Source organism: Silurus aristotelis (genome assembly GCF_946808225.1).
Source record: "Silurus aristotelis genome assembly, chromosome: 9".
NCBI classification, from domain to species: domain Eukaryota; kingdom Metazoa; phylum Chordata; class Actinopteri; order Siluriformes; family Siluridae; genus Silurus; species Silurus aristotelis.
In genome coordinates this window covers 6,545,373-6,689,551 of record NC_139582.1, presented here as the reverse complement: position 1 = coordinate 6,689,551, position 144,179 = coordinate 6,545,373, and the positions used below count along the sequence as shown (strand labels likewise).

Genomic DNA, 144,179 nt, shown 5'->3' with positions numbered 1-144,179 from the left:
CAACTGAAGTAAGAGTTAAAAGTCTCCCCACAGATTAAGTCGAATGGGCAAACTCCATCATAATATGCCTCTCCGGCTTCCAATATCAACCCTGTGTTTACGGTGCGGTCGGACATGGCTTAATTTCTCTCTCCACAACCACAACTACGCACATGCCAGCAAGGCGGGTAGACGACAGACTCCAATAATTCTGGCTGCGTTTACGTCCATCGCTGTAGTGAAAACAGTTTAGTAATGAGCCACCGTGTGTGTGTATAGTCCCTCTGCCCACACAGACAGAACAGAGCAGCACCTGTGGCTAAGCTGAATCTACAGGAGCTTGGGTTCTTACCCAGGGCCCACCCAAGTAAGAGTGTACATCACTGGTGCGTGTGTGTTCTTGTCTGTGGCCTACAGCGACGCTATGCACCAGGGCCTATGAAACAGGAGCCTTTAATGAGAGAGCAGTGAGTCAATGGAGCATCACACAGACCACGTCAGGCACAGTGTGTGTGTATGTGTGTGTGTGTGTGTGTGTGTGTGTGTGTGTGTGTGTGTGTGTGTGTGTGTGTGTGTGTGTGTGCGTGCAGGAAAAACCACAGCTTTGCAGCAGGCTGTAATTCACTCACCACGAAACCACCATAACTGTTGCTACTGCCTGTGCTGGCTGTGCCTGAAGAGACACACATACACACCACACCACCAGCCCTCCATGTTTGTTTATGCAGTGTCAAGAACTAGCCATTAAAAAGGGGAACCGCTTAAAAAAAAAAGAAAGAACAAGGAGGGGGAAAAAGGCAGAGCAAGAGTAGACGTTTGTCATGTTGGAGGGCTGTAATTGCACATCTAAAGTGATGTTTTATTTTTCCCACTGACCTCTTAAGATAAACTAGAAAATCCACTTAACACTGGGTTGCCTTTGCCAAACAGTTCGAGAGAGATTGAGAGGCAGAGGAAGAAGTACTTAGACTGCAGATCTAGTGTTGAGCGTTTACTGTGTGTACAGGAGCATAATTGTGACATTCAGGTCCCTGTTTTTAAACTTGCCCAAGCTGCCTTTTCATTTAGTGTTCGTCACCGCTATTGAAAGTGAACTGTTAATTTGAAGCGATCCAGAGGGCATATGAGTACACATATGAGGAGGCAGTAAACTGCAGGCTGCCCTCTTCGCTCATCACCCTCGGCGCGTGATCCTTCAGAGGCTGCAATCTTCACATCCAGCCGTGTGTCTGCCTTCTGCCTGACTCCAATTAGGATTAGACACAGAGGGAGCACTTCCATATGTGCTCTCTCTCACTTTCTCTTACTTGCTTGCTCTTTTTTTCCCTGTCTTTGAATATGTCTTCATTTCCACTGTTTATATATTTATATATATATATATATATATATATATATATATATATATATATATATATATATATATATATATATATATACACACACACACACACACACACACACACAGAGCCTGTCCGAAGTTTGGAAACACCTATTCTTTTAACTTTTTCGAAAGATACATGGGTGCTTCTTCTGTTTATTTGCATCAGACTAGTTTATTTAATGGTATAAAGATTTACATTGACCAATAAATGATATAAAGATACGTATGGTAATCTTTTTTTATTTTTTTTTTTTTATTCCTAAATAGGTTTTACACACTCTTGGCATCCAAACACTTTGTTTCTCCAAACATTCAGCTAAAATACAAAAAAAAAAAATAAGGTGTTCTTCTCTATGTTCAGATTTCATTCTGATCTTGTGATCCAGTTCATCCCAGAGCTGTTCAATAGGATTTAGATGTAGTGACTGGGCAGGCCATTTCATGATAAATAACACTTCAGCCGAGTGTTTGTCCACTAAATAACTCTTACAGAGCTTGGACATGTGCTTCTGGTCATTGTCTTGTTGTATGGTGAAGTCGTTCCAATTAGCTGCAGTCCAGATGGAATTGCATGGTGTTGAAAAATGGAATTGTAGCCATTTTGGTTCAGTGTTTCTTTCATCTGGAATAAGTCTCCAATCTTCCCTGCTCCAAAACAACCCTAAACCATTAGGCTTCTACTTCCATATATAACTGTGAGTGTAAAGCAGTCTGCTAAAATTTTCTCTTTACACAAGTGCTTTTGTTAGAAAATAACAGCAACTTTCTTCTGTCCAATTCTTGTGTTTCTACCATTTACGTAGTGTGTTTGCATTTGAAACTGAAGGGACATGCATGTGTTAAAAAAAAAAAAAAAAATACAAGTCTCGGTGCTTCCAGACAATCTTGTTTAATCTTAATATAGCTGGACCTGTAATCATTTATACTGCAAAGATTTAATTCATACCTTTTTTTTTTATGTTTTCATCCAACTCATAACTACAAAATGTAAATTTTTACTGTAACTACTGAATAATTCAGTTATTAATTAATATTATGATTTGTTCATTTATAAACGTTCAGCATTTGGACCTCGTCAGACTCATTGCAGATACGGGGCAGGACAGATAGCAAAGTTAAAATAGTGATATATGACTGCTAGAAGTTTTGCCAGGTGTGTGGCTCACCAAAATCATGTAATAACATACACTAGAAATTTGCAATAGCATGGAATAATACAACTATTGAAACATGTATTAATACAATTACTGAAACATGTAATAACACACTAGAATTCAAAATAAACTTTACAACATGGAGAAACAAAAACACTGCAACTTAATATCAGAAATGGTCAAACAAAAAATATATATGCAATTATACAGATGCTGCATGATGTAATAACAAAGGGTTCCTCAGACAGGAAATAACACAAACACAATATGTAATCACACTCACTGTGCCATTTAATAACACAATGCAGGAAATAATTGTATAGCACAAATAATGCAATGACAATGTAATAGCAAAACATCTGTACAATGTAATAACACTGAATTATGTAATAACATACTGAAACATGTAATATATCAAACACTGCATCTTGTAATGCAAATATGAAAACATTTAATTACACAACTACTGAAAAACAGAAACAGACACTAAAACATGTAATACATCAAACACTGCATTGTGTAATAACAACCACTGAAATGTAATAACTACTGAAAAATGTAACACAAAAACTGAACCATGTAATAACTACTATACTGAAACATGTAATACCTACTGAAATGTAATAAATATTAAAACATGTAATACACAACTACTTAAAAAACGTGATCACAGACACTGAATCATGTAATAACTATTAAAAGAAATACTAAAACATGTACAAAAGCAACTATGAAAATGTAATAAATAGTAAAACCTAATAACACAACTACTGCAAAATGAAATAACTACTGAAACATGTAACACAAATACTTAAACATGTAATAACACAACATTGAAACATGTAATAACAAACACTGCATCATGTAATTACAATAACTAAAACATACTAATAAAACAACTAAAAAGTATTGAAACATAACTACTGAAACCTGTAATAACACAAATACTAAAACATGTAATAACACAGACTGAGAAACATGTAATACATGAAACACTGCACCATGTAATAACTACTGAAACATGCAATAACAAATACCGTAACCTAACACAACTACTGAATCATAAACTAATGAAATGTAATTACACCACTACTGAAACATGTAAGAACAGATACTGCATCATGTATTAACACAACTACTGAAACACATTTGTCTCTAGCCTCCATATCTAAGCTTTAACATACCTCCATATCTCTGTACCTTCATATCTACCTGCCTGTCATGAATGTGCTTGAAGTACAAGAAAAAAGCATCCGGCTTCCTGCATTTTTGACATATAAAGTCAAAAAAGCAGGTACGTTTCCTGCTTATCCCAACAATAAAGAGAAATGTGAGCAAGAACTAGGGTTCCCTTTCACCTTTCACACCCCAGAGTGGAGCTGTCGTGTAAGGGAAAACATCTGGGTAATCATTTCAGTGCTTTGTTTAGGTCTGTCTCACAGGGATTGTGCTGAAGAACTCAACCACTCATCAACTTAAAACCCCAAACAATCCCTCAGAATCCACATTCAGACTCTGGCAGAACCTCAAAGGACCTCTGCTATGTTATCCAGTCATGCTCTCCTGTGTGTCTCGCTACACTCCCATACACAGCCGACAGAGACACAGAAAGATGGAGATCGCCCTTGTGGAGACGCTACTTTGGGAGAAATTACAGCCTGAAATGGTCCAGGTTGTTGGATAATGATACACTTGGTGGGAGTGGTGGTAAAAGAAGCCAGCTCAGTGTGCTGTGTGCAGGAGTGTGTTGTGTGTTTTTGTGGGGTTTGTGTCGGGTGCTGAGAAACATGAATGTAAACAAAGTTGAAACCAGAAAAGACACAACAGAGAAGCCACACCCTCAATTAAAAATGAAATTAGCTTGTGGCCACCCGAGTGGCGTTGTATCATTGTGTGTGTGTGTGTGTGTGTGTGTGTGTGTGTGTGTGTATGTGTGTGTGTGTGTGTGTGTGTTATAGAGAGAGAGAGAGAGAGAGAGAGAGAGAGAGAGAGAGAGAGAGAGAGAGAGAGAGAGAGCGAGAGAGAGCGAGAAAGAGAGATCGGTGCCATCAATGCAACAGTGAGACAGACGGAGGAGGACAGACAGGGTGTGTATAGAAGGTCACATGAATGTAATCTGGCCAACATATAATGAACTTGCTATTATAAGGTTGTGTACCACAACTTTTAAATTATCGCATCTTATTGGACATTTTTATAAGTTTTCCATTATTAGTTTTGTCTGTAATTCAAATAAAAAAAATGAACATTTGTTCTAATATATAGTTGTTTGTATAGAAAGATTTCTTAACAGGGACTTATACATGAAAAGATTGACATAATCTGGATAAAAAAAGAAAAGTTGCTACTTGAGAAAGAAAAGCATCTAATGTTTGGGATGGAAGAACTTTCGGTTACAGCTGTTTACTAGCTTTAAAGGAAAGAATCTGTTATGGCAAAGCTTTGATAGAAATATAACACATTCCAAAGAACTTATCCTAAATAAATATACACACAAACATACATACATACACATATACGTGTGTGTGTGTGTGTGTGTGTGTGTGTGGTGTGTGTGTGTGTTTGTGTGTGTGTGTGCGTGTGTGTGCGTGTGTATATATATATATATATATATATATATATATATATATATATATATATATATATATATATATATATATATATATATATATATAAAAATAAAAAAAGAGAGAGAGAGAGAAAAAGAGAGAGAGAGAGAGAGAGAGAGAGAGAGAGAGAGAGAGAGAGAGAGAGAGAGAGAAAGGGGCAAGCAGGCATTTTACTTAAAATTTAAAAACGACAAGCAATTTTATGTTTCGCAGTTTCTTCCACTAACCGTACTGAACCTGAATCGAAACCGAGGAATGTAAAGAAAGGTGAATTTTGTGTACCGTTAAACCCCTTATACTATATTTATATACACCTGATCTAAATCCAATTGAGATAGTTTGAAAGTGAAGGACAAGCAGCCAACAAGTACATTTACAGCGTTTGACACCCTTATACAAAAACAACTTAAATTTTTTTTATCATCTTTATACAAGTGATAAGATGCTTTAGAATGTGTTATCAGAAATTAATACACTTTTTGGTGGCAACAGTAAGTCCACATCATGTCAAACTGCATCATGTGGATGTGGATCCACCCCACTGTGGATTTATTGTTTTCCTATAGCAGTGCACCCGGTCATTTCTAACTTTTTGCATAGTTCCCATTTATTTTAACCCGAAAGCAACCTTATGTACACGGCATGTTTACAAACTCCACAACCTTAAATTCTTAGTCATTACACAGTGATAAAAGAGAGACTCATAATGACTAGACATTTCCAAGCTAATTACGGCTCCAACACAGTGATGTCAATGTAATTCTCTGAGCTTTTGTGCGGTGCAGACTTGAAGTGCTTTAAACAGCTCAAAATGGTTCAGCAAAGTTCACATGACTTATAGTAATAGCATAGTTTTAGCTGCAATCAGTGCAGTCAGGTGGAATTTTGTACAATAGGCTCAGGACAGAACAAGGAGTGGTTTTGTCTGGTGCACCAAAGTCCTGTATAACTGCGATGTAACACTTTTCATTTTATCACAGTTAAAATGTACAAATCTCCATCCATTTAGTGATCCAAATATCCTTATTTAAGCCTACACCAAACCAGCGGGCGTGGCCGAAACCCGAAGAGTTTCTTTCTGACCTTCTTTCTTTCAAATTAAATATAAATCTTTCCAGAATGCCAATACATGAACGCACTGGACAAATTCAGATGTACAAATGGTGAGCATTGTAGGAGTCACCTTCAGCATTGTAAGTTCTCAACTTGAGATGTTTGCAGGATTGTTGTCTTTTTCCCTCACACAATTATTATTTCTATCTGAGATGTATCTATTTGCAATATGTACTTGTAATATATAGTCTCCTGTATTTAATTGGTTGAATTCCTCAGAGAAAAAAAACACCCAGCCATCGAAATGTAACCACTGTGACCCCTTGATCAGGCAGATACTATTTTTCATCCCTGACATTCAAATTTGGTTGTGAGGACCAGATATTGACATTTTCCATAGGATCCAAGTCCCACTGCACACCTCTAGTCTACAACAACATGCCTATAATGTGACTTTTTCTGTTAGAACACTGTCTCTCCATTCCAAATCATGTTTTTCTATTTGTTTACCTCCCTAAGAAAAGGAATTCAGGAGTTTACCAAGAAGCCACATTTTTACCAACTACTGTTACATATTAGACCACAAGACCCTTAAGGTTAACTAGCGTTGCCAGGCGATCGCCATGACAACAACTTACACAGCGATTTCAGCGAATTTATTTTTATTAAAAGCTTTCAATGATTTTTGTTCAATGAATTTGCCAGATGAAATGGCACCATGAAACGGTGATTTAAGAACGAAACAATAAAAGGAGCTAACCTGCAAACGCTGTGAAAATGATCTTTGAGGATTGAAGAGTACACAGCTCAAAACAATAAAATAATGTTACTGGCAATAACAATTTAATGTTGTTGCTTTCTTTTTTTTTTTTTAAGTTCAGCATGTACCTAGTGCACAACAGGCAAGTATGCAGTAATTACAGGTAATTATTATAATTATTATAGAGTCGTGCCAAACTGCTTCTGTAAATATGTGCCCATGAAAGAAGTAAGCAGGGACGGATGAAAGATATACAGCCATATTTAATTAACATGACAGAAATTTAAAAGGTTATTTTATTCACGTCCAAACCCCAATTGTATTGGATATAAATAAATATTACATTGTTTACACCAATACGCATGTTTTACTTGTTTAAGAAAATCAATTTATAGGAAATATTTGCTGTACAAATCCATGTGCTGCTTGTTTATATTCAAATAAAGACATTAAAATAAATCAATTAATATTGACAACATCAACTACCTCGTCATATTTTCATAGTTCTTTATAAATTGGTTCAAGTGCCTTCTTACTCCTATTGCATAGTGCAGGTGAAACCCATCACATGCTGATGATGTCACTGTAGCTATTATCAGTGCGTAAGATTTATGATCCCATGGGATTTCATTCCCCTTCAATACCCTTCCTCATTCTCTCTCTCTCTTTCTCTCTCTCTCCCACTTGATATCTTCCCCCAGGGCCCTTAATGAGATAAGAAGAGTGTGTGGGCAGCAATACAACAGGCCCCTCTGACCTCCACACACACAAATATGAACTCTATCACCTTGAGCAGCCTGATCCATCCATCTCCATGAGTACAGATCGAGTAAAAAGCCATAATAATTCTAAACAGCTACTTAAACGTGTGGTGCAGGAAATGAGGGTGTAAACACATTCTCTTTCCTCTTACAGGCTTTCAAGCACGTATACAGGCCACAAGCTCAGGTATTACAATGATATAAAAAGGGGGCACAAAATTGTAAATTGTATGTGTGTCTGTGCAATTTGGAAAATGTTTTCTTTTGTGTATGTGTACCAAAATCTTGCTTATTCTACTGTTAATTCACATACAGCAGAAATCTAAGGGCAGTTGTTGAATTTTTTGACTTTGAACACTTGTACTTGCTATAAAGGTTTGTGGTGTGTACAAGAAGCAGGAATTGTAATTTGTTCCCCCCCAGGAATTGTACATACAAATGTTTCAATAACAGACAGACAGACAGACAGACAGACAGACAGACAGACAGACAGACAGACAGACAGACAGACAGACAGACAGACAGACAGACAGATAGATAGATAGATAGATAGATAGATAGATAGATAGATAGATAGATAGATAGATAGATAGATAGATAGATAGATAGATATGGTGGATAAATGCTGTCGTGTTCCTTTAAATATAAATAACCACCAACACAAACTCAGAAACATTGCTGCCTGAGGCCATGCGGTGCCCTGAACACTGTACACTGTAAGGGCCTTTCATTTCCCACAATCCCTCTCTTACAACTGGGAGAAAGATCTCAGCAGCAGCCTGTCTGTTTTTCCATCACATTATTCACTGACCACACAGCGCAGAATAAAAGCAGCAGGACTCCGACACAGCCGACTACAGCTAATGGATGGAAAGATGAATAGATGTCAGAAAGAGAAAGGCAGGGAGAGAGAGAGAGAGAGAGAGAGAGAGAGAGAGAGAGAGAGAGAGAGAGAGAGAGAGAGAGAGAGAGAGAGAGAGAGAGAAAGAGAGAGGGAGAAAGAGAGAGGGAGAAAGTGAGAGAAAGTAAGAAGGATGAGGAGTTGAAGGGGAGATGGGGGTTCTGTGATTCACACTGTGCCCTTTTAAATCACCAGATTATTGCCTTTAAGAACACGCCCTGCCTGAAAATAATTGCTAATGTTCAGAGTGGAACCAATGAAAGTCGAGGTAATAGAGCAATTTATAAATTCTGATTGCAATACATGGAAAACTTACAGCCCATCCCCTCTGTTATTTTACAGCCCATAATAATAATGATAAAAAAAATCTTTAGATGCTCCAGTGATCTCTCAGCTATTAAAATCAATAGTGGAGCTACTGAGGCTAGGAGGATAGAGGAGGGGGGAGGAGGTGGAAAGTTGTGTTTCAGCTCTGAATTATAGCGGATAAGTACAGGATACATCAGAGACTACACTTTATTGTAAAGACATGAAAGAGGGTGGAGAAGGTGAGAAAAGAAAAAGAAGCACAGAAACAGAACAAAATCAGAAAGAAAAAGGGAACATCAGAAAGAAGGAGGGAGAAAGGAAGGATACTTTGCATCTCTCTTAGTATTCTGTACAGTAATTAGGAAATTATATGACAAGGCGGAAGGCCAAACTGGGGTTAAACAAATTATCGATGGCAAGAGGCACAAGTGACTGTGGCCATGTGTGTGTGTGTGTGTGTGTGTGTGTGTGTGTGTGTGTGTGTGTGTGTGTGTGTGTGTGTGTGTGTGTGTGTATGTGCAGACATAGTTAAGTGATGACATTAAAACTAAACAATGTATTTACACTGTATATACAAATCCTGAAATAGTTATAATCTAATGAAAACAGACTAAAAGCAAACATAGACTTTACTCAGCCTAAATACATTACTACATATTCAAAGGTAGTAAAGCATGTGTGTAATTAAATACAGTAAATAGACATAAAGAGTATGGGGTTCATATCAAGCTTGTCAGTAGTTAAGGCTCTGGGGTACAGAACCCGGGGAGTCAAGACCCTGCACTGCCAAGCTGCCGCATTTTGGAAACCCCCAAGCAACGCCCTTAACCCTTTCTGCTCCCGGGGTGCTGTACCATGGCTGAACCTGTGCTCTGAACTGCATCTAACAAGCAGACATTTGTGAAGAAAATAATTTCACTGTACATTCACTGTGTATTCTACATATATTTGTGTTTTCTGTAAGTTTACACATCCGTTTTGCCAATCTGAAAATTAAATACTAAACCACAACAATGATTGAACTCTTTTGTCTATTAGTCAATCATCACTCATTCACTCACCTTCTCAGTCAGTCAGTCAACCACCCACCCACTCAGTCAGTCAATCAATTATCCACCTAGTCAGAAAGTCAGTCACTTACCCACCCAGTCAGTCATTTAGTCACTTACCCACCCAGTCACTCAGTCACCCACTCTGTCAGTCAGTCAATCACTTACCCACCCAGTCAGTCATTTAGTCACTTACCCACCCAGTCACTCAGTCACCCACCCTGTCATTCAGTCACTTACCCACCCAGTCAGTCATTTAGTCACTTACCCACCCAGTCAGTCAGTCACCTAGCCACCCAGTCAGTCACCTACCCTGTCAGTCAGTCAGTCAGTCAGTCACTTACCCACCCAGTCAGTCAGTCACTTACCCACCCAGTCAGTCAGTCAGTCAGTCAGTCACTTACCCACCTGGTCAGTCAGTCAGTCACTTACCCACCCGGTCAGTCAGTCACCCACATCATCAAACAGTCATCCACCCTGTCAGTCAGTCAGTCACTTACCCACCCAGTCAGTCATCACCCACTTACCCACTCAGTCAGTCAGTCACCCACCCCGTCAGTCAGTTAGTCACCCACTCTGTCCGTCAGTCATTCAGTTAGTTACCCACCCAGTCAGTAACTTACCCACAACATCACTCAGTCAGTCACCCCATCAGTCAGTCAGTCACCCACCCTGTCAGTCAGTCAGTAATTACGTTAGTTACCCACCTTGTGAGTCACTTACCCACCCCGTCATTCAGTCACTCACCCTATGAGTCAGTCAGTCAGTCAGTCAATCAGCTAGTTACCCACCCAGTCAGTTGTTTACCTACCCCATCACTTGGTCAGTCACCCACCCCGTCAGTCAGTCAGTCAGTCAGTCAGTCAGTCACTAACTCACTCACTCACTCACTCACTCACTCACTCACTCACACACTCACTTTCTTAGTTGCCGACTATCACTCAATCTCTCACTTTTTGAAACTGCTTCATCCTGGTCAAGGTTGTGATGGAACTAGAATTTTTTTGTGAACACTAGCCTTGAGGCATCCACGCACATTTACACACTCATTCACAGGTGCAATCTAGAGTCAACAGTCCACCTGCTGGCATGCTTTTGGGAGGTCTAAAGGAAACCTGAGAACTTGGAGGAAACCCTCTCTCACACACACACACACACACACACACACACACACACACACACACACACACACACACACACACACACACACTAGAATAACATAGATATAAAAGATTCCACACAGAGAAACTGTAATTGTTTCCAAAGAGTGCAAACACTCTACATCACACAATACATTGACACCATTGGGCTGATCCCCATCGTGAAGTGCAAAACAATGCTAAAATTCGAATGTTATTTTTTCTGTCAGCCGGAAGGCAGCTCTTCGCAACCACAAAGGAAGAAGAAAGAGGGTCACAGGAACAAAAGCAGCACACAGGTACAAAAGAGCAACCTAAGCATGGGCGTAATTAGGAACATTCCAGACCTATAATGAGACAAATTCTGCGTAATGGCTTTCATATATGTTTTTGTGAATGACACAAATAAAGGGGTTTTCCTCACCAATGAGTATCTGCAGATCTATGCATCCATACGCAGATAAGAGTGTGCAAACAAATTGCCTACTGTGACTAGGACCTTTATAGGTTGATGACACCTTCGTACTACAGTGCAAGCGTATGCATCACGTTCATCCCCTGAACATATTTTCCATTTCCTCTGTATCTCACACCAGAGGAGTTGCTCACGTGCTAATGTGTGGCTGTGACCTATCTTTGTTCTCTGTCATCTCATGGGGCTAGTGCGTGCTATCTTTCCTTTTTCTAAGACAATGCACAGACAAGCGCCTTCAACCCTCCTCCACTCGCCCACACTACAAAGGTTGTACAAAGGAAAACCAGAGAGAGAGAAAAACCAGTGTTAGCATTTTCATATCTGATGGACCCAACATGTGGTTATCATGCAACAAATCAGAGGCAGCAGTACAGTGGTGCAGGTTACGGTGTGAGCATGTGTCCTTGTTTCACTCTGAGTGAGCGACACATAAACACTTCATGCATGAGAAGAGAGGTGGCGGGGTGTAAGGTGCGAAATCCAATTTGACACCTAGAAACGCACGAGGAGGCAAAAAGCTGCGCTTCTGATGCCGTGATAAGAGAGTGTCGTGTTTCTTATGAATTCACTGCGGGGAAGTCAAGTGACAGAGAGAGAGAACGATAGAAAGCGATTCAAGATTTACAGTTGAAACTTTAAAATCGAAAAACGTGAGACATTTCATGGTTCACAACATCAAAACGAGATTCGCTTCTGCTCTTCTCTGGCTTTGTTTACAATAAGTCTATGACGGTTTAGAATAAGAAAAAAAGGAAGAACAAAAAAAAATCAGACACTAGAGTGATAAAATAATGATTACATGATGCATTGGAAGCTGAAATGAAGACGAAGGAGTAGTGGAAGAAAAAGAAGAAGAGGAGCAGTTATTTGGTGCGAACGTCCTCTCAGTTGCTATGACAACGCAGGCCAGCAGATCATCCGCACTGAAATTTACTGAAGAACGCGTCATTGGGGGGGGGGGGGAGTATGGGGAGAAAAAAACAGAGTGATGATAAACAGAGAACTGAAAGTGGACCACAACAACGAAGCAACCGGTATGTGAGGAAACATTCTCGCAACTCAAAAAACTGACCTTTAAACATGTCAGCGATTATGCAAACAGACAAAGGGGGGTTGGTGTTTAAAAGAAGAAAAAAAAAAAAGACAAGGAAAAAAGACATATTCCAGATTAGACTGAATAAGATTCTTACAGTTAGCTCCATTACCTGAAGTCAAGTACAAGCACGATGGAGTAAGAATGTGAGGACTGTTGTATTTTCTACAGACATAAAAGTTAGAGAGGAGAGAGAGAGAGAGAGAGAGAGAGAGAGAGAGAGAGAGAGAGAGAGGTGTGGTGAGGGAGAGGCTGTGCTTCTGAAGAAATAGCATGTGGTTTTTGGTCACTGAGGTTTCACAACAGCAAACGTTTCTCTTACTCACTCAGCACATATAATGCACTGCAGCAAGCCACAGCTGAACCTTTGAGATAACACTCTCTCGCACACACACACACACACACACACACACACACACACACACACACACACACACACACACACACACAGATACACTTGTGCTCTCACACATGCATCTGCACGTGCATACATAAACACCCTACCGCATTCACGCACAACGGGGGGAAAACAAGCCTAAAAATAGGCATACAGCTAAACTGTCACATGTGAGAAAGACAAAAGATGAAGATGACTGTCGAACGAGAAGACTAGTGCGCGTGCGTGCGCGTGTGTGTGTAATGAGGGTGAGACTATTCTGAATAAAAAGGAAATGGTTTTGTTAGCCTCATTATTTCTGCTGGCTACATGACTTTCACACCACTTCTCCTTTCAAAAAGGACGTCTATTAGTGTATCTGACTATCTGGCGGTCTAGACATAGCAAGAGTCAGGCGCTATAAAGAAGCAGGCTAAGGGAAGGAGAACAATGTGTCTGGCTGTGGCCATGCTAACACACGAGGCATGTTGAAAAAAAAAAAAAAATCGCAGTTCTCACCTATAGATCTGTATTTTACCAAATACTGGATTTCTACAAAATGCATTTCAATCTTTCGAATCATGAATTGGCATTTAAGATTTTTTTGGGAGGGATTATTGAGTGTATTTCTTCCTACATTTTCCAAATTTGCCAGTTAAATGCTTGCTAATAACGGGGCCAGGAAGATTTAGCCCTCAGCATTCATTCAGACTTAGCCAGCTCACTCACCATCTCTGTACACTTTGTTCTTACGACTTTTATGCTAATATTACCATCAACACACATCATGTCACAAATCTCTAACTAGCCGAGCTGAATCACTTTTGAAAAAGTACAGCATTTGCCGTTAAATGTCATTGTAAATGCACTGTCAGTGCTGTCATGAAACATCAGCATGCCAGACAACCGCTAACCCGTTACTAAAATACTGAAAATACAAACAGATTAGCATCAGATTTGCCAAATTTATGACAAACCCTTGTGTTTGTGGGTGGAACTTTTATTTTAAGGTTTACATGGAGCCTCATCTGAAAGGGAAACTCTTGATTGTTGGGTTCTACATAGAATTCCTAAGAAAGACATACCAGTGAAGCAATATAGTTTTGATTTGCTAATCAAGATGATGAAAAAATCGCTAAATCACATCCTCATTTTATAACTTTTTTTTCTTTGCACAAATTTTAGACATCCAAATACACTTTGAACCGAGTTCTGGCCTGTAAAAGCACGTCACAGTCAGTCTGAAAGCCACGCTGTGACAGAAAGAGGCCTCAGTCAACAAAGCAACTCCAGCATAACATTGACGAAACACACGTCTCATGTTTTGCCCACACAAACACACCTCATTGCCAGCTAATGGAAGGTTAAAAGCTGTGTTTACAAGCCGCCGTAATTTTCGCCCTGGAAAACCGTCTTCTTTTTTTTTTTTTTTTTTTTTTTTTTTTTTTTTTTTAAATGGTTAAAATAAAAGTTCTTCAGCATCTGTTAGTATGTCTCCATGCTCCAGGAGATGCTGGCCTCCATCAACAAAGTCAAAAGACTGTAACGTTGACAAAACAGTCGAATAGTGTTTTGCCCACACAGGTGCATCTTCCTGATAGCTTCCTGAGAGCTTCTGAAAGAGGTCAGAGGTCGTGTTTACACGCACACACTTGCATGCAGGAAAACTCCCAAGTTACACAGAATATGGCTGCATTCTTAAAAAAGCACAAGCGATGAAAATGTCTGTCCAGCTGCTAGACTAAAGAACCCAAAATAATCAAATAGATCTGGTAGCTTTTCAGTGTATACAGAACAAGTTTAGATTTGGTTTTTTTTTTACAGAAGTGTAAATTGTATAACGAGGGCATTTCCTGAACTGAGCATATTAATGGAATTATGCACATGCAATAATAAATCTTTGTTAACAATTCAAGCTTTAAGCTCAAAATAAAAGCCTCTGTGTTTGGAAAAATGGTTCAAACCAAGTCTATTATAGAGATGAGTATGAAACAGGACTAGGACAAAAGACAAATACAGGACATTTAAGAAGTTTAATCACCATAGCAACCAGAGCAGGATAATTGATCGTGATTTAAAAAAAAATAAATATTACTTTTACTTTGTCTATTTTTCACAGTAGGATTTATTTTCCAATTGGTCAGTACCTCTAAAGGAGGCAGGAATAATTAGAGCTGGAAAAGACCAAATTTGAAACAAGTCGATAACTCACTGCATAGAGATTCTTTGCAATGTTTGTTGATGGATTTGTTGTCTATATTTCAGGCAACAGTAATATTCATTAATGAATGTAAAGCAAATAAAAGATTAAACTTTTCTTCCAAATGAGACAAAAGAAACTAATGCGTATTGCCCCATGCGTATTGATGCACAAGCAGGACAAAGCTGGAGCTCCAGGGAAGAAACAGGGATAACAGTGGGACATAACATTCAGAATGCTGGACCAGTCTAAAGTTGGAGTTCATACCTGTGTAAGTCTCGACTGTTGGCTAGAGCTGGACATTTTAACCCAATCTCTCTAATCCAAAATCATCCGAGCAGCCATGCACTCACTCCATCACCCTGTAATCCCTGTTAATCCCACTGAGTCCACACTCACTCTGTTCGCTGTCAAACACACCACAAACCCCATCAACCAGCACACACCATGTGCATCTGATCACACACTTACATGCACCATACACTAAACAAATGTATATGTATCTATGGCTATATTACAACAGCGTTTTAATGCCACCTTAAAAAAATTTTTTTTTGATTATTCGATTTAAGTCGTAACATTACAAGAACAACGTTGAAATCATGGAGAATAAAGTCAACACTCGAAGCTTTTTTCTCGTAGTGCTACATATTTATTAAAGGTGGTACTAAAACGCCTTTGCACAATATAGATGTTTGTCAAATGTGGGATTTTTAATGAAACAGCGAGCAAAAACTGTTATGATTTTGCATAATAGATCAAATGATAGAGAGAGCAAACACAAGAGAGTAAACAGAGGGATCAAAAGAGCAAGCGAGAGAGAGAGAAAAAAATGTTGATTACTTTACATAAGATCTTGAGAGATGTAACTTTGTGTAGAGCTGTGTTTTCCTTGAGCCAAAGAAAAGGTGATAACCTTGTGTATCTCTGTGGTATTTCGCAGCAGTCATGACCTTTGACACCTCAGCAATGTTTTCCGGCTGATGTCACTCTGTGTTTATATTTTTTTATAAGTAATGTGAGTGCCGTGTCACTTTACTTCCTCTAACTTCTCCCGCTACATCTTCCTTACACTTTTATTTCTTCCGTTCCGCAGTGTGTGTTTAATACTGAGAAAGAAAATGAGAAAAGACGAGAGGACCGGAGGTGCAGTCTAACACCCGCCTTTTTTCTTCTTTCTTTCACTCTCTCCTTCTCTCTCTCTTTTTCTCTCTCCCGAGTAGCAGCAACAGCTCATCAAGCCTTCTCTTTCTAGGGAGGTGGCCAAGTGGAGTGTGACAAATCTCCATTTCCTGCAAGCGTACCGACTCATAGGGCCCCCTGTAAAATTAGAACTCCACGACCACGCTAATTTCATTTCTTGCAAATTAATAAGTGTTTTTTTTCTCCTCCTTCATTCACCTTACTCACTGCATTCCTTCGTTTCCTCGACAAAAAAGCATTATTGAGGGAAATTATTGAGGGAGGAAAAAATAAAAAATCAGCTCATGCACTTGTAATGAGCCATTGTTAGGCTAATCCCATGCTGGTTGTCTTATTGTTTATGGAATAAATGCTTGATTATCAGCGTGGGAACAAAAAACCCTCTGTTTCGCTACAGGCCTAATGCAGACTCGCTCCCCCTCCTCTTCCAGTTGTTGTTATGTTTTTTTCTTTCTTTTAAACAGTGCCATTATATCCTCTCTGCTCCAATGTTTATTGTCATCATCATTATTGCGTCCTGCTTGACGAGAAAACCACTCTCAGTAATTAGGTGATTAATTACTAAAGTAACACAGTGTGGGCTAAAGTACCTCAGGTGCACTAGGTAGCAAATGCTGCATATTCATGAACAGCTAGAATACAGATCAGTGGTAATGGAACAGCACTGAGAGTAGGCAGAGTCAACAAACATTCAGTACGAATCACTGTGAAATGAGACATGGGTCAAGCGCATGAACATCATGCACAATGTCTCCACCACTTCCAGGTCAATTAAAAGCATAATGCTGCATTTGAAGAACTTGGGAAATAGGAAGCTGTCGCTTGGAAAAATATTATTTTATACCTTTACAAACCAAGAAATTAATATGATCACTCCCATGTTCCATGATGCTCAGCAGCAAAGTAGTCAGCTAACAGTAATGACTGATATATAGTTTTCTGCGCAAATAATTATCTAGTTGTTTAGATTTAACAAACCAATATTAATTTATCTAAAGCAAATACTTTTACATACAGTACATCATAAGGTTTAAAGTGCTACATGTTTACTGACGATGCTGCGCACGGCCATGATGATTTTTTGACATCGCTTTTCCAGGTCCGAGTTTCTAAATGACACAATTATGAAATACAACCTTCAATTGAAATCAGCATATACAGTAATTTAGCTGAAAAAGTGTAGCAAAACCGTTGAAAGCATGAAAAAAGCTTTGACTGAAGTTCACTTATTAAAGTTTTTGAAACCAGCCTACCGTCTGTACTTGGTATATGTCAGTCAATTGGGAACTCTTGTTCTCAACAACTACCATGGCCTCAAAATATAGCTGACACAGAATACAACTCCCCACCTCACCCACACAACCCTGCATCCTGTTTCTCCTAGCTATTGATTGAGAAAAGTTGTGCACAATTACAAGCAGACAGACAGACAGACAGACAGACAGACAGACAGACAGACAGATAGACAGACAGACAGACAGACAGACAGACAGACCAACTATTGCAGACATATTCACAGACAGAATCATTGAGAAGTAACGCTCTATATCATGGTCCATAGATTTACTAAGCCGTTTGTGGTCAGTATCTTTAAAAAAGATCCATGGAAGGAACAGTAGTGAACTGGCAACAGGGTCATGAATGGGTGGTGCAATAAACTTGAATTTGACTAAATTACTCTTCATGGTTATTAAAGACTGTCTCAGAATGCACTTGTGTCTACTTCATTAGGCTTCTATCATATTACCTGACTAGCAAATCATTTGGTATCTGAGTAATGCAGTGAAAAAAATGGTTTGCTCTATAAAGAAAATACCAAAACAGACAATTGTAAGCATTTACTATTTTACCTAAGAGATCTCATCACACCTCACACTGCACCACGCTGTCTGAGATCCTCCAGCACTGCTCGACTGGTACCACATTCTCTCAGAATGAGAAGTTAGTATACTTCCAGGCTCTTTTCTCTTCTGGCACCGAGGTGGTGGAGTGACCTTTCCATATATGTCTGAACAGTAGAGTCCCTGGCTATCTTTAAGCGACAGTTGAAGACCTACCTCTTCCTGAAACACTTAAATAAGTAATTACTATGTTTGTTTTGTAAAAAATAAAGAGTTGTTGTCTGATTTATCTCAAGTTTGTACTCTAGTGTACCAGTGTACCAGAGACTCAAAGTACTTTTGCACTTCGCTCTGGACAACGGCGTCTGCTAAATGCTGCAAATGTAAATGTCTTCAAACTTCATCTATTCTGTTTTTTTGGTATTAATTCAAAGTGACAAGAATTGCTGCTACAAAACACATAGACAGATTGTCTTATAAATAGAGATAAACCAGTTTACATTCATTTTGCCTTATCCATAATTTTATTTATAATGTACAACTAAGCAATTGAAGAAGAAGGCCTTGCTCAAGGGTCAAGAAGTGGTATTTGAACTCACAACCTTATGATTGAGGGGCCACCATCTGGTTGGACATCAGCAAAAATGCAAATGGTTAAAAATTAAATCTGTTTTCACCATGTCAGTTATTTATCTATACCTCCATAACCAAGGACTTTGAAACTGGAGCTTCACACATTTAAGTACCAATAATCATGCATTGATCTCATTGTAGGTCTACCAAATGCCAACTGTCTCTGTTTCATTTTAAATGAATGAGTAAGAAACATATGATACTATACTACTACATGACACTTTATAATTAGAGAATTATTGACGTCAAGAAAACACAATATTTGAACAAATTCGAACCCCCGGCAAGACACTAGGTACAAAATTACATGCCCCCTACAGTAAAACCTTTGCCGGAGAGAATCACAGACACGAGCCTCTTCCTGTAATGTCTAACAAGATTAGAAAACACTATTACAGGATCTTGGCCCACTTCATCCTGCAGAACATTTCAAGCTACTTGGCATTCTTAGAGCTCCAGCCAAATCGTTTCTCCAAGTGGTTGAGTGGAAAATCAATGTGCAACATTCAAATTCATATAATAAGAAATCTCAGTAAAACTAATAACATTCATAATTACTTTTGTTAGAATGTATTTTTCTATAGGAAAACTGCAGTAAATACTGTATTTTAAATGGATATCAAAGCTTTAAATTGCACAACATGCAATCCTAATAATTAGCAGCAATCAAATGGTTTATTGGTTATTAAGATGATTCAAATGAATAGATTTAGTTTAAAAATACATTGAATTTATCTTCATTAAGTGCTTTACGCTGATCAGTGGATCCGGAGTCTATATTCGGAATGCTTGACATGAGGTGAGAATAAGCACTGGACGAGTCTCTTGTCCATCATATATAAAATGACACACTCACTCACACTGAGGGGCAATTTAGAATAGAAACCCTCCCAGGGTTTTGAGAGATGGAAGGAAACCTGACATCCTGAAAAACACCCAGGCAGATGTGCGGAAAATATGTTGCTTTTAAAAAGGAGTTGAGTGTAAACATGTTTGTTAGAAGACATTTTGCAATCCACTCATTGCGTGTGCGGCATTTATATGTTTGTTCCACACTCCACCGAATATATTTGGAAAGAAAAATGCATTTGAAATAACGGTCTGAGATGTTCTGTACAATCCTTCGGCCCAAATTGGACTGTTAAGGCGATGGCTTGTTCTTTTTGCTTTGTAGCTGTATGTAATGGGCTTGTCTTTTTCAACTCTCTAGACAGCTAACCAGAAGGGCCTCTTGTCCTGCTCTCAGACCCTGTGAGATTCTAATGATGGTCATCTCTGTGATCATTGATGGCACTAAGGGGGAAAAAAAAAAGGTGTGATGGCCTTTGCTTCTCAGATGCGCACGAGATAAGACAAGCTTTCACAGCAACCAAGGCAACACGGATCAATAGACCAGGACCGAGAGGGGGACGAGACAATAACAACATCTCTCTCAAGATTCCCTCTACAGCTAGCTACATCATTAGTACCTGACATCATTAAGCATGCATTACCAGGCTGCCAGAGAAGCAAAGTGTGAGGAGCTTTGTGTTTAATGAATATGGATGCTCGCTCTTTTTCTCTCTTCCTCTCTCTCCTTTCACTCGACACTCATTCATTTCGGTCCTTTCTACCTCACTGACTCCAGAAAAGATTAGACTGAATGAAATGAACTGAGATCTCAATCCATTGGAAATTGTGAGCATACTTAAGTGAAAAATTCGCTGTGATTGAGTAGTGTGCTCCAGAATTATGGACACTGAGGCACATTTCTCAAATTGCTTGCCCATGAATTAGTAATATACTATTGCAAATATTATACAAATACCAGTACTATACTGAACGGTTGTCCTACAGTGGCTTTTATGGCATATTATAAATACGTTATCTGCTTTTAAGCTTGCTAATGTGATGCATTAGGTGCAGTTTAATCCTACTTACCTTGTATAATAACTGCATCAGCAACATCCATTTCAGGACATTAATATTAAATCAGCACTAAAAGGAATAGTGCAGGATTTGAGAAACAAATCTCTCTATATGGGCTTGCCCACTTCAGGTTGGTGGAGAGTTCCTGCCACAAGTGGAGGAGTTTAAGTATCTTGGGGTTTTGTTCACGAGTGAGGGAAGGGTGGAACGGGAGATTGACAGACGGATCGGTGCAGCTTCTGCAGTAATGCGGTCGATGTACCGGTCTGTCGTGGTGAAAAAAGAGCTGAGCCGCAAGGCGAAACTCTCGATTTACCGGTCAATTTACTTTCCTACTCTCACCTATGGTCATGAGCTCTGGGTCATGACCGAAAGGACAAGATCCCGGATACAGGCGGCCGAAATGAGCTTTCTCCGCAGGGTGGCTGGGCGATCCCTTAGAGATAGGGTGAGAAGCTCGGTCACTCGGGAGGAGCTCAGAGTAGAGCCGCTGCTCCTCCACATCGAGAGGGGTCAGCTGAGGTGGCTCGGGCATCTGTTCCGGATGCCTCCTGGACGCCTTCCTGGGAAGGTGTTCCAGGCGCATCCCACTGGGAGGAGACCCCGGGGAAGACCTAGGACATGCTGGAGAGACTATGTCTCCCGGTTGGCCTGGGATCGGTGTCCCCCCGGAAGAGCTGGAAGAAGTGTCTAGGGAGAGGGAAGTCTGGGCATCTCTGCTTAGACTGCTGCCCCCGCGACCCTGCCTCGGATCAACGGGAGAAGATGATGATGATGATGATGATCTCTCTATATAAATGTTGGCAATGCATGTGCAGCTACAACAAAAAAAAATCATCTCAACCTGTTTGCCTGTCCTAAGAAAAGAATGGAAAATCTGTTTACTGAAAACTAATAATGGAAAACTGAAGGCAGACGTTCAAACAATAACCCCCCTGTAACCCTCCATACATTTCTATTTACAGAATTATATTCTTTACTTATACAATTAAAAAACACTAAAATATTCTTCTTTTTTTTCCTAATTGTCTGACCATTTTAGTGATTTACAATAACCATGCAATGTAACACACTTAGAAAACGGTGCTATCTGACCTCTTCCACATACATGACCTCACAGACACTCACAAGTGGCTAGTGATCCTGTCCAGAAAGTAATATCATCCCTCCCACAGAGAGAGATCATGGACAATTTGGTGCCTTTGGCTCCTGGCCATGGATGGTTGTGACACCTTTGGGATCTGGACAAAAGGGAGAATTTAGAATTTCATTCAGAATCATTCCACCACTCAGGAGCTACTTTGAGCAGCATGATGTGAAGTAGCACTGAAGTGTTAATACTTATAATTGGATAATTGGGTGGTTTTTAAATGGAATACCTCTATAATACTGCAAGAATTAATACTAAATTACATACAAAGTTATTACTTTGAATTTGGATTTAAGGATGAGAAGCTCAGCTCAGATTACCATTTACATTTAACCATAAGACAAATATTGTTAAAAAACATTTGGACATAAATTTATCAGGGTGCTATTTAAATTTATCGCACTACCTTTTAGCAACAACTGCTAGTTTATCTAGATCGGGTGTCCGGCCTAATGTGAAATGATGAATTAGGGATTAGTTTGGTGATCGTGGTGCCGAGTATCCCGTGTAATTTTTGTGTTTTAAAATTATCTTCGAACATGGAGTGCAGTTGTAGTCAATATCAAAATACCACGATATCAAAAACAATAAAAAAGAATGAGAGAATTTAGATGTTGAAACTTCCTGTTGAAGCCCCGGTATCGCCAAGCTGCCACTCTTGGGCCCTTGAGCAAGGCCCTTAACCCTCTATGCTCCGGGGGTCCCTTACGAGGGAAATATCAAGGTCCGTGACGTCGGAGTGACGTGGGGCCGCCTTCCCGTGGGCTCACCACCTGCAGGAGGGACCGTAAGGGACGGTGCTGTGAGGATTGGGCAGCAGTCGAAGGCGGGGGCCTGCTTAGACTGCTGCCCCCGCGACCCGAATAAGGATAAGCGGGAGAAAATGAATGAATGAATGAATGAACTTCCTGTTGACTTGTGAATTGTCCATATGTTCCACAAGGGTGAATGTGTTTAAGTGACAGGTTTAATGTACATTTTTATAACCTGTAATGGGACCTATATAAAGTTTCATGCAGGATATGCTTCACGTATTTCAATAATAATATATTTTTAGAAGAAATTAATAAAATCTTTGGGTATAGTGATAGTAGACTGGGGCAGGTAAAAATGCTGTTTTCTCAGCACTGTAGATTGTATAGGTTTTATAAATGTTTAATTTGAAACAAGTACACAGATTGTTCTGAAGGCCATTTTGCACACATATATGGGACACAAATAGATCCTTACATAAAAGCTTACTCTATATAAAGCCGTATAAGAGCCTGAATTCTCAGCTAACTGGAAACTGCCGTAGTGAAGTCAGATGTCAGCGATGAAGCTTTAATTATTCAACAGGAATTTTATGCACAAATATCACAGCTTGCCAAGCCATTTACCATGGATTCCCCAGGGGCTCGCCTGTCATCAAAGATGGAAATTATATATTTATAACGCAGGATATTGCAGCAAGTTTGTTTATAGCTTTATCCATTTTCTAGGGGTATTTTATCAGAAGACATCCAAGCTGTCTACCTTTCATGCCCATGGCAGAAAACGCACACACACACCGAATAGGTAACCTGAAAGAGCAGGTTTTCCATTATTTTCTAAGGTTTCAGACACAACCAGCCTATTTCCCTGTTTGTGTGTGATTGGACTACAGAATGAGAAATGGTTGTTTTCCAAAGAATACCTTCATCCAACATAATTCTTTTGTTATACCATTTCCTTATAAATCTGATTTCCTTATAAATCTGATTATTATGATCTGATGATGTTACAGAATTCTATGCTCTTATTCTATTAGGCCCCAACTAGGTTTAATCTTTAGCAGGTCAACTAGCCCTTCGATTATAGCCATGCTTTTACTTCACATGCATTGTCTTCTCTCTTCTATCTCTTCATCCTGAACATCTCACTATAAAAGGCAATGAAACACTGGCCGAATTACTATAACCAATGAGGCAAAGCCTATCAGGCAGTAAGTGAAATGACAGCGACAGAGAAATTTCAGCCTTCAATAGAGACATTAACCTTCAAATATCACACCTAATGATGTCTTAAACTGAGTATTGACACCGAAAATAAATCCACTACATTTATTGAAGCAAAAAAAAAAATCTAACGTTCTAGCTGAAGTTCCCTGCTTCCTGATCTTAAACTGGATTTCCACATAAAGAAACAGAACTATCATTCTACCCAGCTATCCGGAGACACATTCCGAGATTTAGGACACAGAAAGGTTACACTGTAATACTTTATGGAAAAATGGCTGCTCTCCAAAAAGATTTCTCACCATTTCCACAAACAGAGCAATATCTCACCTGTGAAGGGACGACAGGAAAAATCAGCAATCTTTGACAGCTGAATAAGTCCAGTTCAGTCGAAGAGGCCAGATGCTAAAAATAAGGTTAACGGGTTTCTGAGTGTAAAGGAAGCTTTTTAGATTGGGGGTGTGGACGCACTGCACTGCACAATATTAGAATTTTCTCTCACTTACAATAGCCTGGTTTTAGCATCTCAAAGTTATGAAGATGAAATGACTTCATCTACATTTGACCCCAAATATCCATATGATATGCAGATATGTGGAGGAAATATAAAAACCCCCAAAACTATTTAGTTTAAAATATCGTATCAATAAAATGTCATCCTCAACACCCTCAATGTGGCTCATTTCAGGTTTAGAGATCCTTAGATTGAAATCTGCCTTAAGACAGTTCTGTCTCAAACTAACTTGACATTAGTCCTATTCTGGGCTCAATATAATTATACTGATTAGCACTCTTTTATTGTGTAAAAGACTCTGCCAAATAGCTAACAACAAAACTAAGGCAAACATGTAGTTCCTGTATAGCTAACTAATTAGTTTGATTTATGTCTTGCCTACAGTAATACTCCCTGTTTGTATTCAAACCTGTTAAATGAACTTCAGCTAACTTTCAGGTCATCTGCCACTTTTAGCAATTAGCACTATTAGCACAATAGCTAACAAAGCTAGGTAACATTAGTGTAGGTTGGTTGAAACGTGCAGAGTGCTAGCTGTCTAACTTTAGATCCTTGTTTTGTTTTGTTTTGTTTTGTTTTACCCCTACAATGATAGCTAATCTCCTTTTTCACAAAGGTAGCCTAGATATTTTCCAATATAGCTACCAAAAAAGTTTTTTAGCTGAGTGGTCTTATATTTGTGGTTTATATTTGTATTATGTAGCCAATGTTTTGACTGTTAAAACTCTCTTTTACCTTGTTGGTGGGTGACTTAGTCATGTCTTATTTGAGACCATTTTGAGCATCATTTTGACTTCTTCGTCAACTGAATGATGCAGAATGGGTGTAGAAAAGCTTGTAATATAGAAAACTATAATACTTATTTATCCAAAACTAGAATGTGTCCTTGACTTTCCATAACATATAATAAAGCTCTAGGCTCTTTTCTGTCTGTGCCTGTAGTATTTCTTTGCTTTGGCCTATCCTACTCTGATTGACACAGTACTTACAAGGTCAGGGGCATGGGCAGAGTGCTGAATCGAAGTAATGGATGCTTGGCGACATCTTGGCCATCCTGAAACTAATCTGCGCTAGAGATGTAATTGTCCTCGGTCACCACTCAGCCTGGGTTGAGTGCCTAGCACACACTATTATCTGCTATATATTGTTTGTGGTTCAATGAGCCTCCTAGAGACATGATGACACTTTGCTGACCTGTTTTTCTTTTCCTTTTTTTCTCATAGGAACGTGTTAAAATTAATTGCATGTATGCAGACGCACGCACACACCTGACAATAAGCTTCCATAGTTTTTCTGTGCACTTCACATTCAGGATAATAGGATTCAGAAAGAAGCCTATTAATTCGCTGATCAATATATGTATGTATTACATGCAAGGAAAGTGAGGCATGTTTCAAAACTTGTGACCTTTAAGACACCATTCTCAGTATGGTGCATATCTCAGATCAGCAAATGATCACTCAAATTAGCTCAGTGGTTACAGTGATTTAATCCTGGGTACAGCACGTTCCCATCCTACCCTGCAGCCAGAAGCAGTTTAGTCAGATTGATCTGTAATTACTGCAGAAAGCCAAAGACCACTCATCCTCCCAGTAATTAAGATTGAAAATGTTACCAATCAGTTCGGCTTAAGGCCATCAGGCTGTTCCAGGGCCAAGAGCTTTCAGCTCGGTGCTGTTATCTCTGTCTCGAATACTTCACTAATCAGTACAGATAGGCTTCTCATCTATGGCGCTTTCAGTCTACATGTTGCTAACCAGGATGGACAAAAAAACCGACACCTTTCGTTACATTATACCAATGTGGCTGCCAAGCAAACATGAGACGAGATGCTTGGTTTTACGACTCGCAGTAATGTTTATTGAATTTAGCATTGCCACGTTTTTGTGTAATGTTAGAGCAATTCATTAAAAAAAGGACGTCAAGTCGCTTCAGAAAGCAATGGCTCCTGCCTAAAAGGTCATCCTTCTGGGTTTCTGTCGAGCTTCACGGATCAGTTTGTTTTATGAGACTCCTCGGAGTGTGCCAGGGTATTACTGACTTGTACACGTAGCACATTTGAACAGAGCCAGTTTGATTAAGAAGGTGATTTTGCTGCTCCCTAATGAAGGCTAATGAGAATTACAACACTCTAGCTCAAGGGGCATTGAGCTCATTAAGCAATCAAAGAAAATCTTTCTCAGTCACTCACTCACACACACACACACACACACACACACACAACACACACCACCATTAAAGGAATTAAATATGGCCAGAATGGGGGAAGGACTAGATTGCCTATTTATTACCTAATACCCTGTATCTAGATTTGTACTGATGCATCCATTTGTGAGAGTGGACACATTTCTCATGGCATTTAAGTCATCATGTGAATAAATTATGTCATGCACTATATATAAAAGACTGGTTATTGGGACTGATTATTATATATAATAATCAACATTGGCATAAATTTCCCAAGCATCACACCCTGTCAATGCCACCCCCCCCCCTCCATCTCTAGTATAGTAACTGTAACATAAGACATAATGCATTATAACACAAACCCCTTTGTACTTCATAAAATCATTCAGCACTAAACCAGGCTGTATAGCATTTTATTACAAGTTTTTTATAAGAAAATCTATAACAGAAATTCTAAAATTAAAAAGAACGAATATAGAGTGCATTTGGCTTTACAGGAACTGTTCCTGAAAATGCTCCAAACTCACACAAACCTTTCAGTCATTTTGTGTTCTAATCTGCTTAAGTATAAGTAAGAATCCGAGGTCCACGGCAGTTGGAGCGGGTGAAATGATGCAAGAGGACAGAAGCTCTGCGCCTACACACTTCCACAAAGGCTCTTTACAAACTGGCTGGCAAGTCTTCTGGGTTAAATTTAGAGACGCAACACTTTGCTTGCATCGCATTACACACTCGCTGCAGTAGAACAGCATTCGAATGCACACGCTGTCTCCTAAAGACCGGCCTGGGAGATATGACAGGCGTAAGCTGTTGGTTGAATAAATAGATGAATAAAGTAGCAGCTAGCTGTGCAAACAAAGATGGATACACACTCCTCCTGGCTGCGCTGGTGCTGTTGTACACATTAAACCTTCATGGACGCGTGGAATGTGTGAAAGTCGGCGTACATATGCTCAGGCAGCATAGATAAATTTAATTCGACATTTCCATTGTAGATGGAGTGGAGCTTCTTATGTAAAATACGTGCCGCTTCCAAGGCTAGCATTTTTTTATGACATATGGAAGCAGTAGCTCGGTCTGCTCGTATTGAGTTATATAAACTGTAAATATTTCACACAAGCATGCTTTTAGAACCGGTGGTAAGTTATATTACATGTTTGTAAAAAGAAAAAAATTCTTGATGATCCTTCAAGGCAGATTTTAACATTTTATAGACCTGCTGACTTCGAATCAGCTTCAAAATGAATTAGGACATGAATCCAAACACTCGTTAACAGCAGTTAGTGTCAGCAGCACATTAGAGAGAGGCTGCATCAGCAAGATAACACCAAATTAGACACACACAGAGATGGTGGGCTGTGTGTATGAGTGTGTGTGTGTGTTGGGGTCTCATATTCTTCCCTCAAGATTAGCATATTGGCAGAAATTACGATTTCACACCTTTGTGTTACATCACACAATAACACAGGAATCCCAACTGCACTTGGCAGTCCACTATACCTATTATATTACCCCCCCCCCCCAACCTTTAAAGTTGTAAATTTCCACCTTCCAGATGTGTAATCAGGGGGATTGCTGCATTATTGAAATTAAGAAATCCTGCGCTAGATGTTTCCACATCAACAAAAGAGGCAGTCTCTGATAAGTACAGATATTTCCAAGCCAAGACAAAATGCGGACTATAACCTCAGCCCTAACTCCTCTTAGAAATCGTGACCTGTGAATTGTTATGAACACTGCAATTCATGGAAATTCCCATTCCCTATAACTACACATGCTGAAAAGCCCACTGTGTATAAGAACTTCTTAAATAGGGTCATAACTACAAAATATCTTAAGAACACAATCTTCCCAACACACACATACATGCACTGATTTGTGCCTGAGAGTCCCTAAAGTGCTTTGTTGGCTTCTACCCTGTTCAATATTGCATGAGGACGCACAAAGTAAATTCATTCTTATTGTTACAGTAGCTACGTAAACACAACGCATCCACCGAATCACAGGCACATTTAGCTAAACAAATGTACTGGTTTCAGTGTGCTGTCTCATCAGTCCAAAGCCTGAACTACGATGATTGAATCAGTTTGAGGCAACAGCGGAAAAATAAACAGTTGAAAGTGAGCGACAATCAAAGAAAATAAGTTTCCTATCTTACTGCCTTAATCAGTAGAGAGAATCAGCATCCCCCACACCCCCACCAGCAGCAGCAGCACCATTGAGAATGCAAAGAATTGTACGAGACAAAAATTGAGATAAAACCCACAAACAGACTTGTATTCCTACGAGCTACTGCAAGTGTCAACACTTCAGCTTCATTAGCTCTTAGAGATTGAATTGAACTTCATATTCCTTGATATTTGATGGTTGCTTGAGAGCAGATGCAACAAGTACATAATTATCTTCGTAATTAAGCTGCCAAAACAAGCGCACCACCAGAGCACCTTTGAAACACTGAGTATTCCATTCATTAGCATCTCTGTAAGCTTATTAATCATCTAACAGGCAATTAGCCAGCTGTTACCGTTCGCGCCTGGTATGTAAATATATTCCTGGGTTAATTTCTCCCTCTGATAATAAAGAAAACATTATGAAAATTAGCTCTGTGTCTATGGAAATGATCCGTGCTGTTAAATGTGCAGCAACGTTCGGCTGGAGAAATTCCTACAGAGACTCTTCGCGCGGTCAGAGCAGTAGACCACCACCAAGCAGATGGATGACCTCGATGTGGGTCACGTCTACAAGGTTGCTACCATAAGCAAGAAGCCAACCTGTAATTCCTTCGAAGAAATCAGACTCTCTCACACTCATAACGAACCTTAATACAAAGCAAACAATGCAAACTATCCATTAGCAAATTAGCTGAATGCCAGGCTGCACTCTGACACTCGCATAATCTTGTGCCTGAGCAGGGTATTGAGCGTAAATGGGATTTTCTGCTTTCTGACCCATGCCAAAAACCAGCAAAGACCACAAATGACACATGCATAATAGTTCTTAGGCTCCTACAGCCAAATCATTTCTCCCACTGGACAAGCTGTTAATGCGGCCACTGAGAGGGTCGAAGCCTAATGTTTAGACAAGCCTACATTATTCCGACTGCTCTTCCAGTGGGAATATTAGGGACTCAAATACTTAAAAAAAAAAAAAAAAGTAGAATTTGCTAATCTCATTAAACAAATTTGAAAAGCAACATACCCAGAGCATAGGGGATGTGAAAATTAGGTACTAATATACTTTGCTATCAGTGCTGGAAAGTAGCGAATTACATATACTTGCATTACCTTAAATTAGTAGGTTTTTGTATTCTCTATTTTTTAAAGTATATTTTAAAATCTGTATTTTTTACTTTTATTTAAAAATGTTTTGTTCAAATATGGTACTTAGCTACATTTTTAAATCATATCCATTAATGAGTAAAAATATAAAAAAAAGTAAAATAATGCAAGGGGGAAAAAATCTCACCACAGAAACTACTGCAATGATTGATTGATGGGTGGAGAACAAACGCGTTAAACTCACGCAAGAAAGATGGAGACGGTCAAGACAGATGTCGGTGATGCAGACTCAGTTCAAAGTAAAATGCGGTTGAATCGAAAGTTGTTTAGTGCGTGCCACACTGTCTGAATTCTGAATCTGCATTTGCTATTTCTTTTATTAGCATAAATTACATTACAATTACATACAACAGGAGATTTTAATTTTTTGCAGCGAAAGTGCAAAACTCACATTAGACTTAAGTCATGGACTGTGTTTTTTTGTGGGGGGTTTTTTCAATTAAAAACAACTAGTTTGAGATTTATATCCCCTTGTCTTTTCTGAACTCCACTAGACTCCCACACCGACTGGTAAAAAAAAAACTTTACTCTGAGTAAATTTTTTAGAAAGACTATCGGCATTTTGTCTATAAGCTCTCTTTTGGCTTTTGGGCAAATCACAATAGTGATGCAAACACTGACAAATTAAAGTGTTGTATATTTCACTCCTCCCACCAGCTCTCACTGTCAGTATAAAGTATTATGACTGAGTGACTTGCTTTTTATAAGAAATAGGGTGGAGCTTATTTCTGGCCCAGAAATTTTTATAAAACAAAAACTATTACAATATACACAAATCACAACATCTTTAAGGTATCATTGACACTAAATGACTATTAAAGGTCCGATTGTCCAAAAATAATTGTTTTATTCTTCCTATGGCAAAATCCTGCAAAGTAGCCTCAAAATCTGGAGTATACACACCCAGTCAGATTCACACACACAAACACAAACAGGCCCAGGTGCTTGTTCAGTCTCTTGCCATTTTGAGACTGGACGACTGCTACTCTCTGCTGGCAGGTCTTCCTCTGAACGCTATTCGTCCACTGCAAATGATCCAAAACGCAGCTGCATGACTTGTGTTCAACCTGCCCAACTTCTCCCAAACCATCCCACTGCTGCTCCCTCCACTGGCTTCCAATACCGTAGCTGCACGTATCGGATTCAAAACACTGATGCTTGCCTACAAGGCCAAAAATGGACCAGCACCCTCTTACCTCAGAGACCTCATCACACCTCGCAGATCCTCCAGCACTGCTCGACTACCTTCTCTCAGGGTAAGATGTAAGTATACTTCAAAGCTCTTTTCTGTTTTGGCACCGAGGTAGTGGAATGAACTTCCCCTAAATGTCCGAACAGCGGAATCCCTAGATATCTTCAGGCAAAGTGTAAAGACCCAAATCTTCCTGAAACACAAACTAACACTTTCCAAGTTTGCTTTGTTTAAATAAAAACCTCTCAACAGAGTTGTAGGCTGATTTATTTAAGTTGTATTCTAGAATACCAGTGTAGATTTATTCATTGCTAGAGACTCAAAGCACTTTTGAACTTCACTCTGTACAATGGCGTCTGCTAAATGCCACAAAGGTAAATGTAAACGTAAACTAAGCTGGATGAATACAAGTGCAAAGGATTAGCTCATCTAATACAAATCTCTACAACATAACAAATCTCTACATCTTACTGGCCTCTTCTCCAAATATCTGGCATATGAATGGCTACCATGCATCTCCTAATCAAAAGCAATACAAGAAGCTTGAATATCCAAACATGCGTGACTACAGAGTCCTTTATGAGCCCCAGATGTGCACTCTCCCTCTGTGATAGGTGATTTATTGATGTCTGGCAGGACTACGATTCAGAAGAGATGATGTAAAAAGCAGTCCAGAAGTCACTGTGCTCTTCTTGCTTAATTAAATACATCTTGAAGAATTTCTTTTGTGGACCCACGAGTGCTTTGAATACACAGTACTCACATAGTCTGCACATGCTGCACAAACCAGATTAGTCTAAATTCTGTTATTTCTATCGTATTTGGCACCTTTTAATTGCTGTGGATAAAGTAGTGTTTTAATACCCAAACCCAATCTCAACCTTTTTTCTTCAGACTGAAGCTTTTTCAATTAAAGCTAGTTTCTCTCTTCTCTAATTACTGCCACTTGTGTTGATTTCCTCTCAGAAGGACCATAATTTCTCCTCTCCTCTGCCTTCCAGTGTCACCCAATCAATTAACAAGAACAATATGCAGCCTATTAGAGCTCAGGCCACTGCCCTGGGAAGACGCTTTGTCATCAGCAGGACGAATGATTGCTTAATATAGCAGGCAGGCTCTGAGGACGGCGTTCCACCGAAATCAATAGGAACCGTCAGCCTATATCGTTTCAAACGAGGAGAGTGCAGGCTACAATAAACACGCTCGATAGCGGTGTCTAGCTCACCAAGACGCTGAGTGGGCATTAATTGTACCGGGCTACAGGAAAGCATTACTCTCAGATGGGCTGATTCTCAGCATTCTGTCCAATAGCACTCTGTCTTTGCTATTGGACACATCCAGCCCTGATCCTTTAACAGCATGGACCTGCAGCTCTTAATGAGCTTCCAGGGAGTTTCTACTGCATGTGCTGTTGATGGGAATTTCCGCAGATGCCGAGTCGCTGACTTGTTAACAGCTTCCAGTGCTCTTTGGTTTTGGATCATCTCCCAGACTTTGGTCTACTTTAGTGATATGAGCTGTTTTGTTGTCTTGTTGATGTGTCCTGGTTTTCATCACCAGTAAAAATCTTGTGAGGCACTTTTAAACAAACAGTTTGGACAATTTCTCCCTTACTGAGTAAAATGTTTTCCAATATGTCTGTCTGCATTTCACAGACCACCCAATGTGTCTTTTTGAATCCATCTAGAAGTCAGGAAAAATGGCATTCTTATGTATACATTATTTTGACAGACACTACAAGTCAGCTACCTAAATAAAGCAAATCCTCTTGGGTTAGCTTTTTGCAGAAAATGCTAAACCTAGATAGCTTATTAACAAAAAGCTAACCCAAGAAGATTTCTTTGAGGAACTTTAACTAATCCTAAATGTTAAAAAACCTCACAGTTAGCCAGCATGCTAACCTGAGAGAATCTAAGATGAAATATCTGCATTTAGTTATATACAAATTTAGCTATATTTAGTTAGCTATACAAATGTTTCAGAAATTTCCCCACTGTGGGACGAATAAAGGTATATCTTATTATTGTCAAAGCTATCCCAATGGCTAGCATAAGCTAGTACATGATTACTGAGGGGACTAAAGCCATGAAGGCTATCTAATTTATATTATTTAATGGCCATCATAACTGTAGTGTAATAATTCTTTCTAGGAGGCTATTATAAGTATACATGCATGCAGTAATGTAATCATAGACTATGCCTAATTAGAACTGATTACTTGTTTCAGCTAGCTACTTAGCATTGTACATGGCCAATGGCTTGCTTATTAGGGATAATCTTACAATTATAAGGTACAAACTTGGCAATAAACTTATAGCAGTTAAATAAAAGTGTGTATATGTGTAAAGCTGCTTTGAGATAATGCCCTTTGTTAATATGCTATGCAAATAAAATGATTACAATTAAATTAAATTACTAACTAGAATAAAAAATTACTAGAGAATTACATTTCTGACAGCTGACAGGACATATAATTGTGTTCACCTTGTTAACATGAGGTACAATGGATTATTCTTCTGTTCAGGAGTTCTCTCTAAATTCCCATTGTGCTTGAGAATGCTCCATGTAACATCTGCTCCATGCTTATGTGCTTATTGTGACAAGATAATATTTTCTTTAACAATTTTTTAGCAGCTTCGGGAACACCAGAAGAAAACACAGTGATGAATGTCAGCAAGTGTCGTTCAAGGTTAGCGACATATTCATCACTGTTGTTTTAAATAAATTGTGCAGAATAGATCCTTTTACAAGTTTTGAAGCCGAATAGAGCTGATCACATGTCTCTGATCTCTGCTTTCATCTATCTTCACATCCATTTTTTGATGCGTGACTTAAAAGAGAATGTATTACATGGTAACAGCATCAGGCACCTGTATGAAGTGGTGTTTTTCTTATTCTACCTACAGTATAGATTCAGACAGAATTCCGCAGCGACAATGCAAGCGAATAGGAATATTTTAGATTTTTAGCGAATTCTGAGACCTGTATTTAAAAAAGAATGTAAAGATGACTGATCAACTACAAAATGGTTGCAAAAATGAGTTGTGTGCATAATTTACAAATACTTCTACCCAAAGATTTCACAATTCCTTTGTGTTTTTCAATAAAAAGATTTTCTGTCCTTTTATCAGGAAATGACTTTGAAAATGATTGCCCCCTGTAATCACGCATGCACTCAATTATTTTCCATCTATAAAGATTTAAAGCACTCAAACTATTCACAGAGGAATTCGCAGAATCCAGACCAGTACTATTTAAAATGGAATACTGATGTAGTTACAGTTTTTTTTGTTTTGTACTAATGATCAGTTGCGCTTCATGAATCATGAACAAATCGCACGGCCTAAAACTCGGCTAAATGAGCATTAGACTCATGATTAAAAAAGAGGATAAATGCAGAGACTCAATTTAATCATTGCTCTTATCTTCCCTTGCTAATTTTTCTCAGAGCTCCTCTCGTGTTCGCACAGAGGCCGCATTAAGATTCAGAGAGCATCCCTGGATCCCAGAGCTCCTTGTAGGGTCAGAGAAATCAAAGCGGCACACATCAGAGGAATATCAGAGTAGGACTCATAGATTAGCGCCCACAGGGTCCTAGCACTAATTAAAGAAAAAGGAGAAAGAAATGGTTCTGGGCTGCTCCCAGTGGAAGCGGTGTGGAATGATTAGCTGCAAGTGATCGATACAAGCCATCAGACTATTGCACATCTCCCTGGGGGACAGAGGGGAGTGTTAGTGAACAAGACGTCTCAGAATTTTAAATAAAAACAAATACTCTCGATGCGGAGGAAGGATGAATTATTGAATGTTGGGGGAAAGGATGGAGGGGGTGAAAGCGGATTTGCAGATTTGAGGAAAAAGGACAAGTGAGTGGTTCTGATGTGAAGCACTACAATGGAACGTGAGGAACAGAAGCAAGTGAACAGGCCTAATTGAGTCTGACAGCTCGCAAACCTCAGCAGATGCGTTGCAGTACACCTGAGGAGAAGGATAGTTTAGATCCAAGCTGCTTCCTGGGAAATGTTGATGTCTCTGACACTTTTGATGGGGTAAGCGTTATCCAACCCCCCTCTGACTCCACCGCTTTCTTTCCCAAGACAAGTATACACTGTCTGAATCAATACGGTTAGACGCGTCTTTAAAGAGACAACATAAAACAGAGCTTGTAAAGTGTTTAACATCTGCAACATGCCAGATTTTACAACAAATGAGATATTGGAGGAGGGATTTCTAAGAAGTGTAAACAGTACATACATTGATTCAGTACTTACATTGTTAGGTTACTCAGCATACAGAAGGTCTTTTGCACAACATTTTGTTTACATTTTTGTTAATTACAATGTTCACTTTAGCTCTTTAACACAACGCAGTGTGCAATATACAACAGGTTTACTGGTGGTGCTATTTTGTATTTTGCGTATTTGTCTTACACTGTCTTGTGTTGTCTTACACTGTCCTCTATTGTCTTGCACTGTCTTGTGTTGTCTTGCACTGTCCTCTATTGTCTTGCACTGTCTTGTGTTGTCTTTGTACTGTCTTTGCACTGTTTGCACACAATGCACTTTATGTGTGAAACGTTTAATTTCACTGTGTACTGGTCAGCTATATATGGTTGAGATGACAATAAAAGCTTTTTGACTTGACTCTTGACTTGACTACAGCCTATCATTTAGATAGTATGTCCGATTAATTATTCAGTTAATGCAATTAAAATAGGGAAATTTTGTCGTTATAAGACTGAGATGGCTCCACGGATGCTTATTTTTCTGCAAGTCAATATTTCAATATATTCTGTATTTTCTTCTGTATTTTCTGTATTTTTCAGAGATTACTATTTTTATATAAATCAATCACTTAACAGACAAATGATACAGTATTAGGAGAGTGGATGTTCAATTCTGACACAAGAATTATTATCCTGCTGCTGGGAATATCACAAAAAAGGCTTGAGCCAGTGTCCACGTGACTGATAACTGTACTTAGTCATAAAATCCCCAGATCCCAAAGTCTGCAAGTCTCTAATGCTTTATTTATAGTTATGGGTTCCTTATTGTTCAGGTTGCCAGATGTGTTGGGTTACAAGAGGGTCTGGAATTGTTTAATTGTAATTTTAATTGTAATTCTAATGTAGTTTGTTTTAAATATAAATGATTAATGCATACTCATATCTGTGGGCTGACCTATGGATGTTCTTCATTTTTTATTAAAAAAACACATTTTATGGCTTTAATTCTGCCTCTTGAATAGAAAAATGGTTCATGTTTTTGGACATGAAATGAGATAATTAACCATAAAAACATTTCTGCTAGCTTTGAAAGGACACTTAGTTGTTTTGTTTTTTTTTGTCACGAGACCTTTAAAAATCAGTCATCTCATCTTTTTTATTATTATTCCCAGAGAATACCCACATGTCCTCGTCCATGTACACATTAGCTATCACTTTGCCTCATAGCCTACATACAGTACTAAAATAATCGACATAGGTGGGCAATATGGTGCAGCACCCCCCACCCCCATTTGTTCCAGAAAGCGATACAAAGTGCTCAGTGTGGGCATGTGCTGGAACTGAACTCATGGTGAGAATTCAGAGCAGAGAGCATGGTGAATGTGCTCTTTAGCGTGGAACAGGCGTGGAGTTTGCAGCGCTAATATGTCGGGGAATGCACGCAGCCCCATTCTGTTAACAGCACGTCTGTTCATAGAGCAGACAACAACAACAAGCAGCCAGGTAATTTCTCCAAGTCCCCTGGTGCGCCAATCATCTCAGTGCACAGCCGGCTGCACCACTCAATACACCAGTGTTCTTACACACACACACATACACACACCTACACATACACACATCCACACCCACACAGACATCATCTATACATCTTTATACATGGCTGCTCTCTACACAAAAGGCTCATTAGTACTTAAACATCTCCCACGTTGCACTGAAAGGTATAAATTTAGTCACTGAATAACAAATTTACATGCTAATATCAAGTGAACGTGAATACTGTTATTCTTGTTTTGCATATTAGCTTTATATTTGATTGAGCGGTTTCTGTATTATGCCTCTTACACCCACACAGCAGCATAATGAATTGAATAATATGATATATATAACTTTAAAAAAATAAATAAATTATAAACATTTATAGAAAAACAATAAAACACTAATCATTCTGAAAGAAATTCACTTCAGAGATTCAGAAATAATTATAAACATTATAAATGCTTTAAGTCAAATTGCTATAAATATTCCTAATTTTTGTCAGTTGTAAAACATTGTTTATTTGTTAACTGTATTATACGTATTATTATACTTGTTATACGTATTATAGAAGAAAATACGTGAAGATTTGCTGTGGAATCTGTACTTAAAATCCTGTAAGTTTCCATGGATTGGACTTTTTGTCCAGAAAGTCCTACAGATGCTCATTAGGATTGAGATCTGGAGAATTTGGAATTGAGTTATTTTACTTGAACTCAAATGCCACTTAAATCATAACGGAATATTTTTTTACAGTACAGCAGGGTGCATTATTCCCAGTATGGAGTACTGGTGCCATAAAGGGTGTACATAGTCTGCAACAATATTTAGTTATGTGTCTTAATAAGAACCACTTGTTTTCCAGGACCAGGTTTTCCAGCAGAACACTGCCCAGATCACCACACTGCCTCCTCGAACTTGCCTTTTACTGGTGCCATTCTTCCACAGGTGAACACCTCAGACACATGGAGAGACATACATACATACATACATGGATTCCAACCTGTTTTGTGACATTCTGAAGCAGAACATGATGCCCTCCCTCCAGATACGGCGGTTTTCCAACATAATAATGACCTCAAACACACTGCCAGATGTCATTATGTGGGAGTGGATAAGGATCCTAGCAACAACCTGTGCAGCTCTGGTGAATTCCATGCCCAGGAGGATTAAGGCAGTGCTAGATATCAATGGCGTTCACACAAAATACTCAATCTATGGACACAGTTTTGACATGTTCATTTAGGGATCAATCACTTATGTTGCCAGTTATTTAGATTATAATGGCTGTATGCTGAGTTATTTTCAGAGGAGAGTAAATCTGTACTGCTATACAAGCTGCACATTGACTCACTTTTGGGAGATACTGTGTATATATATATATATATATATATATATATATATATATATATATATATATATATATATATATATATATATACATATATATATATATATATATATATATATATATATATACACATCAAGATCTTCCACTCCAACAAATGTAATCCATATCTTCGTGCACAGGGGCATTGTCATGCTGAAACAGGTTTGGGTCTTCTAGTTCAAGAGAAATGAGGGAAATTGAAAATGTATTTCTTTCGCAAAGGCATCATATAAAACACTTTTTTTCTTGTTTCACAACCCAACACACTGCAGTCCATTTTAACCCAGATCACTGTGCTTCCAGCAAATAACATTAGCTCTCCTGCTAACAGCCCTTTTAGACACAGGGACAGGGGGTATCCTGTACGTCTAACAGCGCCGGATGAAAGCACAAACAGCAGTCTATGGCAGGCAGCACTAACAGTGTTTCTGCTGTGGAGATGTCAGCTTTAATTTGCCTGTAAATAATTGACTTCCCGTTGTCCAGATCCCAGAGGAGACATCCAGTTTGTTCAGGAGACGGCAGAGCTGTATGCGCTGCAAATTACTCTTTCAGATGTGTGTAACCTCATACATACTCACGCACACACCCAGTGTGTGTGTTTTTTTTTTTTTTTGCCCCTGCCTCTACAGTAATAACCTTCAACTAACCTTTAAACCACACTGAATAATTTAGATCCCATTTTCATATCAATAGAGGAGTCAAGCCAGGCAATTATCTTTTATCTGTATACTTCACTGTCAGACCACAGCATAATAAAGTTTTCCCAAGAGGCCTAAATGGAAAAAAGAGAGAGGGAGGGGCAAAGTGAGGGGTGGGGGGGCAATAGAGAGACAGTGCCGGGTGTGCCATCGTGATGTTATCTGAAGACATTAATGCAATCATGAATAATGCAATAATGACTGTCAGAACTGCAAGAAAAAAAAGCACAGCCCACATCTGCATTTCATTCCTAATATCCAGATGGAACAGAGTGTGTGTCAGCGTTATGACGAGCCCAAAGACAAATATGACAAATTGTCATATCGTTCTGTTCAGTTAGGTGTGAGAGTGTGGAACGGAGAGAGAGAGAGAGAGAGAGAGAGAGAGAGAGAGAGAGAGAGAGAGAGAGAGAGAGAGAGAGAGATACGAGATAGTGCTGACAAGACAGACACAAGAACGTCTTATGAGCCAAACCCCATGAAGGAAACCACCTGACAGTATTGTAGAAAAGTGCAGCGTGCCGATACCCACAATGAAAAAGAGGAGCAAGAAAGTGCTTCTCCCAAAGAGACTCATTAAAATATGCTCCTATATCCAACCAGACTCTTTCTGTCTCCCCACATGCAGTGCTCAGGGTCACACCACCCATGATTATGAAAATGAAAATGAATAAAATCTTCAGAAATTTTAATGGTATTGACAAGAAGATCTGCAGCCTTTACTGAGAAGCACGCACATTCCCACTCACGTGCAAAATGTTCACATCATTTTGTACATGATTTATGCAGCTCATTTCTTGATTCTATTTTCACTATTCATTTATTAATTAATTAATAATTCATGCAAAATTAATTAGAATATTAATTTATTTTCAAAAGTAGCGATAAATTATGTGCATCACATATGCGACTTTAGCAAAACAGGTAGCCCCTTTAGTTAACTTTTATATGGACACTCAAAAATGTAGAATCTTTTTCATAAGGCATGTGAAAAAAATGACAAGAAAGGAAAGGCATTCAAATGCAAGCCTTTATTTTAGTCTGCTTTATAATGCTGAAACAGCTTATGTAAGTAAACTTAAGATCACTGATTAGTGTCATTCAATTTGCATTTAGGAATTCATACAGTAGAGCCAAACTATTTGAGGCACCTGTAGCATTGATTTAATGACTACATTTATTTAATGATAGTTATAGACAATAATAAAAATACATTTTGGACACCTAAATGTAAGGTTTGTATGTGCTTTTTGAGCATCCCATTCCACATTTACTCTCTATTCACTGTTATAATGATATCAAATTCTATTAGATTTTCAGTTTGGTTGTGGAGATTTGTGCTCATTCAGCCACTAAGGACTCAAGGGAAATATTGATATAGGGTGAGGAGGCCTGGGGTGGTCGGTGTTCCTATTCCTCCTAAAGGAGTTCAATAGGGTTGAGGTCAGAGCTCTATGGCAGGACACTCAAGATCTTCCTCACCAAATCAGGTGTCTGAAGGTGTCCCAGGTGTTGTGTCTAATTGCTGCTACTGGACTGTACAAATCATAGCATGTGGCGTTTTTATTATCTATTTGCACTAGTAGAGAAAAATAAGCAGAAAACTCAACCATACTGTGTTTAAAAAGTCTTTAGATTTTCTTGTTTAAACAGCAATATCTCTCAAACAAGAGTACATTTGTATTGAATATCAGCTGAGATACAGATGACAGTCAAGTCCTGGAATAACGTTAATAAATGTATAAACAAATGAAATCAAATCAAACAAAGGTATCAGTTCTCCTACATAATTTCCTCACTGCCATGACTGGTGTATTCTTATTTCAATCACCGTGAAAATGACGAGCTTTAAAAGCCATTATGATTATCATGCCATTTCGAAATCAAGTTGCCACGCTGATATCTCAAAAACATGGTATGCAGTCCAATTATTGCAGTTCTGACTGAATTCCAGTATTAAACCAACATACAGTGTTGACTTGGTGTCACAGTACACAAACAAGTGACGATGAGTCAGCAGAGAGCACGCTGCTTTCTGCCCAGTGGACTAACTCTGGGGTCCTATTCGCCTCATTAGCAGGTATTGGCTTGCACTAGTCTCTAGTATGGTTGTTATCTGCTCTCTAAACGAGGAGAAGAATAATAGCAGCTTCTGCTGAAACTCTCCCTAATGTGTTCTGTGCAGTTAGAGAGATGAAGCCTTATTAAACACAAACACACTTAGGGAATAAAACTAATGATGCACCTCCAGCATATTAAAAAAAAAAAAAAAAAAAAAAAAAAGTTCTGTAATAATCCAAATAACAGGCTCTCAGTTTTACTATTTCCCTTTGCAAACAGGCCCACTTCACAAGCGTACACATTCCTTTCTTCGGAAAAAAAAGCCCAAATAATAATATCAAAGAAAAGTAAATATCATTAAGATGTATCGTGGGTAATTAATTATGATGAATGTGGGCTGCTGAGTGAAGGAGGAGGCAGAGAGGCTCATCTGAGTGGGTGCAGTTGTGGCTCCCTGCTACGAGAGTTATAATAACCTCACTCAGGCGTTTTCTTTTAATAATAACACCATTTCTCTCTCTAATTATGCAAATTGGGCCACGCATTAGCATAACTAGCGTACGGTGTCACCACAAAGGGTGGAATGGTGGAATGCAGTACAGGATTTAAAAGGGGAAAAAAAAAAAAGAAGTCTGTCTGCTAGTGTGGGTGTTTGTCTATGAAGAAATAATAAAGATGTTTAAGAAGCTCTAAATATATTAGCAAAGATAGCACAGGGATCACACAGAGACACACCCAATAAAAACATGACAATGGTTGAGTGGACCTTTATGGAGTGTGCACCTTTTTAACAGTTATAATGTGATATGTACTGCTTAAATGTCGACAAATCCATATTCCATGCTTTCTTTTAACTCGTGTTTTACTATATTGTTGTATGCAAAAACAAGTAGCCCCCGAGTAACGGTAGTTCGACGTGATTTTTCGATGTAATGATGACAATAGCGATATGACAAAATTGTGAAAATATTTTCACGCAGCAGGCAAAAGTAGCAGCATATATGCGGTACTATACCAGGATGTGCGCATCTCCCTCCTTGTGAGGTCTCTTACTCTCGAAAGGGGTCGACAGAATTCAGTTGTCTCTATTTTTGTGTGTTTTTTGTTGTTTCAAAGCCCAATTTTAGCTTTTGTCTCTCTCCTTTTTATCGGCATCACTAGACACTGAAACAGAGCGCACTGATTAGTCTCAGGAACTACAGGTGTACTTCTCACCGCTCTTTTAGTCCGGCTCCACCACTTTTCCGTGCGCCTGCTGCTAAAAATATATGTATACTGTTAACTATAAGTTTAAACAATACAGTACTGCTAAATTATGTAAGATTCCTAGGTAGGTTAGGCCATGTCTCGACTTATGATATTTTTAATTAAAAACAATGGGGTCATAGGAACGAATCTACATCGTAAGTCTACACATATAAAGTATATGGTTTTGCTGGGATTTGAACTCATGACGTTCTAAACAGATGTCCAACAGCTTAACCATAGTACAGTATTACATTTTATGGTTAAGATGATGGTTCATGTATTGGCACATTTACATGGATCATTACTGCTTTCAAATATGCATCTAAAGTGCTTAATAATGTAAATCTGTCGCTCTGTCACAGGATTGAAGCGGAACTGGTGCAAAAATCTAATAGCGGTGCAAATATACAACACAAAGACAAAAAAAGAACAAAGAAACAAAACATAAAACTCCATGAAACAAACATAAATAAGACAATTATGTTTTGGCAACCGAGCGTGAAAACATGGACAAAAAACAACACTGATCGACGACAAAACAAAGACAAGGAGTGCTGTGAAAAGAAAAAGGAAATAATATAATTGGAAGGTAAGCTGCAAAGAATAATGCTACAATCTTCCCTGAATTTCCAATGTTTGTGGAATTGAAGATCGTGTTTGTTATGTTCAGGGAAACCTTTCTGTTTTATTAGAAGAAAAAAAATTTTTGCACATGCAGCATATATCTAAACTGTATATTTATTCAATCAGCCAGTCCCACTGCAGCAGAGGGCAATGCAAAGAACTCTGAAACAGGTTTATCTAACAGTTAATGTTCTTGTAAAAATATAAAACTAGGGGAAAATGTGATGTCTATGATTATGTTCAAGGACTCATTATTGTGGCCAGAGTTTGAGAATTTCAGACATTGCTGAGCTCCCGAGATGTGTACACTCGAGTTAAACAGAACAAAAAAAAGGGGGAAAAAAATTAGTGATTGGCAGTTCTCTGAAAAACAAGGCATTGTTCCTGAGAAAAGAAAATGGACAGACTAATTTGAGTTCACAAGAAGGCTAAGGAAACTCAAATAAACACTCTTTAAAATCACATTGTGCAGAAAAGCATCCCAGAATGCATAACATGCTGAAACTCGAGGATAAGACCCTGTAAAACCAAATAACACCATGAAAAGAAAGATAACGAGAAGATTTACAAAAAATAAATAAATAAATAAAAAACACACAGACGCCTGGAAGGCTAGAAACAAATTCTTATTGCATCCTGAACAAATAACAGTCCACTGAGATGCTTCCTACTCGTTTTCTCCCCCTACCACCATCTGTCTGTCTGTCTTTCCCTATTATTCTGCTCCACTCCGGACGCAACTGGCATGGAGAGCACGACTCCCTGATTGATATTCAGTCCTCTATGAAGCTGCTCAGGAAGGCTTGCTCTCCATGTTCAAACACTATTCCAAGCCCTCCTCAGTCCCTGCATCTCTCTTTCTCTGTCCTCCCTCCCTCCCTCACTCCCCCACTCCATCCTTCTGAAAACACTTCCAGATTCATTACAGTGAGCCTCTAAATGAGCACCCAAAAAGAAAACTTTACACACACACACACACACACATATATATATATATATATATATATATATATATATATATATATATATATATATATATATATATATATATATATACACACGTGTACATTCAGCTGGACTGATGAAAATAGAGGAAGGGCCCAGCCCCACTCTGTAGTGTCTAATAATACACATTAAACCCCTGAACCATCTCTATTCCTCCATTCCTCCACCCTATCCCCCTTTCATTAAAGGTGAAGTAGTGCGCTTTGAGAAATCCCCCCCCCCCCTTCTCTCCCTCTCTGTGTAGCTGCAGGCAGTCAGAGAGGGTTAGCATTTCACGAATCTGTTCATAATTTAAATGGCGATGCTGTCTGTTGGCAGAGCGTGCTATGAATTATTCAGCGAAACGCCTCAGTCTTCACACAGACAAATAGAGCAAGTTCATGCCTCAGCAAAGCAAACAGCAACGAGTGCAATCAGAATGGCACAATTAATTAGGTAATTAAAGAGCTTAAATGAACATTAGCTTATTAGGAAATCGGGAAACGGCACTGCCAGGCCTTTATTGAATGGCTGTAATTTGAAAACAATAGACGGTGTTAATTTACTAGCCAATTAATTTACAGCTCCTACATGCCAAAATGGTAATACTTACATTTTACATCAAAACGACTTCAGAGCTTCAGAGAAGATCCTACATATACATAGGGATAGACATCAGATCTGAACATGAAACACACCTACATCAGTAGGTACAGCTTTCCACATGCACATCACATTGCTTTTATACACACACACACACACACACACACACACACACACACATAGCAAGTAAAACAGAGAGCATTTGTTATGAAGAAGCTCTGATTTAGATTCTAAAGCACTGGTCTTGGTGTCAGACAGGGAATAAAAAAAAAATAATCATTATTAATAAATGAACACGAGATAAAAAAGAAACGCTCGAATCTTGCTGTTTTATGTGAGTCTTTAATGCAAATGGAATCTAGAATGAGCTGGAGCTATCTTCAGAGACCGTCAGTGTTTTTCACCAAACTGTTATTAAAATTTATACCGCCAATGATTTATACACCTTATTAATAGCCACACACAGAGGGAGAGAAGGGAATCAAGATAAGTTGGCTCTCTCTTTCGCTCGCTCTCTCTCTCTCTCTCTCTCTCTCTCTCAGTCTCTTTCTACACCAACTAATATCTTTTGCTTCCTCTCCATAGGTTTTTAGCCTCACATCCTCTCACAACACTGACTTTACAAGTGTTGCTCCTTTACCGTTCTTTCTCTCGCTCTTTTTTCTCTTTCTCTGTCTCTCGCTCTTTTCCTCTCTGTCTAGGCCTGATTTCATAATTGGACTCATTGTTATTCAAAGCCCTGTAGAACCAATTAGTGCCAGCCCTCCTGACCTGGGCTTCCTCTCCAGCCATGCTAACTAAAGACTTTAAGTGAAGGAGCTGGAACAGAGGTCTGATCTTTTCTTGCGTCTGATTAATAATCCTGTCAGACCCATCTCACACTTTTAAAAGGAAAAGCCTGGTTAAGGCCCTTTTTTTTTTTATTCCGCTGTCCCTTTTTTATGCCTTTCTATTAATCTTTAATGGTGACTGGGTCACCCGCTCACTTTTGTCTTGTCAGATAAATGTAGTGTTAACAGGATAATGAGCTTCCTGGGGATGGAACGAGCGAGACAGAGTAGACACGGAGGGTGACCGTACCCCTCCACACCCCGCCACACACACACACCCCTCCATCCCTCACACACCCCACCCCTGATATTTTGAGCAAGGCGAAGCTGAGAGTTGAGATAAAAGGGCAGTGAAAATGGCCACGTTGCATACATTCTACCTCATAGTAATCAACACTCAACTTTACTGTTGCTGTCAGGAGATGGAAAGGAACGGCAGTTTCATAATCTGAGTGAGGAGCCTATGGGAGAAATCCAGGTGGATTGTTATGTTTGTACTGACACTCAATTTTGTATTCAAATAGATAATGATCACACTCCAAGAGATTTCAGTGTCAGTAACGCACAAATGTCATGAGCATCATAAACCCCAGAAATTGTGATAAGATTGCAAAAGAGTCATGCAGAATTGAGTCCAAAAAATAAGCCTCATTCCAACGTTTTGAAATACTGAAGGCTGTAACAGGGTGACGATTGCAACAAGGACACATAGTACAACTTAATACACACTGGAGTTGTATGAAATCTTTTTCAGAACAATACAGATGCTTCAAAAGAAAGTATCAAACATGTCTGTTATCAATTCTCAAAATATTACGACATGCAGCCTTAGATGCTGTACGATCTTTTATTTTTTTTTGCTCTTATAGTCGATTATAGTTGGTTATAAATTTAATGACCTTCAGTATCCACTTTACACTGGTGAGGATTACAGTGGATCTAAAGCCAAGCCCTAAATTGATCCACATGCAAACATGTTTCAGGTAATAGGAGGATATGTGTACACGGGAAGAACATGACAAACTCAGGGACTGAACCATCAACATAGTTTTAAACACCATTACTGACTGAACCACTGTATTCCCTGCAAAAACATTTAAAAAAATCATATATTTTGAATTTAGTCCCCCTTTTCTAATGGATAATCATGTAGACCCTCAAAAAAACTGTTGCAATGTAAATCTGGTCATATCTATAAGATACACCCTAGATTAATTACCAGTCCATCCCAGGGCATCTCTCACACACACACACACACACACACACACACAAAATATTCTTGTAAATGTTTTAAAGTAATTGTGGTATTTTACATTACGTAAATCATCAGTACACCAGACGGAACCTTTACTATGTTTCCACATGGACTCCCTCTGTTTCATCCATGTTAACCCCAGACTTCTTGTTGCTAGTCTACGCCTGTGGTGTGTGAGAGCCAGGATTCACCAGAAAACGGTGTTCAATAAAAAGGAAAAAAAATTACATTTCACCAATTAGATAAAAACTAAAGTAACAAGCCTGTTTTGAAAATGTAAGAAGTAGAAAGTACAGATATTTGTGTAAAAATTTAATGAGTAAAAGTAGAAAGTTGTCCGAAAAATAAATGGTGAAGTAAAGTACTGATACCAGAAAAATCTACATGAGTGCAGTAATAAAGTAGTTGTACTTCATTACTTCCCACCTCTGTTGGGTGGAAACTAAATAATCCAGGAAAACCAAGACCCCTTCTAAGACATGGGTAACTCCACACTGACAGTAATGTAAGCTATAAAAAAATTAAGCATCTTCCCTGTGGTATTAAAATGTTTCGAGACTCATTTTGTTTACAAAAAGTACTTTATTTATCTACATGTACACACTAATCACCTTTCAAATAGTCCCATGGCACAGCAATACAGCGCTCCTACTGTTCCTGCCACTTCTGGAATGTGTCCTGGAAGTTTTTTTTTTTAGAGAGCCCCAAACACCTTCTGCAATTCGCGCTGGATTTCTGCAACAGTGATCTTTGAGCTGAATCTTCATCATTGGGAAGGAAGAGGGCGAAGTCTGCAGGACCCAAATCTGCCGAATAGGTTGGGTGCAGAAGTGAGATTCTCCGATGATCATCAAGCACAAGTTGCCGAATGGTTTCAACATTTTTGGTAGTTAAGCTTGTTAAAGGCATTCCTGATCTCTCGTTGTCTTCCGCTCTTGAAGCACGTGTGGCACTCAAAACACCTCAAATGACTCATTGCAGCATTAAACGTATGTCATGTCAAACGTCTCTGTGGCAGATTTGCCCAGTTTTACACAATATTTCACATTCACAAAATTCACGATTCGTACCTCGGTTTTTAAGTCAGGATTCGGTTCAATTTCGGTATGGTTGAGTGGAAGAAATAAAATAGCTTTTTTTATTAACGCAGTTTATTATTGTTAACATTTGTGATCAACGGTTTACATTTTTTAAACATTTTGAAATAAAATGCCTACTTGGTTAAATAATATATTAAATACTATTTTACATTATTTTATACAAATAAATAAATTGATTAAATAAAATAAAATTTATTAAAAAATGTCAGTAAATAGTGTACATTTGTTAGAAACCATCTGGGTAATAGAGATGTGTATGCATGTGTGTGCGTGTGTGTGTTTTACATTTAATATTTAATTTTCTAAAGATATGATCTAGTTAACTCTTCTACTTATTTCAGCATACTGTAACAAATGTCTTTTTCCATCCTTCATTCATTCACTCACTCCCTCGATATGTGGAATTGTCAGGATTTTCCTTTTTGAAGCTAGACACAAAATGCTAAAGAATCCATAGTGCTAGCTTTAGGCCCTATCCACTTCCTGGTTAGTGGCTAACGCTAGCGCTATGGATTCTTCAGTGTTTTCAAGCAGGCACAAAACAAATCTTATTTCGGGTACAGAGTGAGAAGCCACAGTGACAATGCACTCACTCTAGTTTATTTCTATACTCCTGGCATTGTTGTTTATGCTTTGAAGTTTTATAATAATAGTAATAATAAATGCATTTAAAGTGCGTTGCAGAGACTAAATAAACGAATACGTTCTTAAGGGAACTCAGATTTTAACTATGTTTCACACAGAAAAAGAATTGCAGAACTGAAAGCCCTGTACTGAAAATTTTCTATCCCTAAGGTACATTAAATACAAAATGTAGACATGTATTTGAAAAGTATGAAGTATTGTAATAATTGGTAGAAAGCTGTAGACTAGAAAAACACATGCTGGAGCTCTTCATGACCGTAATAATGTGGAATAATTTGGAATGAGAAAATAATTTTGATATACAATTTGTAAGCAAATGTTTGTCCAAATCAGCATGTGTAATACAAGCCAGTGATTATTCCACTTTAAAAGGGTGGATGGTCTATTTATATTGAACCTGCTTTCAGAGTACTGAGTGACAAATTGTGTCCTAATACAAAGTATTTTTTCCCCACTGCTCACCACAGAAAGCCATTTTTCTCTGATACTGTCCAATATTCACATTTATTACAGAGACAAATCAGTTTCATTAAATGTGGTCTGAGACAGATAGGATCTCAGTGCAACCTCAAGTCTTGGCCTAAGACCAGGGGAAATTGTTTCTTGATAATTCCTCTGTGTCGACATCAAAAGCATCGCCACTGGTCCTGTTTTTATTGCTCCCTCGTCTCTCATCTCACGGAGACATGCACATCAAAGCAGTCCTTTCCATATTGTAATATTGCGACGGGATTCACCCCACAGCTACATGTTTGTGTGGTTCGTACAGTCTAACGCAAAAGTCCCGTTTCATCTCTATTCAAAGCCATGGGAAAAAATAAGCAATCTGTTGAAGGAATGGGAAATGAAGAACCTGAGCCTTCCTGTTTTTTCTTCTCTTTTTTTTTCTTCCTGCTATGGATCTTATGATGGGAGGGATGTGGACTGTGGAGGGGAGGTGGGGGCAATGTATAAAGAGTATCTCCCACATAAACCAAAAGCCTCTGTGGCTTGCTTACAGACAACTTTGTCTCTTCCGCTCTCTGTCTCTCTCTATCTCTCTCTCTCACACTCACACACACACACACACACACACACACACACACACACACACACACACACACACAGTTTCTCCCTTCAAACACACATTTCCTGTCAGCGTTAGCAGCCCCACAGGGAGCCAGACTGAGATGGGGGTCAGTCTAATCGCCCACACAAGCCACTGCATTAAATCAAGCGGCTTGGGCCACAGGAGCCATCTTTAATTGTCTCTGCCATTTCACCACACACATATACACACACACACACACACACACACACACACACACACACACGGCTAGTAAAGAGAACGGTTACTTACAAACCACACCATAAACAAGGCCTATTTGCCTGACGTTGCTCACCTCATAATCACACAGGTCCACTGATGGTTGATTACATTCTAGCGCATCAATTCCAAGAAACATTAACAGCACAAAAGCAGAACTCGTGTGGTTAGCACCTAGCTTCGGCTTAACATCTATGATCAGTGTAACAGATAGCAAGGCGTGTGGTTTTTTTTGTAAAGCAGAAATAAAGTTGCAACAATTATGATGGTTACTCTGACCTTCACTCTCAGGGCTACTGAACGAATAAGGAAGTTATTACCTAGAGACTAAAAGAAATTAGAGACAGTCCTTTAAATGGCATGACATCCTCCACTACAAAAGATGTGAACTCATAAAACTGTAACAGGCAGAACGAAAAAGAAGCAGCGCTGCGGTCACAGTTTTGCCTTGGGTACAGTCTGGTTGTGAAATTCTTGATGATAAGGTGGTTTAATATGATGTGTTCTGCAACAGAAACTGACTCACTAGTCAAAACCTCACAGAGAAAAAAAAGAAAAACACAAAACAAAAAATATTGTGTCAAGACTGGAAGTATGGGATATTACCCATGAATGTCCCTCTGTTCAAAGTTTTTTTAAACCTTTAATTTTGATGCCAAAGCAGAAGAACAATTTACTGCCAACAATTCAAAATAAATCAACAGCATGATGCTTTAAAAATCCCCTCCACTCCATCAAAAAAAAAAAAAAAAAAAAACCTTAACCACAAGACACTCTCCTGGCAAACTGCCCTCTTTACCTTCTTTATATCTCTGAAAAATCTGCAAAGTTTGTTTTTCTTAAATTCTCAACTCGAGATTTTAACTTCTCAATAATCAACCTTCCTTTCCCACTGCTTCGTCATCCCTCAGTCAACCAGAAAAAGGGGCTCTAAAGGTGCTCTCTCAGGTCCCTTAAGTGACGGCAGACCACTTTTCTGGCTGTAAATCTTTAACGACGAAAAACAAAGTTTTAGTATTTATGAATGGCAGCTAAACTCGAGAGTGTTGTTCAGCACCTGTAGTGCTTTTAAAAGATTCAACCTAGCACTGTTCTCCCTCTGGCCGTCCTCCAAAAGTAATATGGACAGCCCACCTTGGGCCGAGAGACCCACTTGCAAACTGTCTGTCTTGTAAACGAGCGCACTAAGAAAAAGGTACAGGAAGGAGGGAAACAGGATCTCGGTGTTCATGTCTGTCTGTGCTTACTGAATCAGGAGCAGATGGCATGTCGAAAACACGAGGAAACGTTCTAGATTACAATCTTTACAGAGAAGTGCAGAGGGTAGCTAAAAGAAAACATATTTACAGTGTTTGTTGTTGAATGACAAAAAAAAAAAAAAGCTGAAGCAAATGGAAAAAAAAGTTCACAGAACATTCCAAGCAGCAGAATTATGATCTACTGTGTCTGATGAGCTCAGTCTGCTTGTAATGAATTTAACATGCCTCAAATTAGTTTGACAGCATTCGGCCTGTGTTCATTAAAGTGTCTTATGCAACAATCTAAAATGCCAATTGATTAGAATTCCTAACAAATGTAAGGTTTTTTTTGCCTGGCATTGTTGTCTGTTGCTTGCTGTTATTCAGCAAAAAAGCACAAGATAACAACTGAAAAACTTCATGATATTCCTGCAATCATAGAACAAAAAGCGTGATTTCGTTTGTCCTTCTGGAAGAAACCTAACAGTTTTTATGCGGAAATCTGAACAACAGAGGGTTTCAGAAAACGTATATGTACGCAATTACATTTACATGTATTCATTAGGCAGGCACTTTCATCCAAGATCTTCCTGTTCGGCTGTAATGGTTGCACCAAGGAAAAGAGAGTAGGTAGACTAAACTAACATCTATACAGTGGAGGACTTGCCTGCAGAGCCCTCAACAACAGAAGTTTAAAAAAAAAAAAAAAGGTACATGTACTCATTTACATTTACATGTATTCATTTCCAAGACACTTTCTCTCCAAATTGACTTCCAGTAGAGGTGAGCATTAAAGGTGTGGTTAAGGGCTTAACATTGTAGTAACAGGAATTGAATTCGACAACCGTCGAATCAGTACTGTGGAGCCCTAACTGCAAAAGCACCACTTCCTCTTTAGAAAACTCTAAGTCGAAACCATTCGAGGAACTCCTTTTAGCTAACAGTGTGTATGGAAATCAACTCCAAGACTTACAAATCTGCTTTAAAAGGATTCCCTTACTCATAAAGAAACTAGAGCACAACACAGACAAAAGGAATGCAGCCAAACCCCATCAAAGATCTCCAAGCCACTCATGTTTTCACCCAACCTATTGTGAGCCATCAAAACCACTGCCTTGTGCACCCAATTCCGGTACTGTTACTATAAAATCCGGACAGTAGAAGTCTTTCAGGACTCTCCAGAATGCTAATTACTCATATTCAACCTTTTTTTTTTTTTTTTTTACGTAATTCCCCACCACACAAACCGCTTACTGAGTCATGTGCAAAGGCCCTTAGGAAAGGAACGAGACTCCCAAAAGAGGGAAGGGAGAACCGTAAGCAGTGTGAGAGAATAGAGTTCTCAATCCTTCTCTCGGGGGCTGTACTGGATCTTGTATACTCGGGCTGTGAGAAAACTCTGGCTTTGTGGTTTGTAAGAACAAATCATCCTTCGGATCGCTGTAATAAATCCTGATCTGAAGGTCAGAATAGCAAAACTTCATATTTTATCACCCACAAAACAATGACGAGGCTTGAAACCACCAGCTTTTCACATAAAGCAAAGTTAAATCATTTTTAAAGAAAGAAAGTAAAAAAGTGAGCACCGAGAACAGTGTTTTGGAAGCCGAGAAGGGCAGCTCATGTGGACACTGTTGGGCAACTGACAGGGCTATTTGTCAGTTATTGAAGTCATGAAAGGAAACCACACGCTGACTGAGCTGTCCTTTAGCTTTTACTCATCACGTCAAAGGCCGTGTATATAGAGAAGTACTTGTATCTCACGTCCAATGTCCTCAAAAAGGACTATTTTAAGTAGCACACACTTAATCATCAGTGTAATCACATTGTATATGAAGGGAACAGCTCGCGATTCCCAGCAACGCTCGCTGCTTAATAATTCCATCATTTTAAAAGTGCAAATAAGCAAAGCCGTTGGCTAGAGAAGATAATTAGTCCCTCCTTGAAACGCACCGATACACACCGCCATCAAAAAGGGAAACAAATGAGCTCTGAAACCCTTAACATTTGACACTCGAGCATAAAGAAAGTCAGGTGGGTTGGGATCGAACAACCACATGGGATCTATTTCAGGCTCCATTACGTTTGGGGTTTCTACTCCTTTCCCAGCTCTTTGAGTTGCACGAACTGTGTGAGAGAGTGCTGAGATCACATAGCTGCCAAGGTTGTTAACCTGCAGGCATTTGTAAAGCTGAGCCGGAGTTGCTTTATTAGCGGAGTGAAATAATCTCTACCAAAGTGGCTGAGATGACGACAGGCGCTGATTTACAATCGCTGTAAATCTGCCAGGATCTGAGCTGCTCCAGCATGCATCATGAAAACTAATAAGTTGTGGGACACACTGCCAATGGCTCTCAATTGATGCAGATTTCGATCTCGTAACATCTGCCAGAGTCAAATATTTTATGTCTTGAGCGCCACAAAGGGGCCTAGATGCCTTTTGATACTCGCTCTCATTCTGCTCGGGGAAGAAAGGCAAGGCCTCCAGTGTACTTTCGTCATGGGAGCTCTACCTGTCAGAGTGCAGTCCAAAGCCACAGAAATGGGGGATTCAGATGGAGTCTGATCAGAGCCAAATGGAGGCCTCTGGCTCGGTCTTCATCTTTTTAAATGACTACTTTCTGCTGGCCCACATCTAACTACACTCTTAAGTGTTGTGATCAGATACAGTAAGAGCTCACTCTGGACATGTGGAGAATGACTACAGCATGAGGACTGGAAATAAATAAATCCCTTTATAAGAGAAAACGTGAAATTCTGCACCAAACTGAATGCCACAGAGACGTTTAACATGACAGACGTGTGACATACGGCAATTCTGCAAAAAGTCGTTTGAGGTGTATTGAGCGGCACACGTGCTTTAAAAGCAGAAGAACGTCTCTGGAAGATGATGAGAGATCAGGAAAACCTTCAATGAGCTCAAACCCTGAAAATGACAAAACCATTCAGCAACTTGTGCATGATGATCGCCGGGGAATAATCCACATGATCTCACAGATAAATAAAGTACTTTCTTGTAAACAGAGCTAGTTTCGAAACTTTTTGATACCGCCTTGTATGTTCAGGGATGATGTATTCCTGGTTAATTTTTTAGCTCACTTTGGTACAGTGTGGAGTTACCCATGTTCTCGCTGGGTCTTGGTGGGGTTTTCCTGGGTTTTTCAGTTTCTACAAGACTCTCAAATACATGTAATTGGTAATTCTAAATTATAGGGATGAATACACATAAAATATTTGTGTGTTTAAATGATGCCCTGAGATAGACTGGCATTTTTATTTTGACTGTATTGAAGGTAGTCGTGTGTAAACGTGGATAAAGTACTTTTTTGTAAACAGAGATATTCTCGAAACTTTTTGATTCCACCTCGTATTTGTAGCAACAATTTTGCTACTAATACCACATCCCTCACAATCATCATTTGGTTGTCATACATAGCTAAGCAGAGTCTGGCATTTCTAAGCAACCTGTATTGTACAGCAGCTTTAAATTTCTGGATCCCTATTTATATGTTGATATGTGGAAATTAAATAATGGCACTAAAAATGCATCAAGTAAGCAAAACAAGGGTTCTTGCCTTTTTTTCCCTAAACATTAGCACTTATGTTTGAAATGGTCGAAATGCTCTTAAACATCTCACAAAAATACAATTGATTACCAAAATCTAATCTTCCAGCAGAAACATACATAATGTATATACCTTTAATACACGTACACTTTTAGACACATTAAAACCTGTGAATAAAAACCCTTAGCATTCTCCTCAGTTCCATTGCTCTCAATTGGAGCAGTTTGCTCAGGTAGAGTAATTGAACAATGATTAGTTCTGACATCAAAGGGCAACTCCACCCAGCAGCCACAGTCATACCTCAGTGTGTTTACTCTTATAATCAGGACTGGCGGTCTGCCTCCGATGGGAACGTCAGCCCAGGATCTGCCACAACTATTCCAGCAGACGTCACAGCTGCGAAGGCTGGGTAAATATCGCAAAAGTGTGATTTTTGAGTTGTGCTGCCTGTGAAGCATTGTGCCAATCACCTGGCAGTGGTGATGCCAACAAAAGTGCACTAAATCACACAAATATTTGACGACAGTCCATTTCACCTGAGTAAATAGAGACACAGGGCCAAAATATTCAATGTTGAAAGAGAGAGAGAGAGAGAGAGAGAGAGAGAGAGAGAGAGAGAGAGAGAGAGAGAGAGAGAGAGAGAGAGAGAGAGAGCTGAAGTCAAAGTGTTCTGGTGAGATCACAGAGATGTCTCCCAGAATGTTTTCAAGGTTTCCTTCAGATAAGAGCCAAGTCTTTATTCACTCATCATCAGAGAGGGATGAGTAAGATTTCGTCAACAGTGCATAATCAGATGCACATGCTTGTGAGGTCAAAAAGGAAGTAGCTCACACCATGCAATACACTTAATCCCTTGCATCTACTGTGGTTACAGAGATTCCACAATGCAAGCCCGCCCTCTGCAGGGTGAGGCTGAAACATCACAAAACTCATTCCGAAGCACACTAATGACACCGGCAAGTTTGCGCCCCTAAATAGCTTCTATAAAAGCCAGGGTCATGCTTCTCCAATCCGATCTATTCCGAAGTGCAGACATGCCCCAGGCAGTGCTTCAGCTTGGCTAGCTATGCAGATTACAGCCCATTTCACTGGCAACTCTTTTGCTATTAGCGTGTAGAACCTAATGAGGCAGTAGATGGTGAATATCTAATGGAGTGTGTTAGCATGGTAATTAGAGGGGGCCAGTGGCTGAGCACAGGGAGGGGGTGTAAAATTAGAAATCTTGCAACGCCATCCATTCACCTGACATCCGAGGTGCAACATTTCCCAAGACATCCAAAAGGTTCTTGATTTCACCTCCTAACTGTAGAGTACAAAAGTTTTAACAACCCCCCTTTCCTCTCTAGTCCCTGGGGAGAAACATGAAGGAAAATGTATGTGTATCTTATTTAAAATGTATCCACACTATATAGATCAAAAGGCAATTAGGGTTAGAGCTGTAGTAAATCATTTCTTATTACAATTTTTTTTTATTATATTACTATTATTGCCTATTAATTATGATCATTAGTGCAAGATTAGGTAAGTTTTACAATTTTCGAAATAATAATTCGTTTAATTATTTCTATTTTAAAATGTCCTATTTGTAATATGTACTATTAGAACTTGTGATTATGAAGGAACATTTGTGAAACCTATAACACTAAAATTAGGAGGTCGTAGCTTAGTGGGTAAGGCATCGGACTTTGGATCCGAGGGTTGTGAGCTCATATCCCAGCCACACCAAGCTGCCCCTCTTGGGCCCCTGAGCAAGGCCCTTATCCCCATAGCTGTTTAGTTGTATGAATTACATGAAACATGTAAGTTGCTCTGTGCAATGGCATCAACCAAATACCAGAAATACAAATGTAAAATGCCTAGATGGTAGTTATTTTAGCATTTAGCCTAATGGGTGTGCAAACTTTTGCTCACAAAGGTATATTGAATTATCAATCAAGAAGCATTAAAATATTGAGGTTTATCAATATCACTTTTATCAATAACCATACTATAGTTTGTGGTGTACAATCGTATGTTTAGACCCTGCTTATAAATATCGGCCCTTTATTTTATGCATCATAGGTGCCCTTGCAGATTGGATTGGATTGGATTTATACAGCACATCCAGCCGCAGTGGATGTTAGAGCAGTGATAGCTCTGTCGATGGAAGCTTTGGCTCCTGCTTAGTACTCACCTGAATATTTGTTGTGCAGATCACTCATAAATATTTCCCTTTGCCTATCTATTGAAGCCAGATTTTGAAAGGTTTTGACGTAGTCTCTCTGAAGTTCAGACATGAAAGTGTGGACTCTGTGCCGGTGAGTCCTGCAGACCTTCAGCTCAGCTGTAAAAGCAAATCAGATCTGTCAAGCTGAACCTGCCAGGCCCTGCTCCCCGCAGGACCCCAGCACCTCGCACAGGGAACCATCCAGAAACATCTCATCAAGGCATTTGCATTAAGATTCAAAGACAAATTTCAGGCTTAAAGGAACAATCAAAAGGCAGACAGCAATCACGCGGCAATCACGAGCCATGCTAACCGGGGAGTGATCCGAATAAAAGAGGTGAGATTAGAGAGATTTAAAGCAACATTAGAAGGAGAAAACCCTATGCCTCGCTTAATGATCGAAAGGGAAAAAGGAGAAGGTAATTGAATTAAAATTCAGCACAGGATGCCTAGACATTTACACAACCGCTACAATTTCAAAAATCAGTCCTCTATTAAAGGTGTTAATATTTTCAAATATTTCCCCTTTTGTTTCTCAGAAACCAGTACAAATGCATGCAAATCTGAATTTGAATAATTTATGCCAGCAGTTAATAAGATAAACCAAATTATACAGACCAGTCTTAAATTTGGTGTGAACTCCAAAGCACATGGTTTGTATCTCGCTCTGTTTTCATCTTCCAAACTGCTCTTGATTATTTTAAGGACTCCAAGCTAAGGGTTACCAAATGTGCCGGGATTTTAAAAGGGATAAATAGACGGATGTAGGTTGCCCTACTTTACAACCTGTTTACATCTTGTGAATTCCTTCCAAAGAACAGGGGGGAAAAGGCTTTCATGTCAATAATTGGACTGCTGGACAGCAGCCCCATGTTACAAATGCACTTCTACTTCCATGCTAATGACCAGCAGTCACACCACTCCAAGTTTACCCTAAGCACTCTGGTAAAGAACAAGGGGAATTAGGAGTAAACCAATACCTTCTGCTCAGCTCTGCTGAGAGGGAAACGTTCAGGAACATTAAACATCTTCAACACCTTCAGCAGCGCGCCTCGGCCCGGCAGCCGACTTCCTGCTGGAAGTGTTATTAGGAAGGAAACACGCGAGGACGTATGTGTGGGAACGCTTAATCAAAAAGCTGTGTAGTGGTTGTGAACGTGTGTGTAAATAAAGCGATAAATACAAATTTTAACTCAATTTTGAAAAGATGTCAAAACAGCAACAATGAAAGAGAAGGAGCTATTAGGGGTTCTTTAGGTTGTTGGAAATTTTGACAGAAAAGCCACTGTTTAGTTTTAAAAACAAGTGTTAATAGTGAGTTGGATTGACTTTAATTGCTGTGAACCACATGTTGACTTTGGAATAAAGCAATGTTTGTCTCTTTCAGTAAAAACAGGCAATAAGTTTATATTTAATAATAATAATAAAAGAAAAATGTAATAACAACTTGGAACCATTATGGCCATCCAAGGATTTTAACTTGGAGGCACATTACCTTGTTTATGTCAGTATCAGGAGTTATATATGGAATATTGGAATAGTTTGCTGGCTCACAGCCCCAGGGTTTGATCCTGAGCTCAGGTTACAGTCCACACACTTATAGTCCAGACATTCGTTGTCCATAAATTTCCTTGGGGTTCTACAATTTTCTTTCACCACAAAAAAAATAATAAAAAAAGTGAGTAGGCAGATTGGTGACTAAATCGCTCCTTAGTGTGAATGTGAGTGTGTATGGTGGCCTGCTATGAACTGGAACCCCATCTACAGTGTACAGTGCTCCGGATCTACGTTGACTAATCGGGATAAAAGTTCCTATTAAAGATTATGGGATTTTGCCACTTCACTCACATTTACACCTCTAAATAAAGTTTACTGATAATTCATATTGTAGAGTTTTTTTAACGCAAGTATTGTGAACACTTGAGGAAGTATGTTCTGCTCTGTAGACACATGCAACAACATGAGAGAACACTGATCACACATGAAAAACGAATTACTAAAAATAAATTAAGAATGTGATCCTGTGGTGAGGTACATTTTAGTACCAAAGAATGTGAGGTCTGGTGTGGGTGTGTTTTAATTAGAGACTTTGTTATAGAAATTGTTGTGATATTGTATTCAAAAAAATCTGATTAAGTGGCCACACTGTAAATGCATTTCTCACATGTTGATAAATGTGGTCTTCGAAAAAAAGTTTTGTATTTGTTGAACACATTTTCTGTTTATTCTGAATCGCCTTAATGTGAAAAGTCTACTACATTGGGGAAAGTGTGAAACGTGTAAATTTTACATTCATTTCATTTGGCATCCGTGTAAAGTAATGAAATCAAATCTAATTACAGTAGAGTCAGATTTCATTTCAGAAGACATGGTGGGAAAAAAAAAGAAAACTTTGAATGCAAGCGGTGATGAAACGGAATGACAGAACAGTCATGTGGAGCAGATGCTTCTGGATCACAAAGCACTTAGTAAATATCAAAATATTGCCTCAGAGTGAGAAAGAGAGAAAGAACAGAGCAGAAGTCACAGCTCTCCTTCACTTCCAACCTTTGTGCCTGCGGTTTCCCTCTTAACAAGCCTGTAAAGAACCACAGACCTTTTCCGCAGAGCTGAAAACCAGGCCACCACAGGAAAAGCCCGCCTCTTTAAGACGATAAAAAGCCAACACTGGGTTCTGCAGTGATTCCAAACACCCGGTCAGTGATTCTGCAAGCTTATTTTGCTAAACCGCGGACACGGCCTCATGCTTTCAGCCCAGAGTAGACATGGGAAATGCGGCCCATTTTCCGTTCTGGCTTTGGGATTAATAAGAAGTTGGGCTTGGAGGGAAAAGAGCCGCATATGGTTTTGCTAAGTCCTTGAGTGAGAAGAAGAACAAGGAGGGGGAGCGAGCAGATACACAGGGCATTAGTGGTTAACCAAGAGCTAATGAGGGAAGAAGAAAAACAGTGGGCTCAGATGAAACCATTTAGCGTGCAGCGTATAATGTCCTTATTGCGTTTCAGGAAAAAGATGGCGTGTCATGTTAACCTCCTCTAGTGTAATTACCGTGCGGTTACAACGGTCTGTTTCGAATCAGCGTTGACAGCTTCGGATTCTTAAACCTGTGTGTTCTAATCAGGACGCTGGACCGAGCGACGGTTACGTTTATATAAGCGCGTGTTCCAGCTGCCTATTGGCGCAATTGGAAGTGTAAGTTATAAGGGCAGATCTGGGACGGTTTAAAACAACAAACGGTTTCGCAGGGTGCAGGGCTGCTGTGGCGAACACTGCTCTGCGGTTTGGGCTGGCACATAAAAGCAGATCTTCCGATACCAGCAGTGCTGAGGGTTTGGCTGCCGTAATGGACCTCTCCCATGGCCAACCAATAAATCCTAACAAATGAAAGGGCCTCTCTGTCTGTCTCTTTCCAGTCCTTTTTCCCCTCCAAATCCCTCCCTCCTCTATTCCTCCCAGGTGTTGGAGTGGCAGGGTCAGGCCAGGATCAGGGAGGATCAGAGCGGGAGACATGTTGAATCCATCCACCCCAAATCAGGTCCATGTGTCCTTCAGAGTGCCATTATGCTATAAATGAACTTTATAGGGGCAACTAAGTGTTGGGAAGTCTGCAAAAACATTGGAGTGGTGGGGGGTGGAGCAGAGGGATGAGGGATCAGCTCAGAGGGGACTAATGAGAGAGAGAGAGAGAGAGAGAGAGAGAGAGAGAGAGAGAGAGAGAGAGAGATGCTCTGGACTATACACTGCTCACTGGCTGGCAAATAGTCCATTAAGGACCCAGACTAAGACAGCACAAACCCAAAGAGGAAGCAGAGATGATGGCAAAACCTTTTAACCGACCTTAGAGCGTTAATGGAGAGAGCACAAGAGGAAGAGAGAGCAAGAGAGAGTGAGAGAGAGAAAGAAAGACACCAAAATCCGTACACTAATATAAATCTTATCAAAATATGGTGTAAGAAATGTACCATGATTAAAGCAGTAGCACATCTACAAACACCAACTCCTTATACCTCATTATAAATGCAAGGGTAAAACCCAAACTGGTCTTAGGATGGTTTCAGGAAAATTCTGTACACATTTAGAAAGATTTTGAGCAATTTCGCTTTAGACATTGCAGAAATAAGATTGCTGCAACATTTCAGAAAACCGTTTGTTGTACAAATCGGTCGATGTTATTAACCAGGAAAAATATTAATAGATATTTCAAATATAAAAAAATTATTCACTGTGCATTAAGCTTTATACAGTAAAGGGACAAAATTATCGGGACACCTGCCCTTTCCTGCCTTATGTGGTACTTCTTTAATCGGTTATCACAAAACTCCAGCATGACACCACCCCCATGCACAAAGCGAGCACCATGAAATTAGGGTTTACAAGGATTGGAGAGGAAGATCTTGAGTGGCCTTCTTTAGAGCTCTGATCTCATCCCTACTGAACACCTTTGGAATGAATTAGAACACTGACTGCACCCCAGGCATTCTCACCTCACCTACATCAGTACCTGGCTTTACTAACACCCTAGTGACTGATGAACACAAATGTCCACTCCAAAATCTAGTGGAACACCTTCCCATTAAAGTGGAGGGAATTATAAGAGCAAATTAGGACTAAATAAAATTAAAAAGCCAAAATATACACTGAATCATAAGGGAGAAAAAAAGAGCAAGAGATAACAGGACAGGAGCAGAAAGTCAGAACAAAAAGCAGCTCCGATTTGTATGACGTGGATGGATCTGCAGACACAGTGAGGCTAATAAGCTGCAGCCCTGCTATGAATCACAGCACAGACACACTACAGAGTAACTGAAGCAACTAAGCGCATCAAAGGCGCATGAACAGAACGATGCCCCCCTCCCTCACCATGACCGCCAGGGGAGCCGTTAACCAGCAGGCCTACGCTGTGATCCTTACAGCAATGATTAATGAGCAAGGAGAATGACAGTGTGTGTGTGTGTGTGTGTGTGTGTGTAAGAGAGAGAGAAAGTGGGAGAAAGTGAGTGAGAGTGTGTGTGGGAGGGAATGAGCGAGAGAGGATGTGCAAGATAGAAGGAAAGATGTGAGAAGGAGAAATAGATGTGTGTGTGTGTGTGAGAGAGAGAGAGAGAGAGAGAGAGAGAGAGAGAGAGAGAGTATTTGTATGTTTCTGGTTCTACTTATGGTCTGGAAATGAGATTAAAGCGAAATCTCCAAACAGATTGAATTGTACTTGCAATAATTACTGTGAACAGCTTATACCACATAGGCCACAAATAACAGTCATAAAAAATATATATATAATCAAAAATCTATGGTGAGGAGAAAAAACAGAGGGAGGAGAAATAGGCTGCGATCTTAAACCACTCTCTCACTTCCTTAAGCAACCAAATACAAGAGAAACATTGGATTCATTAGAAAGTAGAAAGCATGAGGTTAAAGCTCAAATACACTCAAAGGATTCAAGTTCAAAGCGTTGGAATGTCCTCCGTCTCAAGCAGAGCCACATGTTACAGCTGATAACGTTCTCGCAGCATATGGACTGTTTCAGAGCGCGACCACTAAACAAGCTGAAGACGAAGATGACAAAACATTGAATTAAAATAGAATCTCCATATCGCACATCTGAGCCGATGACGAGCCAGAGGACAGTGAAGCAAAACAGATACAATGAAAACGGACATGATATCACTTACCAGCCATCCACATCTATGACTACAACCAAAAAACAACAATCCAAATATTTCTTTTTACAGGAAGCTCAATATTGTCTCTCCGGTAAGACTCCAGATCGGGCTTTATAGGTATTTGTGGGATAGCAAACCTTCCAGCCAAACACCAAAGTATAAATCAGTGCAAGCCACAAGATAAAAGAGAAGCCTTCATGCCAAAGAGCCCCTTGTCATTCCTGCCATGATTGTGTTTAAAGTAAAACCACATGCACTGACAAACATGAAGTAAAATGAAATGAGAGAGCGGCGCATGGACAAAGCATGATTTGATTAGTGGCTTTCGAGCTGGAGGCTGAGGACATCCAGCGGGGAAACTGAACCCTGGATTATTACTCTTATTCCTCTTCTTATTAAAATCATCATATTGGCATTCCTTTAATTTAGTTTCTACTTCTGAAATATTCGACATAGTTTGATAAAGCCTGTTTATTTCTGGTCAGGGTTGCAGTGAATTCCTCTCCAAAGAACAACGGATGCCCATCACACAGCGCCGCACACGTCTATTGGTAATTTGCAGCATCAACCTATGGCGTATTTTGGGAGGTGGAACGAAACCCTGAGAACTCTGAGGAAACCTGAATGGATAGCCAAGTCAAAGATTAAAGAATTCCCATTGTATCTGTAGAGAAGGCAGGGGGCATCACCCTCAAACTCATTACATCTTTAATTCCAACTAAACAGTGTGTACGTTTCCTGTGTGTTCTGTGACTTAACAATAGGTAGATCACAGAAATACCACAGCAACCCAAAGCAAAAGATCTACATTCAAATCCAGGCTGAAAAACCTAATACAGAACTACTGTACCACACTGCCAGTTTATTAGGTACAACCCCAAAAAACATCCAAAATGTGGATTAAATCAAGGCGAGCATGTCTAGCAACAGTTCAGATGAGCGCTTAAAAGCAACACTGGCCTTCGTAAATTTGATTACAGATTAAAGTTGGCATGAAGTCAACATTTGTCAGTTCTGGCATCTATTAAACATGAACACAGTGCTTGGGACTCACCATATCCTTAAAAAGATGCAGGTCTGAACCGTGTGCAAAGCAGACCATACACCAGTGGTGGACAAAAGCTAAAGTAGAAAATTAGACTCCAGTAAAAGAGCAATGTTTAAACTTTCACTTGAGTAAATGTACCAAAGTATTTGCCTTCAAATGTACTTAAGTGTCCAAAGTACTATGATTTGTTATGGCTATAATGTTACTATTATCAATTCGGTCACAAGACTCTTCGCTTAATCAACTCAGTTTATGTAAAAAGACTTCACATAATTATTTATTTATTCTTCACATAATTCATTTTTTTCATCAATTCATTTTTACTGAAAAATTGGACGGTTCCAACAGACGTGAATGCACTTTAACCTCTGTTTTGTTATGTTCAGGGGATAGAATATTCGCACACTCATCCTCAATTACTACTCATCAGCTTCTCAGGTTATATTTAGAAAATAAATTGAGCTAATAAAGTTTATGTAAAGGCAGGGGGTCTGATGGATCAGAACACAAAAAAAACATGTCCTTGCGCTGCTTTTCTAGGCTTCTCCTGTTGTGCAACACACTGAATTACCAGGCTGAGACATTTTAGTCTAATGCAGGCAATTTTATTGATGTAGAATTTTACTAGGTGTTTAAAACAAAACAAAAAGAAAAAAAAAAAAAGAAAGGAAAAAGATATATAATTGTTTTGGATTAAAATGAAAGCAAACTGAAAAATAAAATAGCAGAATTTAAATGATTAGGCTCATATTGTAAGATTTGCCATTGTCTACACAGAACTAAACACATCAGTTCATATATAGGTTAGTAAAAATCAGTAGCCCTTTTATGCAATAAATTAACAGCACAGACAATTAACACATTAAAGCGCAGTTAGCGTGTGGCGTTGTTATATTTTGTTTATGTCAGTGCTAAAGTCTGGTCGGCTAGTGGCTTCTAAGGTCAGCTATTGGCTTCTAAGGTCAGCTATTGGCTTCTAAGGTCAGCTAGTGGCTTCTAAATCCACTGTATTATTTCAGAAGAAGAGGAAAAAAGTGACATAATATGAAAAAAATACCTTGAATAGGTATAGTGTTATTCTAGTCCAGTCCTGCTGAATAGTATTACCATAAACATGGTGACTATTAATCAAAAGTATTACAAAGCTCTGATAAAAAAAATATCAGATTTCGGAAGCATCAAGAAAAATAATCATCACCACAAATGCATCACATCTGCAGCTATACAGTGAAACGAATCACAAAGAGCTAGTCATGTAGAAAACTTGGCCTGCCAAGTCACACCACAAGAGGGCAGCATCTTCCAAGCAACAGGGGCAGTTATCTAGGCTTGTTTCACCCAGAGCCTTGAACATTCACTGACTCGAATCCGTAAAAGCACATCTGGCTACCACATCATTAGTGATTTACCCGTGATCAGTGCTAATTGAAATTGAGCCTGCTTTTGAGCATGTGTCAGATTATTTGGATCTTAAATTTTGTCCCTGACAAAAAAAAAAAAAAAAGATAGGAGACCTGCTCCTTGAAGTGTTTTATATGAACATTTTTGCTCTTTCTGTATGTATTATTGAGTTTTATAAATCGAAAAAGGAAAAAAGAGAGATAGAAAGGCGCTTTATAACATGTCACATGTACATTATAGAACAGTCAAATTATTTCTTCGCATATTCCCAGTGATTTTAGGAGCTGGGGTCAGAGCATAGCCAAGATACAGCTCGAACACTGAGGGTTAAGGGCCTTGCTCAGGGGCCCCAAGAGTGGCAGCTTGGCAATAGCTAGACTTGGACAACTGACCTTCTGCTCAATAACCAAAAGCCTTAACCACTGGGTTACCAGTATAGAATAGGAAATCCCACAATGCATTGCAGATTAGGGGACACAGTGCAAAATGTGCATGTTTTTTGCATAGGTCTTTCCAATGTACCTCCAATGCAAACCCATGACACCAAACTTGATTATTCCTGCTAGACATTTCTTATATTTAAAGCCATCATGAAGTTAAACTTTCGGGAAAAAGGTAGTAAAGGCTTGATTTGAAGGCTTCTTCCCCACAGCTTTTGTACTAGTAGTACCTGCTACATATTAAAGTGAATGGATGGTACCTTTAAAATGACTTATAATAGAAAAGCTGGATGTTGCGCCGTTAATTAGCTTTTAGGTTCAATTAAAAGGTACACTTAATAAACCTTTCCAAGTAAAAAGACAAAAGTTTGGAAAAGTGCACCACCCTCGTGAGTCAGAACCCTAAAGTTGAATAAAATCTCAGATTCATCATAATATTATGCAGAAGTAAAGTACTATAGTTTTAAAATAAAATAAAAAACACTGCAAAAGCTACTTCTGGGGCCTACGATGCGTATCCTAATCTGTTTTTTTTTTTTTTTTTCTAATATCCCCCAATGCTTTTTAACTAATCCTGTTTTCTTACTGCACACCTTCAGTGGATTGAGTGGATTTGAGTCAGAGAGTGTCTCTGGGCCGGGTTCAACACACAAACTGCTGCCTCATGCGGATAATCTGCAGCAATGCCGCCTGAACGTCTTCATCCATGTGACCCTGCAAAACACACGTTTTGACGTTTTGAGCTTGAGGTGTGGTTTAGCCTTTGTGTACACACACACACACACACACACACACACACACACACACACACACACACACACACACACACACACACACAGTATATATGTACATAAAAACGTTTTAATCACATACATCTGAATGTTTTTACCTACATATTTGTTATACCAACTCTATTCACCATGATATTTGCTGAAAGCTCAGGCTTCCCGGAAAAATTAATGTGCATTAAAATTATTATTGCCAGTTTTTTCATCATTTAGCTTTTGAATAGGGAGGATACATGAGATTTTTGTGGCAGCCTGGATAAACATTTTGCATGGTCAAATTTTTCCATAGTTTGGAGATACTATAAAAACTACTTTAATAAAAGTGTAATTTTAAGATTTTATTCAAATTTTAAAGTTTCAATCAAGAGTAATTGAAACTCGCGCTCTCTCTCTCTCTCTTTTACACACACACACACACACACACACACACACACACACACACACACACACACACACACACACACACACACACACACACACACACACACCTATTTCTCCTTCTCACATCTTTCCTTCTATCTTACACATCCTCTTTTGCTCATTCCCTCTCCTAAACACACACACACACACACACACACACACACACACACACACACACACACACACACACACACACACACACACACACACACATATATATATAAATTATATCTAAATATAAAATTAGAAAGAAAATGCCACCTCACAAATAACCTGAGCCAACTACGTGGAAAGATAAAGCTCAGACATTTTAATTTGCTAGAACACACAGGTGTGTATGTGCACAATCAAGACGTACCTGTGCAGCACTGAGAAGATGAGTTCGATAAATTGAAACCACTTCTCTGTGTTGTCTCTCAGCATCCTGTGAAAGCAAACGAAGAGCAGATCAGCAGGGTGATTGTGAGTAACGAGGAACACACATGTCTTGTGATAATGTGTGTGTAAATAGTGGTTGCGGTTTTCCCGGGGAGTGTGCGTTTGTGAGGGAGTGAGTCAGAGATTGTGTTATTGTAACTCCATTATCCTCATTTCTTAGAAGTTTAGAGTGGTATTGTCTCTTTTCCTCGCTCACTCAGATTCACTAGTCACAGTGATTCAAAACCACAGTCCAATCCATCCACAGAGCATCAACTTTTATGAAAAAGAATGTTGTGTGGATCAAATGGATCAAACTCAATAAAGTACAAAACCAAATGTAATAAAGTTGGGAAACGGCTTCAATGAGGCTTTTCTTATTCATGTAATCCAATTTCTCCTGAGACTCTAAGCAGTCCCTCTTTGGCCCAGATTCACCCCAGTAACTCATCCAAGCACATAATAAAAAAAATGGATTTGGTCATGAATATGAGAATTTCATTAACATTTGATTTTTGCCAGATGACCATGCAGGCAGGCTAAAAGGAGGCATGTTCACTCTTTGACAGTGTAAAAGTGACTCATCGATTTAAATAAAAATGTGCATCGGATTGAAGTAGCCATGTTTATCGCGATGCATTGTTTTTAACATATTTGCATCAGTAAAAACGATTTATTTATAATATGATTATTAGTAGTACAACTATATTATTTAGAAACTGACTATTAATTTGTGTATATATGTAAAATATATGTAACCGATATTTTATATGTAGACTGATTTCTCCTCGTTAAACTGTTTCTCAGCACCACTGCCGCTATATATAGTATCACAATGCTAAGGAGATTAACATGGCAGAGGTAGAGCTGCATCTTCCTGGAGAGAGAACAGGAAAAAAACGCCTGGTTTTAATTCATCTTTTGTTTATGATTTGCTGTCTGTCTGAACTAAAGAAATAAAAGTGAACTGTCTGTACCATATCGAATTGCATTATTTTTTTCCCCCCGTTTGCGTCGTATCGACTTGAATCGCATCGCACTGCATTGTAACGGGGGTGAATCTTATCGCATCGCATCGGTAGCTGCTTTATATGCATCTTTACGGTATCGTATCGTTGGATATCGAGACCGAGATGCGAATCGCGTCGGCCACAGTTATGGAGATGCACATCCATAATATATACTGATGCACTGTACAGGACTTAAAACACCATTCCTACACAACACAGCAGTCATTACACACAAGCCAATCTGACAACACAGATTAGGTACTGTTAATGTAGACCTAGAACAGGCAAAAATAAAAGGTGCATCACGTTAAACATTGAATTGCAGTGTTCTGCAGTTGTTTCTTGGTCGGCCCGATTTGGTCTAATCACTATTGACTGGCATATTTATTTTCATTGTAACCAAACACTATTGTTTTATGCCAAACTAAATCATGTTTAATTATCGAGCCCTACCGTTATGTGCCCCATGTTTGTAGATGCCCTGAAAGTGTTTAGCGGAAAGTGCTACTCACAGCCAGCTGCTGCTGGAGGCTCTTGACCTGCGCCTGGAGTGTGTCAATGTGTTGAGCATGTCTCTTGTTGGGAGTGTTGCCAGTGTAAGCCAGCTGGGACAGGCCATTGAGAGCCTGCTTCAACCTCTCCACATCTGCCAACAGCTCTGTGATCTGAAACACAAGGATTCTCTTATTTAAAACATATTAACTGACAAACAAAGGGTTCAAGAGGATGTACGTCGCAAATACATTCGCTTACATACACCAGATAAGGAGCTGCAAGAATCCAGACATGCATTAAAACAAATGTTAACACAAAAATTAGGAAAGAACACCATAATCCTTACCCTTTTGTCTTTAGCCTCGGTCTGTTCTGAGGAAGTCTGAATCCTTTTCTGGAGGTTTCCAATGGTGCTCAGTGAGTCATCATATCTTTCTTTTAGATCTTGGATCTCTTTTTCAATGGAAGCACTCTTGGTCTGCAGGGCCGTCGTCTCCATCCTTGCTCTATTCTCACTTTCTTTGGCCTGGGATGCTTCTTGGTACAACTCCTCGCATTGCTCTTCTAGACTTAAGAGTCGATCACTGAGCTCACCTACCTCCTTCTCCAGCCTCTGCTTCTCAGCTTTGAGCTCGGTCAACTGACCTTCATGGCTGCGAAGATCCTCCAAGGCATGTGTTGCTCTGAGTAGCTCTGTCTGCAAGGTGGCTACATCCTCAGCCCTCTGGGCACTGGTCTCCTCTTCTTCCCTCAAAGCCAAACGAAGCTTGGCCACTTCATGTTCCAGGGCCTCTCTGTCCTGGCTGTGTTGAGCCAGTAGGTCAGAATCAGATCTGTGGCTCTGCAGCTCTTTCTCCAGATCATGGACGTGCTGGACCTTCAAATTGCAGACCTCATTGAGGCGCTTGCACTCGGCCTGGGCCTCCTGTAAACTGCAGGTCAGAGAGTTCCGCATGGCCTCAAACTTCTCCAGATGAACATACTCATTATCTAGACGCTGCTGGAGGTTCTTTATTTCGGTATTGCAGAGCGAGTTCTGTTCCTCTAGTTCAGCTCTCTGAACAGTTACCTCCATGTACTGCTGTTCCAGTTCCACTAACTTCAGACTCAAGTTCTCAATCTGGCCTTTATAGCTATCTTCTATTTCTCTGTATTTTTCACTGGAGACCGAGACAGCCTCCAGTTTCTTTTGCACAGACTCCATCTCTACTTTCACAGTCTCTTTGCTTTGTCGCTCATGTTCCACATCAGTCTTTGCACTTTTGTATTTCTTCTCCATTTCTGCTAGCTCCTCGTGTAGATCCTTCACGGTGGTATTAAATGCCTTTTCCTTTGCCTCCAGTACACTAACTGGCACAAATTTACATTGGATGGCTTCATGAATAGTGTCTAGCTCCTTCTTTTGGTCTTCAATCTCTCTGTGAAGTTTCAAAGTACCTTCTTGAACAGAATTATATTTGGAGACAGCATCTTTAGCCCTTTTTTCTGCTTCAGCTAAAGCATTGTTTATCTGCCTTTTTATTGCCTCGTGGTCAACAATGCTAATGTAGTCCTTTTCTAATTTCACTTGCAGATTATCTTTTAAAATAGCACTTCCCTCTTTCACCTTCTTAACCTCATCTTCCTTCACTTTTCTATCTTCCTCCAATTTGTGAATTTCAGCCTTGGATTTCTCCAAAGCTTCATGCGACTCTTTTTGCACTTTCTCATACAATTCCCTTTTAACAAACTCTGACTCCAAACTCTTTTTCAAAACAACGTACTCGGCTGCCACAACCTCAAGCTCCTTCTCTTTATCTTTGTACTTCCTCTGGAGATTCTCTAGATCCTTTTCCATCCCTGCTTTATGGGCTGAAAGTGCAGCCATCTCACTTTTGTACCTTTCGCTGGGTATGTAAGTGCTCTTCAGGCTGATCATATTTTCAGCCAGAGAGGCCTTTTCCTCCTGAAGCTTCTTCAACTGCTCCTCAGCATGATTTCTCCTCTTGGTTGTCTCATCAAGCTGGTCCTTAAGCTCTTCGATAGCAAGATTCAGTGACTTTTGAAATTCCTCGTGAATCTCAAGGGGAACAAACTGTGTCTGGAGGTTCTTCGTTAGCTCATGCAGCTCTTCTCGAAGCAGCTCCCGCTCATCTTCACCATCCTCAACCTCACAGATCAGAGATTGACATTTTGAAGTGACATCTGCCAGTTTTTTCTTCAGAACATCATTCTGTTCCTCCAGAGCCACCTTGAGCCTCTCATGCTCCTGAAAGGGGACAGAGTCATGGTGGTCCATCTCCCTGTGAAGATCAGCGACCTCCTCCAAAACACGGTCGTAATCCTCCCGCAGTTCTACCAGCTGCCTCTCCTTTTCATCCACGGCATTAGTCAAAAGGTTTTTCATGTTGTCAAACTTCTCTCCAGGCACCATGGAGGCCAGACGTTTCTCCATTTCCTTAATACGACCCTCCATTACTAAACGAGTCTTGGCAATCTCATCACCCTCTTCTCTCGCTGCATTCAGCTCAGCTGTCAGCTTGTCGACCTCCTCAGCCAAGACACCCTCGCTCTTTTTATACTCCTCCAGAGCCTTCTCGCTCTGCTTCAGATGATTCCTGACCCGGCCGACCTCTGCCGATGCTCCTTCATATTTAACCTTGACCTCATTGAGCTGAGCTTTGAGATCATCTATCATTTGGTTACCAAGATGCTCCTTCACTGTGATCACGTGCGCCTGTAGCTGCTTGACCTTTGATTCAGAGTCCAGCATCCTCTTTTGGACGTCTCCCAATGCCCCCTCCAGCTCGTGAATCTGTTGATCTGCATCGCGTTTGGCAGAGTCACGACTCTGAACCAGTTCTTCACACTCCTTGGTCTTTTGCGTGAGTGCTGCCTGGAGGCGTCCTACTTCTTCCTGTGTAGCCTCCTGCTGCTTACGGGTGGACCGTAGCTCCTGACGTAATGCCTCCCCCTCATTAGGTGTTGAGATCACTGGGTGAGAGAGTTCCAAGGGCCGGGATAGAGAATGAGATGGAACCGAAGGCTGCAAAACCTGCAAATCAAAAAGTGCAGATATCAAAATTACAGCTCTGCAGGATGTGTACTACATAAACAATCTTAATAGATATTCCTGTTTTTTCTGTGTGATATTTTGGACACAACACATTGTTAGGTGTGGACATTTGTATTACTACAGTGAAAAAAGGACATATAGACGCAATTCCACCAAAAACACAGCCAACTTCACCTTTACATGCAGTGTCTTGCCTTTAAGGCTATAAATCACATTTCCACCATAGCTGAAATAGGTGACAGAAGAAAATGAGAATGATGAATCACTTTCCACTAAACACCTTGGACAGTACACCTGGTTAAGCGCAGTGGCGGTGCAGAGGTACTGAGTTTCAATCACAAAATCTCACTACTGTATAACACCAATTAAATTTGTTTATTTTTCAATATTAATTAGGTTCTCTGGTGGTCTAGTGGTTAGGATGCAGCGCTCTTACCGCTGCGGCCCGGGTTTGTTTCCCGGCCAGGGCCCCAGCCACTCTTAGTGCCGGTCCCAAGCCCGGACAAATGGGGAGGGTTGCGTTAGGAAGGGCATCCAGCGTAAAAACATGTGCCAAATCAAACATGTGGATCATAAATACGGATGATCCGCTGTATATATATACATATGTGTGTGTGTGTGTGTGTGTGTGTGTGTGTGTGTGTGTATATATATACATACATGAAACATGTATTTCAGCAATAAAAATTTAAATTTTACTAAAAAGAAAACAAATGACCCGTCTCATTTTCGCCTGTATATTAAGTATTGCCCTTTTAAAAAAAGGGAAAAAAGAAAACGCACTTCTTATCCAATTAATCGATAGAATAATCAGCAGAATACTAGATTAATAAAATAATCGATAGCTGCAGCCCTAGTAACAATAAATCATTCGAAAACGCATATTTTACCTGAGGTGAATCCAGACTTTGAGCTTGTCTGATAAGAACAGTTTCTTTTCCTGCATAGAAAAAAAATTATAATAATCCACATTAAGTCTCATTGACATAGTCAAATTAATTCATACCCATGTATCCTGGATCTTTCTCAAACTTAGCAGGAGGCCCAGGCCTTGCTAACTCACCTTTAATCACAGATTGGCCCGAGTACTCTCCCTGCAAAATAAAATCATGTAAATGTATTCATTAAGGGCATCTTGTTACTGTGGTTAGAACACAGGCCCCATGGGGCTGCATGGTGTCTCAATATTATTTGCCCAGCCTAGACACTCACCAGATGGCTCCGGAGCTGAACCTTCACAGTGTCAGAAGCTGTGTCTTTCTCTCTGGCAGACAGCATGCGCTTCAGATGCTCCCTCTGATTACAGCAACAGGATAAAGAAGTGAGAGGGAGTCACTCAATCATCTTTCATGCTTGTTAAGAAGATGGCTTGGAATCAAGTTGGGAAAAGGGCCGTGGAGAACCACGGACCAAATGCAAATTACCTCTTTGTGAATATCGTCCACCATCGACTTCTCCTGTAATGGGAACAAGATAAAGTGACCCGTGGGCGGTGATTACAGCAGCACACATTAGATTACAGATCACTTTGTGAGAGATGTATAGTGAAAATAAAAGAAATGATAAGCAAGAATGTGCCTGTCAAACATTTTAGCGTTTTTTGAGACATGTGCATTTTAATTCACTTTATAGGCAACAAACTGGGTAAAAGGCAAAAAGACACCAGAATTGGATGACTAGAAGATTGTTTTATAACCAAATGATTCCAAATTTTTGTCTCGAACAAGAGACACCAAACTGCACCAATCTAACACACACACACACACACACACACACACACACACACACACACACACACACACACACACTCCAATGTGCGTTACTGAATTATTACAATCTTGAACTCACACACACACACACACACACACACTCCAATGTGCGTTACTGAATTATTACAATCTTGAACTCACACACACACACACACACACACACACACACACACACACACACACACACACACACAAACACTCAATACTCATTTCAATTCATACACATTTATATCTATAGCACCCCCCATATATGATTATAGCTGTTTGTAGATGCTACTTGATTGCTGCTGTTGCTGTTTTGCACAACATTGTGTGTATATACTTTTACAAGTAGTTTCAAGGACCAGGGTTCTGGAGAAACGTTGTCTCATGTTTCTGTGTACTGCGTCAGATATATGTGGTTGAAATTACAATTAAAACTTCTTGACTTGACAGTAGAAGATGTTATCAGACTGTCTCACCCCCACAGTTAAATATGGAGGTGGAAGCTTAATGGTTTGGGGTTGTTTTAGAGCAGGGAATGTTTAATACTTATTCAGAGTAAAAGGAAAACTGAACCAACATGGCAACCGATCCTTATTTCAACACCATGCAATTCTGCTTGGACTGCGGCTCATTGGAATCAACTTCACCATACAGCAAGACGATGGCCCGAAACATATTACTAATAAACAGTATTATTTTGTAGTGTAATTTAATTCAAAAGCTTCCAGAAAACTTATTTTCAGCAGCGGAGCTTTCCATTAGCATGAATTCATTTATATTCTCCAAGTGCTTTATCCTGGGCAGTGTCAATGATGTTTCACGTTACTTTTATTCATTCTTTAATTTTAATCAATCGATGATTTTTTTTCTTTTACTGTCCAAAAAATCCTCTAAATCAGTGGTCCCCAACCCCTGGGCCGGACTGAACGATGTTTCTGAACGATGTTTTATTTTGGAAAATGACAAGATTCTCTCCTCCACATCTGTCTATGACTCTCAAAAGAGCCAGAATTCCCATCAATGCATTTTATCCAATAAAAATTGCAAGATAGAAACATCATAGCCTTTTGTTCTTGTGCATGGATTCACAAGTCCAAAGTTGAATAAAAAAACTTTTAGTTGAAAAGGTTTTCAGGTGTCATTTGTATTGGCAGTGTATGGGGTCAGAATGTGTGCATGTGTGTGTGTGCACATACCTGATGGAGCTGCTGCTGCAGCATACTGACTTTGTCTATTAGAGTCCTCTGGTCATGATGATACTTTCTGAGAGTCTCCTGTTGGCTCTCATTTTGCTTCTCAAGATCCTGAAAACACAATTTGGATAAATATTTCCGATGGAACTCTGCCACCCTAAAGCTTGATTTCTAGAGTCATAAACACAATCAGTTCCACTTACATGGATAATCTGTTCCCTGTTAGATGATGCCTCAAGAGCAACATTTACAGACGGCTACAGACACAGAGGAGAATAAAAGTCTCGGCTGAGCTGTGTGGAAATTACTACTAACACTGATCAGACATCCAGCTGCTGAGTTTAAAAAATATAACCACTGTTGTTCTAGCTGCTAAATGATTTTATAACCAACAGTGAGTATTATGATCCTAAAACAATGCGATTCCTTCCTCCGCCAGCAGGTGGCGGTAATACATAGCTGTAAAACGACCCCATGTCAACAGTGCTTATTGCATCATCAGCTAAGGGTGTTTTATTGCACAACTTCATCACTCCAGGCTTTAGATCTAATCCAAGCTTTACAGCATAACCAAAACCTTAAAATAAAACTTACAACATTACAAATAAGATAACAACTGTCTGCATAACAACAATCTCAAAACTATTTGGAAAACAGACCACCACATACAACTGTGATGTATGGAGAACACAAACTGTGTTTAAAACCTCCATTATCTCCATTATAGTGCACTATATTAAGTGTCGGCCATGTTTTTTGTGTGAAAATTTTGAGTAAACAACTTTATTCCCTGCATTTTCTCACTTTTAATACCTTCCGATATGGAGTGTACATTCAATGTATATTCGCTAAGACACAATTGTCCATATAAGTGCAAAATACAATCATCTCTTCTGGAAAAAGGAGTTTCTTTAAAACCAAAAATTAGCAGGGCCGAGTACATTTTATGTTGTTTGTGCTCTGGAGTCAGTTTGAGGAAAGTGATAGGAAAGCTCTTGACAATGTTCTGTACATAATATACATTTATATACTGGTTTATTCTTGCAGATTTTTATTTTATGTTTATGTAAAGAAAAGCAACAGAACTGCAATTTTTAACAAAATTTTCCTTTTTTATATTTAATTTATTTTTATATATAATAAACCTAATGGTCAATAAACATGACAAAAATAAACTACTGTTTACACATGCTATTTACATCTAAACTCACTCACTCATTTTCATTTCCTTCTTCCTATATAGTGAACTCAACTGCTATGCCCTTTAAAGACATTGAATGAGTGAATAAGTGAATGATTTCGGACACAGCAACAGACTGCAATAATTAGACCTGCTTTCCTCAGTTCCCTGTCCTTATAGATGCATTCAGTAGTTCTGGCAGAGACTTGCTAAAGCGAATTATCGGAAAGAAACACAGATTTGAAGCTTTAGAGTATGATAGAAATAAGGATCCAAATTTCTCACAATACACATCTTAAATCTACAGTAATCACCTCAGAGCATCTAAATAATCAATAAGTTAATTAGGTGGATTAAGTGCCCTATACTTTTTTTTTTTTTTTTTACTTGCAGATTATCTTAATTTTTTAACGATCGCAGAGTTAAAGACATTTTTTTCTGCTGATCTTGCGTTTTAAGTAATTTCGTAACTACACAGAGCAGTCATGTGTTCACCCCTCACATTTTTGCAACAGTTTTAGTATATGATCTCAAGGGACAATACTATAGAATTGAAACTGTCCTCAACTCAACATACAGCCATTATTGTCTAAATAGCTGGCAACAAAAGTGAGTACACCCTAAGTGATATCAGCTGTGAGTTGTGTAACCGTGCAAAGCCACACGTCCTGTTCATCATGTTCATGATGTTGTCTGCTTGACAGGCTATAAGATGATATAAGATGGCTATAAGAATTGACAGCCTCGGCTATAAGAAGATTGGTGACACAGTAAAACTGAGTTACAGTACAGTGGTCATGGTTGTACAGAGTTTTTCATGTGCCCAAGAATGCCAGCTTTGCAATACTGAGGCTTGAAACAAGCCACAACCCTCTGATCCTTACCCAGTGAACTACCACCTGTCCTGTGATTGAAATTCACACACACACACACACACACACACACACACACACAGAATATCCTGAAGTGGGACTATATTGCAGTACCTGTCTCTTCTTCAGTTCCACCCTGCTAGCTTCTTTTGCTGTGAATACAGATTAGAGAAGGGTTGAAATATTCATGTGACCACTCACTGTGTACAAAATGACAAACTGCATTCATCACACAACAGAGTTCACATCTGTGATGTGGGATTATCTGCAGTCACAATTAGGACCATGTTTAATCAGGAGGGAGGGAGGGGGAGAGAGAGAGAGAGAGAGAGAGAGAGAGAGAGAGAGAGAGAAAAAGAAAGAAAGAAAGAAAGAAAGAAAGAAAGAAAGAAAGAAAGAAAGAAAGAAAGAAAGAAAGAAAGAAAGAAAGAAAGAAAGAAAGAAAGAAAGATGAATCTAGATAGATGGGCAGGAGAAAGAAAGAAAGAAAGAACAAAAGAAAGAAAGAAAGAAAGAAAGAAAGAAAGAAAGAAAGAAAGAAAGAAAGAAAGAAAGAAAGAAAGAAAGAAAGAAAGAAAGAAAGAAAGAAAGATGAATCTAGATAGATGGGCAGGAGAAAGAAAGAAAGAAAGAAAGAAAGAACAAAAGAAAGAAAGAACAAAAGAAAGAAAGAAAGAAAGAAAGAAAGAAAGAAAGAAAGAAAGAAAGAAAGAAAGAAAGAAAGAAAGAAAGAAAGAACAAAAGAAAGAAAGAAAGAAAGAAAGATGTGCAGGAGAAAAAAAGAACAAAAGAAAGAACAAAAAGAAAGAAAGAATGAAAGAAAAATGAATCTAGATAGATGTGCAGGAGAAAGAAAGAACAAAAGAAAGAAGAAAGAAAGAAAGAAAGAAAGAAAGAAAGAAAGAAAGACAGACATTGACATATAACAAGCAATACAACACACACACCCACTCACACACACACACACACACTATACCATGGCTGCTCCATGCTGTGAATGGCTGGCTGACACTGCTGCACAGCTCGATTTTCTCCCAGAAGTGTCTCTACTGTTCCATTAACATTAAACACTACAACATTACACAACATCCTCACCCCCCCCCCCCCCCCCAGGTTGTTTCTGCAGTACTCTTTTTAAAAGCCAAGAGAAGTGGCAGTCACCATTCTCAAATGCTGCAGCCAAAAGCGTACATTTTGGCATTGCAGTAAAAACTATTTACTACAGGTGTCCTATTAGCACACGACAGGAAGAAAACACTGCAGTCTGAAGACATCATTTCTTGACTTTTAATCATTGTATACTAATAAAAGTAGGCATGCAGATGAAAATCCTAGAAACAGCAGCTCAAAACGACTGGGAAAAAAAATAAATAAATCACAAAACAGTTGTGTGCTCAATGGGGTGATTTTACCTTTCACTTTATCCAAATAGCTCCTGATGAGGCTGATGAGTTCCGGGTTTTTGCTGAGTTGAGCATAGTAATAACTGTCATGGCCCAAGCTGTCCACAACAGTGACATCAGCTCCACTCCTCAGCAAAACCTCTACAGCTTCCTTACAGGCAAATTCACATCCCAGGATCAAGGCGGTTCTGGAAGCACGTTCAATTTGCATTAACACTTCAGTGCTAGCAATATTCTGCAACAGTGCTGCCATTTTTGCAGTGAGAAAGATGTTTGTCATTTCTGTTCGAGCTTCAGGGTAAAAAATAAAAGTTTACCAGATAATGTGTACCGTTTTTTTCCGGACTATAAGCTGCTACTTTTTCGCCACGCTTTGAACCCTGCGGCTTAAACAACGAAGCGGCTAATTTATGGATTTTTCCTCTGTTTTTCCCGGTTTCACAAACTTCAAGCCAAAAAAACTGAGCCCCATAACATTAGACCAATGAAATTGCCGAACAGGTTCAGGTGAACCAATGAAACTCTTTATATTAAATCAGATGCGCTCCCACTGAATCGGGCCGCACCACATCATAAATATGGATGAGGTTCCACTGATGTTTGACCTGCCGCTCACTCGGACTGTCTACAGGAAATGATAATCATTCGTCACGCTGAAAACAACCGGGCATGAAAAAACACACTTCACTGTGTTCTGAGCTGCACGGCATCGGGAGAAAAGCTTCACCGATGGTGATTTTTAAACGCACGACGATGCCAAAAGATAAACTCCCGAGAGAAAGTATTGTGAAAGGAAGGAGGAAGACAGTGAACAATGACTTTCTTGGTGGGCTACTGTTTAGATACAAGCCGTGTAACAGACACTGTCTTTCATTAAATCGTGTGTAAAGTTCATTAGTTTCAGTGTAGACACCTGCGGCTTATAGACAGGTGAGGCGTATTTATGTTCAAAATAAAAATCTCTGTCAAAGTCAGTGAGTGCGGCTTATATTTGGGTGCGCTTAATAGTCCGGAAATTACAGTAATCACAATTTTTATAAAATATAACACAAGCAAAAATTGCAAGTAAATAAAAATGACTGAAATGACTTTATATACTAACATATCAGGGGCATTAACAGCATGCTTTTGCATCACTGATAACTTTGCTGTATAGGTTTAGTTACAAACAGTTCACTGATTAATCTTGTATTAATAAGTAATGCATAAGATGTGAGTTATCATCTATAACAATGCATCGAATGCATCTCTCTCTCAGCTGGGAAAAAGTGGCACTTGTGTTCAAATGATAATGTCAAACATTAATTTCACCAAAATGCATCACTTTGTGCTGGCTTTGATTGGACACACCCAAAACCTACAGAACTATTTTATTTTAGAGCAACATCTGAGGGTCAACGATTATTTTGCAAGTTTTCCTCTGCAATCAATAAAGTGATTTTTCAATCAATATTTTAATAATAAGTGCTTATTTAAAGCAGTTAAAAAACTAATTTCTGAGAACACTCCTCAGGAAAAGCTTAGCATCCTGGGAGAGCTGAAATGCACTGGGGTCATTTTACAATCCAGATGTTATGCTTTGAAAATAAATGTAAGAACTCATGACATGCTGGTAAGATTTCTTTACTTGTTCTGCTTGTCGCGCACTCGGATGTCAGCTCCGCGCTCCAGCAGGAGCTGACAGATACGGGGATGACACATCTGAGTGGCCAGCACTAATGGAGTTCTCCCATCCTACAAACAGAAATAGTGCAGAACGTCATTCATTGACAGCACATTACAGACTCAGGAATAACTTATAACTAAGGAATAACAGGCTGAGCCTCTGGGGGAAAAAAAAACCCATCATGAAAAGGGAATACAGTTTCCGCAAAATCTCAGCTTTTCACATTATTATTCAATTCATAACAGATTTTAATGATTCGTCATGCCAGAAATGAATGCACTGTTCATGAAATGAATAAGCAGTTACTAAGCACATTCTTCACAAAGCCACAGCTGTAATACTACACCTGGAGTACAGAAAAGCCTTTCATAAGTAACAATGCAATGATACCACATCACAGACACTCAAATATCATTATGTACATTTCCCATGCTCCCACATACCCAGAACTGGTAATACTGTAAAGCTGGGTAATTATTTTTTCAAAATTCAATCATGAAAGCTTATCCACAATGATTTTATTATTTTTTTATTACATATTACAGCATCCTCCACAGCAAACAAGGCAAACAATGTTTTCCTTTTTAAATAAAGGATATAAAAAAAAATGTCTGCACAATTTTGAACTCAGTGATCCCTTCTTTCTCAACAGAGTAAATGGGGTCTTCTGTTACATGAAATGACACCAGACCTCAAAAGAATTGATCCCTCTTTACAGATGGATTTCAAATCATCACCACATCTTTAAATGAGTTATAATGTATATACAAGTATTATATTTATTAAGCATCTATTTTTCTTCTTCTTGCGAAAGGCATTTGAAAACATCAATGGCGAATTTAATTTAGATTTAATGAAGTGCAATATTTTATATAAACTTGTTCATGTGCTATAATCTGATCATCAGTTTTCTTACAGCAGCTTGGTATAATTCAGCCTTTTCTGCTTTTTCTATAAATCATTTCATGAGAAAATACATATAAAAAGTATATTATATGAGATTCATTTCTCCATTCATTCATTCATTCTTTAATCAATCCTATCATCTATCCATCTATCAATCAATCTCTCTCTCAATCCATCCATCCATCCATCTCTCAATCTCTCAATCTACCCATCCATTCATCCAAAATACAATGATATAAAAAAAAAACAACAACAACAACAAGAATAGGTAGACTTAAATGTGTACTTATATAAAATAAATTTTTATTTGTAAAGCGCTTTTAACAAATCTTCTTTAAGCAGCTTCACACAGAAGATTTGTTCCTCATCATTTCCTGTTTGTTCCTAAAGAGCTGTGGCAAGAAAAAAACTCCCTGAGACTACATGAAGAAATCTTGAGAAGGGAACCACCCTCCTCTGAGTGCCACCGAATGTGCATTCATTACAGTTGCATCGCTGTTGAGGTGTGCAGTGATAAGAGATTAATTGCAGAACTGTTCATGCATCCTGTGGTCCTTAGCCGGTGTCAGACTGTTTATATTATGGTCCAAATCCATTCTCAAACTTCTTGATACTCTCAGTAACTTCATAGATTTTTAGACTGTTCATGTTGTGATTTGATACTTACGAAATCACTAGCGTTGACCGAAGCCCCACTGTCACACAGGAGTTTAACACTGGAGGAGCAGCCAGCCATGACTGCAGACAGGAAATAACAGAGACATGATTCACGAATCACAAAACAAATAAAAAAGACTCAGTTTGTCCCTGTACCATCTTGCTGACATTAATTCATTACACGGTGATAAAGTATGACCTGTAGATTTAACTTGTTCGGATATACTACAAGCTTTTGAGCTGCTGGGAGTCACAATGGTTATCACAGCAGTGTGGGAGAGAGAGGAAAAGGTCAACATGACAAAAGAGGGGGAAAAAAAAACAAAAAAAAAACATGAAAAGTTATTCACCAGCATCGTGAAGGGCTGTTTTGCCCTGCAGGTCCACATTTCCAACAGGGCAGTTATGCTGCAAAACACAAACACATCGATTTCACAAAGCACTGTACTGCACTTCCACTGACCAGAATGTCTCCAATTTCTGTCCATCATTTTATTTTCTAGTTCAAGTGAAACAGCTACACATGCTATATATGTGTAATATTCTTGGGAATTTTTCTGTGATCGATGAAAATCTCAAACTAAGAAAACGCAAATATGAAAATATAACAAACAAAAACGCATGACCGTTATACAAACTTTTAATTTAGAGGTTGACCGATTCATCAGTTTTGCCAATTAATCAGTGCCGATTGTTGAATGCTGGAACTATGTGTAGAAATCAATACCCATAGCTTTTCCGGGCTGCGTTTGTGCTGAAGCGGCTAAGTAGGTCCTCTGCCATTATACAGTACGTTAGCGGCCTCTAGAGGCGAATCACTGAAGGCACGCTGCTTGTTTTGCGTGACGAGCACAGAGAGCGCAGACACTTCAGATGCTCGTTTATTCAAATGTTTATTTCATTTAGCAAATTTTTATGATTCAGTTATGTCTTTTTATTTTTGTAATAAAGTTTAGTACTATTTTACAAGGAGTGTTTTTTTTTAATCCAGTATACATTTATAATTATTATTATAATTATAAATTATTATGATTAATTATCAGCAAGTACAATCCACCCTAGCTTTCAGTATCGGTAAAATCCACTATCGGTCAAACTTTATTTAAGATCATTACTTGCTCATTAGACACAGTGTTCATCACAGGTTAAAGAACTTAAAATTGTCACACTTTACCACTTTATATAGTTATCACAGATACAAAACCTTTAATGTTATTTGTGTTGGAGAAATTCTTTCAAATGCACAAATTGGCATCCTTATTGTGAGTCTTCAGCATTTACACACTCAATTCAATGTCATGCAAAGCTGACACCATATCTAAAACAGGCAACAAAGAAAAAAAATAAATAAAAAAGTCGGTAGATTAATTTCAGCTCGTATTTCCTCTTACTGTAAACAATCTCCAGCACTCAGTCTTCTGTGGTCTCCCGAAATGATGCAACCACTCAGCACTGAGTATGTGATATCAATAAGAAATGTGTTTCTGATTTGGCTGTTGCATCTGCACCTTTGCTGTGCCGTTTTTGCTTTTGCTGTTAAATGTATTTACGTGTAACCAAATCAGTAAGACTGGCTGCTTACAGGGTTGCCAGATGTAAACTAATTCCACAGAGTTGGGATGCACTGGTAGGTACATGTTCAGGGTTTGGCAAATTTTATACCTTAGTTTACTGGTAAGTCATATCAAGGAATTATGAGTCAAATAGATTACAACATGTGCTGTGATTAAACTGTTGCATGTGACCGAGTGTATAAATAAGATATCGCAAGGCTATTATATGATGTTTATTAAAGATCGATAGTGAATAGTGCTTTCCTCCCGGGGTGGTACACTGTCCCAGTGACGCAACATGAGCATGAGTCTCAAACGAAGCAACTGAAAGCCTTTCACTCTCCCAAATTAGTAGCTGTTATTCAATAGGGGAGATTTAACTGGAAGGTGGGAACTAGCCAAAATCTAATTTGAGAATCAGGCAAATAATAATATAGATATTTTTTTTTAAATCATCACAGCCTTACTTTGGAAATACAAGTATAGTCATGATTTTTGAGAACACAATTTACATGTCTAACTTAGATCTGTATGTATCTCCACTGAAGCTATATAACTTTGCTTGATTAAATGATTAATACTTTGGCTGCATTTAACATTCATCTGCAGTTCAAGTACAGAAAAAGTGTTGCTATGGAAGTTTAGTAGACTTTTAGCTCTAAATGAATGGTTACAGTCATGGTGTCGAGAACATAAACTTCTCTTTGTTAATAACTGGAACTGTTTCTGGGAGCGTCCTAGGTTCTTCCGCCCTGATGGCCTGCACCCCAGCAGAGTTGGAGCAGCAGTGCTATCAGATAACATCTCTAGGATACTACACACCATCTGACTGGTAAGACATCAAGAAATCTTCAACTATAAGAACACGCATACTACAGACCAAATAGTTACAAGTTCACACACAGCCCAGTTTATAGAAACCATATCTATTCCTCGGGTAGTAAAACCAAGAATTACATACACAAGATCCAGAAATAATCTTATTGCAGTTAAAACTGAAAAATGCCAGATAAACAAACACAACAAAGTTCTAAAGTTCGGTCTTTTAAACATTAGATCACTTGCACCCAAAGCACTGATTGTAAATGAGATGATCATAGAGAATAATCTCGATGCACTCTGTCTCACTGAGACCTGGATTAAACCAGGTGATTATATGGGTCTAAACGAGTCTACACCGTCAGGATATGTTTATAAGCATGAGCCCCGTCAGACTGGTCGTGGGGGGGGTGTAGGAACCATTTATAGTGCTTCTCTTAATGTTAGTCAGAGATTAGGATTCAGCTTTAAATCATTTGAAGTGCTCGTTCTTAAAATTGCACTTTCAGAGATGCATAGAAAACTCGCTCTGGTCACCGTGTACAGACCCCCAGGACCCTACGCTGATTTTCTTCATGAGTTTGCTTGTTTTCTCTCAGACCTCCTGATCAGCTTTGATAAAGTGCTGCTTGTAGGAGATTTTAATATTCATGTAGATGATGAAAACGATGCCCTAGGATTATCATTTGTCGATTTACTAAACTCTTTTGGAGTTAAACAAAACGTCACCAGACCAACCCACCGTTTTAACCACACACTAGACTTAATAATATCCCACGGAGCAGACGTCACTGATATAAATATTTTACCTCAGAATGATGACATCACAGACCATTATCTCCTACTGTACACACTACCGGTAGAGCAGATTAACCGTGTTTCACCACGGTATCGACTTGGTAGGACTATTATTCCAACCACTAAGGACAGATTCATAAATAACCTGCCTGATTTATCTCAGTTTCACATTAAACCCATAAATGCTGATCATCTTGATGAGATGGCGAACAACATAGACCTTATCCTCACTAGCACTTTAGACACTGTTGCCCCCATCCGGTTAAAAAAGGTTCGAGAACAAGCAACTGCACCTTGGTATAATAGTCATACGCATGCCCTAAAGAGAACAACACGTAATCTGGAGAGAAAATGGAGGAAAACTAAATTGGAGGTATTTAGAATTGCGTATAAAGACAGTATGCTTAGCTACAGACAGGCGCTAAAAGCTGCTAGAGCTAAACACCTGAGCAAACTCATAGAAAATAACAAAAACAATCCCAGGTTCCTTTTCAGTACAGTCGCTAAATTAACAACAAATCAGGGATCTGAAAAATGTGTTCCATCACAGTTTAGTAGTGAAGACTTTATGAATTTCTTCACTGAAAAAAATAGATAACATTCGAAAAACAATTGTGGCAGTTCAACCTCTGACAGCATCTCCTGACACAATCGTACTTACAACCCCACAACTACACTGTTTTACATGTATAGGACAGGAAGAGCTGTATGATGCTATTATGAAAGCTAAATCAACAACATGTCAGTTAGATCCAATTCCCACTAAACTACTGAAGGAAGTGTTATATACAGCTGGTGAGCCTCTTTTAAATATTATTAACTCCTCACTATCGTTAGGTCATGTCCCTAAATCCCTCAAGTTAGCAGTTATTAAGCCCCTCAAAAAAAAAACCTAATCTGGATCCAAACACGCTATCGAATTACAGACCAATTTCAAATCTCCCATTTATGTCTAAGATTTTAGAAAAGATTGTCGCTGCCCAGTTATGTAACCACTTGCAGGAGAACAATATCTTTGAAGAGTTTCAGTCAGGTTTTAGGCCCCATCATAGCACAGAAACTGCTCTAGTTAAAATCACTAACGACCTGTTTTTAGCTTCAGACCAAGGCTACATCTCCCTATTAGTTTTACTAGATCTTAGTGCTGCGTTCGACACTATAGATCATGATCTTCTCCTCGATCGCTTACAGAATTACATCGGTATTCAGGGACAGGCATTAAGCTGGTTTAAATCCTACCTGTCCAATCGTTACCATTTCGTAGATTTAAATGGAGAGCTATCCAGGATAATGCTAGTAAATTATGGCGTGCCACAAGGGTCAGTTCTGGGACCCCTGCTTTTTACAATATACATGCTTCCATTAGGAAATATTATTAGAAGGCATGGAATTAGCTTCCATTGTTATGCTGATGATACCCAGCTATATATTTCATCCAAACCAGGCGATACAGCTCAATTAGCTCGCATAACTGAGTGTGTTGAAGAAATAAGAGATTGGATGACCCATAACTTTCTGCTATTAAATCCTGATAAAACGGAGATTTTGCTCATCGGCCCAAAAAATAGTACACAGAAGCTCCAGCATCTCAGCCTGCATTTAGACGGTTGTTCTGTAACTACTAGTTCAACGGTAAAAGACCTGGGAGTTATTTTAGACAGCAACTTATCTTTTAAAAATCACATCAATCAAGTTACAAAAACAGCCTTCTTTCACCTTAGAAATATTTCTAAGCTAAGAAATATGTTATCTATATCTGATGCAGAGAAGCTCGTCCATGCGTTTATGACCTCTAGAATAGACTACTGTAATGCATTACTAGGTGGATGTCCTGCATCATTAATAAACAAGCTTCAGTTAGTTCAGAATGCCGCAGCAAGAGTTCTTACTAGGTCAAGAAAATACGATCATATAACCCCAATCTTATCGTCCCTACATTGGCTTCCTATTAAGTTTCGAATAGACTACAAACTACTGCTACTCACTTATAAAGCACTAAATGGTTTGGCTCCCATGTATCTATCCAGTCTCTTAACACGCTACAATCCGTCACGCTCCCTGAGATCTCAAAACTCTGGGCTTCTAGTAGTTCCTAGAATAGCAAAGTCCACTAAAGGCGGTAGAGCATTTTCACATTTAGCTCCTAAACTCTGGAATAGTCTTCCTGACAGTGTTCGGGGTTCAGATACACTCTCCCAGTTTAAGTGTAGATTAAAAACATATCTTTTTAGCAAAGCCTACACATAACACACATCACGCACATCACATCACAACCTTGTGCTCCAGAACATCTGATCACATGCACATTATCAACTTGTGCTGTTAATATCATGAACAGCAGCTACGCTAATTCCTCTCCACTGCTTCTCTTTCTCTCCCCATCCCGAGGCTTCCTGAGGTTTGGCCAGCTCCAGTCACGTCCCACCTCGTGAAGATTATGGACCTATGGATGATCATGGAGAAGTAGATGCCGAATGTTTAAAGGCCCTGGCATGGAGAAGCTGATGCTGGATCTATGATGATCACAAATTGTTCTGTATTGTTGAAAGATTTATGACCAAACTTTTGATGTCACCCATATGAGGATGGGTTCCCCTTTGAGTCTGGTTCCTCTCAAGGTTTCTTCCTCATATCATCTAAGGGAGTTTTTCCTTGCCACTGTCGCCACGGCTGCTCATCAGGGACAAACGCACACCATTCACCTTCACTGTTGTTTTCTGTAAAGCTGCTTTGAGACAATGTCTGTTGTGAAAAGCGCTATACAAATAAACTTGACTTGACTTGACTTGACTATGGCACTAGCACTGGTAGCTGCCCCCCCCCCTTGCTAAATCTTGCTTATTCTCACGTTGCTTCTTTCTTTAATCTGGACAATTTTCAGCTTGTTTGGACATCCTGACTCACTATAATGCTATCTTAATCATTTCCTTCCTCGCACCTTCTCTCTCCAGCAACAGCCTCCCAAAAGGGCAGTGTGGTCACATGATTGAGCTGTTAACTGCACCTCGATCTGCTCGCTTAAGGGGGGAAAGCACAGGGTTGGGTTACACTGGCCTCTATGATGACGGCACAGAAATACAGATGGGAGGTTAAACTAGCGATCTCCCCTGTCAACACCCCAAACATCAGAGAGTTCTATAGGGCTTTTAGCACACTTATTAGGTAGCTGAGCAGAACAGGTTACACTGACGTCAATAGTTGTTAGGGGGGTGGGGGTGGTGGGGGTCTCCCATTATTACCATTATTACTCAGGAAACAAATTTACTGAGTAATAATTGTAAACACTGTTGTACTCTTGGAGTTTAATTTGTGTATAAGCATAAACATCTTTAAGGTGTTCTTTCAACATAGACATACAACGTCAACAATGAATAGCTGCTACTTTTTTAAATCATGGCCCAATCGCTGTTTTTAAGTTTTTTACTCAAGAGAAATACGGATTGCGTAGAGACAAAATGAAATAAAAAAGCCTATTTTTTTTACTCCTTGCCTTTCTGAACCATCAATTGGACCAATAATTCTTTACATCAGTTCTCCAAGCCTCTGCCGGGTAATTATCAGATGTCAAGATGTGAAAGTAACGCTCGATTGTGACATGACAGGCCCGAGAATAGAACGTTCAGAAAATCCATCATAAGGAAAACAATTCCATTCCCTCTGCACACATGAGGGACAAAAGACATTCTTTATGTACATTAGATCGTCGTTTACGGTTCTGTTATTTTACAATATATAAAAACTCGACCAAATTTACCCATGAAGTGGATGAAGTGTTCATGCTGTTATTATGCACTACATAGAAAACTGGTGCACAGATAAAGAGGCGATCATGAGCACATTACCTGCAAAAGCTTCTGCACACACAAAGAGTGTCCATTTCTTGCTGCTAAGTGCAAGGCATTTTTTCCTGTAAGGATAAAAACAGTAATTGTTGCATGTTAAGTCTGAATGGCTGAATCGTCTCAGTCATAATTGCATATCTTAGAAAAAAAAAAAAAAAGCTGATCAGCAAAAAGGGGCTGAGTGCTACCTGGGACTTTCAAGCATCTCCACATTTTAGTTGTTTACATATTTGGTGTATTGGCATGATTTTCCAGAGCACATTTCCTTGCAATCCGTTTGACTGGTAATATTTAATAGTTTGATAGATAGATCATATTTGCTACCAGGGTGAAGCGCAGATGTATAATTGTGTCTCATAAGGAGTGAAAAATGAATACCTGTGGCATCATTGGCTGTCACATCAACACCATGGCCGAGAATGACGCTAAGGCAGTCCAAATATCCTCTGGTGGCAGCGAGATGAAAACTGCAGAAAGAGAGAGAGAGAGAGAGAGAGAGAGAGAGAGAGAAAGAGAGAGAAATTAAACATAGATAAAGCAAGAAAAAAAAAAAGGACAGAATTTTTAATACAGTAATATCCAATTGCAGGAAATTGAAGAAAAAAGCACGTGTCATGGGGAGACAGGAGAAGCCGGAATGAAAGAGTGATAAAGTGGCCAATGTGGTGCTGAAAATTGATGCCTGCTGTAACCTGCCACATCAGCATTCCCAGAGGATGATGGGAAACTAAATCCTCAACCCTAAACCTCTTATCATGGACTACATACAATATGCATTAACTCTATCCAGAAAAAAGCATTTTCAGCATTTTCCCCGAACCCACATAATACATGCCTATAGATTTGAATATCTGGATATCTGTCTACAAGTACAAGAGCGGGAGATTATAGAATTGATGGGACATGTTTAACAGGCAAATCAAACGTTCTAGTCCAGACTGGCTGGTTTATCATAGAGGTCATGGATGGGAATAAAAGTATTAGCTCTTTCAAATGTCCATTTATAGGGAGTGTTATTTTACTGCTGGAATATCAGGAGAACCTAGGCAGTTATTACACTCCATTCTTATTTAATATTGCTCACCAAAGCTTTAAAGCTATGCTAGATTTAGACCCTGAATTCTAACTGCCCTGTCATAAATGCAGGGGGCATTATTTACAGCAATGGGAAGGATCAGAAACAATCCAAGCAATCCAATTATGTCCACCGCAGCTCATTGTTGTAGCATATTATTCATACTTAGGAGTCAACACCAGCCATGGAGCAGTGAGCAGGCTCAAGTGGAACACAGGGCATGTGTGTGTTCGAGTGTTCAGAAGTGTGGGAAGTCACACAATCTGCCATGTGACTTTAGGAACTGTTATTAAAAGCGGTGTTGGGAAGAACTCTGGGCATGCCGCAGCCTTGACCTGAAGGTCTGGATGCACAAGCCCTAGTTAAGTGCACAGATCGCACCCCTGGTGTAGCATGAAACCCGAGTGACATGCTGTCTGCTCCCTGGCTTACAGTTACATCATGTTATTCAGGTGCTATTATCGTCACATAATGGAGAGGAATGATTTTTTTGGGATATCGCTACGAGTCAGGAGGTAGTCAGGTGGTCAGCTGATGTGATGAGGTCATTGAGTATATTCTGCAATGCTCAGGAAAGTCATTAGGCCTTGGATATGCTGCTGTGGAAACCATTGGGGGCAAAAGACTGAATGATTTGAATGACAAAAAAGCTGACAGCTGCTCAGAGTCCTGACAAAAAGATCAGCATGTTTCTTTTCAAATGTCCAGATCAACACCGGCTTTTGCTTTCTTTTTTTTTTTTTTAAAGAAATGTATAGCCCAACACTACAAGTGCACTCGATCTTCAAGACTTCAAGTTTTCAGGAACAAATCTCAAAAAGACAAGTAAAAGCAACCATTCATCGTGGCAAAGCATGACCAGAGAGACCGGAAAAGCACTCTGACCTGCTGGACTCGAGCATTAATTCACTGTTAGAGCTGCCACGTTGTTGACAGGCAAAGAGACGAGAGGGCTGTTCAGAACCCAGACATGTCATTCTAGCTTGGCTCCAGCTCCTTCTGTGCCTCTGCTGGATGCGTGACATTTTTAGAGACACTGAAATGATGTGTGTGTGTGTGAGTGTGTACACGAGTGTACATGATGGAACTTTAGAGACCCCCTGAAAAGTAGGAACATGACCGTGTGAACATGGACATTACTGCCTATATCACTAGGTCATTAACATTATCTTTCACAGAGAATAAAACCCTGAAAAAACTAGAAAATCTATATATTTTTACACACGACTAAAGCTATATTAAATGGGGTCGTATTCATGGAGTCTACACAAAAATTGTTGCTTTATACAAATTAAAATTTCTGGCTTCACGAGATGAGTCACTGTGATGTTTCTCTTAACACAGGAGAAGTCTTTTAACAGTCAATAAATAAAACTGAGTGTTAGTTTAGTCTTTCAGTCTCTTAATTCAAAAACCTCGGAGAATGATTTTAATGTTCTCCATCATTTAGCTGTCACTTTGTTCTTTGTATGCTGTCTGTATTAAACCAGTTTGCCCTCTAAAGATATGAGCTTCTCTGAGCCTGAATTTCTCAGTTACCGAGCAACATTATTCTCAAAAGTATAATTTCAAGAGTTCCATCTGAAATAACTATTATATTCGAAAAATGTGTCAGGTTTTTAGTTCTGACTGCAGGGAAACTTGGGACATGCAAACTGTGTGTGTGTGTGTGTGTGTGTGTGTGTGTGTGTGTGTGTGTGTGTATAAAAAAAAAAAAAAAAAGAACAGTGAAAAGTTCCTGTTTCTGTTTGCATTTGGGTAATCTTGAATTAGCAATGCTAATCGCTCTCTCCACAGATGTGCACCTCGAACCCACCCTAACCTCCCCCCACCCACAGTCTTTTTACTACGTGTATTCCTGTGGGCCAGGCAAAACACATTTTTATTAAAGATAAACACTGCACATATAATTCGATCTAAAATAGTGACCCACAACTGCAGCTGGACTACAGCGCACCCTCCCTGTGGTCTCCACAGCCACCGTGTCCATCACACGCATAACGCCAAGCTGAAACAACACGAACATGAAATCAGTGTGTGGCCATTCTATATATGAGCAGTGGAATCCTTTACATATTAAAGGCCCAAAAGCATGTGACCCTTCATGCGCTCTTGCAGCACTTGACCTCCCACGTCTCTGGAAGGTCTCCGTGCTCCGCCATAGGGCAGGTTGCTGCTGACGAGCCTGCTTCATATATAAGTCAGTGTTTGTTACCTCCAGCTCTGTTACGCTGCCTCGCCACCCTGGCGACTTGGCGGTGCTGGACGCACTTGATTTAGGCCTGAGAAATTCCAGAGATTTATTACAACTCCGGGCCTCTTCTCTATGCCGGCGCACAGGAAGAATCTCACACACGGATCGAAATACCCCAGGGTCGAAAACATGTTATGGTCCCGATTGCAAAGCAAAACAAAGCAGGCATTAAAAATGAGCTAAACATTGGCACACTCTAGACTTATTTCAATGCCACAGGGATTCAAAGTGGTATTAAAGGGCATTTAATCGTAATAAAAAGCAACCAGCTCCTGACTCTGTCTAAATAAAAGTATTTTCCTTATGCGTCTAGTACTTGTTTATAATCCAGGCATCAGTGATGGGATGTGCTTCACTTCTATGACGTTTACAACTTTTTTGGTTGAGTGGATCTGTTCCACAGTGACGATTCTGGACATGTCTGTGTCTACTGGTTGGTTACAGCAAGCCTCAGCCCAGATTAGACACAAACATGGGCCAGCGGGGATTCTGTAAATACCAGTCATTTTGAATAGATTATAATTACTCCCATATGCTGCTGCATAAACACGCAGCACTCAGTTTGGATTTGGCCCTTTAAAAATAACTTTTTAGAAGGATCAGAGTTTATCCACTTTGCTTTTTTTTAATGAAAGAGAAATCCAGAGCTTTGCATTTATAATTAAAAGAACCAGAAACAATATAGTTTATTAGAATAATGCAATGAGAAGGAAACATGGCCGGACATTCTGATCATCCCTGGAGTCATTATTAACCTCTGACACCTAAACCGATTAAAACTCGCTGCATGATTTTGTTGAAATGGATTATCCTCTGTGTGTGTGTGTGTGTGTGTGTGTGTGTGTGTGTGTGTGTGTGTGTGTGTGTGTGTGAGGGTGTGAGGGTGTGTGTGTGGGTGGATGCACTTACGCAGAGCGGCCCTCCACATCTAGTTTAGTGGGGATGATGCCTTTCTTACTGAGCACAGCGGACACCTTTTCCACTTCTCCTTTTTCCACAGCCTTCATCAGCCTGTCATCATACTTATTCCAGTCTGTGTTCTGTAAAACAGGACAAAGAGGACGGTGCATTTAGTAGAGCGTAATACTTTTAAATACAGCATCTTCGGTGCATTAGAGACTGTCAGCATGGCTCAAACTGTTAGGTGAGCGAAAGTGATTTGCGCTCCTGGTGTACAGCTAGCAAGAAAGAAGAGGAAATTTGGCACTTCGAGGAATGGAGCTAAACCAGTTCTTGAATAGCACTTTTTTTTTTCCATGGAACGCATTTGTACTTCGAAACTTGTTAGTAAATAAAAAAAAATAATTATTGCATAGTGTGTGTAAGAATGCAACTTGACAAGTTAAAACAAGACAAAAAAATCCAGAGGCTTAAAATATCGCTTTGAATCAACACTGCATTCTCCAGGAACATTCCGGGATTCTTAGCTGCTATGGAGAAAGTCATAAGTCACTCTCATTTAGCAGGTCAGTCCAAAAATCACACACAAACGCACAAGCATGTGCGTGCGCACGCACACGCAGTCAAGTTTCTCAGTAAAGTTTAAACAACTCTAAGCAGGATTACGATAACTGATCTCCATCTTAAGAAATGTTTGTTCTACAACTGTCCTTGTGTTAATTTGATACCTACAAAGTACACGGAAGTGCATTTAAGCCATCGGGTCATGGTGCTGGTGATGCTGGTCCTTTACGCAGCTGCTCAAAAGATATACAAATAAAAAAGTTGCCCCCCACGTGGCCCTGTTGGAGGGAAAAATACACTCAGCCAGCGAGTGTGTCCCCGTTTAATCGGGTCCTGTGCTCCAGTAGGCTGCCTGCACCTCGCTGAGACCCAAGAGTCCTCGGCCGATTCTGCTCGCTTCTCCCCGAGCCTCAGCCTCTCCCTGTGCTCTCATCACGTCCTCCCATACACACTAACACACTCACACGCCTGTGCACGGAGCTGCTGCAGAGCAGGGGCCAGCCCTGGGACAGCAGCTCCTCCTCTGAGAGTGTCTTTCACTTCTTCTCTCCCGTTTTATTGCTTTTTTCAAGCTAGTTTCAGGACGTCCTGCTTTTCCCTGCGAGATAAAGACTCTTCTTACTGAGTGCTCCTTCTTTCTCTCTGCGCCAAAATGACAAGGTCGTACAGCTCTTGGTGGTAAATATGTGATCTCTTCGGGGTCGAAAATATCCCGGTAAACATTGTGCAGATAGGGACTTCTGACTGGCTACCTTTTTTTTGCCCCCCTCCGTCCACAAACCTTTCTCCAATGACTGATTGGGGAGCAGGCACTAAGAATAACCTATCCTGACATGCTCGACCTATGAGTAACTGTAACGGTGGCGGAGAGTCAAGACGGAGGCCAGCCAAGCAGGAGGAAGCCCATACACACACACACACACACACACACACACACACACAAAGAGCTAGAAATATAAACCTATGACAGATTACAAATTTGGATTTAAACTACTCTATTGGATGACATGCTGAAGCGAGTCGTCTATACCTCTCGCGAATTTTCTCTTCTCATGCTCCTAGTGACGGCAGAGCTGCTGATCCAGACGCACGGTAGCAGGATTAGGTGTCGGCCTTTTTACAATCGGCTGTCTGGGAATCTTCAAAGCCCCCTCATCTCCATCTCTCTCTGCACCTTCATGGTAAACACGGCCTATAAAATCTATTTCAAACAGAAGTCGTCATCCTTTAAATTGGGAGACTGAAAAACATACTGGGGGAGGCCAAAAAAAATGGTGGTGGGGGTGTTTAATTTACAAACTGGATCAGTGGAGGGGGGTATTCGTGTCACACACACCCACACCCATCCGAGTCCGAATGGAGCCAACTAAGTGGCAGCAATCTTCAGAAAACATGTGAGAATCTCTTTACACACTCAAAAGAGCCATATGAGGGGGTCGGGGGGGTAAAGAGGAGGGAGGGGAAAGGGGTTACTTTCTAACCTGCTCTGCAACATGGAGACAAAGGAACAGAAATGGACGCATGCATATATCTGCTCACAGAAATACACGCATGCATGTATGTGCGTGTGTCTGTGCATGTATTTTTGTTTTGTCTTGCTGAAAGGACAATGAATGATGGCCTGGAGGTGTTTACAGCCTATTCACTCAACGTCACTCTAAATACGTGACGGACAAGCGTATTAAAGCACCAGATGTGAGTAAAGATAAGTAGTTGCTGACCAACCAACGGGTAACTAAGCAGTTTCATTTTGGAATTTTCATTAATACATCATGCATAATACAACACAAACTGCTTCAAAACACCAAAACTCTAAGCTGAGGTTAGAAGATTCAGACATTCAGGCATAAAAAGACTTAAAATGTGAAAGCCATTCATTGTCAATGTGCAGTCTGATGAAACTAATTAAATAAACCAGTCAACCAGAAATCATTATTCTGCTGTTAGGCTGTTCGACTTGACCCATAAAACTGTATGTTCAAAACATACAACAACAGAATATAACAACAGCCACAAGAGCCAAATCATAGCCATTTTGTTTTGAGTCACTTTTCTTATATACCAATCAGACATAACATTATGACCACCTGCCTAATATAGTGTTGGTCCCCCTTTTGCTGCCAAAATAGTCATGACCCATCGAGCATTAACAGCATAAAATTCTTCAGAAATTTTTGCTACAGGAGCTCGTCTGTTGGATCGGACCACACCTTTGCTCCCTACATGCATCAATGTGCCTTGGCTGCCCATGACCCTGTCGCTGGTTCACCACTGTTCCTTACTTGGCCCACGTTTGATAGACACTGAACATTGCAGATGGGGAACCGGCCACTGCAGTTTTGGAGACACTCTGACCCAGTCGTTTAGCCAACACAATTTGTCCCATTTCCTGCTTCTAACACATCAACTTTAATGACAAAATTTTCATTTGCTGCTCACCAGTCATAAATGTTATGATGTCTCCTGATAGGTGTATATTTACATTTACATTCATGACATTTGACACAAGCCGTTATAACAGACTTACAACTGAGCTGGTGAGGGTTAAGGGCCTTGTTCATGGGTCCAGCAGCTTGGTGGTGCTGGGATTTGAACTCATGACCTTCCATTCCAAAGTAAAAAAAAAAAAATGCTTTAACCACTGAACTACAACTTCCCCTGAACCACCACTTCTTATTTAATAGATTATATAATCTATTCGAAAATGATATCATCTCTATTAATATACAGTCCAAGAGTTTAAAAAACCAACTGCATAACAAAGAGCCCACACTAAGAACACATTGAGTTTAACAAAACAGCTGAGAGCTGTTAAAGATTTTAGCAGAAACTCGCATGTGCAAAGCCCTGTACTTCTGCTGGGTGTGTACGTTCTAACAACAAAGACCCAGTAACAAAGACCTGCCCAGGAAAAGGGTTGGTCTTGTAAATAATGTTTTGTAGCTTCAGGCAGCTATATATACAGATATAACTTAACTAGTCAAAAAAATTTTGCATGTTCAGGAAATGAAATACTCTCACTGTGACTTTGTTACATGGTTAATAATATACCGTAATTTAAATACTCTCAAGCTACATGATTTTTGTTACCTGGACATTTTAGCTAGACGAGCTACACAATATTAATGTTTATATAATATATAAATTAGCTACACAACATCAAAGGCCAAACGTATGTCAAAATCGCCACCTAGTGATTAGGTTATAGTGTTTCAGCCATACACATTCTTTCGGCTGCTCCCATTAGGGGTCGCCACAGCGGATCATCCGTCTCCATACCCCCCTGTCCTCTACATCTGCCTCTTTCACACCAACTACCTGCATGTCTTCCCTCACCACATCCATGAACCTCCTCCTTGGCCTTCCTCTTTTCCTTCTTCCTGGTGGCTCCATCCTCAGCATTCTCCTACCGATATAACTCATGTACCTTCTCTGCACATGTCCAAACCATCTCAATCTCGCCTCCCTCACCTTGTCACCAAAACGTCCAACATGCGCTGTCCCTCTAATAAACTCATTTTTAATCCTGTCCATCTTCGTCACGCCCAACGAAAACCTTAACATCTTCAGCTCTGCTACCTCCAGCTCCACCTCCTGTCTTTTACTCAATGCTACTGTCTCTAATCCATACAACATCGCAGATCTCACCACAGACATATAAACTTTCCCTTTCATTCTTGCAGATACCCTATGGTTAATGCAAATAAATTTATGATGTATTGTCTTTCTAAACAAAAGAGAAATGAACTATCTGTACCATGTTGAAGTTTTTTTTACATTGCGTTGTATTGCATTAAAACACAATGTCTTGAATCAAATCGGATCGCACTGCATCGTAATGGGGTGAATTGTATCGCATCACATCACATCAGTATCGGTTTCATATGTATCTTTAATGTATCATATCGTTGGCTGTGCATCGAGATGCGAATTGTATCGGCCTCGGTTGTGGAGATGCACGTACATCACTGAACGTCGTGTTTTAAATATAACATTAAAATTGCTTTTTAATGGCAAATAACTGCAGTGTAAAAAGAATAAATCCCTTCAGGGTATTCTGTTCTGGGAAAATAATAAACTTCCAGCATATAACACATCACACGATCATGTTGCTAAATATTGTAAAGCACTAGTTTGTGCTTAATTCGTCGTCAAGTATGTAATAGTAAATATGCCAATGACAATTCTGAACATAATGTGGATATTATTTGGTGTAATGATTATATTCAGAACAAGGTACAGACCAAGGTGTTAACAGCTGTGTCTGTATACTGAGGATCCAGCGGCACAGGACCTCAGATTCTTATAAGGAGCCTAAAACATGAGCTTTGAACATATGTAGCATTTCAGAGTTTTGATCAATAAAGTAAAAAAAAAAAAAATAAAGAAAGTCTGAGCAAAGCCAAGCTGGTTTTGTTATAAAACCTCTTATCATCACCAGCTAACCATACAATAAACACTAAAGCAAACGCTAGGACAAGTATGCTTGGGTAACACACTTCCTTTCTTCCTCTTCTTTGTTCCTTTCACATGTGACTCAGCTTTTAACTGAGAAGTTTTTAGAGAAAAAGATAAGTATGTGTACTTTACACAGCATGGATGATGGGTAAGGACAAGCTTAGTGCAAGACGTCTGGGTTACTGCCAGATGAACATGCACCAGCACAGAAAAAAACTGGAGTGAAGGTGGCAGCTGAGCCAACAACTATGATCATGAAAAGCACAGACAAGTTCAACACAAACCAGCATTAACATACCAACAAACCACTGGTGTAGTAAAGAAAATTGACTTTTTTATTACAAATGCAAAGGGTGGGTTAGTATTTCATATATTAAGTGAACAGAGTGTTCAGGAACACCCAAGGCCCACTGATGTGTGAAGCAAAGACTAATCCGCCCAGTCTGATCAAACATAAGAGCATCAGGAATACAAATAGCAGAAACAGTTAATGCTCGCTCGGATCGAACACACAGTGTTCCCAACTTGATGCGTATGGAGCTACACAGCTGCAGCCCTGTTAGGATGTTGACTCGTTTCTCCCACAGAAAGCTCCAACAATGGACACGTGAACATTAAAACTGGCGCAAGGAGCCATGATAGAGGGTTCCCTGGTGATGAAGCACATTTTCTTTTATATCATGTGAACATCCTGGAAAATAGATAACACCAGGATGTACTATCAGAAGAGGGCAAGACATTGGAGGCGGTGTAGAGCTCCGAGCAATGTTCTGATGGGAAAATGTTGGTCATGGAATTCATGTAGATGTTACTTTCACACATACCACATACTACATAAACAATGTTAGAACAAGTACACCTCTTTATGGCGGCAATATTCCATAAAGGGCATTGGCATATTATTATGTCATGAAACACTAAAATAATTGCAGTCATCAGCTATGTTACTTTATGTGCAGATTAAACATTGATTTATAACTACTAGTTCCTATTTTTATTAGTCCAAGATAAATTTTCCATCAATTTCAGGGTTTTTGTATGTATTGTGGAATGGGAATTCTGACCTTTCATACCGAAAGCAGAAGATGGGAGGGAGAGAGATTAGTTGCTCCCTGTGTGAATGACTGAAACTGGAATGTTTGTGAGTTCAGTAGGGTTGTTGCAATGTAACAATCAGTCATAGTGTATGTTGTATTTATTTCCATCCATTTTTATTTTTTACTTATTAAGTTCTTTATTGCAGAGTTTTAACATACCAACCACATTCCACTAGACAATGCAAGACACACACACACACACACACACACACACACACACACACACACACACACACACACTTAACAGAAAACTAGAAGTCGGCCAAGTAATTAGTTAATCCATAGTTGATTGCTGAAACAAGGCTTCCAGTCTGCTGTTATTACAAAAGCGACCTCTAGAGGCGAATGACTGACACCACATGCTGTTTGTTTTTGCATGCGAGATTGCATGCTGCACGGCGAGCGCGAGGTGCATAGGCAACGCTAAATTAGATTATTATTATATATCATATTTATTCAATTTTCATGATTCAGTACTGTTTGTTATTTTCGGAAAAAAAAATCTGTACTACTTTACATAGTGTTATGTTTTTTTTTTTTTTAAATAAAATTCATTTTAAAATCTATTGGTTGATTCATTAGTTGGTTGGTTCAATATTATACAGTAATATTTTTTAGACCAGAGTAACAGACATTAAAAACCCTTGTAGCAGTTGAAGCAAGTTTGCTCAGTAGTGACAGATTCTGAGCTCATCATATCCAGGTTCTAGTGGACTCCTTCTGCATTTTACATGATTTCAAAACCTTTCAAACCAGAACTACTTCCTTTTCCCTTAATCAAACACCACATGTCAATGTCAAGGGAACAGCATTGTTAGAGCTTATACTGTGCACCTTGGAACATTTTAGACAAATGAAGATACACAAAACCAATGAGGGGAGGGGTCAAAGATCAACTGTTTCTTTTGGCACTAAGTCCACAACTCATCACTTGCCTTGAGGGTATACGGTGACAGACACGAATTGCGCATCACTTTGAGATACCGTCCGAGATCATCTCACTGCAAGAGATAAGCACTCTCTGTGCCTCAGTGACGCACACAAACACCAGCCGTTATAAAACAAATTCAAACAGGTGCTCATTAGCTGGTGTTTATATACCATGGTGCTTGTTGCTCCAGATTACTCATTTCATATTTATCTTTCCAACAGGAGATGGTTCACAGTTAAAAAAAAAACCACAGGCAGGGAGTCATGTAATGCAGGACCATCCAAAAAAGACAACCCACAAATGCAGAAGTTCCACATTGCAGTGTGAATGGTGGTGGCTGGCCATCAACCAGAAAATCATACACATTTTAAAATAATTAATTCATTTGATGGTTTAAATGTTGCAAAGTAGCCATGTAAGAACAGCTTTAATAAAGAAATCTTTAGTGTCTCTCAACCGGTCTTAAATAATCCATTTTGGAGTTTTTCTATATGGAAAATCGGCAAAAGAAATCCCAAAATATATTGTAACAAAAGAAAGAGGTGGAGATATAACATGTACACACAAAGATCAGGCATAACATTATGACCACCTACCTAATATTGTGTTTCTGCCAAAAACAGTCCTGACCCTTTGAGCATTAAGAGCTGCAGTTTTGGAGATCACAATTTGGCCCTTTTCAAACTCGCTCAAATCCTTACGCTTGCCCATTTTTCCTGCTGCCAACACATCGACTTTGAGGACAAAATGCTCACTTGCTGCCTAATATTTCCACCCACACACAGGCGCCATGATGAAGAGATAAATCAGTCTTATTCAGTTCGGTCATAATGTTATAATGCCACAGTTATGCCTGATTTGTATATACATAATTTCAGTATTAAATGCACAGAAGTAATAGAAAAATTTTAGCTAATTTAAAATTAACAAACATCAACATTCCACATGACAAGAACAAGTTTAATGGTTAACTAAAAGAGTTCTGATTGAACAAACCTCTTCAGCACCCACTTTTTTGTCTATTCACAAAAATATCCAAGCACTTTTTTACATTACCTTTTACATGCATTTAGTTGAAAAACAGAATATGACTAGCCTTATTGCATGTACTTGAAACTTTGTACATCAAGAGGAAGGCAGTAGACATTCTCCTCATTGTGTTTAACATTCAGGTACTTTGAGAAAATTGATGTGGCCTCCTGCATTTTATGGACCTGTACTAATGTCTAAGCTTATGAAAAAGTCTTACTGTTACTGTTCTCTGTACATTTGCTCCTGAACTAAACTCTCTGAACTATTCTACTCAACTGATCATTTAATAAAAATAGAGATTGCAGCTTGAGACATAGCAGTTAAAAGGATGAAAAAAAGATATGACAAAAAAAATGATCAAAGAAGAAATGGAGTACATTGCACCTCGCTGTTCTATTATACAGTGCCATGTAAAAGTTAAAAAATTTGTTAGAACACTCAAAAATATACAGTACAGACCAAAAGTTTGGACACACCTTCTCATTCAAAGAGTTTTCTTTATTTTCATGACCATGAAAATTGTAGAGTCACACTGAAGGCATCAAGGGCTATTTGACCAAGAAGGAGAGTGATGGGGTGCTGCGCCAGATGACCTGGCCTCCACAGTCACCGGACCTGAACCCAATCGAGATGGTTTAGGGGTGAGCTGGACCGCAGAGTGAAGGCAAAAGGGCCAACAAGTGCCAAGCATCTCTCGGAGAACTCCTTCAAGACTGTTGGAAGACCATTTCAGGTGACTACCTCTTGAAGCTCATCAAGCGAATGCCAGTGTGGAAAGCGAGTGTGCAAAGCAGTAATCAAAGCAAAAGGTGGCTACTTTGAAGAACCTACAATATGACATTTTCAGTTGTTTTACACTTTTTTGTTATGTATATAATTCCATATATAATTCCACATGTGTTAATTCATGGTTTTGATGCCTTCAGTGTAAATCTACAATTTTCATAGTCATGAAAATAAAGAAAACTCTTTGAATGAGAAGATGTGTCCAAACTTTTGGTCTGTACTATATATATATATATTCCACGGGTCCTGTGTATAGGTATGTTTGTTCAAGTTAGAATTGTCTCATTTAGTGTATTCCTGGTGGTTTCTGTAGCACCTTGATCCTGAACGAATGTTGCTTTATTTCACAGTGTACTAAACCATATATGGCTGAAATTTGAGTGGTCTAAAAAGGCAGATAACAAAATTTCACACACAATGTTCTTGTAAATGATGTATAAATAAATCTGTTCGCTTCCAGCTTGCTGAATGAGGCCCAGTCAATCTAAAAACTGATTTAAAAACGTCATTGACAACTGATGTTGCCCAGTTGTTAAGTCTGTTCTATACTTATTCTATCTACCTCTGTACGAACCACAGCAAATAATTCTAACCAATTGATACTAATCCTTCTGCAGTGTCAACAGTTGTAGCATAGCAATTGTGGGTTATTCATTAATACCCTAACCCCAACCCTAACCCTAGCCCTTGATTACACAGTAGTGACCGAGACCTAACCTGTGATTAGTGACTCTACCAGTAGTAGTAATTAAGCGATAATTCCAGGTTACGCTGGGAATATAGGCAGATAGCTATACAGACTGTCGTTATGCTGCCAGCTAAACGGCTGCTTTAATTAGACCTGCTCTCCAACATTCTCACCCCCACCCTTAGGTTATGTATGCTGATGATCTTAGGCAAGTGTGCACCCAGACGCCTGCTCGTTGGTATGCTGAAGTAAGGCTGGGAGTAGCAGCAGGAGGCCCTTGTCGGTATGTAAACTAGCTGTAAAAAACAGCTTCAGGCTATACGGCATCTCCAATGACGGATCTCCATGATTGGCTCAATAAAACGAGGCACACTGCTACCGTGGCAACATGAACACACCATGCATAAGAGGCCTCAAGTTGTGACCATTATGCAATTATGAGACTTTTCTGATGAGATTTACGCTGCGCTCACCCTCTTTCTCTTCCTCAAATGCACATATACACCTCCTAAATGTGATTAATTACCGATCAATATGAAGAATGATGTACAGCACTCTAGAACTACCATCACTCATTATTAAACCCCATGTGTCAAGAACAAAACAAGAATGATGAAATGATATTAATATTAACTGCAGTTTGGCTGCATGACTGTTGACTCATCCAAAATCTAAAAAGAAAAACTAGGGCAACAAGTGTCCAGTTACAGACTCCCTTGGTGGTTCCGGTCTGGTCCTCTAAAACTCTGTCTTCCCAAAAGAGAATCAAATATCCATTAGTGAAGAACTGCCCATTGCTCTCGCTCTTACCCAGTCTCTGTGGGGAGAAGCCAAGCTGAGCATGTAGTCTACCCGAGCTTTCCAAAGTCTTGACAGCTGTTCTGTAGCATCAGAATGGTCTGACCTTTGACCTAGGGGCCAAAGTGTTCCCCTGCTATTTTACTCCCCATTTCTGCTATCAAGTTATAATAAGAAGGATCAGCTTTCCCAGTCAACTCTGGTCTCAGATCTCATGGATTTTTTCACTGACCACTCAAAAAAACAGGACTAATCAGGGCACAATGTTAAGACCCAATCTTCTATGATCAGAATAAATTGCTTATCAGTGCTGTAGGAAATTCAGATCCTGATGTAAAACACCAGGCATTTAGTCTGAAGAGATCCCAGATGGGGTGCCAGTTCTGTGTGGGGGCAACATGCAGGCAGACCCCCCTCATTCTTACATAGGAACAACTGAGCATCACCAATCTATATGCTGAAATTTTTGGGAGGCAGAAGGAAACCTACACAAAAACATGGAGAAGCCGCTCTGTAAATGAGTTTTGGCTTAACCCTGGGCCCTGAGATGCAGCAATGCTACAATGCTTAAATGTCACCTGGCCAACTATATTTACATTTCAACTCCAATCAAACGCCAGTGAAACTGCACCTTTTTAATACGAGGTGGTATCAAAACGTTTTGAGACTAATCTAAGTGTGTAAACATACATTAACTAAGTACTTTCTTGTAAACAGAGCTAGTCCTAAAACTTTTTAATACCACCTCCTATTTGCGCTTTCATAGTATATTCAACAAATCTAAAAATACACTGAAATAAACAAACTTTCTTTCGGCTTCTCCCGTTAGGGGTCGCCACAGCGGATCTTTCGCATGTTTGATTTGGCACGTTTTTACGCTGGATGCCCTTCCTAACGCAACCCTCCCCATTTATCCGGGCTTGGGACCGGCACTGAGAGTGGCTGGGGTTGGTTCCCTGACCGGGGATCGGACCTGGGTCGCAGCGGTGAGAGCGCTGCGTCTTAACCACTCGACCACCAGGGGACCTCTAAAAATACACTGAAATAGTTTTCCTAAAATGAACACTTTCTGAGAAGGAATCACTCTGGTGTAGAAATCTACATAAAATCATTCCCCCAGTCAGAAAAACTAACCATCACCAACTAAGCAACTTCACAAGGTTCTTTGGTTTTAACTAGAACTATATAGTGATTTTATGCAGCTCATGACCATAATTATTCCCCTCATTTTGTTGATCAGATCAACACAGGTTAAAAAAAAAAAGGCATCAATCCAAGAGCCGCCCGGTCACTTCTGACTACGGGGAAAGGGGTTAAGATGCAGGACTTCTGGTCAGAAGGTCATGAGCTCAAATCCCACCACCACTAAGCTGCCACTGCTGAGCCCTTGAGCAAAACCCTCAACTGCTCAGTTGTATGAATGTGATAATAGTAAGTCACTCTGAATAAGGGGGTAAAATATAAATGCAAACGTCTGAGGTAAGCTGAATGATGCATAACTCGTCTATTATAGTCTATAAAATGTCAGTTCAGATCAACTACGACAATCAAAACTAGGACGATCAAAACTGGACCGAGTCCACTTTGTCTTTAGCAGTGGCAGGGCCATTATATTATTATGCCATGCTGAGAACAAAACTCCAAACATGCCAATTCTCTCATCATTAGATATCAGAGCTGCATTTTATGTGCAAGTCCAGCCATATCACACTTTCTAGCAGAGGAGTCAGACTGAAATCAAGGAGAAAGAACTGAGCAAATTCCACTACCGAGACCTAAAATGAGATGGTTTTGTTCATTAAATTCTAAATCTGTACAGATAAAAAAGGCTAAAGAATGATCTACCATGTGACTTTGCACACGTGACATTAATTTTGTGATAAAGTGCTGGTTAGATTAGCCAAATAAATAAGAAATTGCTTTATTAACTGGCTGCGACTGAATTTTTGGATGCCAGGGATAACGCTAGGCAACCTCACATGCTCCCGAATCCTGCTTAATCTGGCATGAAGCTGAAAAGCTGGAGGACGAGAAAACTCACCTCACACAAAAAATGTGTAAAGATATGTGAAGATCAGCGTGTATATAAAAGCAAATTCGAAGAGAAAGGAGGAAAACATGAAAGACCAAAAACAATAAAATAAAAAAAAGTACTGAGTAATATTGAATGATAGAATCAAAGAACACAAAATATATGGATAAATGTAAAAAAAAAAAAAAAAAAAAAAAGTGAAGACAAGAAATATTTAAAGCACAGCGAAAAATAATGATTAAATTCTATGTTATTGCAATAAACAAGAGGCCATAAGCACATTGACATATAAAATAAATGCCTTGGGCAAAATAAGGTTCACTGTTTGGCCAACATAAACTATTAGTGAATTCGATTAGAAAACTGAAAACTGGAACCGAAAATCATAAATGTATGTAAGAAGTCAAACGGTTTAAAACATTCCACAGTGAAACAACCCACACAAATGCAGGAATGTGCTGATTAAACAATATTTACATGCCCAAGGTCACTGCTTCCCATGAGTCAGAGGGACAGTCTTATTAAGGACATGCCCCAATGTGTATTTAACACCAAAGTGCTAAAGAAACAAACCCATTCAACCTGAAAGCTTGACTTTATTCTCAATTAATGAGGCAAAAAATAGACTGGAAATGTTTTTTTTGTTGTTTTTTAGCAATTTAGGTCAAAAGAGTAACTGATAAGACATGATATATTAGCTTTTAAAGGTTTATTTTATTAGTTTAAGATTAGATTAACATTGCTAACAGCCAAGGGAAACTACAAGGTGCCAGTTAAGCATTAGGCTAACATTTTTAATAAATCACCACACAGGCCTTAGCATGGGATACTCTGCTTAGACCGGAATTACAACGCTAAATAAATGAATGTTACACACACACACACACACACACACACACACACACACACACACACACACACACACACACACACACATATATAGGGACAGATGTTAAAAAATTTATGTCCAAAAAGCACATACAAATCTTAGTCAGGTGTCCACAAACTTCTGTCTATTCTGTCTTCTGTTTTTTGCTTCTCCTAGCTTGCTGCAACTACACAATATAATATAAAATAAAACATACATTTTTGTCTTCCATGTTTAATTCGATTACGTTTTATTTATATAGTATTTTTAACAACAGACATTGTCCTAAAGCAGCTTTATAGAGATAAATAGGTTATAAAAATTTATATGTTCGTGTCTATAAGTGTATCTCTAGTAGTGGTGACAATGGAAAGGAAAAAATCCCTGAGAAGGCATGAGGAAGAAACCTTGAGAGGAACCAGAATCACAAGAGATCCCATCCTCACAGAATGTGGCACTGAATGTGTATTCTAAAGCTGTTGCTAGTATTCTTGCTAGCATGCTAGTATTCCACTGATTATTCCAAGGATCAATCCTATAAGAAAATATTTTTCTTTATTAGAAAGCGATACTAAATATACAAGAGAAAACAAGACACGTCTCTTAAAATGAACAAGTAACTTGTTTCCTTTTGGGAACAATGTAGATGTTTATTGCTAAATTTAGATACAAGAATATCTGTGAAAACAAAACCCATTTAGTGCATTTAATTGCCATATTGGCAGGGACAATTTCACTGACATCTCCACATATAACAAAACATCAAAATGTAAATACAAATATATACATAAAAAAAAAAGTGAAATAAAAATACATTTATTTAAAATTTTTAAATAAACACTGTATGGTGTTTTCTTTATGATAGTTTGAAATGATACCACACTTTGAAAACTTTGTCTCTTTCTTGAATCTGAATCCTATGGAAACCCGTTTCCGCCACATAAAAAAAAGTTTGCCTAATTCCACCTTTTTTATTTTTTTTGCAATCCGCCATTTCTGACTTTATTTCTCATAAACATCCAACATTTCTGGTGCATCCTGTTGGTGTATGAACGGGGCTCCTCTGCTTCATCTGTCTTGTTCGGTCTCCTCCAGAACTGATTGTTAAAGGTCTCTCCATGGATCGAAGGCTTAAAACTATGCGATTCTATTGATTGTAACCCATTTTATTTATTTTTTTTAAAAACAATAAAGAATGTATCATGCATGGCCTCTTAGGACTTCCAGAGAAATCAGAAATTGATTCATTGTGACACAAAATTATTCTAAAATTTTCCCCCACATTTCCTGTAAACTTGTTTTAATATTAAGCTGAAACTAGTCTACCACAATTTTGACAAAACATATCCCCTATCAAATACACCAGACATAACACCAGGTGTAAGATAGGGTCCTTGTAACAGTGACCGAATCCGACAAAGTGAGGCATGATTAAACAAACACACCTTAGTCTGAGTTTATGATTAGTGACAATCATAAGGACACGTAAGGACTTGTCATCAGATGCTGCATCTATAACATTCCATGCTTTATTTCTTCTGGGATTTACAATTGTAGAATTCATGTTGTACCTCAACTCTCCTCTAGAGGACAGCACTAATTCCAACCATGCATCAGCATCATAATCAGAATAAGTATTATTAAAGTATTATAGTTTACTAATAAGCAATTTAAATAAATATCTGATGCAGTACAATGTAAACTAAGAAAAGAAAGAAAAAATTATTTTGCATCTGACCACGTTTATCATAAAAAAGTGAGGGAGGCCCGATTGAGATGGTTTGGACATGTGCAGAGGAGGGACATGGGGTACATCAGGAGGAGAATGCTGAGGATGGAGTCACCAGGAAGGAGGAAAAGAGGAAGGCCAAGGAGGAGGTTTATGGATGTGATGAAGGAAGACATGCAGGTAGTTGGTTTGAAAGAGGCAGATGTAGAGGACAGTAGTATGTAGACAGATGATCACTGTGGCGACCCCTATAGGGAGCAGCCAAAAGAAAAAGAAAATTATGTTTAATTTCATTTTAATACATCAGCTGAGTTTTGCTATAGTCTCTCGAATTGTCCTGGTAAGATCAGAGTGTGTGCGTATATGTGTATGTGTGTGCGTGCGTGCATATCGGTGTGTGCCACATCAGCAAAGAGATAAGCTGGAGCCCCACCCGTTGTCCAGACACTGCTGCAGGACTTCCCACAGGCTCTAATCCCTGTCCGCTAAACACACATACACACACACACACACACACACACACACACACACACACACACACACACACACACACACACCCCTACCTCACTACAAATGCTGCAATATACATAAACTGCAATATTCACAAGAGATAACATGCACGTTCTCACTTCCATACATTTTCTCCTGGAGGTGACAGATTTGCTGAGCTTCAGCAGTATACACAAAGATAGATCACCTACATACAAGTCCTCACATCTAATAATCACCCTAATCTTTACACACCATCACACCATGTTCTGATAATGCCAAAAGGTGTTGCTATTAATTATACTTTCAGTGTGAGTATTCGCATTTGAATTTAGACACGATTTCTCTCATGTTTTCAAAAATGTGAACACAAAAGCATGTATTGTTCAAAATTAACAAAGATTGTGGCTCAATTTGGGGCGATTCCTCTTGCCAAATTGTCTTTAATTACACAGGTTTACAAGAGTCTCTCGTATGGACTCATAAATCAAAATCAGGAAGTCAGCTAGGCTAATTGTTTTTCAGTGCTATTTTCCTTCAGCTATCTTCTTTTTCAAAACAAGGTATTGAGTTATTCTGCATTATAGGGCAAAAGGCTTTAAGGGTTTATGAGTGATGAGATTAGATTCCCTTATACATTGTTCATTCACGTTTCACCTCAGTCACTTGCAGTCGCGTATCCTAATATTCCGGCCTTCGGAGGTCACTGTGGGTGTGGTGCTCTTGGATATCACACACACACACACACACACACACACACACACACACGCACACACTAGGGCTGGGCTAAAAAAAAAAAATAAAATCACAAAATCACAAAAAATCCGATTTGCGATTTAAATCGATTTTTTTTCTGCCTGCTAAAAAAAATATGCATATGACAATTTTTTATTTTTTTAAGTTTTAACTTTATTTAATAAAGTTTATTTTACCCTTCTGGGATTATAACCCACTTTGGGATAAAGTGCAATCAGAAACAACAAGCCAAAAATACAAGCCATTGTAAATTGTGAAAATAGAACGTAACATAACAAAATGAGCAAACCTATAAAGAAAAATGTTTTATGAGTGTTTGAATGTGGAACATGGTTAAAAATGCAGTGAGGTTTTGAGTGATTTTGCCTTTACTTTTCTTCAAAACTCCACAGTAAAATGACTGTTTGAATATAGTGATTTAAATGATCTGATTTCTCTGTTTCTTAACGGAAACGCCGTTCTGAAGCGCCTTTACATGTATTTTGGTCGCTTCCACCACCCGTACCGTAAGTGTACGATTGGACGCGCAACACTAAACGAAGTGCGGCTGCTTAACCGTGTATTTTCAACATGCGGCTGCTTAACTTTTCTTGGGAACGAGTTCTTCTCTGCTCGCTGCCATGTTGTTTGTGCATCTCTATGGCAAACACACTTCTTTTTTCCTCCAAACATGCCATGCTACATTTTTCCTATATTATTGTTTCACCTTTGGTTTCAAAAGTGTTTGGGTTTTTTCTGAATGACATGCCTTGACCCTCACTTGAACCCCAAACCTGTTCCAGCATTCCCCTGTGCACAAAGCCAGCTCCTTGAAGACATGGTTTACATGGGTTGGAGTGAAATGTCTTGAGTGGCCTGCTATAGAGCACTGACGTCAACCTTACTGAACACCTCTGGGATGAATTGGAACACTGAACTGCACTCCAGACCTCCTCACCTCACCTACATCACCTGACTGTACTAAACACCCTTGTTCCCGAATGAGCACAAACCTCCACAAACACCCTAGAAAAAATAATAGTGGAACATCTTCTCAGAAGAGTGGAGATTATTATAACACCAAATTGGGACTAGATGTGGAATGGTCTGTTTAATAAGCACATACAAATCTTATGGACAGGTGACCACAAGCGTTTGTCCATATGTTGTATGTGTATAGATTTAAAGTGGGTTAATGTAATGAAAGGATATTTAAGAATAAATGCTCAAAACAAAAGTTTCAATTGTGATATTAAGCAAAATCCATATTTATGTTTTGTTTTTGGTTTTTCCCTCTCCTATTTTCGCAGGCTAAATCACGGTCTAAAATCACTGTTTATTATGTGGCATATTAGATTTCAGGATTACAATATAATTATCCAAGTCACATCCCCAGCAATCTCACAACGACCTTAATTTCCTACCGATGCACTAAATCCTTAAGTGAATAATTGAAACATGAGATTGCGCCAGGTGTAATACAGAATTAAAGCTAATTAACTGGTATGATCTGCATTCTAATGTGGTACCAACACCACAGAGCAGGCTGCATCAGAATCCATACTACAGGAAGATATTTTCAGTCATTTTACAAAATGAAAAAGAACCCTAAAGTTGAATATTTTCCCACATAAGCTTACTTTCATTTCACAGAATCATGCTCTCTCATGCTCATCCTTTTCAGCAATATTAATCTTTAACTGAGCAATCAAAGAGGGTAATCGCAACTATGCCAAATGCCAAAACAATTGTAATTGTGTTACTTCTGTATTTTGAGGAAAGAACTTATCTATAAAAAAAAATACAAAAATAAAAACGTGCGGCAGCAAATCAATAACGTGTAAATAATATTATATTATGCTCAGTTGTAAAGGGTTCTTTTTACTTGACATATGTACTTTTACAGCACAGTGAAATTCCTTCTTCGAATATAGCAGCGATGTTAGGAAGCTGAGGTCATAGAACAGGGTCCATAATAGGGTGCCCTAGAGCACAGAGGCTTAAGAGCCTTGCCCAAGGGCCCAATGAGTGGCACCTTGGCCATACACCAGAACTTGAATTTCCAACCTTCTGATCAGCTACCTAGAACCTGAACCACTGAATTACCAACCTCCTAAGTTTTTGCATATCCCAGCTTGTCAGAAAGCAGGGGTCAGAGTGCAGGGCAGCCATGGTAAGGTAATGGTAATGTTACTTCCCTGTGTAAATAATCAAATTTGTCTGAGAGTGTATACACCAGAGTGATTGAGGATTAAGGGCCTTTCTCTGGGGCCCAAAATTGTCAACTTGATAGTGATTGCATTTGAACTCACAACCATTCAATCAGAAGTTGAATGTGTAACCACTGACATACCACGCCCACTTGATTTGCCAGCAATGGAAAAAGTATTGACACTAGAGACAAAAAATGCAAAATAAACATGTTTTCACAAAAAAACTATCAACAAGCACATAATATAAAAACATAATCCAGAGTTTAAACATAAACTTTTTTAGTGGAATCATCATGTGGAGGTATTTGTGTCCAATATTTATCATGGCAATCCTAAATCAACAGAATCAATATATAGACACATCCTCATTATCCTTGCTGGAAACCTATCTAACAGGTCAAAGGTCTAACAGGTTAATGCACTTTTAACAAACAGAAAGCTATCAGCATTTACCACTTATGCCATAACTACTGCCAGGACATTAGGTAAAAGCATTTCTGTCACTTTTTCTTTTTTTTTTTTCAATCAAATGACATTTCAAATATATTCTGTAAAGCATTCATTTAGAGCACTTCATAACTCTGCTTGGCCATTATAGCCTGCAAAACTCCAATTATTTAAAAACATATTCCACCTGCATGAACCACAGAGAGCCTGAGAAATCAGTCGGTTCTTGATCACACCTGTAACAGCCCTTCAGAAAATAACATGCACTGAATTTACAAAAAGGAAAAAGCTAAATAAAGTTTGAAAGAGTGCATAAGGAAAAGAGAGGCAGTATGAACTCTGCTATGAAAGTTAATGTTACCATCACTGGCATTTGTCATGAGAGCTGCGATCGCAAAGTGTGTATTTCTTGCTCAAGTACGGGTTAATGCTGTGGTTTACGAAGTACACAAACTTGAGTTTAAGTAAATAGTAAAAGTCAAATTGCTCCCTTTAAAACTTTCAATTGAGTAAAAGTACAAAAAAGTATTTGCCTTTAAATGTATTTAAGTATCAGAACTACTATGATATATTAGGGCTATAATAATCATTTCTGTCACAAGACTCTTTGCTTAATCAACTTAGGTTATGTGAAAGGGCCGCAGATAAGGCCATGAGTGTTGTGGCAATTTAGAGTTAGGAGTTTCTGCCATCATTTGTTTCTCTCAAAATGTTTGTGCTAAGTAGATCTCATCGAAAAGCAATCAAAGAAAGTATAAAACAGCTCTACCCTGATTGGTGGCTTGGTGCGTGCTTCACCAGTTTATATTCAGTCATAAATAAAAAGAAACGACTTGTAAAAAACAGGATATTGAACTTTAAAATTAAGTCAAGTAAAAGTACACGTGTCCAGAAAACTAGAAATATTTTAGTAAACTACAGATATGCAAAAAAGATACTAAAATACATTAACGACTTACATTTACTTCATTACTGTCCACCGCTAGCATTAGGCTAGTGCCGTATTTCCACACAGACTATATAGCTAGCCACTGAATGTATGCAAAACAATCAGGATGAATGCAAATAAAATTAATTTCTGCCAAGGAAGTGCTAGCATAGAAAATCAGTTCTCAGTTATTAGCCAGTAGTAAACTCAAGATTATCATCTTACAAATTTTACTTCATTATCTCATTGCAAGATATCTCCCTTATCTTGAGTCTCGCCCAAAAAGATGTCATAGTTTGAGCCCATGATGTTTGTCTTGTTCTGAACTGATAGAAGTAAAACCCAATGACTTATTATAACCTTCTTGACAGCACAAGCTAGTCAGATATTTTCCTCTCACCAATCACCTGTGGAATTTCCATCTACAGACCTGTTTTTTTTTTTTTATCTCATTCTGAGAAATTGTCACGTGTGAATTTAAACAGAAGCCGTTTCTACTGTAAAAGACTGTAGAAAGGACATTCCTCATAATCTTACATTCCAGTGCTCATGTTAGTTCTCACTCTCCAGTGTTCTGTATTGTTTAAAGATTTATGATCACACTCATGAGATCACCCAAATGAGGATGGGTTCCCCTTTTGAGTCTGATTCCTCTCAAGGTTTCTTCCTCATAACATCTAGAGAGTTTTTCCTTGCCACAGTCACCATGGCTGCTCATCAGAAGTAAATACACATCATTCACCTTAACTGTTAAATTCTGTGAAGCTGATTTGTGACAGTGTCTGTTGTGAAAAACGCAATAGAAATAAACTTGACTTGACTTGCCCATCCGGTACAAACACAGATGTCACAATCAAAGTCACCCTTTTGTTTCATTCTTATGTTTGATGTAGAAGCTTTTGACCAATAACATGATTGGTTAACCACAAAAACATTCAGGTGTGTTCAATAAAGCGAATGTTAGAGAAGCAGCCATTTTTACATGCGTTACAACTTCGCAATGTGAGCAAGCTGCTATATCTTTACTATAGTAACTCAATGTTAGAACACATGCTCAGTTTTGCTAAAGGTGCAATATGTTGCCATGACAACTTTGTGATGGTCATCATGACAAATATATGCACGTATGCATTTTGCTGAAATACAGAATGATGCATAATTGTATGTGATTGCAGACTACAGAATAATGAGTCATGCTGAAAAAAACATTAGGACCTCAGAAGGATGGAAGTGAATAAGCTGAAGTGATGGAACTATGAATCATGGTCATATAAAGGTGTGTGTGTGTGTGTGTGTGTGTGTGTGTGTGTGTGTGTGTGTGTGTGTGTGTGTGTGTGTGTGTGTGTCAGGCAGGACATGTGTGGGCAAGTAGATTAAGCTCTTTTTACTGAAAAACAGGCCTATTGCTGTTGCAAGGACATTCCAAGTGTGTTCAACAAAAATGTTTTTAAAAGGAAAAAAAATAGTCATTTGAACATGAGCACCAGCAGCGGATGACACGCACATATTTTAGCTGGTCAACAAAAAGTATTGCTAGACAGCAGAGCCACATTTTTAGAAATGCGCGAACAACTGAGGTGTATTAGATTTGTTCCTGTCTTAAAAGATAACTGAGCATTACAAGAAAGGAATTGAAAGTAAAACTATTAGCTACTGGCTCATGTAGGTATAAAGTAATATTTTATAACAATTACATTATTATATTTTTACAGAATTTTTTTTTTTTTTACTGTCCACTGATGCTGTTATGTACAAATTACTATATTAATAGTATAGTTATAACACTACTTTATAGAACAAAAACAAGACACCTTCTATATACATTTGAGATATTCATTTACACACACACACACACACTCTAGTAATTTAAATGCGGTAAACAAAAGCACAGCACTGGATGTGACCTTTTTCTCAGTCCGAGAGACATTTCTAGTGCATGCATTAGCTGTGTAAGACGAGCTGATATGCGAGGTGCAGTCGGAGCTTATGCTTTGTCCTCGGGCTGGCCCTGAGGGAGGAGGAACGTTGGAAGGTGGGACGGAGTGAGAAAGGGATGGAGGAATGTAGAGATCAGGTTCTCAGGACAGAGGAGGAGTGAGGGAGTGAAACCGAGGTATGCAGAGGGAACAGATAAAGCTACAGGCCTGTTAGAACTGAGAAACATCTGGTGAGCATATTCCAGCATTCCTCTGATACGGTTCTGCTGTGAACCAGTGAATGGTGACCTATTCAAGAGCAGTTCAATCCTCTAAAAAGCTTGAAAAAGAAATAAATAAATAGCGAAGCACAAGTGCACACAGACAACAAACAAAACATTATATTGCCAATCTGTTTAAAAATAGCATTATGCTTTCTAATGCAATATTAATCAATTTCACACTATTCATTTGATTTGGGCAGGATTTTATCTTTGAACACAGCCGAAGAATACGGCAGGCCTATTTGCTTTAATGCATTCTTTTTGACACAAAAAAAAAAAAAAAAAAAAGGACACCTTACTTCAACCAATCCAAAAAACTCATACTGACGAGACAAAGACACGGCTGGGATTGGGCATCCCGCGCCGGTCCCTGAGACTACTTGCTCTACAAAGGCGCTAGGGGTCTGCGCTTCTAGACTCCACATCCATGAGCATCTCCGATCGGCATCTTACAAGGACAAAAATGCTATATTTGAAATATAATCAGTAAATCTCAGCACGTGCTTTATGTTTGTAAATTGCAGGTTTTGGGAGCTGCTTAGGAGCAAATTCTTTAGACATTCTAGACACGGCTGTCTTTCTATCGTGCATCACACAGCACTCCTCCACGCAGGGCTCAGACTACATCATTATCTCTGTTGTGCATGTAGACAGACAGAAGGAAAAAAACCTGCAGAATACCATTGACTTAACCCTTAAAGACTACACATAGGATTTTAACTCTGGATTATAATAACTTTGACCTGTGATGCATTCTAACGTTATTGAGAAAGGTATAAAGAATAATTTACATTTTATGGCATTTGGCAGATGCCCTTATCCAGAGCAACTGAGCAGGTGAGGGTTAAGGGTCTTACTCAAGGGCCCTGCATTGGCAGCTTGGTGGTGCTTGGATTTAAACCAAGGATCTTCCAATCCCTTAACCGCTGAGCTTCCACCTCCCTGAATCAGTGTTGCAATGAAGTGTGGAAGTATTTCTATCATTCCTCTAATAAGCAATCAGGACTCTGTTCAATACTATGAACACATTCTACAATATATGACCAAATGTTTGTGGATACCTGAACATCAAACCCACATTTCCCAAACTGATGTAACAACACACACCATTCCAGAGGATGTCTCTATTCTCTAGAATGCAATATTTTCCTTTAATAGAACTAAAAAGCAAAAACCTGATCCAGCATGACAGTGTTTCAAAGCAAGCTCTATGAGGACATAGTTTGTGTAGGCAGAAGAGGAAGAACTCAGGTGGCCTGCACAAAGCCCTAATCTAGCTTTCCCATAACATTTCACAATCACATGATTTTGTAGGTAAATTTGCCTATTGATGAATGTGTTTTTTTTTTATTATATTCTTTAGGTACTGAAACTCAATCTGAGCAGAGCAATGATGTTGGCATTGCTGTGGCGACCCCTAATGGGAGCAGCCGAAAGAAGAAGAAGTTGGCATTTCATTATACAGGAATGTTCTCGGTAGATGCAACCACAAAGACAAATTATTTTCAATTCTCCATCCAGAACTTTAAAAAGTCTGTTTAGTTTTTCCACATCAATAACCACAATAATCAGCATATCATGAAACTAGAAACAGGAAATAAGGTTAGAACCAATCAGATTACTCAAATGAACGTGGACAGCTTCCACACCTGATGCAGACCAAACAACGGATCAAGAAGGATCCAAGAAGATCAGGTAAGATCATGTTACTGTTAAAGACACGTTTTAAACTACAAAATCGGCTTGTCCCATGGTGACAGTCATTTGCTGGTGCGTTGCTGAATTGCATTATCTGTATGGTGCTTATATGAAACATTCACTGGATGAGGAATAAAAAAAGCCATTGTTTGTTACAGCTTTATTGTATGTCAAACATATAATTAAGCCAATTCATCTGCAGCATTTGCATTGAAAAAATAAATAATGGCACACATAGCTGTCACACCCTGTGTCAATTTTTTTTTCGTTTTTTTTTTTTTATGTGAGTGTTTCTATTACAATCACAAAAATAATGCATGGTAAAGTAAGCTAGTAAACACCATGTTCCTAGTAAAACCAGTTTCAGATTATCTGGAGTGGGAACAAACAGACGGCTCTTACTCAACACCTATTTCGAATGAATAAATAACTTAAACTAGCACACAAACACTCTAATTTAAATATTTATTATTTAAAGCAACCAAATTAAAATAATTCAATTGAACAGAATAAAAAAAAATGGAAATGACTTGAGTTAGGGTTCGGAACAGTCTCGAGTCTGTTGGGACTTGTTTGTTTTGAGTCACTTTGAGGGCTGCGTAAAAAATATAATCATATGCTCTGTAAGGTTTCGTTGATTGAGTTATGACTTGCAGCCCGCAGCCATGGGACGGCTTTCACCTCAATCACACTCCCACCGCCTAGAATATCCAGACACTTACTAAAGATAGGAAAACATTCTGTCCACTCTAACAGTTTTCCAGCACTCAGCGTGGGGTCTCACACACGCTCAGCTACGCAGAGAAGCTGTTTCACTACAAACATTTTTCACTTAAACATACCTTTGGTGTAATCAGCAATTGACCGTTCACACAGTTTTCTAAGCTACACAACCACTCAATTTTCTGCAACTGCGAGTGTGAGTTATACTTGTAGCCTCACTATGGCATTACATATAGACTTTATTAGAGGTTAATTAATAGTGAATTTTACCAATACCGATAGCTAGGTTGGATCCTATTTGCTGATAACCGATTAATCGACTGTCTAGATTTCCGAACTAGAATTGAGTGTGCTTTACAATTTTTTGTAATAAAATAATGTGCGCAAAATGTCAGTCAATGTCACTTGAGAATGTACTTTCTTGCCACATCTTAATAGAGCATGTCTATGAAGTTTTATATAAAAGTCAAACAAAATAAGGAAATAACAATAAGGAAAAGAACTGTCATGCAAACTGTTGTTTGAAGGTATAATTGGAATAGTAATAGAAGTACTGTAATAATGTTATAACCAAATGTTCCATAATTTCAAAGTATGAGGCGATCGGGTGATGGAGGAAAATGTATGTAAGAAATTTAGAAATACTTTTGAGCTGTCTAAGACAAAATGACTGTAAATGTGCATTACTAATTGTTTATATATTAAAGGGGTCGTAACACACACAGTTTTGACCAATCTTATGCTAATCTTCAGTACCTGTAGAGTAGTACTGCATCTTCATATCTCAAAGTCTTTAGTTCGATCAGATTTATTAAAGAAAGATACAGCTTTAAGCTTCTCTCCGAAAACAGTCGAGCTTCCCGGAGGCGTGCTGTGGGCGGAGCTAAAGAGTGACAAGCATGCGCAGCTTTTGCGTAGCCATTGTCTACGAGTTCTGACAGTGCTGTAAATAAAACGGAAACAAAAACTTTATAGTTTAAAATAAACTATAGCTACCAATCAGATCCAGCCGTACATTTCTGATCCAGAATCGGATCCGAAATTATACACCAAGAACAACAGCATCGACAACGACTACAGAAGGACGTGTTTATACTGGTAAATAATTAACAAGGTTCTCCTTCCCTCACATCCAAAAACACACTTTTTATGAGAAATTCTCGTCCTGTGCAGAACTGTTGTTGATTTCCGTTACAGAATGAAGCACAGTGATGAGCATCCTGTTACTCTGGTCTGTGTGTGGAAGGATTTCCACCCTTCATGATGTCAAAAACTAAAACATATACTGTAAGAATCCAAAAGTTGTGTATTTGGCACAGAAATACACTTTTTTTTTTTTACTTTGTTGTATTTTGCATGAATTTTTACATTTGCTTGATTCATGTCCTAGTTACAGTAAACATGTTTGTCTCTTTCTAATTACAGAGTCATTTGTTAGAACTCTTAACGTAATCGATAGAGGTTAGGCTCTAAAGGTTTTTACGCAATATCCCTTTAGGGCGTTCGTTTACAAACCAAATGAGCATGGAAGTGCAATTTCTAACGCACACATGACTTTGGGAGTCTTTTCTTTCTCAACCCACAGTGTATGCTTCAGTTCACACAAGGTACTACCCAAGTCATGGTTTCCCAGCTGGATTAAAATGGACACCTTGCTAAAAAAATATATACTTGATGGCCATTAATTAATGCAAGACTATCCTTGATCATCTTTGTGCTCAGAATTCTCAATGCAAATGGGAAGGCAGGAGAGGGACAAGCGTGACATAATCTCGCTTTATGATCTGCTAATTGCTTTAATTAATTCGTTAAGATGAAACTGATCACGCTGAAGCCAGACTCTCAGATATTATGTGAAATACACGCCAAGCTTATCTCCGAGCAAATCTCCTCTATCTGACACTGGAATGCTGAAATATTACACAGCACCCTGTCAGGCTAGTTTTACACAAATGTTTAAAGCCTGAAGAAGGTTAAGAGATTATTATACAATATGTACTGTGCTTGCTGAAGGCTAAAACAGCACTCACTGAGATACAGGGAAATTCTGCTCTGTGAGTGACCTAGTTCACTTCTGTAGAATTAAATGACTGGCTCTTACCAATAGCAGGATTTTCTGCTCTGGACATGCCAGGTGTTAGACTGTCCCAATCAGTGTCCGGTGTCCTTAAGTTACTACTGAAATGTAGATGATTGATAACCTTCATGCATGCTTGATACATGATAAATGTGTAAGGAATAAAACGTGTGTATTGCTATATATCAGTCCCTGGATGGTGTAACGAAGCCCATCATGAAAGAGACAGACTTACCACCCCCAAGTTTGTTGTTATTTATTTTTTTATTTGTTCATTCATTTATTTATTAAAAAACAGCACAGTCCTCAAACACCAGCTATTTGCAAGATATTTGCTCTTTTTTTTTTATTATAAGAAACATCAAATCATGCTTTTTAAACATTGACAGTTACTTTAAATGTTGTTTAATATCCATGAGGCAAAAATATATTACAAAGAAAAGCTTGAACATGGAAAAAGTCACAGTTCTTAAGACTTTCTGGTGGCTTTTATAAGCGCTGACGCTGGAGACTTCTTACAGAAATGTTGACCATAACATCATATTCTTTTTTGTTTTTCAGGCGAGATCTCATGTGGGACAACCGACAAAGAAGTCCCTGTAAATGATCACTTTTTTTCTAACTTTGGCATAATAGATGTGTGTTGATATAAACCTGGGATTTGCTGATAGCACTGCTCTCAGAGCTGCTTCCGGAGAACAAAACAATCACAATCGGGTTTTAATGAATAAACAATGTTTTTGATAAGAAACACTCTCCAATAACGCATTCACACAGCACATCCAATATAGAAGAAGAAAATTACAGCAGCTGTTGTTTACTCAGTAGCCACTCTTGCATGATGTGTGTGCAATGCTGAATAGTCACTAATCCATGAACACCAGAGATTACTCACTCATTTACTCACTCACTCACTCACTCACTCACCTCACTCACTAATTCCTTTTTATTAAGCAGAAATCCAGGAGCAGAAAACGATATTATCCATGTCCTATCCGCTGGCCTATGCATCCTCAATTAATCAATGTAAAAAAAAATAAGCCATTTTTATTCTTACAGGGCAGCAGGGGCTTTCTGGCTTGTGTCACATGGAGCACACGGAGGCTTTATATCACACACATGCCTTTGCTCACACTGAACAAAAAGAGACGTGTGTATAATCTGCAGAAAGACATTTCAGTTGAAATGTAGCTCAAGATAAAAAATAAATAAAATTATCTTGAAATTAATGTTTTATATTATTTAGTTATATAGTATATTATAATTTTTTTTTTTTTTTTTTTACTATATATAAACACACACACACAGGCAATCAAAATTAGAGAACAATTCATAAACAATTCTGAAATAATGTCCTTCACTGCTCAACAGTTGAAAGCAGTGAAGATGACATTATTTCAGAATTGTTTAATTATTTATAAATTGTTCTCTAATTTTGATCGCCTGTGTGTGTGATATATATATATATATATATATACACACACATACACACACATACACACACACACACACACACACACACACACACACACACACACACACACACACACACACACAGTACAGACCAAAAGTTTATATATATTATATATACAGTACAGACCAAAAGTTTGGACACACCTGCTCATTCAAAGAGTTCTTTATTTTCATGACTATGAAAATTGTAGAGTCACACTGAAGGCATCAAAACTATGAATTAACACATGTGGAATTATATATGGAATTATATACATAACAAAAAAGTGAACTGAAAATATGTCATATTGTAGGTTCTTCAAAGTAGGCATCAAGAGAATGCCAAGAGTGTGCAAAGCAGTAATCTAAGCAAAAGGTGGCTACTTTGAAGAACCTACAATATGACATATTTTCAGTTGTTTCACACTTTTTTGTTATGTATATAATTCCACATGTGTATATTCATAGTTTTGATGCCTTCAGTGTGACTCTACAATTTTCATAGTCATGAAAATAAAGAAAACTCTTTGAATGAGAAGGTGTGTCCAAACTTTTGGTCTGTACTATATATATATATATATATATATATAAACTTTCTTTCGGCTTCTCCCGTTAGGGGTCACCTGTTATAAACTCTGCATGTTCGTGCTGTTAAATGTTTAGTCAGCTTGTCAGCTTCACTGATATATATATATATATATATATATCGGAGACTAAATGAGCACTACAGTCCCCTGGACCAATTATGCCTCCTAATTACCTATAAACAGAACCATTTCTATTGGCTAGAAAAAAAGCTTTTAAACATTTTATGCAAACAAGTTTTTTGCTTGCTGTTAAAAATCACTGGACTTCTGCTATGTATCTGGCAAACTGGAGGTGTCGCTGACATCCAAGTAACGTGTTCCGTTCAAAAGTCTCTACAGACTAAATATATAATAAACAAACACAGCTATCAAATAACTAACAATGCCTCTTATATAAAATGGCCGGTAAAACTTAATAATTTGTGTAACTGCTTTCATAACATATAGATTTATTGTCGTTTAATACGAAACTAGATATTTATTAGCCAGGAAGCTCATGTGGAGTTTTATAATGTAGCATTTATTAGTATAAAGAATTTAAGTAATACGTGTAAACTTACTCCTTTATAGTGCATACAGTCATCAACCCCATACACTGACTGCAGCTTCACTTACAGCTAGCTATATACAACAATCCACTAGTATGAAAAGAAGAAGAAAATTACTCAGTAATGTAATTGGTATAATTTTGTCTCGATGCTTTTGACATTTGAAGAACAGGAGATTAATAAATCTAATCAGAAGAGCAGGACGGATTGACAGATTCATTCAAGGGTCTGTTATAATGTCAAATAAAGGTATAAAGCCAAAATACTTACATATACTACAACATCATTCGATGGTTAGTTTTCCGAAAACAAACACTAAGCAGTCATATGCTGGAACAAACAATCATAATCAACCTGAAATCCAATAACCTGGAATAAACTCATTCCATCTATGCTAAAGCAGTTTAGAAAGAAGGACGTGGTAAGAATCCTGCTGAGAAATGTTACACCCTGCCGGAGATTTAGTGATTGCTTATTACGCTGAGAATTATAGTACTGATTGTCAGTGTTGGACAATAGAGAAGTACATGTAATTCATTACTGTACTTAAGTAGCTTTTTCGCACATCTGTCCTTTACTGAAGTATTTCTTTTTGGTTAGACTTTTACTTTACGGCAAGTCGAATATCGTACTTTTTACTTAAGCAAACATTTTGAGAGGAATAAATTATTAAAAAGGAATGAAACTCTTAATAAAAGAAACGCCTGACTCTAACTTGCCACAAAACCTATGGCCTTAATTGCACTGTTTTTCTTTTAAGTAGTTGAAAAGGAGGTTTTGGGCTCATGATATTTGTACTGCATATCAATCTGTGTTTGCCTCATTAATATCATTCTATAAATAGATCAGTGTGCCAAGAGTAACATTAGTGTCTTTTCACATAAACCGAGTTGATTAAGCGAAAGTCTTGTGACAAAAATGATAAAAGGAAGATTAGAGCCATAATAAATCATAGTACTTTGGATACTTAAGTACATTTAAAGGCAAATACTTTTGTACTTTCACTCAAGTGAAGGTTTAAAGGGACACTTTTACTGGAGTCATATTTTATCGAGTGGATCTCTACTTTAACTCAAATACATGGTTTGTGTACTTCATCCACCACTGATGAATAGATCACATCTCTGAATTTTTGTGATATCACGTAAAAGACCAGTAAACAGCAAAATGTGTAAATTAAGCGATTTGCCGAACCCACACAGTGCGTCATTATAGCAGAGGAGTTGGCAACAATACACTTTTGGGAAATGATTGTTGCACACACGTATTGTAGCATAGCTGGATGTTATATTTTCCCCCTTAGAAATCAGAGAAGCAAATCACACACCTGCATATAGAATTACTTTGTATCTTCCAGATGTTTAACTGCTTTGTCAGCGGTTCCAAATAGAATTTTTTTGTCTTCAAGTTTAATTCATGTGTGTGTTTGTGTATGTTCAGGACACTTGATGGCTCATTTGCCACTTCCCAGGGTGAATCATTTACAGAAATCATCTTCCAATCCCACAAGATAGCGCTTTTTAAGAAGAGGTGCTGCGTGTTGTATAAATCCCAGAAGGGCTGAGAAACACTGATAAAGCCGGCATTACACATTACTGTGGCTCTCTGTGGCTCTGGAGAGCTTTTTTACCCCCATTCAAAGCACAAGCATGACAAAAGGCCTTTCAGTAAGTGGCCTTCTTCCCCGAAACACAAAGCTAGGCTCCGACATTCATTCACATGTAAATGGAAGAGGAGCACAAGCACCAGGCCGGCACAGCCCTGAGCTGTGTTTAAGTCTCCAACTCTGCTGTTCTTTGGTTTCCTTCACACAGGCATATTTCCCAACTGCGTTTTCAGGAGCAGAGGAACTGGTTTTCCCACAAATTCACACAGAACATGGAAAATTTAGACACGAATCTCAGCTCAGGATACTGGAGTTGTGAACTAGCAAGCCATAGCAACATATTTATTGTTTTTTTTTGTTTTTTAATCTAAATAATGTCAGATCAAGAGTTTGGTACTGTACATATTCAGCTGAAACATACACCCAGCCCTTACATTTCTCTCATAATTCCAGGTTATACACAATCTTCATAAAAATCTATTTAATAAACTGAAAGTTTGACAATGGTCCAATTCACTTGTTCTTTTTCCATATTATCTGGATTGATACCTTTGTTTTCAGATACAACCTTGTTTCATTTGCAATGTAAATACAGGTATGTTTCCATCCAAAGAGACGTGGGGATGCTAACTTTTGCACCCCCAAAACTAAATTATGAACGAACCAACAAAAAAAAACAAGAGTTGATTGCAAATGTTGGATATTTGAGTGTGTGAAATATGAAAAGATATTTCAATGCCAGAAACAGTCATTTTTTTGGGGCAAGGCACAACAAGTAGAAACAACAAGATGTCACGATCAATCATATTTTTGGATCAAACTGTAAAATGTGTTGTTTTCTTCTAACTAGAAGCAGGTTAGAAAACCAGTTACAAAATCGCTGGATTTGTTTATGGCTTTAGATTAGATTAAAATAATGATTAAATTTATACAAAGACCAACACCTTCACCCCTGAGCCCCCACTTCCCAGTAAACCCAGACAATTCTCAAAATGATTTTAAAATAGCAGTTTTTTTTTTATTCCATTGCATTATCATATATGCATGTTTATTTGTTTAGAAAACAACAACTGATATCCAAACTAACATTATTTATAAGCGGTTTTGTTTGTTATTGTAAGACGAATTATGTATTTTTAGGTGTGCAAACTAATGCATATGCAATTAACCAAATCCTTATTTGAATAGTAATATATATATATATATATATATATTTTTTTAAGTAGAAGTAACATCATTAAAAAAAAAACTAGAGTAATTAATTTTTAATTTATATTGAGGTCCGTGGTTTTAATTGGTTGTTTGTGTAATAACATGCATGAGGAATCAGTGTAATAAATACACAGGCAGTATAATGAGGTGATCATATAGGCGGATTTTCCACTAAACCCCGAAACTCAGTTCCCAACACTGTCCCTGAAACCGAAACCGAATTAATCAAGAAACGCATCAAATCGGTTTTGTACAGAGCGCGCGCCTCTGTCCGACTCAGCGCGCGTGTAATCCGGTAAAAGCAGAGCCCCGACACGGAAACTTTCCCAAAACCAACTTAAACTTACTGTGATGGTGACTTCGTGCCTCTTCAGCCGGTACTTCAGGCTCTTCATGCTTGCTGCTCCTCAGGTAAAGTTGGAGAGTTGAATAAAGTCCAGGAACGGACTTTTCACGGTGCACGGCCTCGTCCAACGTGAACGCGCTTTTCTACATCAAACCACAGACTGCGATTTTTTCCTTTTTCTTCCACCTGACACGGACACAACACTGAGCCAATGAGCGAGAGGAGAAATACAAGCTGTAGCCAATCAGTGACCATCAGCAGGGCAGGACTTCCGTGTCTGTTTAACTTGGAGTTACAACCTGCCCCCTGATGACGTCACTCGCACCTGAGCATGGGCAGGTCTTGCTGTTGATTCAGGTGGTGATGTGTTTCCACACGAGGTTGTAAAAGGAGTGAAACACGTACCAGTTTGTGTACAATCCAAATGCCCAACTTTAAGAATTGTGAATAAAATCTTAAGCAAAAAAATAATAATATTAATGATGATATGAAACTGTGTTTATCATCTACAGGGGAACTGAGGCTGGGGTGGGAAAGTGTGAAAACAGGATAAATGAAGAAAGAAAATAAATTCAAATAAGAGATAAGACGTTTGTGCATTATGTTTAATGGAAGAAATTCACACACACACACACACACACACACACACACACACACACACATTATATATATATATATAAATCATGGAGGGGTCTGAAATTGTCATCGTAGGTGCATGTCCACTGTGAGAGACATAATCTAAAAAAAAAAATCCAGAAATCACAATATATGATTTTTTTAACTATTTATTTGTATGATACAGCTGCAAATAAGTATTTGAACACCTGAGAAAGTCAATGTTAATATTTGGTACAGTAGCCTTTGTTTGCAATTACAGAGGTCAAACGTTTCCTGTAGTTTTTCACCAGGTTTGCACACACTGCAGGAGGGATTTTGGCCCACTCCTCCACACAGATCTTCTCTAGATCAGTCAGGTTTCTGGCCTGTCGCTGAGAAACACGGAGTTTGAGCTCCCTCCAAAGATTCTCTATTGGGCTTAGGTCTGGAGACTGGCTAGGCCACGGCAGAACCTTGATATGCTTCTTACAGAGCCACTCCTTGGTTATCCTGGCTGTGTGCTTCGGGTCATTGTCATGTTGGAAGACCCAGCCTCGACCCATCTTCAATGCTCTAACTGAGGGAAGGAGGTTGTTCCCCAAAATCTCGCAATGCATGGCCCCGGTCATCCTCTCCTTACTACAGTGCAGTCACCCTGTCCCATGTGCAGAAAAACACCCCCAAAGCATGATGCTACCACCCCCATGCTTCACAGTAGGGATGGTGTTCTTGGGATGGTACTCATCATTCTTCTTCCTCCAAAAACGTTTAGTGGAATTATGACCCAAAAGCTATTTTGGTCTCATCTGACCACATGACTTTCTCCCATGACTCCTCTGGATCATCCAAATGGTCATTGGCAAACTTAAGACGTGCCTGGACATGTGCTGGTTTAAGCAGGAGAACCTTCCGTGCCATGCATGATTTCAAACCATGATGTCTTAGTGTATTACCAACAGTAACCTTGGAAACGGTGGTCCCAGCTCTTTTCAGGTCATTGACCAGCTAATCCTGTGTAGTTCTGGGCTGATTTCTCACCTTCCTTAGGATCATTGAGACCCCACGAGGTGAGATCTTGCCTGGAGCCCCAGTCCAAGGGAGATTGACAGTCATGTTTAGCTTTTTCCATTTTCTAATGATTGCTCCAACAGTGGACCTTTTTTCACCAAGCTGCTTGGCAATTTCCCCGTAGCCCTTTCCAGCCTTGTGGAGGTGTACAATTTTGTCTCTAGTGTCTTTGGACAGCTCTTTGGTCTTGGCCATGTTAGTAGTTGGATTCTTACTGATTGTGTATGGGGTGGACAGGTGTCTTTATGCAGCTAGAGACCTCAAACAGGTGCATCTAATTTAGGATAATAAATGTAGTGGAGGTGGACATTTTAAAGGCAGACTAACAGGTGTTTGAGGGTCAGAATTCTAGCTGATAGACAGGTGTTCAAATACTTATTTGCAGCTGTATCATACAAATAAATAGTTTATAAATCATACATTGTGATTTCTGGATTTTTTTTTTTAGATTATGTCTCCCACAGTGGACATGCACCTACGATGACAATTTCAGACCCCGCCATGATTTCTAAATGGGAGAACTTGCAAAATAGCAGTGTGTTCAAATACTTATTTTCCTCACTGTATATATATATATATATATATATATATATATATATATATATATATATATATATATATATATATATATGTGTGTGTGTGTGTGTGTGTGTGTGTGTGTGTGTGTGTGTGTGTGTGTGTGTGAATTTCTTCCATTAAACATAATGCACAAATGTCTTATCTCTTATTTGAATTTATTTTCTTTCTTCATTATATATATATATATATATATATATATATATATATATATATATATATATATATATATATATATATATATATATATATATATATATGGAGAGTAATGAAGTGTTGCATTAGTTAGACTGGAGAAAGAAAAAGCAGCCAACAAGCACTCAACACCTCTGTGAACTCCTTAAGAATGTTGGACCATTCCAGGTGACTACCTCATGAATCTGACTGAAAGAAATCCAACAGGGTGCAAATCTGTCATTAAAGTAAAAAGTGGCTACTTTAAAGAATCCAAAAATATAAAAATATTATAGTTTTTATAGTTTGGATGTGTTCTGTATTAATGTATATTGTGAAGAAGAAAAAAAGCTCTGAAGGAGAAAGTGTGTCGAAACATTTGACTGGTACTATAAGAATATTAAAAAGCAGTTGAACAGTATACTCAAATACCTACATCCAGTTCAAATGACTTGCAGCACTACACACGTTTTTTTTTTTTTTTGTCTTTTTTGTTCACTACACTATAAAGTAAAGGTCCTTTTTCCAGAAATAGTTTTTTTTCAAGTAATTGATTGACTTTTTCAATCAAACTCATCAGATAACTTTTTTTTTATATCTTATGTTAACACTTGTGACATTTGAAGTCAGTTTGTCATGTCTTGCTGTAAAAAACATATAACAGTAAGTCCAAACACGTTGCAGTCAAACCCACACACCTTTTATGATTACAGTACAGTACAATGTAGATGCTTTTGCTACTTATATACCCACAGGATATTTGTTGCCCTCTTCTGGCTTTATTGAGAATAAATGAGGGGTTAAATTAGATTCCCCCCCCCACCCCCACCCCCACCCCTGGTCCAGTGAGGTATAGCAGAGCACTTAGCAAAGCTCCAGAGCAAAGCATAGTTTTGTGGGTTTTTTCCAGAACTAGAAAAAACACAGTCTGTGCATGCTCACTCTTTATTCACACACATTTTCACTGAATTGTGACATTTTATTGCTTCTTTTTGGGTTTGAATTAAAATGCCCTTAAAGATGGCAGCTTCTATGATGTAGAGTATGGCAGCACCTGAGGTTTATTATTTAGAAATAAATATGACCAAATTAAGAATAAACAAATTAGTTTCTTCTTTGAGACTGTAACCATCATCTCACAATTTAGGATTAAAGAAGTTTGACAAGATGGAATGAAGGTAAGTGAAAGCAGTATATTCAGATAAATACTAAATATTATTCACATGTATCCACTTGTAATCTTTAATGGAGTGTGATAATTTCTCAATAAAGAAGACATTATATTAATTACAGAACACAGTTGTAGAGCATACACACAGTCTTTTACTCACTGATGCAGATTAATGACAGCACTGATCTTTATTATCACCTTTTGTTCTATTTTATATGCTCTTGTTTTGGTTTAATTTTAATTTGTGATTTCAAGCTTGATTCACTTTGGGATAAAAATAGGAATTAATTTAATTGGGAAATGAGTATTGATGAAAATAAAAGTCAGTGGGGAAATGAAATGAAAGTCATTGGGAAAAAGTATTGTTAATGTCTGCAAATTTGTCCTTTATCATGTCACCTTAATTTCATCGAAAGAAAAGAGAAAAAACCTTCAAGGGTACAATGACAAGCTTTTCATCCCCAGAACTTAATATTTTACAGCTTTTATTTAAACTGAATTAAGATGATTGAAGTTTTTCTTTAACTTTATGGTCAGAGCGATGATGATGATGATGATGATGATGATGATGATGATGATGATGATGATGATGATGATGATGATGATTTTATATTAAGTTATAAAAAGAAGAAGAAGAAGGTAAAAAACCTAGAATGCATAAGAACTAGAATGCTGGACACTTTTACATACAAAACAACAGCTTAAATACATTATATTGCTAAATAAATTCTAAATTATTTCTAATATATATATATATAATAGTGTAAATATAACAGCATATGGTCAAATATATATATAAGATATAACATTAAAAGAATCTAAAAAAAAAAAGGATTGTTCAAAATAAAAAAGAATATAGATTAAACTTTCTTTCCGTTTCTCCCATTAGGGGTCGCCACAGCGGATCATCCGCATGTTTGATTTGGCACATGTTTTTACGCTGGATGCCCTTCCTAATGCAACCCTCCATATTTATTCGGGCTTGGGACCGGCACTAAGAATGGCTGGGGTTGGTTCCCTGACCGGGGATGAACCACTAGACCACCAGGGGACCCAATATAGACTATAGATTATAGAGTGTAATAAATGGTAATAACATGCCATTTGGGTAAGTTTTCCTTGGGCATTATTTAAAAATCAATAATTGTGCTTAAGAAGTAGAAATTTCGTACTTCATCATTAATACGTTGTATTAGCCATCGTTAATTAGAACACAGGTTGTTAGGTTTTCAAAAGCAGTAACAGTTTTGCAGCTGTGGGTGATGCACACAAAATATTTTGCTGATCAATCAAGACTTCTGATTGGTGTTGGGATTAAAAAAAAACATGTAATGATGTTCTGTTTTGCAGACAATGAATTAAAGAAGAATATTTGACTTTGCTTCTTGGTAGTTATGGTGTATGTATGTAGAAAGAGGGGGATAGCACTTTCCTCTGAGTGAGTCAAGATGTGTTTCAGCATCAGCACCTGTGAAATGATGCAAATGTTTGGCTTCACGTGTCTCAGAGGAAGCACGTGTTAGCATTCATCCACTCACCAAGCTGATGGGTAAAGAATGACAGACAGGATAACAAACTGGGGAGAAAAAAAAGCAGTCGTTAAAATCAATCTGTATATAAATAAAAATCAAAGAAACAAATATAACATTCGTACCGATAAACTGGGGACCTGTAATTGAATATCTCATCATGTTTTCTGCTTACTTTTAAAACATGGAACTCTTTAACAAGAAATATTTTTTTTTCTATATCTACATTATGGTAGACTTTTATGGTACCACTGCTATGATGGAGTTTTCTGAATTTACTGGTCCTAAAAGAAGACACTTTATAAAAAAAAAAATTGCTTTCGACATTAAACATTTTGCTGCCCAGCATGATCTTAGCTTTTTGCAGAATGTTAGCGGGCCTAACATGCATCCATTTATTGACATTTAATGTCAGAATGATCACAAAATCAGAAATAAAAGAGAAGTCCACAAATGAATGGCAGACAAAAGCCCTTTTCGAGGGTTTTCTTAAAATCCTGCATTTTTTGCATTTGCATTTCATATTTAAAATTTTCCATGGTCAAAATATTTACAAAATTAGATGAGGAATTCTGGAGAAAATTCAAAAAGGATGTGATAATCTGATAACCATGAGATAAAAACTAGTATTAAAATAATAAAATCAATTAAATAAATGATAAAGAAAAGATAAAGTCCAGTTCTTAAACTGTTGTAATATATATATATAAAGTTAGTGAGTTATACAGCTTTTTGGCACAAATGTTTATTATGAATTTAATTTCAAGTTTAATAGTAATTTTTTTGTAATGAAAGTCTTATATAAGTCTTCATATTTATCATTATATCCGATTTGTACTTTCAGAGATAGAATTCCTTTGCGTTTGTGTTTCTGCTTAACATTGCAGTCATGTCATGTGAGATTTGACTTTTCCATAGAACTGGGATGAGATGACATGAGAATCAATTTGGTACGTATTTACATCTGTCTAATCCTACAACATTGTTTCATTTTCATTGTGAATTTGCACTTGTGTTTTGAGGGTGTATTGACATGAGCTGTCATTGGGTTTCTATTATAAATGAGCAAAGCAGCCATTGATTTGTTTCTCACTAGAGGGGTTACAATGATGCCCAGAGTCTTCAGCTATAAGCTTTAAATAGATAACATTTAGTTGAACCCTGGAGCATTTTGTTTATTGTAATCAATGGTAAAGGCCGTTTGCCGAGCTTAATACGTTCTCTGACTGTTCAAACATGCCTTGTCTGTGTGCTTCTGAATAGCAGCCAAAAGCTCTCTAAAAATGCATTTTTAATCATCTTCACTATCCTGAGAACACTTGGCATGCTGGTATGCATAGATTTATACCATATCTTTGAGAGACGGGAGGAAACAAAAAAACCAGGAAGAAACCCTTTTCACTTCAACAACCCTCAGCTCTTTAAATGTGGCCAAAGCCAAAGAGATGGTGGTGGACAACAGGAGGAAGAGGACCATAACCAGTGCCAGGTTAAGATCTTAAGTTGATGATTGACACCTATAGATGCCTTGGTGTCAATCTTGACAAAATGCTGAACTGAAAGGTCAGCTCAGAAACATAGAAGCAGACATTTACTTCCGAGAAAGTTTAGGTCCTTCGAAACTTGCAGAAAGATGTTAGGCTTCTACAGCCAGTCTTTTTTGCAGCAGTATGCAGGGGAGGCGGCATCAGCGCTGGAGATGCATCAAGCTCTGAACAAGAAAGCTACGCACTGGAGAGTCTTGAAGAATGGGTGATAAAAAGAACAACCAATAAACTTAGTCTTTTTGCACAACAAACTGCATCTATGACCGTTAGCAGAAGACTCATGTGGCTCCGCTGTAGAAAGAAACGTTGCAGGAGGTTGCTCCTACCAACAGTAATCACAGTGTACAACAGATGGGCAGATTGAAGGCGGTGAAATGAACTTCCCCTAGATGTATGAACAGTCTTTAAATGTGGAGTGAAGATCTACGTCTTCCTGAAACACAACAATTCTCTGTTGTATTTTCTTTCACTCAACAGAGTTTTGGCTGATTGGATCTTAAGTTTGTAACCTAGTGAACCAGTGTTGATTTATTTATTAATTAAAAACACAAAGCACTTTTGTACTTAGCTCTGGATAAGAGCGTATGCTAAATGCCGTAAATGTAAATGTAAATGTAAATAAAGTGCGTTCAGGATTAGGTCAACATACCATATCTAAAACAACCATTATTCTTATCCACGTGCTCTGGCACTCTACTTCCATTCATTTTTCTGTTTTAAAATGGTTTGCATTGCACTGCTTTTTCATATCACCTCAAATCTGTCTATCTACTCCTCTCTCTCTCTCAAAACAATACAAGACAAATACATTTCAATTATGGAAGAATGTCATTGTCACGCTTTGATCAAGAGTCAAAGGCCAGGATACAAATATGACGTTTATTAGCCCTGGGAAACAAACAGAAGCTAGAAAGTGGAATGTACCGGAAACCTGGTTTTCCAAAACACAGGTAGTCCAGGGATGATCGCCAGAATGAACCGTAGATCGGACGGTGAGCAAGTGCGAACAGACACCTTATAAAGGGAGGTTGTAGATTGGAGACAGGTGAAGGTTATTAGTATGGAGGCGAGGCACTCGTGTTCCCGTGGCTGGTGGTTTCCTGACAGTCATTCATACCTTTTTATATATTTAACTATCAGTAATGTGATTTTGCAAATTGTATTAAAGAACATGTTGAAGTTGATGCCAAATCATTAAGACTCGTGTGCCCTAGACCACCACTGACAATTTTTTTTTACACGTTGTGTTCTAATTTAAAAGCTGAACCGTTTATCTATTGTTTGATAAAAATGGGTGTGAATCAGTTATTCTTTGGGTTCGGGTGGATAAAAGACACATAGGAAGTATTGCGATGTTATCAGGAAGAGTGAACTCTTTCTAGTAATAACATACAATCAGTGGAAATATATAAATGTTTTTAAAGTTCACTCCCAAGCTTACAGAGCACACAAGATGAGTTAAGACGAACACGAAATGAGATTTATTCTGTAAAACAGGAAGGCTGTTTATGAATTAAGATGGATATGTTTGTAGATAGAGTTCTGTTTAAGCAGACGGTAGGGTGTAAGTACTGACTGAGGGGTGGCAACATTTTTGCACATTTACGGTTGACATGAAATACAAAAAAAGAAATGTGAAACTCAGATTTTTTGTTTCTTTAATATTAATTCCTGTTTTAAATGCTAAAACACAATACAATTTTATGCCAATTTCTTTATATGATTGCATGTTTTTGTTTTTGTAATGACATATATAAAGTTATGCTCCCCCACAAAATTTAATTTTGCCTAATCCCATCCCTTTAAATTATTTAGGCCATGTGGACTAGGTTTTAAATTATGCAGCATTTTAAGATGCATTTAGGAAAATGATATGAAATGAGTATTCATGCTTGTGCTTGTAAGGTTGAACAAAAAGTTGTACAAGGAATGGAATTCATGAGGAAATCATCCTAAAATGGCAAATGAGGAGCATACTGGGTTTATTTTGAGACCAGTAATTCTGTTTATCTATGAATTTATGTTCAGTAATAACTGTAATTGTGATGGATCCTAAAATGGGAATACTGGTTGGGAGGTGGGAATAGACTTGAGATAGAAGGCTAGTTCATCACAGGACACCATGTACACTAAGTATAGCAAACATGAACAATCCAGAGAACCCTAAGAAAACCCATGAGAACACGAGAGGAACATGTACAACAAAACAAATCAAACCAAAGCATGCAAGCCACAGAAAGATGGACGTGTGTTGACTTCCGTCTTTTCCAAAGTGTACTCTGTGTCCCTGTGATTTAGAAATGATTATATTATAGGGACATTAATTTGTATTATATAGGACGTTTTGGAGACAAGGTGAAGGAGGCGAGATTGAGATGGTTTGGACATGTGCAGAGGAGGGACATGGGGTATATCGGTAGGAGAATGCTGAGGATGGAGCCACCAGGAAGGAGAAAAAGAGGAAGACCAAGGAGGCGGTTTATGGATGTGGTGAGGGAAGACATGCAGGTAGTTGGTGTGAAAGAGGCAGATGTAGAGGACAGGGGGGTATGGAGACGGATGATCCGCTGTGGCGACCCCTAATGGAAGCAGCCGAAAGAAGAAGAAGAAAACTCTGTGTCCCTGTGATAGGTTTACCAAGCACTTCCTTTTTTTTTTTTTTTAAATCTTATTCTTCTTATCTGTAAGACTCCACTCTTCATTACTTCAAATGAGAGATGCTCACAGTGGAGTTACCCTAGATAACCCTAATTTGCACTTCAATGGTAATTTCACAGTTTAATCCAGATGAGAACTTCATAAAAACTTTAAGTTTTTTCATAAATAAATGAACTACTTTTTTGCAGCCTCCCTATAGGCTGCACTTACTTGGAGCAAGTGTCTGTTTTGAAGCAGAAGGAACAGAAAGCTCTTTAGATCGATCCTGAGCTGTCGGTAAAGATTTGTTCACGCTGTCTGCTCTTGTTCCCTCTCCTTAAAAATATGCCCCAGGTGGACTGGCTGTACAAATTTACCCCGAGGTGTGAATGAGTGTGTGAGATGGTGTCTCTGTGTCTTTAGATGGATTGGCATCTCATTTAAGATGGATCCTTGTCTTGCATTCAGTGCTCCTAATAACAATAGAGTGAAATCTGACAGGGATCCAAACATAGAAATGTACAGTACAGACCAAAAGTTTGGACACACCTTCTCATTCAAAGAGTTTTCTTTATTTTCATGACTATGAAAATTGTAGATTCACATTGAAGGCATCAAAACTATGAATAATGTGGAATTATATATGGAATTATATACATAACAAAAAAGTGTGAAACAACTGAAAAATGTCATATTGTAGGTTCTTCAAAGTAGCCACCTTTTGCTTTGATTACTGCTTTGCACACTCTTGGCATTCTCTTGATGAGCTTCAAGAGGTAGTCACCTGAAATGGTCTTCCAACAGTCTTGAAGGAGTTCCCCAAGAGATGCTTGGCACTTGGTCCTTTTGCCTTCACTCTGCGGTCCAGCTCACCCCTAAACCATCTTGATTGGGTTCAGGTCCGGTGACTGTGGAGGTCAGGTCATCTGGTGCAGCACCCCATCACTCTCCTTCTTGGTCAAATAGCCCTTGATGCCTTCAGTGTGACTCTACAATTTTCATGGTCATGAAAATAAAGAAAACTCTTTGAATGAGAAGGTGTGTCCAAACTTTTGGTCTGTACTGTATAGAGAACAACTTTACTATAGTATTTCAACAAAACTTGGAATAACACATTTTGATGGAACTATACAGATTTCTTTCTTCTTTTTTGTGCAATTGTTCATAATTATCACAAACGATAACCAATGCACAGTGTGCTCCAAAGCTCTAAGAGCACTAGTGGAAATGCAAAACAATGTCTAGACGTCTGAATACATAATTAGACATGAAGAAAATTTACAGCTTAACTAGAAATATAGTCATAGTGCCGAATTTTCAATATTAAATATTAAGCTTTCGATTTATCTGTTTTAAATATTCGTTCATAGACTGAAAAAGTCTCTGAGCTTCCGCCTGAACTCCCGGCGCGTGAGGCAGTAAATGACCGGGTTCAAGCAGCTGCTCGCGTGCGCCAGACAAACTGTGAGAGGGAACACGTAGGTGTGCACCACGTAGTACGCCCTGTCCCAGCGCGCGGCGTTCAACTTCACCAAGACCCCCCACAGCGTCACGGCGTGATTGGGCATCCAGCAGAGGAAGAAGGACAGGACCACCACGGCGACCGAGCGGGTGACGCGCGCACGGGGCTTAATGCTGCGGCGGCGCACGAGCCTCAGCAGGAGCAGGTAGCTGACAGAGACGACGGCCATTGGAATCACGAAGGCGAGCAGGATCTTCTGCAGGTGATACGCGGCTAACCAGCGCTGTCCGTATGGGAATCGTAAAAGACAGAGCTTCTCTCCTGCCACCTCGTTGACCGTAGAGAAAATGGGGGTAGGCGCGGTGGCGGCGGTGGCCAGCAACCACAGTGCCAAGGCTACGAGCTGGACCGGGGTGCGCGTCCTTTGCGCGCCAGCGCGCTCGCCCAGCGCGGACACCATGCACCTGTAGCGCGCCACGCTCATGGCGGTGAGGAAGAACACGCCCGCGTACATGTTCATCACCGTGGCCGAAAGCACGAGCTTGCACATTACGTCGCCGAACGGCCAGCTGAAGTCCAGCGCGGCGTCTGCGGCCCAGAACGGCAGCGTGAGAGCGAACTGGAGGTCCGTCGCGGCCAAGTGGAGCACGAACACGTTGGTCTCGGACCTCCTGCGCGCCTGCCTCGCTCGAATGAACACAAGCACAAATAGGTTGCCCACCAAACCCGCGGCGCACACCACCGCGTAGGTAACGGAGATGAAGCAGCGCAGGACGGGACTGCCGTCAGCCGACACGTCGATGTCCTCCAGACTTCCGAAACTTAATGTGCTGTTGGATGGGATGCTCGAAAAGAGATCCTTCGTCGCCCCGGTGTAGGTCATCCCCCCGACGTCCCCCATAGCATCTGCACCTGCTACGGTTTGGAGGCGCACGCAGTGCGTAACCGCGCGTAAAAGCGTGTGGTGCGCGTAAAAGCGTGTGGTGCGCGCCAGGACCGGAGCCGGTTGTGTTATCTGAGAAACACGCCCCTCGACCACACTGATTGGTTGGTGTCAATAATTGTGGCACGTCACAGTGTTTTAGTAAACGTCACGTTTTCGAAGATAAGCCTGACCATCTCACTGACACGTGCCAAAACGCACTAGAGATGGCACATGACAACTCTAACATACAGAAGGTCAGGGTTTCTGCCTCCTCAGGCGGTTTTATCTGCCACACACACACGCACACGCACACACACACACACACACACACACACACACACACACACACACACACACACACACACACACACAAGTGTAATAGATGAGCCTTAATTTAATTGATAATGTTCTCAATCTTTGGTGAATTAATACTAAAAGGTCTTGAAGCCTTGTTCCGGTCTCCATCACTGAGTAAAACTGTGGTTCGGTAAAATATCTTTGGCCTTTGGTTCTTTTTATTTTCCCCAGAAAACTGCAGAGGCATGGAGAGAAGAAGCAGCTGAATAAGCAAGGACAGATGTTTCTAGCAGGGATGGACAGTTTGAAGCAGATGATCTTTTTTTTGGGTGTGTGTTGAACACCTCAACAATGATGGAACTGTGATGAATGGAAGTTCGGTGCCACCCAGATGAGGATTCCCTTTTGAGTCTGGTTCTTCTCCAGGTTTCTTCCTCTTCCCATCTCAGGGGAGTTTTTCACCACTTGCTCACTCATTAGGAATAAACTTATAGGCGCGAACATATACATTCATATTTTACAACCTATTTATCTCCATGAAGCTGCTTAGGGACAATTTCCATAGTTAAAAACACTATATAGCACTATCTAGAGCAACATCTTCATCTAGAGCAACTTACAAAAATTATTTGAAATCCCTGTCAATAAAAACATCTGGTACTGGTTCAGGTCAAACACAATCTCTGAAGGTGTTTAAGAATACTATCTCTGCTGGTTGCTTGCATTTTCTGTGTATTTTGTTGTTTGTCAAATTGTTGAACTATACAATCATCACCACCACCACCATCATCATCATCATCATCATCATCATCATGTGGGAATAAAATATATATTACATTTTTAACACTTTGGTCTCACTTTCTTTCTCTTTTTTTTATTTTATTTTTAATTCTTTTTTACTTTTAATGATCTTTGAGTTAAAGACGATATGTGATGTAAACTAAAGCATCCATCTATAAAAGTTGGTCTGAATTGAAACACTGGTCAAACCCTGTAACTTTTACTAGCAGGATTTGTAGCATCTTTAATCAGCAGTCAAACATTTCTGCAGTTCACACATTCTTCTCCTGAGGCCTACAGATGCTTCAGTGAATTAACAGTGAATTCTTAGAATAATTTGTGTTGCTCATGATAGAAAGGTTTTTCCAATAATTCAAAATAATAATAATTAAAAAAAAAAAAAGCTTAATGATTTCATCCGAGAAACTGGCATCCTGCCGACTTGCTGATGACTCAAAAGCTAAAATCCAAAGCACTTAAATGATTTTTTTTAATCGAATCGCAGCACCACAAAGCAAAACATAGTGTTTACTGCCCCCTGCTGTTACATTGGCATGAACAGCAAGGTCACAAAAAAAAGCTGAACCCTTTTCTACCAGGAAGCGTTTTGCATTTGGTTTCTAAGAACTAAAAATCTGAAAATACATGTTTCCAGCAAAAAATTTTCTCCAAAAAACGAATCTACCATGGAGTCTATGATCTTTTACACTAAAAGTAAGAATTTATTTGGCGATAACTGACAATAAGATTTGTATGTGCTTCTTGTCCACATTTACCCATGTACATGATCTCCACTCATCTGGGAAGATGTTCCACTAGATTTTGGAGTTTGCTTGTGAAGATTTTTTGCTCATTCAGCCACAAGAGGTTTAGTAAAGGCAGGTACTGATGTAGGTGAGGTGAGGACACCTGGGGTGCAGTCAGTGTTTCAATTCATTCCAAAGTTGTTCAGTAGGGTTGAGATCAGAGATCTATAACAGGCTCAATTTAGGCACAGGGATACTGTCATGCTGAAACAGGTTAGGATCTGCTGGTTTAAATAAAGAAAAAATGTAATTCTACCCTTTTCAAAGACATTCTATACAATTGTGTGTCTCCAACTTTGTGGTAACAGTTTGGAGAAGAACCACATTTGGCAGGAAAGGACAGGTGCCTGCAAACTTTTGCCAAAACAGTGCATGTCGTGGCATATTTGCCCTGTTTCATGTTTGCTCTGTTCTAACAGCTGCATTATAAAATTGAAATTGCACCAGTTAGCACTATTAATCTCAAAACATTTTGATAGCACCTTGTACTATTGGATGATTCCTTTCTTATTTTTCTACTTCTTCTTCCTTCTTCTTCTTCTTCTTCTTCTGCTTCTTTCATGTCCTGCCATCTATAAACCTACTTCTTGGTCTTCCTCTTTTTCTTCTTTTTGGCAGCTCCATTTTTAAGTCTTTTACCGATGTACCCCATGTCCATCCTCTGCAGATGACCATCTCCATATAGCCTCTCTCACCTTGTCTGCAAAACGGCCTGCCTTTAATAAACCCGTTTCTAAAAAATCTTTTTTTGCAACCCAATTTTTTGCAACCTTTTAGTTTGACCCTTTCTAAAATAAATTTTTTTTTAGAAATACAATTTTGCTGTGTGTAGTTCTATGTCTATGCATGTGACAAACACATTTTGGAAAAGTATGTCTCTTAAATAAACAGCACTTAATCTACGCAGTCCTTGAACGTAACCGAGAATGGATTTTTTTTTCAAAATCCGGATCAAATCGGACCCCTGGTTTGCCTGGAAAGAACCGATTCATTAGAAGACAAAAAATTATGTGGACACCTGACCATTACGCCTACTTGCATTTTTTTCCCCAAATGTTTTGGCATTACAATACTATTACAATTTCCTTTTTATTGGATATAAAAGTGGTCCCCAACCTTTTTTGCACCAGGGACCAGTCTAATGCAAGACAACCTGATATTCTGTGCAACCTGCTACCAAATTATCCACAATTTGGGGGCTAGAAAACCATGATCTAACCGGACCAGACCTGTTCCAGCATGCCAACACTCTTGTTTACAAAACGAGCTAAATGAAAGCATGGACTACCAAAGGTTTAGTGAAAGAATTCAAGTGCTTTCATAGAGCCTTGACCCCTAAGCCCAGTGAACCACTGACCTTTAGGATGAACTGGGAAGTTGAATATACCCTCCCCCAGGTCTCCTTAGTGGTCATAGATCCTCAAAGCTACACTCTAAATGTAGTGAAAAGCCTTTCCAGAAAGTGATCATTATAGCAGTAAAAGGGCAATAAATCTTAAATAAGATTTTCAACAAACAGATGTGGGTGTGATGGCCATGGGTGCCAAAACCTTTGGTCAATGTAGGTATAGAGAATCACTTGTCAATGATTGTTTATTGAGAATGAAGGTAAAGATTATATTTTCACGAAATTAGTAATTATTTAGGTCACTTCTCTCCATCTGCAGATTTTTTACAAAAAACTGTGGAAGTGTAATTAACACCTGGTTCAAACTGGACAGCAATGAATTTTATTTAATGAGACCTTTTTATTGTTTCATAGTTTGAAGTTATTAAACTACTGAGAGGCTTTGGGGAATTGGATGCTCAGAATCTCAGATTCAACGATGTAACAGAGTAGAATGAAAATTTCACCTGTTAAAACTCATTTAAGGTACACAATATAAACAAAAAATTTGAACATCCCGTTCCACATTTAGTCCCAATTTCCTGTTATAAAAACCTTCACTCTTCTAGTTCCACTAGAACTAGTTTGCTTGTGGAGATCTGTGCCCATTCAGCCACAAGGGTTTAAATTCAGGCCACTCAAGATCTTCAACTCCAGCCCATTTAAACCATATCTTCATAGAGCTGGCTTCTGTTGACAGGAGTATTGTCATGCTGGAACAGGTTTGGGTCTCCTAGTTCAAGCGAGGGGGAAGATGTTATGCTACTCTATCCAGAGACATCCAATACAATTGTGTGCCTCCAAATTTATAGCAACAGTTTGAGAAAAAACAACATATGACTGGAAAAGTCAGGTGCCCCAATACTTGTTCAGAACATGGTGTAGTTATAAATCAGGTTTTCAACACGCAAGTATTATTTCTATTTGTTTATATTCCATAGTAAATCATTTTTATTTCTAAATTCTTGTTTTGCAACTTTAACATCCGAAGCTGAAAATGCACCTGCTTACCTCAAAGCTCTGATCACTCCTCGCACTGCATCATGTCTCATCAGATCTTTAAGCACAGCTCGACTGGTACCCTAGAGGTAGGATTTCTGTTCTGGCATGAGGTGGTGGAATAAACTTCCTCTAGATGTCCAAAAAGCTGAGTCACTAAACTAGAGCAGGTTTCCTCAAACACTTAAACTAGCAGTTAATTTACCTATTTTTTCAATGTCTTTATGTAAAAAAAAAAAAAATAAAGTGCTATAATTTCTCCAATGCTAATATTATCCTAAAATTGCAACCCAGTGAACCAGTGTTGATTTATTCATTGAGAGTCTTCGATGCATTTTCGTACAACGTTCTGCAAAAGGGCGTCTGCTAAATGCTGTAAATGTAATTGTAAAAGGTTTGAGATCAATGTCTACTTTTCTTTAACTCAATCCAATAGTATGAGATGCTAACTGGTGTTATTCTGACCAGCAGATTAGAACAAACGTGAAAATCTGCATAAAACGGTGCAAATCTGCCACAGAGATATTTGACATGACATACACCTTCTTCTTCTTCTTTTGGCTGCTCCCATTAGGGGTCGCCACAGCGGATCATCCGTCTCCATACCCCCCTGTCCTCTACATCTGCCTCTTTCACATCAACTACCTGCATGTCTTTCCTCACCACATCCATAACCTCCTCCTTGGCCTTCCTCTTTTTCTCCTTCCTGGTGGCTCCATTCTATATTCTACCAATATAACTCATGTCCCTCCTCTGCACATGTCCAAACCATCTCAATGACATGACTGTGGGAGAGCGTGTCAGTGGGGAAGGAGGAACGCCACAACAGGTCAGGTGTAAAGGCTATTCAGCCGTCTTTATTTAGTTTTTTTACAGAGGTTTTGTCTGCACTGTGCTCACGCCGCACGTCTCTGGCACCTGTATGCACACATTCACACACACTCCCTCCCTCCTTAAATGCCTCCTTTGATCACTGAAACAGAAAACACATGAGGTTAGATAGGCTTCAGGTGAGGCAATTCCCTGCCTATCTTCTCCCGGCCCTGCCCTGCCCTCCATTCACAACCAGGCGCTCGGCCCCGCCCCCGCTGCCACAATGACATACACCAATCTACCAAAAGTTTGCGGACACCTGACCTTTGCTGCCATACTGTATGTGGTTCTTCTCCAAACTCTTACCACAAAGCTGAAGGCAAACAATTGTATAGGACCGTCTTTGAATGCGGTATAATAAAACTTTGCGTTCACTTGAACTTGGAAACCAAAACCTGTTCCAGCATGGCAACGTCCCTGTGCAAAAAGCTATAGTTCCATAAAGATATAGTTCACATGTTTTATAGATGATCTCAAATAGCCTGCTGTAGAGATCTGATCTCAACCCTACTGAACACCTTTGGGATAAATTGGAACGCTGACTGCACCCCAGGTCTCCTCACTCCACCTACATCAGTACCTGCCTTTACATAATTACATATAAATATCCACAAGCACACTCTAAAATCTAGAACTTCTTCCCAGAAGAGTGAATGCGAGAAGTATAAGAGCAAATTTGGACTAAATGTGGAATGCGACACTCAAAAAGCACATAACATACTTATGACCAAGTGTCCGCAAACTTTTGCCAAAATTTTAAGACACGTACCTCAATAGCGGAAGACGAAGACCTTAAACGAGCTCAACCCCCTGAAAATGTTGAAAAACATTTGCCAGCTTGTGCATGATGATCTTTAAAGAACAATCCAAATGATCTCACTTCTGCACCAACCCTACTTGCCAGATTTGTCTCCTGCGGACTTCGCCCTCTTCCAGAAGATGAAGATTTGGCTCAAAGGTCCAGCGTGAATCACAGGCTTTGGAAAGAAGATTTCCAGGGACTGGGACACTGGGAGTGCTGTATTACTGTGCAAATGGACTATTTAGGTTCCCTGGTGGTCTAATGGTTAGGATGCGGCGCTCTCACCGCTGCAGCCCGGGTTCGATCCCCGGTCAGGGAACCAACCCCAGCCGCTCTTAGTGCCGGTCCCAAGCCCGGATAAATTGGGGAGGGTTGCGTAAGGAAGGGCATTCAGTGTAAAAACATGTGCCAAATCAAACATACGGATCATGAATACGGATGAGCCGCTGTGGCGACCCCTAATGGGAGAAGCCGAAAGAAAGTTATCGTGTGTAAACGTAGATAAATAAATCACTTTAAAGCAATTTTTATTTTGTAATACATAGTAGTACATAAAAAGGTTTTTTAAACTATAGCTTTATATTTAATCAAACAAACAAATCAGTTATGTCAGATTTCTTCTTTTAAATAAACACATACAAAAGTTTAAGTCAATGTATTTATTACATCTAAACGTCCCTAAATAAACAAGTAACATTTATTAAGTAAACAATTTCTTCCAATGCATGTAATAAATATTTTTTTTTCCCTTAGTACTTTATACAAACTGACATTGTTCTACTATACAATATTTCTTCCACATCTCCTTTTAAAAAGCTGTTTCTCTTATCGGACATGCCACAGACAGAGGAAGTGAAGTTTAAGGCAGTGTGCGCAGATGTCAGCTTTTATGAAATGAAAAAAATATATCAAATCAACTCGCAATCGACGTCGACTTCATAGCAGGGTTTTTTTTTTATGCGAGGGGGAGGGGGGGGATTCAGATGTTCTTGTGGGCAGGAATACAAACATCACAGAAATCAATAATCATTTGTGCTCTACATCAAATCAAATCAAACACACGCACAACTTCCCAGTAAATTATTACAAAACACTCACAGCAAGTTGACGAATGAAGTGTTGAGATTTTGTGGTTGAGCAAATTTCTTTTATTCGCTCGGTAATGAATAAGATCGGCTATCCGTACAGAATAACGAATCGAAAAAATAATAATGGTTGAACAACCATATGGATGTTAATGATATGTTTATAATCTGGTGGTAAACTGAAAACGGACAATGTTAGTTTGACGGTGGAGGCGTGATCCACAGCATCGCTTACCGAAATGTGAAATATGACCTAACGTTTGGTCTTTAACACTGTAAGAGAGCACGTAATCTAAATACAAATCTAAAACATAACGCAAGACTCGAAAGCAGACGAGGCTGCGCTCGTCTGTTCGTCTATAATACAAAATAAAGCTTATGTTCGTGTGAACGAATGCAGTGTTTTTCGGCGAGGGAATCACTTCTCCCCTTCCTAAATGGAACAAGTGGGATTAGGAAAATGTAGGTCAGTCATGACATTACACGTTAAACCGTGTGATGAACACCTTCTCTCCCGGGCAGCTGAGCGGCGCGGAGATAATGGGTGCCGAAAGGTATTTGTTGCGTACGATGTCGAGCGTAACGAAAAACTATTTCTTGAGGTCATAGCGTGATAAAAGAACAGAAAAATACTGTTTTGAAATGAAAACCGTCAGTCAACATGGATACATGGCTGAATAAAGAGAAGACCATCATTATCCCAACTAGAAAGTAAATCAGGGGTTGGGATAAGATCGTAAGCAACAGCAAGGCTTGTACACACACACACACACACACACACACACACACACACACACACACACACACACACTTGTTGATATATGCCGAATGATCTCAAGTCAAACAAGGTACATTTAACCTTCACCTTTAAATGAACCTTTTTTTTTTTAAATATATATATATTTTTAAATAAATATA

The 144,179-nt window shown here is 39.0% G+C and overlaps 3 protein-coding genes and 1 long non-coding RNA gene across 7 annotated transcripts in view; 1 reads left to right on the top strand and 3 right to left on the bottom strand.

The window, feature by feature from the left end:
- Nucleotides 1-63,554: 63,554 nt before the first annotated feature.
- On the top strand, nt 63,555-65,933 carry LOC310730865. Its single transcript, XR_014534986.1, has 2 exons — nt 63,555-64,345; nt 64,386-65,933. It is a non-coding gene; the product is annotated as an uncharacterized lncRNA (long non-coding RNA).
- On the bottom strand, nt 65,807-124,754 carry uacab (uveal autoantigen with coiled-coil domains and ankyrin repeats b). Of its 4 annotated transcripts, none has more exons than XM_083549871.1 (19): nt 124,548-124,740; nt 92,312-92,442; nt 88,452-88,540; nt 88,074-88,138; nt 81,412-81,469; nt 81,072-81,142; nt 79,460-79,566; nt 77,842-78,020; nt 76,544-76,581; nt 74,581-74,634; nt 74,381-74,488; nt 72,855-72,887; nt 72,643-72,726; nt 72,494-72,524; nt 72,321-72,370; nt 68,722-71,409; nt 68,393-68,545; nt 66,812-66,877; nt 65,807-65,959 (listed from the first exon to the last, which is right to left on the bottom strand). In XM_083549871.1, the coding sequence occupies exons 1-19, from the start codon at nt 124,593-124,595 to the stop codon at nt 65,888-65,890; spliced, it is 4,125 nt and encodes a 1,374-aa protein (XP_083405997.1). In that variant the 5' UTR covers nt 124,596-124,740; the 3' UTR covers nt 65,807-65,887. The 4 variants fall into 4 exon arrangements, with proteins under 4 accessions (XP_083405997.1, XP_083405998.1, XP_083405999.1 ...); XM_083549872.1 differs by lacking the exon at nt 124,548-124,740 and adding an exon at nt 93,035-93,587; XM_083549873.1 differs by lacking the exon at nt 74,581-74,634 and having other exon boundaries at nt 124,548-124,754.
- Nucleotides 124,755-135,161: 10,407 nt separating this feature from the next.
- Nucleotides 135,162-136,234, bottom strand: rxfp3.3a1 (relaxin family peptide receptor 3.3a1). Its single transcript, XM_083550052.1, has one exon. It carries the CDS (start codon nt 136,206-136,208, stop codon nt 135,210-135,212), a length of 999 nt encoding a protein of 332 aa, XP_083406178.1. The 5' UTR covers nt 136,209-136,234; the 3' UTR covers nt 135,162-135,209.
- A 6,586-nt stretch (nt 136,235-142,820) lies between these two features.
- pias1a (protein inhibitor of activated STAT, 1a) overlaps nt 142,821-144,179 on the bottom strand; it is a 21,661-nt gene continuing 20,302 nt past the window's right edge. Inside the window, exon 12 of the mRNA XM_083550023.1 lies at nt 142,821-144,179. This exon is cut by the window's right edge and continues 1,977 nt beyond it. The gene's annotated coding sequence lies outside the window, so the exon portion shown is untranslated.

Excerpts from the sequence above, each read along its gene's own strand:
- rxfp3.3a1 (XM_083550052.1), bottom strand. The coding sequence starts at position 136,208 with ATGGGGGACGTCGGGGGGATGACCTACACCGGGGCGACGAAGGATCTC.
- uacab (XM_083549871.1), bottom strand. The coding sequence starts at position 124,595 with ATGAAGAGCCTGAAGTACCGGCTGAAGAGGCACGAAGTCACCATCACA. Across the intron at positions 79,567-81,071 it reads CGGTCAACGCTAGTGATTTC|GATGGGAGAACTCCATTAGT; the intron begins GTAAGTATCAAA and ends TTCTGTTTGTAG. Across the intron at positions 72,371-72,493 it reads GGGCCAATCTGTGATTAAAG|GAAAAGAAACTGTTCTTATC; the intron begins GTGAGTTAGCAA and ends TTTTCTATGCAG.